General features: G+C 37.6%; 2 protein-coding genes across 2 annotated transcripts; both read right to left on the bottom strand.

Moving 5' to 3' along the window:
- Window positions 1–22,593: 22,593 nt before the first annotated feature.
- On the bottom strand, window positions 22,594–39,973 carry LOC131034064 (asparagine synthetase [glutamine-hydrolyzing]). Its single transcript, XM_057965413.2, is given in 9 exon segments — window positions 22,594–23,092; window positions 23,237–23,344; window positions 23,728–23,747; window positions 23,750–23,813; window positions 38,230–38,310; window positions 38,477–38,611; window positions 38,931–39,152; window positions 39,253–39,333; window positions 39,813–39,973. Coding segments are annotated over 9 exon segments (1,095 nt in total). The 5' UTR covers window positions 39,957–39,973; the 3' UTR covers window positions 22,594–22,852.
- On the bottom strand, window positions 39,953–78,968 carry LOC131873673 (asparagine synthetase [glutamine-hydrolyzing]-like). Its single transcript, XM_059216821.1, has 5 exons — window positions 78,879–78,968; window positions 78,634–78,772; window positions 76,606–76,690; window positions 76,338–76,433; window positions 39,953–40,350 (listed from the first exon to the last, which is right to left on the bottom strand). The coding sequence occupies exons 1-5, from the start codon at window positions 78,956–78,958 to the stop codon at window positions 40,250–40,252; spliced, it is 501 nt and encodes a 166-aa protein (XP_059072804.1). The 5' UTR covers window positions 78,959–78,968; the 3' UTR covers window positions 39,953–40,249.
- Window positions 78,969–129,671: the final 50,703 nt, after the last annotated feature.

The raw sequence follows: 129,671 nt of genomic DNA, 5'->3' as shown, positions 1-129,671 counted from the left end.
CATCTTGAATAATTTACTGCACGAGGTCGTTCCTAAGAGTGATGTCTCTTGGCAGGTCTCTCTTAAAAAGATAAACTTTGAGTGTTACTAACACTTTTCTCTTGCACCTTGGACCACGAAAGCCAAGGGAGAGGATAGTGTGTGTTAGAAGTAGGACCACTCGACAAACTTTTGCACAAGTGTGCCAATCACAAAAAACACTTGTTCTTTTTAACTATTTTTCATTGCAATGTGATCTAACTATTTGGAGATGTTGCTCCAACAATCATGGTGTTCTTTTTAACTTCAAAAGAAAAATGTTTTGTAAACTAGGAACTTGAAATCCTGGTCAACTGAATTGAAAAACACGTTTTTGCTTGAAGTAAAATCATTTTGGAACTTGAAGGAAAAATGGCTTATTCTTTTTAGTTTGCCCAAAATGAAATGTTGATTGTGAATTTCCTTAAGTTGATGCAAGAAATGAAATTTGTTTGTTGATTTTTAGCAACAAAATAAAATGAATCCTAACTTTCAAAAAGAATCAAATTTGTTGGGTTTGAGTTTGTGGTTCTTTTTACCTTTGACTAATGAAATTCTTTTTAAAAGCCCAAACAAATGTGTGATTCTTTTTAAGAGCCCCAAATTTGAAATGTGAAGTTAATTTTAAACCAAACTAAAAAGTGAATTCATTTTTAAAAACAACTTTTAAAATAAAAAGTTAGTAAAACAAATAAATCTACTTCCTATTCTAATTTAAACCTGCACAAAAGAGTTAGTAAAATCCATCTATTAGGTGGGCTTTTACAAGTCTAATTTTTTTTTGTTTTTCGGTTACAAGATATTTATGTACAACTCTCTATTACAATAGTGTTACTCAGTGTGAAAACAGAAGCGCTATTTAACACGAAAGCGCTAAATAACAAACAAACACGCCAAAATAAGCGCAAACGCACCAAAATAAGTGCAAACGCGCTACAAAAAGAGACAAAAGCGCTAAAAGAACTCTGTTAGACATAATTCATTATGTCAAATAGAGAGCCAAAAGTGCTAAAAGAAGCTACGGTAGTGCTATTTAAGGGTCAATAGTGCTAAAAAAATGTCAATAGCACCAAATGAGAGACAATAGTGCTATTATTATGAACAATAGCACTAAATTGCCCAGTTTCAAAGGCGCTAAAGCGTGAACGAAAGCGCAACCTGTGTGTCAATTCGAATCATGAAAAATTGTTAGTATTTTAAAAATTGGTTGCTTTGGATTCACGATGTGTTCACCAAATGATGCTCTGCAAAAAAGATTAGAAAAATCTGTAGTATGGCAACACACAAGAACACAAGAAACAAACGTTAGTGTTAACAACCAAAGATTATTCTAAACAAGCATTACCAAGAGAGATACTATAAGCAAAATAGAGCATTTAATAAAGACAACAAATGCAACAAGGCATCTCCAAATGCCTTCCACCATGCTTGTAGCTCCTCCTCCCTTGTTCCTCTCCTCTCCAAGTTTCCAAATAAGTTTATCTCTCAGCAGCTTTTTGCACTATGGATGTCTTATGGAGATTCAAGATTGAAAATGCTTTTAAACTATGCTATGCAAGTGTAAAAACAAGCTAAATATGAGATGCTATGAAATGAACTAAGATTTATTTTAGTCCAAAATGACAATATGAGTGATTATGCTAAAATGCTCTCTCTAAAATTGACTATAAGTTAAATGCATACAAGTTTTCAGGATCTGGATTATGAAGAAATGAGCTCTATTATAGGTAAAATGGAGAAATGGATGGTTGAGATTGAGTAATCTCAACAAGGGCTAGGATTGAAGGGATTAAGATCCATGTGAGAAATTTCAATCCAATCTCAGGATGACAAATATCAACAAGAGATGGGTTGAGAGGAGAGGGAATAAGCATTAAATGCTTGACATGACTTGAGGGTTAACTTGGTAGGTAGGTTTAATGTTGAGTTGAGTGAATAACTTCATTATTCAAAGAATAATGCCTTTATCCAATGGATAAACTCTTGTGCAAGAGTTAGTGAGGATAACCATGGTCAAAGCAATGAATGCTTGAAGAGACCCATGGGTTGAATGAGGGTTGAGTTAGAGGTAAAGTCTCTAATCATGGGAACAAGTGGATTTAACCATAAATGGTTATGTAAGAGCCATTAATGGTCATGTAAGAGCCATTAGTGGTTTGGAAGACTTTAGGGGTTAGCTTGTTGAACACATAAAACATTAAATGCTTTTCAAAGACTTTGGAGGCTTTGAGAAGTGACTTCAAGTTGCTTAGGAATGTGACAATATTTAGGGGATGGATTAGGCTAATTAGGAGTGATTAGAAAATGGTTCGAAGGGTCTAAAAGGGGATTTAGGATTGCAAGTGGGTTTGGTGGGCGAGGGAAAATAGAATTTAAATTAAAATAAAATTAATTTATTTCAACTTGTGGTTGCAACTTGCATTTGTAGGAGAATGCAAGTGGGGGGAGTTTAATGATTTAAATAAATGTTTTATTTATTTATTTAAAGGAGGAAAGGTGGTTAAATAAAATAAATAGGATGTATTCATTTAATTGATTGTGAATTTGGTTTAATGAATTAATTAAAATAAATTGAATAATTTATTTAATTAATAGGAGAATGTTTGAGGATGAATTAATTAAATGTTAATTTAATTAACTGTTGGCTAGTGGATTTATTAATCAAATAAATAGTAAGTATTCATTTAATTAAATGGACAGATTTATGTGACTACACATATAATGATTACAGACTGATATAATGCATTACATGAGTAAATTATTGTGCATGTAATGATGATGCATATGCAAGGATTTGGTATCCCGAGCTTTAACACAATTTTCTCCTCTCTTTGCAGATATTTTGGAGTAGCAAGGAGACCTCTATGAAGGAGCTGAAGATGAAGTTACTCAATTGTGGGGGTTTGTCATTACAAGGCAATGACGAATCCCTTGTCTTTGTTTATGTTTTCATTTCTATATGCATCATTTCCTTTAATAACGCATTATGCTAGTCATTTCCATGACTTTTGTGGGAGCATTTCATTTGACATTCATGAATAATGAAAACGCCTTTTAAAATATGCAATGTTGTATGGTTCTTCTTGATTGTAAACAATTGTATTTATTTGAAGTTCTTGTATGGATTTCTTGGCAAAACACTCATTAATAATAGACATTTGCCCTTATAACTATAAAATTTAACCAACTCCAGTTGATTGAGATGGAAAATAAAAATGGGTAACAGTTAATTCATGTTTACTAGTAATTTGAAAGATAATTTTATTTTTTCTTTTGAAGGGTTGGTGTAGTTAGTGTACAATGTCAATTATTATGTTTCAATAATATTGGTTATTCGAATATGTATTAAGTGTTTCTTGATTTCAAATAGTTATAAGTGTTGGGTAGTTATAAGCATTGGTTGGTTGATAGTTGTCTTGCTCTTGGCAACTATTGGATCTTTTAAATAACCTGCGATGAAAAATGTGCGTGCAAACCTAAACGATTGAAATAATGAAGAAAATAACTAAACAAGCCATTAAACTCAAACACCTCAAGATTAGAATGATAAAACTAAAACAGAGAACAAAGCGATAAACAAAAAAAACCACAATTACTGCTTTAATTTGATTATTCCAGGATTGGATGTGTGCTCATGATGTCAATAGATGTTCGATTATGCTCCATGATGGAAGATGTGAATGATGATGGATGATTTGGTGAAAAACGCGATGTGAGTAATGATTCCAACAGCGTAACGATGCATTGGCATGAAGATGGGATGAAATGGTCTAAAAATGGAGGGATTAAATAGGCAAGATGTCGAAGGGAAGGGGAGGTGAAGAAGAGACACTTGTCCTCAAAAGGGACAAGTGGCTCAACTAGAAAAGAAAGGAGTGACATTGACACATGTCCATTTGGGGAAAAGCCACCCAAAATAGGATATTTTCCCCAAAATTAGGGAAGTTGGTTAGGATGTGCACATAGGGAGGTTAGGAGGGATAGGATAGGGTTGGTTGGGAGGTTTGGAGGGTGACTAGGTTGGGGGAGGTTTGGATGGATAGGGTTGGTTGGAACCCCAGGGTTAGGACAAGGGTTAGATTAGATGGGGGTTAAAATTAGGAGCCATGTGCTCAAATAGGATTTGAATTTAATTAATTAATTAATACATGGACTCTGGAAGAAGTGAATTTGATTAATTAAAATAATTAATCAAAAGGGGAAAAGGGGGATTAATTGACTAGGTTAATTAATTAGAAGAATAGGAATGGGGATTAATTAATTAGGAATTAATTAATTTTGGGGGATTAATTAATTAGCAGGCAGGGATTTGGGAAATTAATTAATTAAGAATTAATTAATAAAAGGGATTGGAGAGGGATCATTAATTAATTGGAAGAATATGATTGGGGGATTAATTAATTCAAGGGATTGGAAAGGGGGATGTGGCTTCATTAATTAAATTAATCTAGCCAAATAGGATAAGATACTAAGGGAATTAAATTTGATTAAATTGATTAGCCAAATTTAAGTGTCTACATTTTGCCCCTCTTTGCGATGGCACTAGAATAGCATCGGTGTGAAGAGAATAAGACACTCGCGAGGGAAGAAAAAAAGAAAGGGGAGTGAGAAAATGCCTCAGGCGGACGAAGGAATGGGTAGGGATTGGGTGATGTCTCGGAAGAAACATTGCCCCACCAGACAATATAGAAGGAAAGAAGCAAAACGAGAAGGGGAGAAAAATGCAAATGCAATGGATGAAATGATCATGGAGTGCGAGAGCCCATGAAATAGGACACCATGTACTGAGCACTTGTTTTGATTTAGTATTGTATGTGAGTCACCAAGGTACAAGGAACCGGGATGGAATTTCACAACTAATGCATGGACTGACACAAAAATAGACACATAGGCTAATCTAGCACCACACAGAGTTACAGAGACCATGCAGGCAACAATGCTAGAAGAACCCCAAGCAAAAGATATGCCCCAATGTAACATGAGATAACAAAGACCTCATGAGGGTACAACAAGGGACACATCCAAAAGACACGCCAAGCAAAATCAAAAGTGACAAGATCACATCTCGAGCCATGTTATTCCCAACACCCCATGGTATAAAGGATTGTGGTGACCAAGAGGAAATAGGACTCAAGGAGCTTAAAGATAAACAAAGATAAAAAAGAATCAAAGCCAACACAAGTGTCTCATATATCTTTTTCCAAAAGGATGATTGATTGGATGATGTCTGACTTGAGGAAGGATACATCCCACATAGACTGATGATGGGTGTTGGTGAGAAGGATACATCTCGGAACAACACCACGATAAAAAGATTGATGATGAGATGACAAAAGGGATCTGATATGATTGAGATGACAAAGATGCTCTAGGATGATTTTGAAGAACCAACTGATAGGATATGATCTTGAAGGACACGACTAACAAACACCTGTGTACAACGACACCTATATACAAGATGTACAAGAGATATGAATGATGGAGGGAGACCCAAGGACAAACATGATTTTGCCCCAGTCAAGAGGAAAAGCGATGAGAAATTGATGATGATGATTGGGAAGGATGCATCTTGATGATGATGAGTGGATTGTGATCAAGGCTTGCATTAAGGCTGGGAACAAAACCAAGGATGCGATTGGATGGTGGATTAGCGTTTGACCTTGGATAGTGGAGGAAAATGGATAAGATTCGCACGCAATGACGAATTGCATGGAGGAGATGGATTGATAGGATGGATGGCATTGGACTGTATGGGGGTATCCTAGAGCTAGATGCCAATGACAAGGGGTATAAGAGGTGATGGAATGATATGAGAGGAGGGATGAAAGGATGAAGGATTGGGAGAGGAATCGATATGGAAATAGAAGCATTATGGATGTGGTTGGGAGATGAAAGAATGAGGGATGAAGGGATGAAGGTAGATGAGGATAAGGATGGGTGGATGGATCAAATTATGGATGAATGAATGGAGGAACTGGGAGATCCAAGGATTGGTGGATTAATGGATATGGATGAAGAGATGGAGGAACTAGGAGATAAGGATTGGTGGATGGAGGATACAATAAGATGATTGACAAGAGGATAGGAAGTTGAGGAAAGTGGATGGAAGATGGGGTGATAGGTGGATAAGGACTATGAAGGAAAAATGTGATGGGGGAGTGGAAGCCAAGAGGTGCCCAAAGCATGTATACACAGTGGCCTTTTCTTTTATCAAGATCCAAAGGAGGGTGGAGGAAGTGAAATGGATTGGATATGATGGATATGGTAGGCGGATGGTATGTAGGAGGAAAGGGCTATATGGCTAGAAGAACTTTCCCTCGAGTGTGGAGAGAAAAAGGATGAGGGGAATTATGCATGATGCCTGTTTGCCAAGTTTTCATCATGGTACTTGTCCAAGATGCATGTTTGCCAAGTTTTCACCAAAAATGTGAACCCACTATTTTAAGAACATGGAAAAATGTGAACCCGCTACTTTAAGAACATGGAAAAATGCGAACCCGCTACTTTAAGAACATGAAAAAATGTGAACCCACTATTTTAAGAACATGGAAAAATGTGAACTCGCTATTTTAAGAACATGGAAAAATGCGAACCTGCTACTTTTGAAAGTCAATCCCACTAGTGTGTACAAATGCAAAAAACATTTACAGATTCCCGAGAGCAAAATTGACGAAAATTTATACCTTCCGTACGGATGTGATAGCGCGTTCCCACTGGTTCAGGTAGCGTTTCCGCTGTTTTTGGGAGTGAACTTGTTGTTTTGTAAAATGTCGATATTGATAAAATAGACTTCCACCGAGGCAAAAATCCGTGTGTAGATTCGTGTTTTTGCCTGCAAGTGCTCAATATCTGTCAAAATACACACTTAAACAACAAAAAATGTTAGAATGGTCCATGAAGTGGGTCCCACTGGCGTGCCAAAAAAATTGTGAGGGAAAATGTGCATGCAAACCTAAACGATTGAAATAACAAAGAAAACAACCAAACAAGCCATTAAACTCAAATACCTCAAGATTAGAATGATAAAACTAAAACAGAGAACAAAGCGATAAACAAAACAAACCACAATTACCGCTTTAATTTGATTATTCCAGGATTGGATGTGTGCTCATTATGTCAATAGATGTTCAATTATGCTCCATGATGGTAGATGTGAATGATGATGGATGATTTGGTGAAAAACGCGATGTGAGTAATGATTCCAACAGCATAATGGTGCATTAGCATGAAGATGGGATGAAATGGTCTAAAAATGGAGGGATTAAATAGGCAAGATGAGGAAGGGAAGGGGAGGTGACGAAGAGACACTTGTCCTCAAAAGGGACAAGTGGCTCAACTAGAAAGGAAAGGAGTGACATTGACACATGTCCATTTGGGGAAAAGCCACCCAAAATAGGATATTTTCCCCAAAATTAGGGAAGTTGGTTAGGATGTGCACATAGGGAGGTTAGGAGGGATAGGATAGGGTTGGTTGGGAGGTTTGGAGGGTGACTAGGCTGGGGGAGGTTTGGATAGATAGGGTTGGTTGGAATCCTAGGATTAGGACAAGGGTTAGATTAGATGGGGGGTTAAAAGTAGGAGCCATGTGCTCAAATAGGATTTAAATTTAATTAATTAATATAAGTAATTAATACATGGACTCTGGAAGAAGTGAATTTTATTAATTAAAATATTTAATCAAAAGGGGAAAAAGGGCATTAATTAACTAGGTTAATCAATTAGAAGAATAAGATTGGGGATTAATTAATTGGAAGAAAGGGGTTTGGGGGATTAATTAATTAGAAGACAGGGATTGGAAAGGGGGACGCGGCTTCATTAATTTAATTAATTTAGCCAAATAGGATAAGATGCTAAGGGAATTAAATTTGATTAAATTGATTAGCCAAATTCAAGTGTCGACAAATAGATTGTGTATTGTCAAGGAAAAGGTATGATCTAGTCAGATAAACTTTGATCCCTGGTTAACTGTCTTTGGTTTTCTTCTATAATAATTCCATGTGTGAATAAAGATACATATTTTTCTCCTATATTTGGTATGCATTGTCATCTCTATTATTAATTTATGTATTTATTTTGGGTAAAAGTGTAAACTTGTGTCACAGTTTAGGCCAACTAAGTAGTTTCTATTGAAATATTTTTGTTCAAAAAGGTTCCAATCGGAAGGGTTTTGTCTTAAACCACGTGGCTTGTATGTGGATCACAGAGTTTGAGGCAAAAGGATTTCGACCGAAACTCAAATTCAAACATTTTCCTTTACAAATTTTGAGTCAGCGTGAAGATTGCTTGTATGGTTTTGAGAAAAAGGGTTTCAGATGAACTAGTTTCACTTGAAACTATCTATGTGGCTACGTAGTTGGTAGCCACCTCATCATTTTTAGAAACTTTTCAAACTTTCCACTTTAATTGAATATTTCTTTAGTCAAAATAAATTTAAGAAAATAAAAGTACCCTTTTGTAGATCTCGGATTCTCAAATCTAAATATATATAAATATTTTGATAATGTTTTGTATATGTTTTTTTAAAAATATTGCAATTAAGTTGTTATACATCGCCCATCCCCCACCCCCCTCTAAATACTATTTACAAATCATATTAAAATTTTACCTCACCCAAACAAAAAATAAAAGACAAATTTAGTATGTTTGGCAAAGCAAAAACCAAATTTTTTTTTTTGGCCCATTACTACTTTTTGACCCATGATCTTGCACTCACCCCCACACACACACACATATATATATATGTTTTTGTATGTGTTTTTCAAAAATATTGCAACCAGGTTGTTATAATAAAAGATGAGGTTGATTCCCCTGTTTATGGTGTTTATGGGCTTGACTGGATGGATCTATCCTCGGCTGTGAGATGCGGCATTAAGTGACAACTATCAAACGAAGGATGGCTAAAAATTAACTTTGATGGCTTTGAGCATGGCAACCCTGAAGTGGCTGGGGTGGGGTGTGTCATCTGGGGTGGGGTATGTCATCTGTAATTGTGAGGGACAAATTTTGAAGGTGGCGCGTGTAGGGACTGCAAAAAAATAACGAGGCATGGTTTTTTGTAGCATATCTAGGCACCCAAGCTTGCAGGTTATTGGGAGGTGATTGTATGCATGTGAAGAGCGATTTACAAATTGTGATGAATGCCATGCGCTTTGGATAGACACCAAATTGGAAATTGCACAAGCATTTAATGCAAATCTTGGATGAGTTGGGTGGTTTTAATGATTTCACAGTGTCACATGTATATTGAGAAGAAAATGGCATCACAGATAGTATTGCGAAGTACGTGGTTGATTTGAAAGCCCACATCTTATTAGTGGCATCGATGGATATGTGGATGGCTAAGGCTGGTCACTTCAGTAGTCGCCGAAGGAGAGACATGAGTGAAGCTAAGTGGATGGGACGTTGAGCATTCATAAAATGGTAGCGCTTTCTCCAAGGTTCTACAAGTAGTCATTACAATGATGAGTGCTATTTGGTGGCAAGGAAAGGGAAAATGGCCGCCTTTCGAGACATTTTGGAGCGATGCCTGATGGAAATATTTAAGTCTAGAGCAATGATTGTTTTGCACCCTATCAGGATGGTCTTGGGGGATGATTATCTATCTGGAAATGGTATATATCGGTTGAATTCCGATGTTGTGTAGACGTTTTTGGCAATGTTGCTACACGCTGGGGAATCCAAGGAGCTGGTGGAGAAATTGATGAGTAAACTGGTGTGAAAGAGGTGGTGTGGGGGTATGTTGGTTCTTCTTCAACATGCCATTTCTAGCTAGGGTCTGATTCTAGATGGTCAAAAATATGATAAACTGGGTGATGGAGATGATGACCATTTGTAGATCCTTGTGGTCAATTGGGTCAATATGAATTTGGTGGCAAGCAAGAACTGGGCGAGAACAAGAATAAATTTCTTGAAGGGCTATGGAAAAGGAGGGTAGCAAGCAATCGTAGGTGGGCCTTCTCATTGGTAGAAGAAGCCGTGGAAGAGATGGTGATGCCGTAGAAGACGAGGCTGGAAAGTAGGTGCTCAATTTTGTCTTTTGATAGCACCGATTTTTTGATGTAAATATGGTCAATACAAGAAGACTTAGTGGTAGATTTAGGGTAGATGATAATTATAAGGTGTAACAAATAGGATAGTTTTATGGCTTAAACTTGCTAAGCTTGGTTGGTGACAATAAATATTAATTTTCTCCAGACGGGTTGTTTATGTGCTCGTTTTTTGAATATAGTAAATGGGTGTGGCCCTTATGCGCTACATTAACTTATCAAAAAAAAAAAGAAAAGATGAGGTTAATTAAAAATAAATCTTCTAAAAATGGCTCATGGCTGCTCTGCTTCCTTTGCTCAGCCCTATGTGTTTGATAGTTTTGTGCCTTCCATTGCACAAAATGCTCATTTGTTTCATTTGTCTGGCTCATAATTGTTGCATAAACAAATTAGTTGGGTGGTTTTAGGGGATTGGCATGGTTTGTATGATGGAGTGCGTTGGGGAAAGAGTTTATAGTCCTTGTTGAATGGAGATTGGTAGTGCCCTCACCTTTTTGGGGAATCTATCGTGGCTTTGTCCAACCAAGGAATGCGTCCAAAAAAGTAATTTTAGGTACCCATCTAGACGTAGTTTCTTGGTACGATGGAAGACTCGAGGGAGCAATTTGGATTGGTGGCTACGGTGCTCTTGGCAAAGGGAAAAATGTTGTTGGTGTTTGGAGATTATTGGTGCCCTAATCCTTTGTCAATGTCGAACCCTAGCTAGTGCTTGGCGAAAAACTTGAAGGAGGCTCTAAGTTATGGTAGCAAACCAATGGATGTGGGTTTTGGGGGCACTTCAAATGTAAAGCCTAATGATGGCATTGCCATCAAGCAATATTTCTATCCACCCTTCTTCGAAAACTCCAAAAGTTTGTTTGGATAGTTTGGCTATGGATCAAGAGGATTTTTCAAAGGATCATGCTCTGATTTGTTGATTTACAAAGACATGACCAAAGTTACGTGACCCACAGGCATGGTCATGGAGAAATGGAAAGAATATATGAAAGGGGAAATCAACATTTACTCCTATGCCAAGGGTTTTTTCATCTTGGAGTTTTATTCTCAAGAAGATAAGGAGCTAGTGTTGGAAAATGGCCCCTGGTTCCTTGATTTTTACCTATGCACAACAATTTTTACCAATGCATTTTGTGGGTGAGGCTACCATGTCTCCCCATTCAATTTTTGGGAATTAGACTGCTTTGTGGACCATTGGGAATGGCCTTGGAAGGTATCATTACACCTCCAAGAAAACCATCAACTATCAAAATTTTACATGTGCTAAAATCTATGTTGAAATGGATTTAGCCAATAACTTCTTGTCGCTCGATAGTAATAAAGGTGGGAAACAAATGTAGGAGGCAACCTGTTGACTATGAAAAAAATTCTTTGAGGTGTAGGAAATGTTTCTCAATGGAATATTTTCATTCCCAATGTCATCAGCAACAAGATTTGGAGAATTAGGCTTCAAGCAACCTGACATGGTGGACTGGGGTTCAATCTTAACACTATGTTATTCCGCCCAATACCTTCAAGGATTTTGAACACCTTTAAGCTTCTCTGAAGGACAATATGGCTTCCTCTCCTCCTCCTCCTAGAGCATGATCATCAACCTCACCAAATATCCACTTAGAGAAGGCCATTATGGAGGAGTCCCCAATTTTGTGGGAGGCTTCATTCCCGAAGAATATTGAGTAGGGGAGTACTTCAATGCCGTAGGAGGCATTTGTGGTGATGGGTGGACTAAAAAGTGAAAGAGTGAGAGGACATCTAGAATACCATAGAGGCATCTGTGATGATGGGTGAACTAAAAAGTGAAAGAGAGAGAGGCCATCCAGAATACCATAGATGGACATAAGTGAAGAGGAGGAAATACAACACACAACATCAAATAGTTTTAAGTTCCTCCAAGAAGGGGAATAATGTGGAAATAGATTTACATTAGCACAACCAAATGGGCTTTGAAGATTAAGGTCTCTGATGTAGGGGAAGGGGTAATGCATGCTACTTTTGTAGAACATAGCTTTTGTACTTGCTTTTTATCAATATAGAACACCTATTATGTATCATTGGGAGATTTTGCCTAGATCTAGAGGCAATGGAAAGCACAAATAAGAGAGAACAAAATGGATGATAGGAATAAACTGTATTCTATCAAGATGAAAATACTGATCAATTGGATCATCAACTGTCACATGCAATTAATATGAGCCTGCATATATAGGCAAGGCTATATAGATATGTGAGCACACAAACATGACATGTGGCTCGATAAGAAACAAGGGTAGGCAGGAAATAGGTGTGGTAGGTAGGAGAAACAATGAAATATTCCACATGAGGTGGATCACTCACCGAAGGTGGAATTATCACTCCACAATAAGTGGATATGATAGAGTAATAATAAGATCACACCATAAAAGGTGGAAATCTCCTACAACACACTATCCCAATGTGGCACAAACACCCAAGTGTCTCATACCCAAACTACTATGAAATGCATTATCCTAAGTAAACTTAAATAAGGTGTAATAATATCTAAGATGAATAATTAATTACATCAACACCCCCCCTTAAGTGCAACTTAGGGGAATGCACTTAAGTCTACAATGAAACTAAGCAATGCAAGATGGGTCTCGACTACAAGGCCGTGTTAGGTATCCATGTACAAATGCAATGCAATCTTCCATAAAGTGGGGAAAGAGAGAAAAAACACATGGGAAAAAAACTCCCCCCCAAAAGAGAGATGATGAAAGCACACAATGCTCTCAATGATGAAAGATAAGAACAAAACCTCGTGTGAGGAAAATGCCCCCCCATAAGAGAGAAGACCATGAAGCCCCCCCTCAATATAAAATCTCCTGCAAAGATGGTCCAATGATGTTGACCAAAATACCTCCCCATAAGGAAGAAAGAGAGTCAATGCTGCACCAATAATGTCAAAGTGTGACAAAACTAGGTACCAAGCCGATGACGATGAATCACTCGCTGCAACATGATAAAGATCAGGCATGGAGACAACCTGCTTTGAGCATCATTTGGATACTCGTAAATGACAGAAATACTGGTAAAATCTAAGTCTCACGGGAGCCATGCACAAATGTGTACAATCTAAGTTTCAACTGAAGCCATGCACCAAGTCTCACAAGGATATTCCTAATCTAAGTACAAGAGGATTACATCAAATATGTCATCAAAGACAAGATACAAAGAGGTGTGACACTTTATGATAGTGCGAGTACAACATTGCTCAAGCAAGAGCATACAACATGATCAAATATGTGCAAAGCCGGAAACATGAAAATGATGCCACCAAAGAAGCCCTGTAGAATACTACAGATGAAGATGCCTTTGATTGGGATGTTGCCAAGCAAAATATAGGAGCAATAGCCCCCCCCCCCCTTGACTACCGGTTGGAAGCGCTGCATATAGGTATGAAGTGATAAGAAAAAATAGTGTTCCCATTTTTGCTTATTCCATGATTTTTAAAAAAAAAATTTTTAAAAAAAATTTGATATATAAAAAAAACTTTAATAGAAATTTATTAAAGAAAAAAACTTTATTTTTGATTAAAAAAAAAAACTATTTAAATTTTTTTTTAAAAAAAAAAAATTTAATTTAAAAAAATAAAAAAGGGCCCTGCAAGCCTCTCTGTGGGACCTGCATCGCAGGTACACTGCGGGCTGCAGGACCTGCATCACCCGCAGGTACACTGTGCGCTATAGGTACAAACCTGCCCCCCTCCCCCTCCAAATTTATTTATTTATTTTTATTTTTAAAAATCCTCACCCTCCCCTACGAATTTAATTTAATTTTTGAAAAAATATAATTAAAAAAAGAAAACAAATTTTTTTAATTTTTTTTTTCAGACTTGTACCTGCAAGTCCGTACGGCGGCCCAGGAGGGGGAATTTTTTCAACTTGGAGGGACAGAAGCCAATTTCGACAAATTGACAGTCGATATTGGGGTTTTTGGGTCTTCTGAGCTCAATAGCGATGACAAATTTGGTAAAAGATGCTCCAAAATTGCATATCACTACCGGGACAAGTGACCACCCTCCACCTTCAAACGACTCTACATTTGTCCTCGAATGTCAGATTTGGATGAAACAAAAAATGATTCTAACTTTCTCGAACCTCCTCAATCCAAAGGTGACCTCAAATTTGACCCAATAAGCTTCAATAATAATCTGCAATAGAAAGCTCCAAAATGCAAAACCCCAAATTTCTCTCAATTGGCAAACTAATGGTACTCCAATGGCTCTGATACCATGTGAGATTTTGCCAAGTTCTAGAGACAATGGAAAGCACAAATAAGAGAGAACAAAATGGATGATAGGAATAAACTATGTTCTATTAAGATGAAAATACTGATCAATTGGATCATAACAGTTACATACAATGAATATGAGCATGCAATTATAGGCAAGACTATATGGATACGTGAGCACACAAACATGACATGTGGCTCGATAAGAAACAAGGGTAGGTAGGAAATAGGTGTGGTAGGTAGGAGAAACAATGAAATATTCCACATGAGGTGGATCACCCACCGAAGGTGGAATTATCACTCCACCATAAGTGGATTTGATAGAGTAATAACACGATCACACCATAAAAGGTGGAAATCTCCTACAACACACTATCCCCAATGTGGCACAAACACCCAAGTGTCTCATACCCAAACTACTATGAAATGCATTATTCTAAGTAAACTTAAGTAAGGTGTAATAATGACCAAGATGAATAATTAATTACACCAACAGTCATGAAAAAGACGACGCTAATTATAAATTTTAAAAAATATTAAAAATATTTATTTTTAAAAAAAATATATGGCTGGCTAGAGGGGAGAATAGTTGTTAAATGAAAACTTTTAAAGGGTAAAATTTATTTTTTGAAAGACAAAAGTTGATGTTAAATGAAAACTAATGAAAATTATCAAATTCTAATAAGTTTGACTTTAAAACGTTATTACAAGAAAAATATTCATCAAAAATTAATTAAAATGTTATTATAAAAAAAATATTCATCAAAAATTATTTTTTTTCCCATGCACTAGATATTGAAGTTATCTATTTGGGAAAAAAAAAAAAGAAAAATAACATGGTTTGATATTTCTTTTATTATGTTAGTTGGACCTCAATTTTTTTGAAATTTTTAGCAATTCAAATTTTGCAAACTACAAGCATAAGCTTCATCAAGAGTTCTACATTTCATTAGTTTACATCATTTTAAAATTCACAACTAAATGCTACTTTTATGCATGACTGAAGTTGAACATTTTTTGTTGTGTTGGTCATTTCCTTTAAAAAGGTGTGACATAACTTTGTACTTTTACCATTTTATTGAATAGGGCTATAAAAAACAAGTAGATACAGTTAATAGCTAAATCCTTCAGAACTTTCAATCTTCCCTTATTGAAGGAAAAGACCAAAGGATTCACATTAGACACTATTAATGGTCATTGTAAGGGGCTGCTGTCTCGGGGAGACCAATATGCTTTTGGGGTTGTAAGTCCCTTGTTATTCTCAGCAGGTGGAAGTTGTGGTGATGGACATATGGATATTACCAAGCTACATATGTGTGAGAACTGGACGAAAAACTTATATAGGGGGAAGCAGAGTACCCCGACCGTTCACGAGGGAACTTATCTACATTGTGCTTTGCTTTCCCACAGGTGAAGGTTCATGGTGGAGAAATCCAAGGAGGACCAAAACAGCATTCTAGCGAGCAAAGGAGTTCAGAGCAATTGCAGAGCAGAGGTGAAGTAGGAGCAGTAGCAAAGTAGCAGAGCGACTTGGAGTCCCCGTTCAGGGAGGGGGCCTGGGTCTTGTACTGGGTAAGTCGTCGCGGGCTCACGAGAGAGTCAGTGGTGTGCCAGGTTGAGTTCCAAAGGAGACAGGGTCTTTGTGGATCAGGAGTCTACGTGAGAAACTATAGCCAGGGGCGAGGTGCAGTGGTATCTGTAGCGATGTTTCAAGAGTGGACGTTGATCCAGGGACGAGAACTTGTAATCGAGTGCTGGGGAAGTACTCGGGGTAATGACCAACGACATAGTTGGAATTGTTTGTAGACCGGGCCAGGGGCCATTCTTCAGATCAATAAAGCTATCTTATTGCCCAACATTGTGTTATTGTGTAAGGATTCCACTGTGCAAGTTTGTACGTGTTGTGCAAGTGTGTGTGTGCAGGTTCTGGAGCTTGGGAGTGCTTACCAGCGTAGTCCAAGTTCTTGGAAGTGCTTGGATCTCACAGACAAGTACCTAAAAGATCGTCGGTGCTGCACGGGAAAACCTAGCCCCGTGACAGTTGGTATCAGAGCACAAGGTTTTGATACCCCAAGCTAGCACACTAAAAGGGAGTTCAATTTACAACAGTCATGACGAAGTCAAAAGCGGGGGATGTTGACAAGGAGTCAGAGGGGGAGCAAGGCTCACCCCATATTCATGTCACTGAGAGGTCCAAGACAAAGGAGTGACTTCTTGAATTGAGAAATTGTTTGGAGGCTTTGGAAGAGATGGAGCTGTTGATGCGCGCGGAGGCTGCCGAGGTAAGATTGGACGTTGCTGAAGGTGAGATCAAGGATCTCCAGAACAGCAAGAACGAGTTAGACTCGAAGACGAGTTGAAGAAGGCTCTTCGGGAGATCGAGTTTGTCAAGAGTTGTGTTTCTCAAGCAGGGCTTACCAAGGGTACAAGAGTGACACCACCTGAAAAGTATGAGGGTGATCGAGATGACAAGATCATGGAGAATTTCTTCTTCGACATGGGTAGGTACCTGAAATCCACGGATGAAGAAAAGGTGGAGATGGCCACAGGATTCCTCACTGGAGTAGCAAAGCTTTGGTGGAGGACCAGACTTTAGGACATGGAGGCTGGCAGGCCGGTAGTCAAGGTAGACACATGGGATAAGTTGCGGGACATACTCAAGGAGCAGTTCAAGCCAGAGAATGCAGGTTGGACCTCCTTCAAACAACTTTCAGACCTGAAGCAAACAGGGAAGATCCGAGATTATATCAAAGCTTTTTGGGTCCTTATGTTGGAATTTCCAAATATGGATCAAGATCTCAAGTTGTACCACTTCTTGAAGGGTCTGGTACCGTGGGCTCAGAATGAGCTACAGAAGCTGAAGGTTCCAAATGTTGAGGAGGTCATTTCAGTCGTGGATCAACTGGTTGACTACAAGGATTTGCTGAAGGCATCGGGTGGATCCTATCCGCCGAAGAAGGACAAGAAGCAATTCCAACCCAAGGATGATGGAAAGTCTAAGGGAAAGGGGGACACTTCTAGCAGTAAAGAGAGCGGGACAGGGAAGTCCTCATCTAGTAAAGGTTCCAGCAAAGGTTCAAGAGACACCGAGTGAAAGGGTGACAAGAGAGGGCGTGGGTGTTTCATCTGTGGAGGCTCAGATCATTGGGCGAGAGAATGTCTGCAGCGGTAGAGGTTGAACTCTACATAGATGTCAACAGACCAGGATGGTCAGATTGCAGCGATGGGTATGATCCAGTGTTTGGGTGCAGTCAATGCCATCGAGCAGCCTAGGGCAACGACTGCCAAACCTGAGAACCGCAACAAGTTGTGTTACATGGAGGCCCAGTTGAGTGGGAAGTACACAGTGGCTATGGTGGATACAGGAGCTACTCACAACTTTATCTCAGCCGGGAGAGCTAGAGATCTGGGGTTGAAGGTGCAAGCAGATGCATGCTCTTTCAAGGCGGTGAATTCCCCGTTCAAAAAGATCCATGGTATTGTCCGGGACATACCACTGAAAGTCGTCTCATGGTAGAGTCGCATGGATCTGATAGTGATCGAAATGGATGATTTCGAGTTGATTTTGGGTCAGGAGTTTTTGAAGATCGACAAGGTTGCGATGATACCTCACCTAGATTCGTTGGTGTTTTTAGATCCGAAGCAGACATGCTTGGTGAAAATGACAGAGAAGCGACAGTCTGGGAAGGCTTCGATGATTTCAACATTGGGAATGAAAAAGGTGGCCAAGAAGCATGGCAAGGAACCGATGTTTCTAGCAGCACTACTTGGAGGTTGGGATGAACTTGAGGATGTGCAGGAGACACCCATTCCACCTAAAGTAGAGGAAGTCATTCTAGAGTTTGAGGACACTATGCCGGTCAAGCTACCCGCTCAACTCCCAGAGAGGAGAACTGTAGATCACAAGATTGAAATGGTACCAGGGGCGAAGCCACCAGCACAGGCTCCGTACAGGTTATCTGGTCCCGAGATGGTAGAACTGAAGAAGTAGTTGGAGGAGCTGCTTGAGGCGGGTTACATCAAGCCATCCTGTTCTTCGTATGGGGCGCCCATGTTGTTCCAGAAGAAGAAATATGGAACATTGAGGTTATGTATCAACTTCAGGGCCTTGAATAAGTTGACCATCAAAAATAAGTATCCCCTTCCTCTTATTGCTGATTGTTTTGACCGATTGTTTGGGGCAAAGGTCTTCAGCAAGCTTGATCTTAAGCAGGGCTACTATCAAGTGAGGATTGCAGCAGGAGACGAGGAGAAGGTTGCATGTGTGACCAGGTATGGGTCATACGAGTTCATGGTGATGCTGTTTGGGCTATGCAATGCACCTGCAACATTTTGTACACTCATGAATGATGTGTTCCGACCTCTGTTGGATAAGTCTGTGGTGGTGTATCTGGACGATATACTAGTTTACAGTAAGAACATGGAGGAGCACAAGCAACACTTGGCAGAAGTATTTCAGTTACTCCGGGAGAACAAGATTTTTGTCAAGAAGGAGAAATGTGCGTTTGCTTAGGAAGAGGTGCACTTCTTGGGGCATATCATTTGAAAAGTCCAGATCCAGAGAAACTAAGAGCAATCCGGGATTGGGAACCCTTGCAAAATATTCATGAAGTGAGGTCATTTCTTGGTTTGGCGAATTATTACAGGAGGTTTGTTGAAGGGTTTTCTAGATGTGTTGCACCCTTAACAGAACTTCTAAAGGAGGACCGGAAGTGGAAGTGGTCAGACAAGTGTTAGATGACCTTTGAGACACTCAAGGAGAGACTCACGTCGGCGCCAGTGTTGGCATTGCTTGATTTCACGCGGCCATTCGAGGTTCAAAGCGATGCTTCGGACTTTGCAGTCGGAGGGGTGTTGATGCAGGATGGACATCCAGTGGCTTATAAGTCAAGAAAGTTGTAGGATAGGGAGAGGAATTACCCTGCCCATGAGAAGGAGATGACCGGGATCATTCATTGTCTTCGAACTTGGAGGCACTATCTCTTGGGAACGCAGTTTGTGGCGAAGACAGACAATGTTTCCTCAACGTATTTTAAGACTCAGGCGAAGCTCACTCCAAAGCAAGCCAGGTGGCAAGAGTTCTTAGCAGAGTTTGATTTGGAGATTCTCTACAACCAAGGAAAGAAGAATGTTGTAGCAGATGCTCTGAGCAGGAAGGGATAGTTAGCTGCTATTGAAGGGGACCAGGAGGCACGGCCCGAGGCTAGCCGAGTGGAACTATCTAGCGAGGTGTTGGAGTCTATCAAGGAGGGGTACCTAATGGATCTTCAGGCGGCGGAGCTGTACAAACAGGCTAAGGAGGGTAGGACTTAGAAGTTCAGCATCAAGGATGGGTTGTTGTTGTTCACCCAGGATCGAGTTTACCTTCCGAAGTGGAAGAATGTGAGGAGGGAAGTTCTCAATGAATGTCATGATAGTCTGTGGGCAGGCCATCTAGGATAGAAGAGAACCCTTGCATTGGTTGAGAGAGGCTTCTACTAGCAGAACATGAGGAAAGATGTGGATGAGTATGTCAAGAGCTATCTCATATGTCAACAAGATAAGGCGGTAACTAAATCTCCAGGAGGTTTGTTGCAGCCCTTACCTGTACCAGTAAGACCGTGGGCGAGCGTGAGTATGGATTTCATCACAGGGTTGCCAGAAGTGGACGGGTATAGTAGTATCATGGTCGTGGTTGACAGGTTCTCGAAGTATGCTGTTTTGTACCGTGCAAGGCATCGTGCAGAGCCGAGGACGTTGCCAACTACTTCAGGAATGTTGTGAAGTATTGGGGTGTTCTGTTGAGTATCGTTAGTGATAGGGATGCCCGCTTTACCAGCAATTTCTGGAAGGAGATGTTCAAGCTAATAGGGACAAAGTTGCTCATGTCGACGAGTCATCACTCGGAGACAGATGGACAGACTGAAAGGATCAATGGGGTTCTGGAGGACTATCTGAGGCACTTTGTTTGGTCGGACCAATCCAACTGGCCAAAGTTGTTGGACCCAGCGCAGTTTAGCTACAACATGTAGAAGAGTGCATCGAGTCAGTATTCACCTTTTGAATTGGCTACAGGTCAACAACCACTGACTCCTCATACTGTTTTGAGTGGATATGTCGGGGACTGTCCAGATGCAAAAGATAGGTTGAAGGAGTGGCAAGACCGAGTGGATCATGCAAGGCATAACTTGGTCAAAGTCGCAGAAAGAATGAAGCATTATGCAGACTCGGGGAGGAGTAATGTGGAGTTCAAAGTTGGTGACAAGGTCTTTCTCAGGATGGACCCAGTTCAGTTTAAGACACCCAAGGGGTTGAGTGCATCACTTGGTCGCAGACTTGATGGACCATTCACAATCGTCGGGCGGATTGGGAAAGTTGCATACAAGCTGAAGTTACCAGCACATCTTAGAGTCCACAATGTTTTCCATGTCAGCCAACTCCGTCCATATCATCATGATAAAGAGGACAACAGCAGGAACATACCAACCCGAGGACCAACATTTGTCAAGGATAGGTCGGGACTAGATGTGGAGGAAGTGATCACTGTAAAGGAGCGAGGATTTGGAAATAGGAAGTGGAGGGAGTTCTTAGTTCATTGGTAGGGCCAATCCCGAGAAGAGGCGACTTGGGAGAAGGCTGAGAACCTCTGGAAATATGAAGCGAAGGTTTTGGAGTTCTTGGAAAGGAACTCCAGCCTCCCCTTCTAAGTGTAAACAAAGTTGGAGGCCTCTGCAGCATAAGTCTAGGACTGTGTTGCCGGCATCGAGGACGTCGCCTATTTTAAGTGGGGGAGGATGTAAGGGGCTGCTGTCTCGGGGAGACCAGTATGCTTCTAGGGTTGTAAGTCCTTTGTTATTCTCAGCAGGTGGAAGTTGTGGTGATGGACATATGGATATTACCAAGCTACAGATGTGTGAGAACTGGACGAAAAACTTATATAGGGGGAAGTAGAGTACCCCGACCATTCATGAGAGAACGTATATACATTGTGCTTTACTTTCCCACAGGCGAAGGTTCATGGTGGAGAAATCCAAGGAAGACCAAAACAACATTCCAGCGAGCAAAGGAGTTCAGTGCGATTGCAGAGCAGAGGTAAAGTAGGAGCAACAGCAGAGTAGCAGAGCGACTTGGAGTCCCCGTTTAGGGAGGGGGCCTGGGTCTTGTACTGGGTAAGTCGTCGCGGGCTCACGAGAGAGTTAGTGGTGCACCAGGTTGAGTTCCAAAGGAGACAGGGTCTTTGTGGATCAAGAGTCTACGTGAGAAACTACAACCAGGGGCGAGGTGCAGTGGTATCTGTATCGGTGTTTCAAGAGTGGATGTTGATCCAGGGGCGGGAACTTGTAATCGGGTGCTGGGAAAGTACTCGGGGTAGTGACCAACGACATAGTTGGAATTGTTTGTAGACCGGGCCAGGGGCCATTCTTCAGATCAATAAAGCTAGCTATCTTATTGCCCCAACATTGTGTTATTGTGTAAGGATTCCGCTGTGCAAGTTTGTACGTGTTGTGCAAGTGTGTGTGTGTAGGTTTTGGAGCTTGGGAGTGCTTACAGGCGTAGTCCGAGTTCTTGGAAGTGCTTGGATTTCACAGACAAGTACCTAAAAGATCGTTGGTGCCGCACGGGAAAACCTAGCCCTGTGACAGTCATCAACATAGAACATTAGAACATTTGACTTGAGTGAAAATGGTGAGATCTAAACTTAGAACTCTAAGCATGGCAAGAAGTAAATGCTTCTTAATCCTATCGTATGCCTTTTTAAAGTCAATTTCGATGAAAAATTCTCATTAATTTTATCTACATGCCCATTCCATAGTCTCCCAAATAACTAAACCCTCCTAGACCGCTAAAACATTGGCAAGGGTGTATTTGTTTTGAATAAAACTACTCTATTTGGGATGAAACATAGTTTAATGGAGATGTTTTTTACACATGGCAGCAGCTTTGGCAATGATTTTGTGGGAAATATTCAAAAGGATTATAGACATCTAATTGCAAATTGACTCTGAATAATCAGCTTTATGTATGAACTTGATGTTTCCTTAGTGAAATATTGAACCTAAAAAATAAGTACTAAACAATTCAAGACAATCTATCATCATCCTCTCAAAAGATTTTGTAAAATTCACAAAAAAAAGCCATTGTAGCTAAGAACTTTGTCATTAATCATTCTAAATGCAATCAGGCAAAGCTCCTCCTAAGGAAGAAATTTGTCACTACCAACAACTTGGTATGTGAAGAGTCTATCGATTGTACTTTCATTACCAAAAAGAGTATGAAACTTTTGTAAAACTTTTGCTTATTTTCACAACTTTTATTAGAAACTTTTCACTGATATCACAAATGCCAAATAGAAGGGCGCTTCTGCTGGGAATGAATTTCCAATTTTATATCATAAGCTGCATCGTATTCTCCTATAACTTCAATCTGAATATTATATTACACGTCAATGAAGCTAAAAAAAGCCTCTCTCTCTATGTAGCTAAAACTGTACAATTTTCCTTGATCCTTTGTCATCAAATAGTTGGAATGTTGCTCTCAAGGCGAGTGAGCAGATACACTAAGATCTAACTCCTGACAAATTCTTGTCTAATTTCACCAGTGTGGTTGTTAGTTTTACTAAAATTATCAGTATCAGATGACAGTTTTACTTGTGCATTATTTTTGTGATTATGGGGGAGATGAACACCTAAAGCAGCCCTGCCCGAGGGATCAAGATTATTGGACCATGCTACATCCCACTCTATGGCCTTGGCAGTAGAGCAAGCCACACTTGGCCCTGCTGGAACTGTCATGTGTGCAGCATTCTGCAATACCCAGTTGCAAACTTTATAGTTTAGTAGCACATCATAAATCATAGAGACCAGCTTGATGTGTAAATGACCACCTTGAATATGATCAGCCTAAAAACAGTAGAGAATCTAAAAAATTCATACCAAATCGATTCTTACCTGAGGGAAAAATCTTTCAAATATCATCCTATAAAAGTATGCTTCTTTTGTTGGTGGAGTATTATCAGGGTAAACATATTTTGCATTTGTCATCATTGCATCTGTAATCTGATAGCCACAATACAGATATTTCATTATCTTTTAACCATTGAATACTTCGAGACACTGGGGAAGACACTAAATCACCGCCTTCTGAAAAGAGAATGAAAAGCAAAGTGTCTACGATGGCTGTTGCAAATGTTAACCCAAATTGCATCAATCAGAAATAGCACAGTAGAAAAACTTGTTTAAACTATTTAGATTTTATCAGCAGTGTCATTTTTGTTCAGTATAAACATTGTCTCGTAGGGGTATGAATTGATAACTTACCCAATTAAACATTTAATACTGATAGATATAAACAACTGTTGGCATTAATTTAAAAAATTGAAGGTTTTCCAATGTAAATATATTTTGAATGATAAAGAGTTGAAGAGAGTGAACGAAAACACCTGTATAGCTGCATGCTCTTAAGGCCGTCTATCCAATTATAACCAACTCCATCACTGAATTGCTCGTTTTGTCTATACAAGATATGCTGCAAAACAAGCATCGAAACCCTCTAATAGTAAGATTTGTACCATTATATATAAACAAATTTTATTGTTGATGCATCCTTCCATTAATGTAGAGGATCTAATCTTTGGAAAAATGTTAATTGTTGGGAAGTAATTGCAAGAGACAACCAAAAAAGATTGCTGGGTAAAAGCGTTTTACTTTTTAAGTTTTTAGAGATTGCTGGCTTGACTTGACTGCTTTTATGTGTTTTACTTAAAATTTCTTGTTTAAATCTTTGTGGGTGTGATTTTCAGAGAATGATTTCATTCCGTCCATATTTTGGGTGAATTGATATCTATTATATTTCATTTTAGAAATTAATATAAATATACATTATTCATAAATAAATAACTGATCAGAGGTCATGAATTAATGTAGTTCACCAAACAACCTTATAGTACTTGTTTTCTTTGTGTTGAAAATTTCTTTAAAAAATGCTTTCTAAACAGCCTTACGCATGAAGTAAATGATTTAATTAAAATTTTTAGGTTGAGCACATACCATAAATCCTTAACCTTAAGACCTTGTCCAAGTTAGATTTTGGGAGGACTGTTTTGCGTTGTGCTAGGGCTGCTGCCATCTGCTGCTGTAGCTGTTTCTTTCTCCTTGCTAGACTTACTAGACAAATATAATTACTAGACTTTTTAGGTTAAGGTTGAGCACATACCATAATTCCCTCCCTCATATCTGAAGAACAAATGGGCTGTGTTCCTTTCAGACATCTCAGAAGGCATCATCCTTACTCAAGATGCTATCCATTCTAGCAAACAGGATAACAGAAAGATTATGGCAATAAAGCTGGACATGGACAATGCTTTTGATCAGCTAAATCATAAATCAATCTCAACACTGTTAAGCTCCTCAAATTTTTTAGGCTATCCATAGTGTTGAAGTAAGGCTGATCTCTCTCACCCTACTTGTATATTTTATCTGTATAACTTCTTAGTAGAACTCTTGAACTATATTGACAACAAAAACTCCTTGGTATTCCCAATTTCCAAGGTGGAAAAGAGCTTAACCATGCCCAATTTGTAGACATCTTCTAATTAGGAAAAGCCACTCCTTAAATTGCTCGAAGGTTTTGTTGATGACACCATCTTGTTAGGAAGAGCCACTCCTCAAATTGCTCAGAGGTTTGTAGATGACACCATCTTGTTAGGAAGGGCCACTCCTCAAATTGCTTGAAGGTTTACTTTTGTCCTTTAGCCCTACTCTGTTGCTACAGTTTGCTTGGTGAATACTAACAATATGAATGCTACTCACATTAGAATGCTGCTCATATTTCTATAAATTTGGGTTTCAAAATCAGCCCTGAACAATCCTCCTCCTACTTAAGAGTTCTTATTTCTTTCAATGAGCCAAAGCTCAACACTATTCCTCTACTCAATGAAAACTAAGATCAATCATTGGGCTAATATGTAGCTAATCCCTCTTGCTCATTCTAGATTACCCTTGTATTAGATGAGCATAATAAGTGCTCCTCGGTGCATATTGAGTAAAATAGAAGTAATGTCCCCTACTGGGACTTAACCCAATCTGTTCTAAAATTCTTCAATTAGGGTTTGAAGAAATTGTTATCTCAGTATCCTGATGTAGGGCCTGCAACCAGGTTAGTGTCACAAGATAAATAATCATATAAACCAATATGGAACAAACACAGTTCAGATTTACTATCGTAACATCCAAGATGTACATATGGAATTCCCTCTGAAATTCTATCCAACCATCTCATCATTATTACGGAGCACCAGTTGGGAGATCATACAAGGCACCTCGAGCCATTCCACCTAGCCCAGGAGCACAAGATGACAACCTTCCTCCGGCCTTCCCCACTTGGGGTGTCTCTACTGGCGTGGCTTCCTAGCTACATGCAATCCTTAGTATGTACCATGTCTCCCTTCCAAAATGAGATGACCCGATGGATGAGAATCCTAAAGGGAATTATCACGTGTCACATTATATACAAACAAAAATAAAGATATCAACATTTATATACATATCAGCAAGGTAGAAGATTATATCTAACATTTGTAAGATTAATAATTATCAATGCTAATTATTAGGCCATATAAATATATATACACATATCATACCCTAGAATTGGGTACACACGTAGGTTGCTGGCTTATTATGTGTGCAACCTGAAATGATACCTTTTATCTGCTCAATGCTTAGTACTCTGAAATGTCTTGCTCTCCGATGATGATTACTTAATGATTGCTTGGATCGGATATTTATATCTTCCCATGGATGGTAGAAGTCACAACCCCTCATACGCTTACAATTGTTTGTAAAAGAGGTGATTGTTCGTAACTAATGCTTTGCTTAACCTTATTGAATCATTTCTTAACCTTCCCTCCAATCGCATCTTAACCAGTGTTACCCGGGGATGCGTTTCCGGCATAATTTGACCTGTCCTGGAAAATCGGAAACTTTCGGAAACCTGTACTCTGGCTGTCCCATAAAATTAATGATTGAATTTTGATTATTTTATTTGACTTCCACTCTCATGCAAACTCTCAATTTAAATTATTTAACACAAACGTTATATGTTAAGGTTTTATAATGTATATAAGCATGCTTTGTCCATGTTTTTATATGAAAATTTAAAATTTCCCTATATATTTTAAATTTTCCCTATTTTTTATATAGTTGTCCTCACTGCCATCCCCTACTCTGGGAAAAAAATCCGTCCCGGAAACCCGTTTCCCTGTCCCCCCGTCCTGGAAACTCGGGGTAACATAGATCTTAACACTTGATTGCTGATTTTATTGTGGCTTGGGCAATTGCTATCATAAGGAAAGGAGAGACAGTTTATCATTATTTGATATGAACTGTATTATTGTTATTGCTGCCTGAGGTGGTTGTTGGATTAATGAAGAAATCGCTGTCCATACACCAATACAGGGTTAGATTGTTTTCCCTGTTTACTGCCTGAACATTTTGGTTTCGAATAGAAAAATGTGAAGTCTTACTAGTAAGACGATTTTCTGAATACCTATATTTGAAATCATCGAAGGATGGTGTGGAGAATTAAGGGGACATGACAGTCCTCCCTTCCTGAAATTTGCTTGTCCTCCAGCAATGCCAGTTTTAATTTTATCAAACGAAGTCGTCTACCAATATGAGGATCCCCCAAATCACCCTTTGGGAATTTTTAATCTTTCTTGTGATGTAATTAGCTTCTTCTATACACTCCAAGGTAATTTAGAAATTGGAGGTTCTACGTCAAGTGATGTTTCTTTCATTATCTTGATTATGTCAACTGGTGCTAACATGATGGACATGCTGGAAATATGTCAGGTCTAAACCAAACACGAAGCATACACATGGATATATGCAAACACGGAGCATACAAGTGAATGCACATATTGTTAGATTCCTTCTCATTGACTAGAATAATTCCTTGATTCATCTTTACCCTACAAGATGGCAGGTTCACGCTTCGCTACCATTTGTAGTGTCCCCTTCCTAATTTGACCTAGAATTTGCCCTAGAATCACAATTGCAACAAATTAAGGTACATCTTACCAAGTAAATACCTCTTTAAATAATGTGATCTTGGATTTGAATCCTGCAATTATAACATAAGCAATATGCTTGTATTATTCAAGCATATCAGGGTTTGGAGGAAGAGACATAATGGGTCCTCAAGAAGCCATTTCTACACTAAGCCCCAGAGCAGAGTGAATGCCAAAGCCCTCTTGGCCTCAGCGGGCAGTCAATAAGGACATCCACTGAGGTGGCCTACTTAGTGGTTTGCTTGTACCTTCTTTCCCAATCAATGTCTCATCTCCCTAAAGACAAGTGCCATCTTGCAGAGTTGGGTGGAGGTCATAAGTGGGTTCCTTGGCTTTTCTATGTAAGTGCCCTCTGATCCTGGGAGCCATTATGGTTAACTCTAGGATGGCCTAATCACTTAGCCTTCTTAAACCCCTTTTGCTTACACCCTAGGCTTTTCCTACAAGATGGGATTTAGACAAGCAAGCATATCTTATATTCTATAGGAACATATACTTAAGCAATATCAATTATGCATAAACAACAAGTGATTGTAAGAGGGATAGTGCTGAGGAAGGCAGATCTGATATAGTATCAGTCTGTCGTTTTATACCTGATCTGAGAATGAATTCACTTTGGTTTATATGCTGTTCAACCTCTATGAGTCAATCCTGAACTGAAGGGTTGTTATGCTGAATGCTTCAATCTTCCTTGGCAAATGTATTTATTTACTGACTGTGCTTGTAATCTGATTCTGCTTGAGAGATTTGATGATGATCCTCTTCATGTCTCATTGAGGAGACACATCTCTTTGGAAAGAGATATCCATTCAAACAGGTCATGTCTCCTCATTGCTGCCATATTATTCAAATCAGATGTGCACTGCTGATTATTCATTACAATGCTTATTTTCTATTCCCCAAGTTGATCTCCCTTGGATGTATTCCTCAAATGAAATCTTCTCCCCTTTACATCTTCCCATGTGAGGGAGAGTTGCACCTGTTGAGACATGGACCAGCTAGGACTCGAACCTAGGACCTTCCATACGCTGCTGGAGTGCTCTACCACTGAGCTACTGGCCCCTCTTGGACCAGTCCATCGTCGGTCCGGGTGTGGCTTATTTCCAACACCAACACCCCCCCTTAAGCCACACTTCTCGTGTGCTTGGGGCACCTAGCCTGGATTTGGCTCTGATACCATGTTGAGACATGGACCAGCTAGGACTCGAACCTAGGACCTTCCATACGCTGCTGGAGTGCTCTACCACTGAGCTACTAGCCCCTCTTGGACTAGTCCATCGTCGGTCCGGGTGTGGCTTATTTCCAACACCAACACCCCCCCTTAAGCCACACTTCTCGTGTGCTTGGGGCACCTAGCCTGGACTTGGCTCTGATACCATGTTGAGACATGGACCAGCTAGGACTCGAACCTAGGACCTTCCATACGCTGCTGGAGTGCTCTACCACTGAGCTACTGGCCCCTCTTGGACCAGTCCATCGTCGGTCCGGGTGTGGCTTATTTCCAACACTAACATGTTGATTTTATGATCAGACTAATAACAAAGAACATAAAACAATAAACGCAATACACATAACACAGTAGTACCCTAGGAAAACCTCCCTCTTGGAGGTGAAAAACCCAACAACAATTATCTCAGTTTATATTAAATCAAACACAGTAGCACAATTACAACATTCCCATGCTAGGGCAGACTTATCTGAAATGCTATGACCTTGACAATCCTTCAAATGCAGATCGCTGTCACTGTAACTTCATTCGGCAGCACTGAAGGATGTTCGCTCAGCTTGGAATACAAGTTCGCCAGCCTTAAGACAGATTCAGGAACCCTCGGTTATTTGCTGATTGCAGAGATAGGAAATTCGCTGATTATATTGATGTTAGAATGATCACAAATCATCTTGTATATATATGAATTAATGCCTCCAATAGATCATAGTCGGCCTTGTAATTTTGGCGCCAAGAATAAGATCAGACCTTTAATTACAAGTTACATATAGGTCGGCCCTAATTACAAGTTACATAATTGCACAAGGGGTTCGCCCATTTAGGGTCAGACCTAAAATGCTTTACAAGTTACACAAATTACATGATGCTGCCCATGATTACATAAATAACTTAAACTAGAATCCGATTCTAGCTACATATTTCAACAACACCTCTTCATCATATCTGCCCTTTGTAAGGGTCACAACCTTTAATAATTATCATGCTTTGAAAGAGTTACGACCCTTCATCGTTTCTGCCCATTCCTTTCTACTTCCATTAATCCCCTTCTTTCTTCTTCCTCCCTCATTCTCCTTTCAACTGAGGCTCTCTTCTCCCTTTTATATCTCATTTTTGAGGGAGTCACAACTTTTCATTTCATGCCTTTTGACCATTCATTAAACTTCATTAAATTTTAATTATATTTTAATTTTTATTTACTATTTTAATGATAAGAGCTATCAGTAAGGAGATAGCGCCCTTGTATTAATTCAAAAACAGGTTACAAAAAGGCCTCGCACCCTAACAGCAAGACAGTAGTCAACACTACTATCCATCTATCCTAGAGCATAAAAACACACTAGTGGACAAAGCCAGACTTATTCCTACTACATATTATGCACCACCATTGAAGGTCTGCATGATGACCCCAGCAAACTCTCCAAGATTAGTTACATTTTCAGTAGCCCCAGCCGAGAACCACCATGTCTCTGAACTTGTGACTCTGCGAAATGGGGCCATGTTCCCATTTTGCACAACGCACCTGAAGACTTCCCAAGCGTCCTCCCCGAAAGTTCTCATCATCTCCTTCAACTCTTCCTTCTCTACTCGTCTACGCTTTTCCCTTCGCTTTTCACTGTCTTCTGAATCATCACTCCCATCATTTTCACTTCCTCATCTTCCTCCTCTAAGTCAGAGGGCAGAAACATATCCGGCTGAAAATAGGTTTTTAGGATACTGATCCATTCATTCTCCGGTAGGCTTAGTATGGCGTTGGCGATGCTGTTCCCATTAACGGGCTTGACAAACGCGTTCAACATCTCCACAGCTCTTTCCCTGCACTCAATGATGTCCACCAAAGGCATAAGAACCGCCTCATAAACCGTGGCATCACACTAGTGGCGATCAAAGTTAAGTGTGATTCCCATAAGCCCTTTTACCGCATCATAAACATGCTCTTCTGTGATGAACAGGCTGCGGAGCTGAATGTCAAGCGTTTCTTCATAATTCATACACTCGATGTTGCCAAAGTATGCCATAGGCAAGGCCACAATCCAGCGTGCCCACTATCAGAACTATGCAACCGGACCTTGAAGAAGGCCAATAAATATACTCTCTGAAATCTAGAAGACTCTGCATAGAACAACACATGCCAAATCAACCAAGATCTCGCAGGCTGCAAGTATCTGTCCTGTCGTCTCTTTTGTCGATCACATGGAGCTCGGACCGCCGGCACTGCAATTTTGAGAATCTAGCCTGCTCAAAGTGAGCGAAACCTCTGCCACCTATCCTAAAACAGAGGCCTTGCTATAAGGAACATCATCCAACCCCGTCACATTTCTTTATCAATAAGTCTTTTCTGCACAGATCCGTAATCTCCATACTCATTGCTTTAGGATCCACTAACACTTCTACTATTTCTGAATTGACACCAAGATTTGCAAAAAGATCTGCTACTCAATTACCTTCCCTGTGGATGTGAGATATCTCGTATGACTTAATTGCTTGAAGAAGAGACTGAATGTGTGGCAACCATTTAGCTAATTTCCAGTTTAGCAGTCTAGAGTTAATCACCCCATTTATGATAATCTGGGAATCGCCCTCAATCTGCATGTTCGATAGACCCTTCTGTTTGCAAAGCAATAATCCGGCCTCGAGGGCTCTTATTTCAGCTTCATTATTTGTAGTGCTGCCAATATATCCGTAGGTACCAAACAAAATATTCCCATCCTCATTCCGAACAACTGCTCCGTAGCCAGCCTTATCGGGATTGCCTCTGCAGGCCCCATCAAAGTTGAGTTTTACCCAATTGCTATGAGGCTTCTCCCACCTGACTTCTTTCCTATTGATTTTCCTTTTGGGATAATGGGATAAAGCATTTTTGAAGGACCAGTTCCTTTCCATATCCAAGTCCCAATCGTTGAACTTGAATTTCCTGACATTCCTTGACTTACCACAAATGACTTCTTCTATGGCTGCCTTGAGGTTGTCAATGACTAATTCAATTGGCTTAGACACTTCTTTGAATATTCGTTTGTTTCTTTCTTTCCAGATAGTCCAAACAATCATTGCTGGGCCAACGAGCCACAAAACACCCCATTTTGTCTGATTGAGCAAAGGCCACGCGACTATGAATTCTTTTAGTGATGCATTTCTGGCTGTACTCAGGTTAACCATATTTATGAACCAATCCCAACACCTTTGAGCAAATTTACAATTGAAGAGTAGATGGTCCACCGATTCTTCCCCTGCGTTGCATAACACACACCAGCTTGGTCCCTGAATACCTATAATTTTTAGTCTGTCACCAGTGAGAATTCTCCCATTCAGAGCTATCCATAAGAAAGCCTCTGCTTTAGGCATAACCCACTTATTCCAGCACAACTTGCTAGGCCAGCTCGGATTGATAGCTCTATGCCTCTGGGCTTCATATCCCAACTTAACACTGTATTCCCCAGACTTAGCCACACACCAGAATAGACTGTCTTCCTCATCTGACGCTAGAATTGTTCTATTTCTCAGCAAATCTTCAAGTTTTTTACATTGCTCCAGGTTGCCTATAGTTATCCGTTTCCACGACCTCGTGCCATGCTGCTCAACCCCCTCAAAGTAATTGGAAACTTGTACACCTATAACAGATTCAATGGTATTGATCCAATCTTGATCATCAAAACTTTCAGAAAGAGGCGACTCCCCATCCCATGAATCCCTCCAGAACTTTGCCCTGCACCCATTGCCAATTCTCCAAGAAATATGATTCATGATGACATTCCTGCTTTTCCACAAAAAGTTCCAGGTGGGGGAGCCCTTTTCTAAGTCTGCAGCAGTGAAAATTCAATTAGGTTCATCAGAGTCCAGATACTTTTTCTAGAAAATTCTGCACCATAGTTTATTGGGGCATTTATACATCTTCCAAGATAGCTTTGCTCCAAGGGCAAGGTTTTGAATATTCATTTTTCTCAGCCCTGCACCCCCATCCTCTTTCCGCATGCACATGGTATCCCAATTTATTAGAGGTATCTTCCTATGCTCCTTAGCTCCATCTCAAACAAATTTTTTCAACAATCCGTCTAATTTCGTACCAACTGGGTTTGACAAATGGAAACATTGCATGCTATAGATTGGAACCGCCGCTAACACTGATTTTATCATTAGTATTCTACCAGCCTGAGTGAGCCATCTATTCTTCCATTACTCCATTTTGACCTTGCATGAATTAAAGACATCATCCCAAATTTGGGACTGTCTGCTGCCCGTGTTAATTCTGATCCCAAGGTATTTAAGGGGAAGATCAGCAATATTAAAGCCAAGTCGATGCGATATGCGATTTTGAGTCACTCTGCCTGTATTGAAAAAGAAAATATGCGATTTATCCTTATTCATTTCTTGACCCAACAGTTTAGAATATTCATCTAGCACTTCAACAATACTATTGGCTTCCTTCATTAAAGCTTCACCAAACAGGATTGTGTCGTCAACGAATTGTGAGTGTGTGATGGGTGCTATCAATCTATGGACTCGGATGCCATTCCAATGCCTGGCCGCTTGCTTCATTTTAATTAGATTCCCAAGAACTTTTGCCATGATGACAAATAAAGCAGGGGATATTGGGTCCCCTTGCCACAATCCATTAGTTGCTTTGAAGAAGCCACAAACCGCCCCATTTACGAGCAGAGAGAAATTAACTATAGAAATGCAGAAGCTGACACAGTCGATCCACTCATTTGGAAAACCATAGGATTTAAGTAACTTAACCAAAAATTGCCACACCAATCATACGCTTTTGCAACATCAAGCTTTATGATCATACCTTTTAATTTCTCTTTATGTATGGAGTGCATGACTTCAGACACAAGAATAATACTGTCTGCTAACTCTCTCCCAGGAGTAAATCCGTTCCGATTCTCTGAAATGAGATGAGGTAAAATCTTCTTCAGTCTGGTAGCCATAGCTTTTGAGATAATCTTGTATATAGTATTGCATAGCGATATGGGCCTGAGATCGTGCATTGAGGAGCACTCCTGCTTTTTGGGAATTAAGGCGATGATTGTATTACTTATTTCTTTTACAAACTTCCCTTTTTTCCTAAATTCTTCTACAACCATCTAGATATCATAACCCAGGAAGTCCCAACATTTCTGATAGAATTCAGCGGTCATTCCATCCGGACCCAGGGCCTTGTGAGGGTGGAGATCAAACGTAGCTCTTTTAACTTCCTTTAAAGAGTAAGGCTCACATAACATTTTCACCTCTTCCACAGAGATCAACTTGTGTACTATTTCGAAGAGCGTACTTTCAGGTGCATCCCATGTATGATTGTAGCTCCCCAGAATTTTCTCAAAGTGGTTGAGTGCTGCTCGCTCTAATTCCGCCTCAGTGCTTCTCAATGTCCCTCCATCATCCAAAATTGCAGTGATATTATTCTTGTTTCTCCTAACTTTTGAAGAAGCGTGAAAAAACTTTGTGTTTCGATCACCCTCTGCTATCCACACCGCTCTCGACTTATGTCGCCAATAAACTTCTTCTCTGTTTAGCAACTCTGCATATTGTTCCTTGAGGAGTTTTTCATTATGAAAATCTTCCCTGACCATCCCCGCAAGCATGACTCTATTACTGATATCTTCCAATTCTTCCTCAATTCTAAGTTTTTCCGTGAACATGTTTTTGAATGAGAATTTGTTCTAGTGCTTATTTTGCTCTTAATATAATGCAATCTCTTAACAAAGCAGAAAGTAGGAGAACCCGAAAATGTGTTCCTTTCTAGCCACCATAACTTAAGAAGGTCAAGGAAATCAGGATCCCTCCACCACATGCTCTGAAACTTGAAGTAATTTTTGTTTTTGGGAGCCTCATGGTTGATAGACAAAGTAACAGGAAGATGATCCGATCCAGCTTGAGGGATTATGTTAGTATTGATGGAGAAATTTCCATTAATCCACCATTCCCCCACAAAGAACCGATCCAATCTTTCAGAAATTTTTGAGAAGTTAAGCCTTCTGTTGGTCCAGGTGAACTTACCGTTTCTAGGAATAACATCTACCACCTCACAGTTCAAAATGAATTCCCTGAAGTCTTCCATTACTCTTGTGCTCTTTCGGAGTCCTCCTTTATCATCAATATCTAAAATAGCATTGAAGTCTCCAGCCAATATTACTTTGTGCTTTTCTAATAATTGCAACTGATCATATATCTCTGTCCAAACTCTTAACTTATCATTAGTCTTAATCGGCCCATAGATGTTAAACAGGGGGAAGCCAATATCTCCCGATTTGCATATAATGTTACAGGCCATCCAAAACTCATTGGATGCAATTGGAACCACCTCAAAGACCTCAACGTTCCACAATATACCAAGACCTCCAGTAGTACCTCTAGCATCTTGAAACAATCCCTCCCATTTATAGCAATACTTGATAAATTCAGACACCTTATCGCCATTCAATTTTGTTTCCTGAAGTAAAATCATGTCAAACCCTAGCTTGGCCAAAGATCTTTTGACCAAGTGTCTCTTGTCAGGGGCAGTTAAGCCCCTGACATTCCATGATGTGATTCTCATTTCTGCCCCAGGGAGGGGCTGCCTCCCTTGGAATTCTTCATGAAGTTCAAAACACTGACAATGCCTTTTTCTGTAGCCTTTTCTTCCCTAATCTGCCTGTTGCTTTTCCTGCCTTTAACCCCTTTTGCTCTGCCCAAGAGGGTATTAGCTGACTGGCTAATGCATTTGGGGTCTAGGTTGTTTAAAACATCTTCCTCCTCTTCCGGGTCTGAATTACATGTGTCAGATTCAACTGTGCAGTCATCAATGGCGTTCACAGTCTGAGATCCCACCGGAGAGACCAGAATTTGATTTGGAATAGCAACTCTGTCAGGGTTGTCCATTTCTGGTTCCATCTGACAGGGTTGGGGGATAGGTTCATCATTTGTCTTAGCAGCCATCACTGCTTCATTTGACACGGTAGGCAGCCGGAACCTATCATTCATTTTCTTTAACCAGACCATTTTGTCTTTCTCTTCTGTCCTATGTTCTTTATTAAATGCCCTTCACACAAAGATTCTGCACCTTTTGGTTTGATGAGTTTTACTTCCACATTTTTGACAAACATGAAGTTCTTTCTCAATTTCAATGTTTTGTTTCCAAATTCCATTTGCCGTTATTAGATTTAAATGGGACGGGATCTGTTTAACTGCTGCAATTTTCATCCTTGCATACACATATGAGTCGTTTTCAATGATATCCTCATCTATCTCCAACAAAGTTCCAAGAGTTCGGCCAATTTTCTCAAGGCACGGGTCCCCCCAATATTCAATTGGGAGATTGAACAGTCTAATCCATACCAGTGAGTCGTATATTGCGAGTTGTAACGGATTAAAGTTCGGAGTCCAGGGCTGGATGTATAGCGGAGAATTATCAAAATACCAGTTCTTCGAGTTTAGGATCTGATCCCTTGTTTCTTTTTCTGCAAAGATAGTCACAAAAAATCCTTTCGGTAGGAATTTTACCACAGCATGCTTACCCCAATTATCCTCCACCCAAGGGGTAATACTTCGCCTAGGTTTCTTTGGACCAATAATTCGGGCTATAATTGCAAGGTCTTCCCAAATGCATTTTTCGTCCACCACATCATCCATTAAGTCGATTGTTACCGGACCCAGAATGCTGTTATCTTCAGTGGTAACCGGCTGCGGTGTAGCATCCATATCTACTGAAATTTTTTCACTGCTTCGGATTTTGTGAATCGGACCGTGATCGTCCGAGTCGATATCCAAAATCCGCCATTTTTTCTGCCTTTCTGCCGGAAATTCTTTCCTCTGCCCCCTGCTAAGTCCAACAAACATACCCCGGCTATGTTCCTGCGCCATCTGCATGGGTTCGCCATCCAGTGAGCGGTCCTCGAATACTGCCCTCTGCTCTTCGCACTCTGTCTGCCGCAACTTGCTCGCCATTTTTTAATTCTCTTCTATTTAAGGTTCTGATATCTATTTTTTTAATTATATTTTAATTTTATTCTATTATATTCTAGTTTAATCTTATTTTTATTCTTTTGTATTTTAATTTTTTTTTTTTTTTTTTTTTTGATTGGTAATAGGCCGAAGCCACGGTATTTTGAATTATTATTATTATTATTATTATGTTTGATTAGATTGACCCTAGACCTTCCCCATTTTTATGGAAGGCCAAGAGTCACAACTTATAATTCATTTTAGATGTCCTTATTGGGAGTTGAACTTGGGTCTCCACAGTGAGAACCCAATGTTTTAACCAGTTAAGCTCAACCCCTTGGACCTTTTGTATTTTAATTTTATTATTATTATTATTTATAATTAAATCCTATGTAAAGAGGGAACATTACAGTGGGTTAAATACACTTTGCAGAAATTCAAGTGCTAAAAACCAGATTAGTTTTGGTCAAAGAGGAAGGAATAGAATATATACAAGACCTTGGAGGCTCTTAGATAATTATAAATGCAGTCTTGAAGGATCAGTATAACTCTGCCAATATGGAATACAGTGTGCATATATTCAAACTCTGACTAAATACTACTTTTTTAGTGTGGATTTCAAACATATTTGAAGAAAAAATCAATGCTGAAGCAAACAAGCTTGCTAATGTTAGTGTCGCTCTCAAACTGGATCCCTTCATATCTGGTGTACCTGTGTCGAACTTCATGCTTCATGGTGATTTGGTTCTTGTCCTCTGCTGGAATTCATTTTGCAGCCAAAGTTCGTCTTTATGTTAATTTTGTAGTGGTTTCCATAAGTATAAGATGCTTTGACATTTAGAATTCTGTTGACTAGTTTTATTTCTGTTTATAAATAAAAACGTTTTTTTGTTTATAAAAATGAAAAATGAAAACCTTCAAAATTTGGTTGGTTGACAGAGCTCCAAATAAAAGTTGCCCAGGAGGAGCAGACCAGTCAACATAACATGCTCAACTAGTGGCTAATCTACCTCATACCATTTCAAATTTTGAGTGAATTTCTTTAAGAAATGATTCTGCCATAACATTCAAGAAAATAATATAACAAATTCAACTGCATATAAATATCATAGTTTGATACACAGTGGAAAATACCTCCTACTTGTCAAAATAATGTAAAATTAAACATGCTTCACAATTTTTTTTGATTCTTGGAGTATCAACATGTTTACTTTCAGTTTCAGAGTCTGTTTTTGGTTTGTAATTACCATATGCAACGGCAGTTTATTTTTAGTTTTCTTTTCATGCATTGTTTTAAAAGATATGCAGCCGTAAGAATGTAGGAGATATTTATGTATGGTATGCAGCAGCAGGCTGTAGGATTTAGATCTCATACAGTATTTGTTTTTATGATCTGAGTCAATAAACAGAGAATTTTTACTGTCAATTATTATTTTTGCTCTATCTGCAACTGTGCTGGTTGATATTTGTGATTTTTATTTCAGTATAGTGTAAGTGCCTATCTATAATATTTCTTTAAATTGTGAGAGGCAACATAGATAAATCTAAAATACTAATATATATTGACACTTATTCTGAGTTAGCTGTGCTTTAGCAGTAAATTTGATCAGTTTCATAGACATTATCTAGTAAGTTATGAGAATGATATATTTTCTTGAATGAGATGCCGTTCATTGATTATTATTACTTGCATGTTTGCACAAAAAATAAATGGGAGAAGATAGAGGAACCTTTGGGAGAAAAGGATTCTCCTCGTCATCAACAGCTTTGCGAAGAATCCATTTTTCAATTCGCCCAATATCAGGTCTCACCTATAACCACCAGTTACAAAATATATAAGTATGCAAAGAATTCAACAGTTATGGCCAGGCTTTTCACTGTAGTACATGTTTAATTCTAATTTTTGTTTTTTCAGTTTCATATATTGTTTCCAGATTGAACTATTGTTGGTCTTGGGTAAGTAGGTTAACAATTTACCATCTTCCACTGCGGATCTACTCCCATTACAACATTAATAAAATCTTTATCTAGAAAAGGCACACGGACTTCCACACCCCATGCTGCTGTTGCCTTATTTGCCCTCAGGCAATCATACAGATAAAGGGCTTTGATCTGCAGTGTATATCAAAGAAATACTTAAGCAAGAAAAATACATGTATAAGTCCAAATCTTCTGTAGTAAACAAAATTACTATAGCCTAGATTTTGGGTTGGATGTTTTCGCATGAAGATATATTTGTAATACTAGATACTTTCTTTGTTATTTTAGTTTTTTGGAGAGGAGTCTGGGAAAAAGATGACATCTGCCATCTGTTGGGGTTGTCCGTACATTTGTTAGTAAAAATAGAAATGGCCATCCACTACATTGGATGTTTAGATGACTGTAAAGTGGATTAAAATTTAACCTCAATATTATGCAATAATGATAATACCTTATGGCATGTTTCGTGGTGGAACTCTTCTTTACTTGGAGCCTTGTGGAAATACAAATAGCCTCCAAATATTTCATCTGCTCCTTGCCCAGAGAGAACCATTTTTACGCCAAGAGACTTAATTTTGCGAGCCATTAAGAACATGGGTGTGCTTGCTCTCACAGTGGTGACATCAAATGTTTCAATGTGATAGATGACATCCTCAATAGCATCAATACCGTCCTGTTCTAATGTATAGACAGCGAAGCATAACATTTCCATGTAAGCTTTACACTTAATTCCACAACAGAGAATATTATTTCCCTTGAATCTTAAAACTCACCTGCACAGAAAAATTAAATTCATGATGTATAGTGCCCAGAAATTGGGCAACTTCTTTTGCGGCCATTAAATCAGGGGAATCCTGCATCATATGTATCCAAACAATGAAATAAGCAAATACTCTTGATCTGCACTGAAAGTCTACAAGCTTAATAGTATTGGTCTGAGCAAAGAAGCCTAATGTTGGGTCCTGCACAAAGACTGGAAATGTCTGCAAAACTGAATATTACCTAATTAAATTTGAATATTAAACAGCTGAATTCAAAAAACTCACGGGAAACAACATAGTGTGAACTATGAAGCGTGAAAGTTCAAAAGAAAAGAAAAGTTGTATAATACTTAAACAGCTACAGAACATTTTATTTATAAATGGACCTTCTAAATATGAGCCCCTAGTTTTAAAATCTACCTCTACTAATTCTTGTTCGGGACTCCTCTAGTCCCACCATCCTTATTTTTACAGGTATTCACCATGCCCTAATTATGAGAATCGTCAGGGAAAAAGAGAATTCAATGAAATTAGTAAAAAAAAAGGATAAGCGGTGAAGAGTATTAGGAAACCTTTAAACCGATGGAGAAGGAATGGAGCTGTGCTCCCCACTGTTTAGCAATATTGGCCTCTTTCAAATGACGGACACCAACTGCGGCAACTAAGGATGAGTCTAGGCTCCCTGATAAAAGAACTCCAAAAGGAACATCTGTCATAAGCCTCTTTATCACAGCCTGTAACTAATAAGAGTCATCAATCAGTGTGCTTGAATAACAGCACAAAAATCCAAACAAAATCCTGGGAAAGGAGGAGATCTCATCTACAAATACTATGAAACCATTTTATAAGAAATGAGGCCATATCATAAGTTCAACATGGAAGGAGTGCGGCCAACTTGGAAGAAATTAAACCATATTAAAGCAAAACCATTCAGAGTACTATTGTGTGTGTGATGGATGATATGGTGTAAAACAGGATCTAGTATTAAAGTCCTTTAAAAAGGATGGTATTATAATTGCTCAAATGCTTGCCGAAGCTTCAAGGGATCATAGGGAGTAGATGGTATTTCTTTTGAATACCATGGAGGGTTAGACCATCTTCGTATGCTACCTGCACCGATCATTTAACCAATTAGTTTGGATTAAATTCTACACATACTTTCTTGATAATTTGAAAAAGCATAAATCAGCTAGATTCAAATCTAGGGTTCCCATAACATTGAACAATCAAATTCCTTCTACATATGGAATCATTTTGACAAAAAGAGTTGTTGGAGAAAACATAAACCAGCATATAATTAAAAAAGCATATAAGTGCTGCAGTGTTGTACAATATTATATATTGTGATGAAAATAATCATTTTGATATCAATAGTATAGAGCTAAAAATTGCAATCAATAAAATACATTTCAGTGTTTTTTATCCCTCAATATTTTTTGATTCAGTATAGTGTAAGAGTGGCTGTTGTCTCTTTTTCATTTCTTTCAATTTGCATGATGCAGAAGCATTTGGGACTCATGCTATCCTACACAACAAAAAAGATTTTCTTCTGGTTTGATTTTGTTGTGTTGTAGGTCTTTATTGGTTTGTTGATGCAGTTTTTGCTTTTGTTTTGGGTATTGTGTGCTTGAATGGAGGCATTCGAAATTTCTTTTACATTTTCTTTGTTGAGTAGACCTACTACATTTTCTTTGCCAAGTAGACCTTTAAGTTCCAACGGAGTTTCAAACTTCAAATTACAATTTGTTGAAACCTGCTACATTGATTTTTTCCTAGGCATTATTCTCCATTATTAGTGTTGTATTACTTCTGCTGGAACCCATGGAATAATCATCTATAACTGAGCACTCAAATTAGAATTGTGATTCATGAATTCGGGAGAATTGGAAATACGATTCAGCTATTGCACACCAGCCGATGATGGCTCTTAATGCTAGTAGAATTGGTCATAAAGGTAGGAGTTACATTAGATGGCTACATAACAGTCAGAAGAATATTCTTAAACTAAAATTGACATTTCTCTTCTCGGTCTGTTATAACTTCGGCAGACCTGGCCACAACTATCATTCACCAATGCAACAGCTACAGAACTAGACAAGTCGTTATGCCAATTGTTATCTTCCTGCAACCTTGACAGGACATTTTGGGCCATGTAATAATATGTTGATTCTGCCTAATCTAGATTGAGCTTATTTTTAGGTTGGTTACGACCTATCCATATTTGGGGGCTGGTTTTTCTTTAAACTGAAGCATCTGTAAATGGTAAAGGTGTGGCAAGGAGAGAGAAGAGTGGATTCATTGAGTATCTTCCTCGTTAACTTCAACCAAAAGAGAATTATCCTGTTGCTAGGACTGTGATCCCTAAACAAAGTTATTGGAATAAAGATTTCCGAGTCAGTATATATTTGAGTTAGTACTGAGGCTTGTATCTGGGCCAAGTCCTTGCAATGTTGTTAGAGAGATCATAAGTCAATATACTGCCTTGTTGGATTGTATGCCTAAAAACGCAAGTTTTAATAATTTGAACTTTGAATAACAAGGAAAATTGTTTGCCATTATTGTTTCCTTTTTATATGTTGAATTAGGTATAAGGTCTTGCATGTATAAATTTTTTAAGTTGTTGTAAGTAGATTAAGGAGGGGCTACTTGGATTAGCTATCCTTTATTGGGCTCTTGATCCTTGACTGCATTATGGTATCAGAGTAGGTCACAATTTTTTGTTTATGTAGGTGACAATTCTAGGTTAGTTGTTTTCTCCAAATAATTATCAAAATGGCTAATGGAAGCAACCTACCATTCCAACTTATACATTTTATAGGAGAAAACTACGAAGATTAGAGCATCAAAATGAAGACGCTGCCATTGTTACAAGATCTATGGGAATTAATGGAAGTAGGATACACTAAAACTATAGATTAGAATGTTTTATATGCCTTGATAAAAAGAAAAAAATAGCTATGTTACCCCAAGTTTCCAGGACGGGGATGACAGGGGACAACAGGATGAGTTTTTGGGACGACAAATTTTTTTGCCAATTTTTGGGATGGCAGGGGGATGACAAAGGGGACGATTATATAAAATATAGGAAACTTTTTAAATATATAGGAAAATTTTAAATGTTCAAATGAAAAATAGATAAAGCATGTATATATACATGATGTCATGGAAATGGAGACAAAGCAACAACAAAGTTCAATGTTAATAAGTTAGTTTCAACCATAAAACCAAAACAAAGAACTAAAAACCATTCCAAACATATCAAAAGAGATTTCAAAAAGCATGAAAGAAGTTTAACAAAACAAAAAAAAAGAGAAGAGTCTCCCTAAGATGCTTCCATGATGCCTTTTGATGCTTCTCCCGTGTTTCTCCCCTCTCCAAGTCTCAAATGAGTGTAGCTCTCAGCCTTTAGCACTAGCCATGGATGCCATATGGAGATTCAAGATGGTTGGATGTGATAAAAAAATGCTATGCAAGTGTAGGTAGTGATGCTATGAAAAAAATCTATGCTAATACCAGTATAACAACAATACTCTAATGCTTCCTCCTTTGCTTGAAGAGAAGGGTTCTATTTATAGAAGAAATGGGGAAATGAAGGGTTAACATTGAACAATCTTAACAAGGGTTAGGATTGAAAGGTATTCAATCCATGTGAGACATTTACCATACCCATGTTGACAAGTGTCACCATGAGGAGGCTTGAGAGGAGAGATAAGGAGCATTAAATGCTCGAGGGGACATGATGGTTACCCTGGGGGGTTGGGTTAGGGTTAGCTTAATGGATATTCCTTTTATCCAAGAGATAAATGAATGTGCAAGGGTTAAATGGTTACCTTAGTCAAAGAAATAAATGCTTTGAAGAAACCCATGAGTCAAAAGGATGGTTAAGTTAGAGGAAAGTTTCTAACCAAAGGTAAAAGGTGAGTTAACCATAAATGTTTATGTAAGAGCCTTTAATGGTTTGGAAAACTTTAGAGGTTAACCATTTGAAGACATAAAGCCATTAATGGTTATTGAAGACTTTGGAGGTTTTTGAGAAGTGGCTTCATTTTATTTAGGAATGTGACAATGATTAGGATAGGATTAGGCTAATTAGAATGAGTTAGAAGAATCTAGAAGGGATTTAGGCATGCAAGTGGATTTTGTAGGAGATTGCAAGTGGGAGGAATTTTGGGATTTTAAATTAAAATAAAATCATTTATTTCAATTAAATGGTGTAATTTGCATTTGGATAGATATTTAAATAAATATTAATTTATTTAAATGTGAATGTGAATTTTGGATTTTATTTAAATAAATCTTAATTTATTTACATGAAAAAAAAGAAAATAAAACATTAAATGCTTGAAGACTTTGAAGGAAACCATTAAAAGCTTAAGAAGACTCTAGAAAGAAGCCATTAAGTTTGAAGACTTTAAGGGAAACCATTAAAGGCTTGAGAAGACTCTAGAAGAAAGCCATTGAGTTTGAAGACTTTAAGGGAAACCATTAAAGGCTTGAGAAGACTCTAGAAGGAAGCCATTAAGTTTTGAAGACTTTAAGGGAAGCCATTAAATGTTTCAAGTGGTTGAGGATAAATAGGATTTTTATTTATTTAAAATAGTTGTGCAACTTGCATTTGTAAGAAAATGCAAGTGGGTGGAAGATAAAGGTGATTTAATTTATTTAAATGTGAGAGATGATATTTTGGGGGATTTAAATAAATATTAATTTATTTAAATGTGAGAGAAGATTTAATTAAACAAATATGATTAATAAATTTAATTAATGGCCTGAATTTGGTTAAGTGAATTAAATCAAATAAATTGAATAATTTATTTAATTAATAGGAGAAGAGGGTTAAGATGAATTAATTAAATATTAATTTAATTAAGTGGACAGATTTATGTGACTTTAATATATACATTATTGTATATGGTGAAAATGGATAACAATAATAACAATATTGAAAGGCTAAATGAATTCAACCACAAAAACCCTAGCCTAACAACAACAAAGATCCACCATAACATATGAAGATTACCTAAGACAATGCAAATCAAATGAAATCACAAAGATTATACCATCACATGTCCAATAGGGTTTGGATCTCCATTCTTCCTATCTCTATTGATCTTACTTGATATAATTGCTCTCAGATTTTGTGTGCACAAGAGCTCAACAAAGAACGGAAATGTGGTTGCAAGTAGGATCGCATGTGCTCAAAATCGTAATGTAGTCAAGTGCATAAATTGATTAGAATGATTGATTAGGGTTGATAATGAAGGAAACATCTCCTTATATAGAAGACACTATATGAAATGGAGGGATAAGATTGAGAGGTGTAAAAGGAGGTTGGCTATGATTAGAGGGTAGGTAGAGAAAATAATAAAATAATGAAAGGGGTAGGTAGTGTATGAATTAAGAGATGAATGACATGTGTCATGGATAGAAAAGGTTAATGAATGAATTAAATAAATAAAGATTTATTTAATTAATAGAAAGAGTGAGATCAATTAAATAAATAAAATATTTATTTAATTTAGGAAAATGACAATTTAAATAAATAAATGTATTTATTTAAATGAGAAATAAGGCTAGAAGAAGATAAATGAATTAATTAAATAAATAAATATTTATTTAATTAATAAAAGAATTAAGCTTAGATAATTAAATAAATAAAATATTTATTTAATTAGACTGGACAATTTTGGGTGTCTACATTTTGCACTCTCTTTGAGACAATGCGGCTTGTCGTGTTGTTTCAAAGAAGATAAGATGAACTGATACAGAGTTGCCCCAAGATGGGAATGATATGCCCCCTCGAGAGATTGGATAAAAATGTCTGAAAAGATCATAGACAATCTCTCGATAAGAAAGAAAGGCTAGAATGGACTGACCAGATAAAGTGACAAAGTCACGGGATAATGAAGACTGACATAGGAGACTAGGGCCAGGGTAGTCTATAAGATAGACCACGAGGGAAATATATCCTCATTGTCATCTACACCTCCAAGAGATTAGAGTGCAGAGAGAGAAAATAGCAGCAATAGTCAGCAACGATGGCTTTGGTTCACAGATTCGACCACGTTCGTCGATATCAAAGGCCAGTAGAGGCAGGAGAGCCAGTAAGTACCACAAAACCTCCTTGTACTTTGATGCATTTATTGTTGTCATTAATGCATACTAGGTAATGTAATAAATGCGTGTTTATGTCAGGAAAGCGCGTTTGTGTCCAAAAATGTGAATTTGTGTCTTCTAGGTCAAATCGACAGTTCTGTGATGAACATACGCTGTCGATTGGATAAGCTACTGAGAGGATACACTCAAGCAGGTCCTCTAGGGAAGACTAGGATAACAAATAGGGCTAGGATTGACAATTCTGTGATAGAACATACGTTGCCAATTAAGAAACTTCTCAAGAGGATTCACTCAAGCAGAGGCCCTAAGATAGGATAGATCAAGGCACTTTGTGATGAATAGTGAGTACCAAGATATAGTATTTTGTGATGAACAGGGAGTACTAAAATATGAGCAACACTTTGTGATGAACAATGAGTGCAAATGTGAGCAGCACTTTGTAATGAACAATAAGTGCAAATGTGAGCAACACTTTGTGATGAACATGGAGTGCCAAACACGTAGTACTTTGTGATGAACAGGGAGTACCACTAGGATAGAAACAACACTTTGTGATGAACAGGGAGTGTCACTAGGATAGAAGCAACATATTGTGATAAACAGTGAGTGTCACTAGGACTGAGATGATTGATTTATGTGACTGCAGGAGTATTTGCCTATGTTGGAGTGACGGGAGAGATTCCCATCGACTCAGAGATTGCGACCTGAGTTGACAGCCGATGACCAAGCTGCGATTGAGGCTATGGGATTGAGACATATTCTGTATGTGCTTGAGTTTCGGGTGAACATGGGATTGCTGACTGCACTGGCAGAGAGGTGGCACTCTGAGACTTGCACTTTTCATTTGCCGATGGGGGAGATGACAGTCACCCTGGAGGATATATACAAGATTCTGCGGATACCGATCGATGGGGAGTTGATTTCGTACGATCGAGATGGAGATAGGGAGGCCCTAAGACGAGTGTTCTAGGATCCAGGACTGGAGATGAGGGTGGGACATGTGGCATGAGATACCATGACATGGACAAGATTAGCACTACCAACAATGTTGGTAGGAGTTATCAGTGGGTTCCTCTGTCCGGATAGGGTGACACGAGGGGTGGCTGCAGAGGACACAGGGGCCAGGAGAGATGATCTTGGGGCGGGTCCTTCTAGGGCTCAGACTCCGTCGAGGCCAGCCGGCTCTGAGGGAGGGAATTCATCATAGCCATAGAGGGCTCCCTATGTATCAGTATTGTACCATTTTTGTATGATGATGTAGACACCTGCGGGTGATTGTAGCCATATGATTTTGACATCATTGTATCATGACACTTTATATATATATATATATGAGATGATTCATCTTTGCGGCAGCTATATGCATGTGTACCTATGTGATGAGATGTTCTTATGTGATGCTTATGATATGGATGCAAATATGTATATGATGCGATGCAATATATTTTTTTTTGTTCTTTTATGTTTTATATGTGTATGCATGATGCAAATGTGAATGTATGTAATGCAGATGAATATGATAATGCAAATAACTATTTACATGATGAGAATATAAAATGTGCTAATATGTGTTGTGTGTAAGATGTGATGCAGTTGTGATATCTATATGTATGTATGAAATGTTTAATATGTGGTAATGTAGGTGAAACTACATGAAATGCAAATGTTTTTGGTGTGTCATTATACTCAGTCATGTGATAATAGGCTACGCGGACTCGAGAAAGACGATGGAAGTCAATCAAGAAAGGGGGATGGAAGATAGAAGATATGAAAGTGAAAGAGCTTCTTATGCGTTATCATCATTGAGTTTTATTATGGCAAGTAGGTTATGACAATCGAGACATATGTTTGACCCAGAAAGTCATTGTACCTGTTTGCATGGAGATAAGACAATCACAAACAAGGAATGCCCCAATTCATACTAGACTCACAGTGTCCTCATATCCTTAGACAAGTCATAGCATTACTAAGAGACAATCCACAGACAACAAATACAAATAGGTGACGATACCCCATCCTTGCCTTTCTAGTCAAAGACATCTTGGAGATAGAATCTCTAGTCAGAGACATCCTGAAAAAGCTAAAAGACATGTCACCAAAAGATAAAATCAAAAGAAAACCAAGACTTGACACCAACATCCACTGTAGCCCTCAAGTTTAGTGTCTCTTGTCACTTGTATAAGTCTTATTTGATTGTGGTCACAATGTTTACTTTCACAAAATGGATAGATAGCACTGAACCATATGTTGTCTGAGTCTGTTGAAAGATTTGATTTTGTTGAAGCCCATTGTTGCTGTTGTGTCTCATCTGAAACTGACTGAAGCCATGAAACTGATACTTTATTGTGGAGAAGACGAAATTTTATTGCGGATTGGTGATGCAAATGCTACTTTATTGCGGATTGTGCGCGGATAGACTGAAGGAAGCTGGAAGAAACTGTACTCTTCGAAACATGTGATGTTCTCAGTTCCACACCCATCACTAGACATAGGATTTTCCTTAGCCACATATAGGAGCTGATTTATTATGGATAGAAAGGGGTGAAAAGGGAGGTTTATTATGAATGGCGAACTAATCTTGGGTAGATCAATAACAAGCTATGATGGGAATGGGTAAGTTTATTATGAACAAATAGGTTGTGAGTGTGTGCAATGTGAAAGGATGAAAGTGAATCCTGAAAGAGGGAGGAGCAATGTTTCTACACATGGCGCTGGTGACCCAGTTTTCACCATGGTACTTGCCCAAGGCGCCACCGAAGTGGTTTTCACCGTTGGATGAAATTATTTCTCTTTACTTTTTTCAATTTTTCAATGTTTTTTTTTTGTGTCACAAGGCGTTTATTTGTTAGGTTTTCACCAAGTAATGATTTTTTTGTTTTATAATTTTTTTTGTATTTTTTGTATTTTTGATTTTTTTTGTATTTTTTGAATTAGGATACTCTGAAGAGCTATGTGTAAAACCTGTGAAGGTGCATGTTGTTGATAGGATTCTCCAAAGGTTCACCTTCTGTAGTTGAGAACTGATATGCCTCAGATCCATATGCTGCTGTAATGATGTAAGGACCAAGCCAATTTGGTTCGAACTTGCCCTTCTTCTCTTTGTTTTGCTGATTTTTGGGATTTTCTCTGAGAACTAAGTCCCCTACCTCAAATGCGCGAGGTTTGACTTTATGATTGTAGCTGCAACGTTCCTTGACTGAATTATGTGTAGCTCGAGTGACTGTAATCCTTGATGAAGGAACTGAGATAGAATTACTAGTGTGTGGACTACATAGGCTTGTATGCGTGTCACCTGAAGAAGTTTGGGCATCCCTGATAACAAAGTCCTTCAAGGAAGCTCCATTAAAGGTCCATGATGTATCACCATAAGAGAAAGGATGTGTGGAACAAGTGAATGAGCTATGAAGGCTTATGATTGTGAAAAGAAGTGAAAGTAGGATAGCATGATGGAGACTTAGGATCAACAAGTGTGCTTTTTGACTTGAAATTTTAGAACTTTTGCCCCCAGTTATTTTGGTATTAGGGGAGATCAACTCTTGTTCTTTTTGCTTCATAGGATTTTTATCCTTGACTTTGATTTTTGTAGAGTCCAATAGCTTTTGATTTTGATTTGGACTGGAGGACTTTTCTTTATTTTTGACTTTTAGATTTTTCTTTTCAAAGCTTGATTTTTGATCCCCAATGAGTGAGGGCTTTTGTGATTCTTGTTGATCCAAGTCTGGGAGAGGAGTGGAAATGGAATGAGTGGATGAAATGGTAAGGCTATGTGAGTTCTCAAGAGGGCTGGTGATACGCTCAATTCTTTGTTGGAACCACTCTTAAGACTATTGATATCAAGAGATGCTTGCACCACTAGAGGAGATTTGCATTCAGACTTAGTAGCCACAACACTAGGTGATTCACACCCAATTCCTTGCAAATTGTTTATAGATTGTTCATGTTGACTGAATACCTTAGGAGATAGTGGCAGTTGATCAACATGAAAGATATACTCACTACATCCCAGGTCTTTAAACTTGAACTTTTCTTTGATCTCTGCTTGTTTTGATGTAGAAGCTTTCAAGGATTCTGGATCCACATATGCTGAAGATGGAACAGCTTCTCGATTAACTGGGATTGTTATTTCTGATCGTGATCACAGATTGTTGCAATATATGATTGGATTTGGATCCGCTTTGATAGTCACTTCAACTCCATTGTGTGGAAACTTGATGCATTGATGATATGTAGAGGGTACTGCGCTCATCTCATGAATCCATGGACGTCCCAACAATATGTTGTATGAGAGATCTAGATCAAGGACATGACAAACCACATCCTTTGTAACTAGCCCAACTCTGAGAGGTAAGGTGATTGTGCCTTTGGATGAACGCTCTTCATCATCATATGCCTTGATGGTAATTTTGTTTGTAGCATTCATAGCTTTTTTAGAATATCCCAATTGTATTATTGTGTTCAAAGTACAAATGTTTAGACCAACTCCTCCATCTATCAGGACTCGTTTTACTCGATGTTTGTGTAGGAAGGCTTTGATGTGTAAAGGTGCATTATGTGGTTGGCTCACGGAGGCGTCATCGGCTTCTGTGAATGTAAGGGAGTGTGGAATGGAAAGGTATCCCACCATGGCTTGAAACTGGTCCACGTTCAGATCAGTAGGAACGATAGTGTCTCTCAAGATTTTGTCGAGAATAGCTTTATGTGTGGGGGATATGCGTAAGAGCTCAAGGATGGAGATGAGTGCGGGTGTCTTCCCTAACTGTTCTACAAGGTCGTACTCAGGCTTGGTTGATGAGGAAGTGGTGTTTTTAGCTGGAGCACCTTGCAAAGTGAATTTACCTCGATGAGTTGTGACATTACATTTAGAGGTAGGTTCGGAAGAAGATCCAATGCCTTTTAAGACAATCTTGGGTCTCTCGGTAGAATTCTCGGGGTTTTTGTCCTTGATGATAATGGTAGAGACGTAATTGTCCATTGAAATGTGATTAACAGTTGAATCATTGTTATAAGATGCTCTGATATAGTTGCTTTGGTCATCTGTGGCTTTAGCTTTTCCCTTGTCATGTTTTGGGAATGGTTCCTTAAACATCTCATGTTCTTGATTGGATGAGTGTCCTTCAATCTCAATGTCACCTCTATCAATGAGATCTTGCATGATGTTCTTCAGTTGATGGCAATTTCCTGTTTTATGTCCTTTGCTCTTATGAAATTCACAATATTCATCATCATTCCACCAATTTGGTTTAACCTTTGGTTCATATGGAGGAAAATCTGGAATAGTGATTACCTTGTTTGCCACTAGCTTTTTGAAAATTGACTCAAGTGGTTCTCCCAGTGGAGTGTACTTCCTTCGTGATTTAGAAGTTGTTTGAGTATTCACCTGATTTGATTCGGAAAAAACAAATTTGGGTCGCACTGTATTGGCATCAACAACACCATCATTGACTGTGTTCTTGTTTTTATTCCAAAATCTTGGCTTGTCTTTTCCTTTAAAGTCATCTTTGTTTTCCTTGAATATCTTAATGACTCCTTGTTCAATTAGGACCTTCTCTGTTGCTAATCCTTTTTCAATGACGTCCTTGAAAGTGGACAAACAAGCTTTTCTTAAGTCATAACCAATGTCTTTGTTAACATTCTAGACGAACATCTCTACCATTTGTTTTTGTGGAATTTCACAAGAGCATCTTCTGGCTAGATTCCTCCATCTTTGTAAAAATGATGAAAAAGACTCTCCATCTTTTTGCTTGGTGTTGCACAAAGTAGTGATTGATATGTTTGTCTCTATGTTGTAGGAGAAATGTTGAATAAATGCCTCTGCTAAGTCACCCCATGACTTAATACCAGGTGGAAGTTGGGAGAACCATTCCATAGCTTGATCACCTAAGCTTTGTGGGAATAATCTCATCAAATATGTCTCTTCTGCTGCTACCTCAATGCAGGCTGTGAAAAACTGTCTTATGTGTGCCTTAGGATCCCCTTTTCCTCTATACTTATCAAACTTAGATGTCACAAAGTGTGTAGGAAAATGAGGCATTGGAATGCTCTTGTCAAATGGATAAGGACATATGTCTCTCATTGTGTATGTTGGTTTCAGTGTATTTATGCCCTCCATTTTCTTTTGTAAGTCCCTGATTTGTTGCTCCAAATTGCTCTTAGGTGGAGATTGACTTCTTGGACCATACCCTATGCTTGAGGCACCAATTGGAGGAGCATGTTGCATATATGGATGATATTGATCATACACATGTTCATATGGAGGAGATCTATAGTGATGCTGCATATATGGACCACTTGGTATAGATTCATGTTGAGGAACGAAATATCTATTTTGTCCATGTATACCATACTCTACAGGCATGTCATGTTTTAATGTGTTGCCCCCAAATTTGACACGGGGTTTCCTTGTGTCCAAATTTTGAGCATGCCTTTGAATATCCAATTGCTTTGGTGGTTGATCCTTAGCATTGATATGTGATTGAGCATATCTTTCTGCATAAGACTTCCATAATGGTCTGCGAAGGTGAGTATCGTATGCTTGACCATGTGTATGTGGGACCTCTAGTTTTTGAAACAAAGATGATGGTGATTCAGGCACCATATGTGGTCCTCTATTGCCTCCACTATTAGGCCTTCTTTGATCCATGTTGGAGTGAGTTTGTTGCAAAGGCCGATTTTCCATTATTTGAGACATGTCAAAATCATGAGGTATCTTGGCTCCACTTTGTGCCATCATTTGTAAAAAGTATTGTCTATCCCTCCTCATTATTTCCTCAATCAATCGATTGAAACGGGGATCCATAATGGATTCTTCCACATCTGCTGAATGTACTGAAAAGTTGTCCATATCATCATTGTGTGTATCATTGTTGTTTGTAGTGTCCATGTTCTCAACATTTGGAATGTTTCTATAGGCATCCATGTCAGGTAATGTAGTATGATCAGAATTGAAATAGATATCATTGTCATACTCATAAGAACTCATGTTTGCGGACTCTTGAGCCTCTTTAGTTTCTCTCCTAGATTTTTGAAGACGGGTTTCAACCATGAACTAGGTATTGACTAAGATGTGTGAGACTAGATGAAAAATGGAAAAAGTATGGAAGACCAAGAGTTGGATGGAATGTAAATGAATCTGAGGTGTACTTGCAATGTCCAAAGTGTAAGACCAAGTATGTATGTAGTAGAGTAGGTGTGACTTCCAAAGAGAGGATAGTTTCTCTTGATGAGGTAAGTTGACCTTGACTCTAAGTAAGACCAAATGAGACCCAAAGGTGATAGACCTTGATGAGAGACCACTTACCAAAATGTTGTTGTATGTAGTGTGTTGACAAAGTATAGTGAGGACAAGCAAGTGACCTTTTGACTCAAGTTTAGACAAATGTGAATGTAATGTAAGGTGTAAAGCAATGATGGATTTTGTGAGACCCAAAGACAAGTTGAATGCTAGATGAAAATCCGGAGAAACAACCTATGAAGCTCAAGAATTCCGAAACTGATTACTCTTGTTTGCTGGACTGTAAAATTTTTCCAATTTGTGAAGTTGTTGGTTGTGACCAAATCTCAATGTTTGACTGTTTTTCGTGACAAGAGGACACAATGTTGATGAGGACTCAATGTTTGCAAGTGTTTAGACTCAAAATGACTCCAAGAAAAGTGTGTTGTTTGATGTAAAAATGTTTTGCATACACTTGAAGACACAAAAGACACAATGTTTTGCTGTTTGGTCTTGAATGTTTGGAATGTTTAAAATAAGTCAAGCACAATTCTTATGGCTGGCCAAGACAATAGTTGTTGATCCCACATGGGGTTTTACTCCCGAGGCTACGCTATTCAGTGCGGATACTTAGATGCTTGACCTCACTGGATCCACCCTCGGCACTCACTTCTCGGGTCAACCAAGCATCAGTCCCCACGAAAACTCCCCGTGGCGAACTTTGTATCTCTACTAAGAACCGTATGTGTGTGGGCCACTACCAAAGGTCCGAACTCCTGCCTCAACAACTAGAAGGATTTTGGCTTCTAAAACAAAAAGGTGCTAGTAAGGGCATCCGCTCATGTGGCCATACATGCGGCACTTTCAGCTCTGTAAATACAGAAGGCTCCCAGCCGGTAGGGGTTATGCCCTACAACTGAGCAAATAAATTTGATCAAATGGGTTTATGGGGAGACATAGTGTCGATATGAACTAATTAGCACACGTTATCCATAGTTTTCACCATGAATACAGTTGTTTATAGTGGTTCGGAAGAGGTGGGTTTTCCTCACTACCACTTGGGTCGTTCTCTTCTCACTAGTAGTCCTAATGACCACACGAGAAGACAGACCCTCTAAAGATTAAACAAAAAGAGCCTATTGCTCAAGACACAAAAGATAATGATTCAATTTTAGTGCACCAATTGAAGTATTTGCTAGTCTAGGAAAACAAGGCACACAATAAAAATTCAAAAACCCTTGCCAAGGACCTGCAATAAAGATTTATTAGTAGTTTGGATTGTTTCAAATGATCACCCCTTCCTGCAAGCACACAAGTTAGGTAAATTTTAGATCCAAAAGACTTTGTGAAATAGGGGCCTTCAACAATGCATTTTGTTGACCAATTCAAAGATCTAATTCATCATAAAAAAAGACCACCTGTAAAATTTCAAGAGATTTTCAGAAATGTAAGAAAATCCAAAAAAATTTGCTAATTTGCTCCAAAAATTAATTTTTAATGAAAAATCATATAAAATGCAAAATCGATCCAAAAAATTTGAAATTTTTACTGGAGAGTCCTGATGGTCTTCCAAACCTGCATAAAAAAATTTCTCCAACAAATCCAAGCAGTTTGTGAGATATGAGTAAAATAATGCAAAACCCTAATTTTCAAAGATTTGATTTTTGAGGAATAATTTTTCATCAAATTTAAAATCACAAAGAATATATCCTATGTATAATTCTGAGATATTTCCAAAAATGTAAGAAAATCCAAAAAATTCACTAATTTTCTCTCAAAAGTAATTTTTTATGAAAAATCATAAAAAAATCATATAAATTGAACAAGTGATCCAAAAAATCTTAAATTTTTACTGAATCCTTCTGATACTTTTCCTGACCTATACAAAAAATTTGATGACAAAATTCGAAGCCGTTTGTGAGATCTGATCAAAATAAGGAAAAACCCTAATTTTTAAAGATCCGATTTTTAGAGAAATATTTTGCATCAAAATTAAAATCATAAAGAACAGATCCTGTGTATAATTCTGAGTGATTTCCAAAAATGTAAGAAAATCCAAAAAATTCTCTCATTTGCTCTCAAAATTATTTTTTTATGAAAAATCATAAAAAATTCATAGAAAATGAAAATGTGCTCCAAAAATTCTGAATTTTGGATTGAGAGATCTTGATATTTTCTTCAACCATCACATGTCCAATAGGGTTTGGATCTCCATTCTTCCTATCTCCATGATCTTGCTTGATATAATTGCTCTTAGATTTTGTGTGCACAAGAGCTCAACAAAGAACGGAAATGTGGTTGCAAGTAGGATCGCATGTGCTCAAAAGCGTAGTGTAGTCAAGTGCATAAATTGATTAGAATGATTGATTAGGGTTAATAATGAAGGAAGCATCTTCTTATATAGAAGACACTATATGAAATGGAGGGATAAGATTGAGAGGTGTAAAAGGAGGTCGGTTATGATTAGAGGGTAGGTAGAGAAAATAATAAAATAATGAAAGGGGTAGGTAGTGTATGAATTAAGAGACGAATGACATGTGTCATGGGTAGAAAAGGTTAATGAATTAATTAAATAAATAAATATTTATTTAATTAATAGGAGTGAGATCAATTAAATAAATAAAATATTTATTTAATTTAGGAAGAGGACAATTTAAATAAATAAATGTATTTATTTAAATGAGAAATAAGGCTAGAAGAGGATAAATGAATTAATTAAATAAATAAAGATTTATTTAATTAATAGAAGAATTAAGCTTAGATAATTAAATAAATAAAATATTTATTTAATTAGACTGGACAATTTTGGGTGTCTACAATTATATTCTTATGAAAACATGGATAAAACAGGGGTATGTACATTATAGAACCTTAACATACCACATTTGTGTTCAAAATTCATTGTCAATACTCAATATGCATTCATAATTCAGAAGTCACTGCCAATACTCAATATGCATTCATAATTGAAAATACATTCTCAATATGCCAATACACGTTTGCATGTAGTTCAATGTTTCTTTTCTGGTTGGAGGATATTTTGATAGTCTTCCATTTCTATTATGACCTACAACCGCTTCTTTATGCACTACAAAGTTTTGGGTGTTTGTGAAATTTTGTACCAAGTTGTTATTCATATTTCTGAGTGCTTTTGGCTATGATTCAAACCTGCTTACCTTCCATAATTGTGAAAAGTCCAATATTGTAGACCTGCAACCACTTTTTTACGCACTATTGAGTTCTAAGTGTTTGTGAAATTTATTGCTAGGCTACCGCTCATTATTTCTAAGTGCTTTTGGAAGTGATTCATACATGTTTACCCATCATATTAGTGAAAATCCAGTTTTACAAACCTATATTAAAATTAAAAAATATATTTATTTTTTTTAGCATTTGAGTCTTTTTGTTTTTATGAATGTGCAGGGAAAAGGGGGACGACTGGCTGTCCCCAAGACGGTTAGGGGACAGGGGGATGTCCCCCAACCATATTGGGGGGACATCCCCTTTAAGAATCATTGCCATCCCCAAGTTTTCGGGACGTTTCCCACAAATTTTGCAATTTTGGGGATGGCGGGGGGACGGCTATGAGTCCCCAAAACGTCCCTGATACGGGGACGGGTGATTTTAGCTCGGGGACGTGTCCCCGAGTTACGTAGAAAAATAGTTTATAGATGACCTAAAGAAAGACAACCAAACTCTATTCATTCTTCTATTTGTATTGGATATTTCAATGTTCCCTTGTATTGTTGGAATGATAAGATCAAAGGATGCATGGGAGGCTTTGCAAATTGCATCACAAGGATTTGCCAAAGCTGGACTAGTAAGACTTTAAACCTTTACAAGATATTTTGAAAACTTAAGAATAAAAGAAGTTGATTCCATTCAAAATTATATTGCAAGGGCTCAATATATTATGAATAGCTTAGGACTCAAGAGGTAGTTATAACATAACAAAAAGATAAAAAAATATTTTGAGATATTTTCTTCTAAATTTTGATCCATTGGTCATATCCATTGAAGAAAGAAAAGGTCTAACCACATTTAAAGTGGCAGAGTTGGTATGTTCTTTGCAATCTAATGAGGAGTGTATGCAATGTTATGTAGAGAGCATAGTGCAAACTTTCTAATATATTATAAGAATTTACCAAAATATAATACTATTCTTTCTCAATCAAATAAATATCAAGGGGAGCCTTCTATTGGTGGAGAACATGATAGAGGAAGAGGAAGAAATTTTGTGAATTGCTAAAACATCCAACACTTAAATTGTGAATGTTATGGACACTATGAGTTTGAGTGTAGAAAGAAGAAATACGTTTACTGCTATATCTAATAAATTAAATACAGGAAATAATAATTTTCATGATAATGCATACCAAGCACAATAGTAAAATATATCTTTATTCACACATGAAACTATTATAGAGAAGAAGACCAAAGATGGTCAGCCAAGGATTACAATTCACTCGACTATATCCTACTTCCTTCCTTGGTGATACTCAACATATTTAAAGGACCCATCAGTTGCCGAGAGGAACACAACCGTCAACCCAACCAACACATAACTACTTGAGAGTGACAACCCACAATACAATTAATTAATACATTGGCAGATAACAAATATTATCAAACATAATAATAGGCATTTTATGCTAACTACAAAATCTGACTTGAATAAGTCAAGAGTCAACTATAGTAATGAGTTTTTTGAAGATGCGAAAAACTCCACATTTTTCACATGTAACTTGGCAAAAGAACATAATGATATATGATTTTTGGATAGTAGCTATTCAAATCATACGATTGGTAAATTTAATCTCTTTGTTAGAATAGATGAACCCGTGAGAAGTGTAAAATTTGGTAATCATATAGAAGTTGGTGTAATAGGAAAAGGTATTTGTGTTGTAAAGATTAAGCAATAAGAAACTACTTATATTCACAATACTTTTCATTTGCCAAACTTACAACATAGTATTTTAGATATTGAGCCACTTGTAGCCAAAAAATGTGTTTGAACTAGCATGGAACACAAGGTTTTTGTTCATTGCAATAGTGTCATTGTTATCAAAATAAATAATAATTTGATGTTCTTGTAACAAATCTAAATTCTTGCATTCTAATCAACATTGACATCTCTATGCCTCTCCCTGGGGATGTGGTTCTTATGGGTGGGGATAGGCCATGGACTCTATCGCTGGATTATGAGGACATCCCTTTCGCTATTGTAGATGCTTTTCAACTAGTCAATTAGCTACTAATTGTTCTCTCTCGCGTCGTAAAGGTACTGCGACTTGGTGGAAAGATGCAAATGAAGATCATTTGACTGTAGATGCTCTTGAATTTGATAACTCTTCACATGTTGATGATGACTCCTCCTGGGATGAGGTTGTGCCTCTTAGTATTGTTGTGGCCTCCATTGCCCCTTGGATCCTACTCCTACTGGTGTAGTGGCCTCCTCTAGCATTGAGGTTTTTACTCACGTTGCTCTGTAACAACAATCCGCTCTTGGTGATCTGCAACAATAGTTTTCTCTAGGTGTTGTTTTGTAGCAAGAGTTTTCTCCAAGTGTTGTTCTCCAACAATAGTCTACTCCAAGTGTTGTTCTCTAGCAACAATATGCTCCAAGTGTTGTTAGACACTTTGAGGGGATTTCCTCGCTTGATCCGATTTGCAATGATGCTCCTAATAATATCATTGTCTGGACTATTGTTTGTCGTAGGTAAAAAGGTAAGTCTTCCCCTCCCTCCCACTTCAAACTCTTCCAAGTCGAGTTGTGGGTGATTCTTCCCACTCTTGAGTTGGGATCCTAGCTTTCTGCTATTGTGTTGTTGTTGGTTTGGTAGGCCTTTTAACGACGGTCTTTTGACCTATTGTTAATGGCCTGTTTGGATTGAGCTTGTATAGGGTCAACACCCTTGTTTTGTTGGCTTTAATAATAAAAAACAAATCTAAAATTCTCCAAAAATTTTCTAATCTATATAGCTTGACAACTTGCTACTATGACAACAATATATTTTGCTTCAATTGAAGATTCACAATTGCCTGTTTCTTACTACTCCAAGATATAACTCTAAATCAACGTGAGAATACATAACTAGATGTTGATTTTGTATCATCTATTAAACCAACCAAATTAGAATTTGTGTAACCAACTACTTCATACATTTTTTAGTGGAAGATTAATAGATGCCAAAAAATTGTGTACCACTTGCATACCTTAATATTCTTTTGGCAGTACACTGATGTGACATGTGAATGTTGCATGAACAAAGAAATGAGACTCACATTATACATAATTTCAAGTCTAGTTGCAATAAGGTACATGAGACTCACAATTAGACTTTTGTACAAAGTAGCATCCACCTTGGACCTTTGCATTTTCTTTGGTCAAATTTTCGTCAAAGTGCTAACAAAATTGCAAATATATCTTCTGGTTGTTGCATATCCACACCAAGAAAATAATGCAGTTAGTTTTGTTGTTAACTCTATAAATAAGAAAATAATCTAAGAAAATAATGCAACAAAATATTCTATAAATAAGATTATCAACATTTAAAGACAATTAATAAGAATTTCACTATTAACATGTTTGACAAATAATGTTGGCTTTGGGTGGCTACTAGTGAAACTTTAATATTTTTTTTTTATGAATCCTTGCATTCTAGGCACAAGGGGCTTGCTTCAGCCTATATAAAACTTTCTTCAATTTATAAATCAATTGTGCTTTGCTCGAAATTTCATAGTCGATGGTTTATTATGTATAGGCCAATATATTATGTAGCAATTGAGAAGATAATCTTATTAGTATCAAGTCTTGCAATTGGAGTGAAGGTTTTTGAATAATCCACTTAGGTGTTTATGCAAATCCCTTAACTAAACTTGTCTTGTGTTATTTGAGAGAACCATTAGCATGATATTTAATTCACCTTAAAAATCCATTTGATATTAATTACTTGTTTATCTTTTGGAAGCTATACTAATTCTCATATTTTTATCAATTGCTTCAATTTCTTCATTTATAGCATTAATCTATACTTCTCTTTCATTAAGTCTATAATTTTTCAAATTGATTTTTTTTTCCATTTTTACTATGAACCTTGTATGCAACTTGAATACCTTTTGATCACCAAGATTCTAATGCAGGAAAGTTGAGAGCATATGTGAAAGGGGTTAGACTGATTATTACAAAAAAATAGAAGTTTGTTAGTGGCGAGTCTTTTAAATTGAATACAAATATCTAGCAAAAAATCACACATAAAATTACAATATAAAATGTTCTTTTTTGAATTAATTAAAATATTAATGATGAATAGTAAAAATGTTAAATAACTAATTCAATTGCCAAATACAAACTAGAATATAAGGCAGTAGATACCTCTTAGTCCTTGGGTCTGAACCAAAGAGGTTCAACCTAAGGCTTGTGCTCCCGAATTGAATAGCTAAATATAATTATTTTAACAAGAATAGTTTAATAAGTTTTGTTTGGAATTCTTTAAAGCACTACCTTCTCCCAATTAGAAGAAAATGCAAGTTCCATGGTTTAAAATTTTTGAGCGAATTTTTCAAGCAAATCTAATCAATGAACTCCGAACACTACATAATATCTCCTATTCCAACAACATGAAAGTCATTTGTCACTTTGTGATTTCCTAAGAAGAAATTTGATAGGGAAGCTTTCTTTTTGCAAGGCATGGTGAATCCATTAGCAACCATTACATTAAACCCCCACTATCAATCAACATTGTGATTCTCTTAGCATGTATGACTCCTCGAACTCTAAAAGGATTGTATTTTGGAGTACCAAATAATGTGGCAAAGGTTCCTCTTGAAATTACTTCTTCATACTAGTATTTTAGGTTCATACTTCATGTCATCCTTCTCAATTTTTGACTCAAATTCTTCTTATTTGAATTCTTCATTTGAAACAACTTCAATATAGTGGACTTGCCCTTGATTGACATATGTGGCGTGACACCCATAGTCCCATTCAAGAAACATATAACTTCTTTTTTGAAAGCTCATTTCTAGTTTCTTCTTATGTTGCTTTGTGTGAGGTGCCTTAGGATAAAAAATTATTTTAGGAATGAAGGGCTCCATGTTTAAAGCTCTTTTGATTACATCTTGCAATAAAGGACTAAAGTCTTGAACCCAACCCTTAATGGTTTTTTTTTTTTTTAAAGCAAGTACTATCTTTGATGGGGATAGCTCCCTATATTAATTATAAAAAGATATTACACTCATATTCAAAATATCTAATAACAACACTCTACATTCACAAGGCTTATAACATATGCTATAAAATCAGACACCTTTGCTAACCCTTTTACATGAGCCTTAGAATGGTGGCAACTCAAGACCCGATCAAAGCCACCTGCTCAATGTTGATCTCCGAGAGCCAACTATCCTCTAACCGCATCATCTGTTTGAAGGGATCCATATCATCATTCTTCACCCCCACACGGAACACCTCCCAGGCGTTCTGCATAAATTCCCCCTTCTTGGCTTTAAGAGCCACTGCAGCAACCTGAGCTTCGTCCTCCGAGTCCGAGCAATCAACATCAGATAGATAGACTATAGTGTTAAAAAATGGTCCCAGAATGCTGGCCCATTCTTCTTCCGCCTCCATAATCGCGCTTCCCATGACGTCTGCATCCACCTCCCTGACAAAACCAACAAACTTTTCGATACAAGTCTCCTTGGATGGTAGAACATCAACCAGAAGGCACATTATAATTTCATATATCTGCCCATCGCATCAGTGCCTATCATTGCTGAGGGCTCCCACCACTATTTCGCAAATCACCTCTTGACCATTTGTGTCGATGTCGAACAATCTGTCGCATTGCACCTCCAACGTCTCCTCTCTGCAGAGACAACTAAGCCCGAATAGATGCACCATTTTCCTTCACTCTGTGCAAAAAAAATGACTTCCTGTGTGTTATATAAGTCCTCCATCCTTTGGATTCATAAGCACTCGGATCTCGAAGTGTCATGATGGTCTCTCGCCGCCACTACATTCAACATTATCCCAAGAATTAGAGAGATCCATCAACCTAAGCTCAAATTTGCACCTGCCTCGTCCTCCAACATCGAAGCTAATAAGAGATCTCATCTCTTATCCCTATGGTACCTTCCTATGGTTGGGATTACCTGATCCCCTTCCTCGGGATTATATCTTTATCCATATCTAGCAAAACACCCAAGTCCTTGAACACCGAATCTACCACCGAAATGACCTTTGTCTAAGATTTGATTACCCCTTGATTAGCAAGTAGGTCCGCCACACAGTTTCCCTCACGATATATATGTTTTACCTGATAGTCTTCCAGTTTTTGGAGATGCTGGTCAATTCTCAGAACTCGTTCATTAAGCCTCTAATTGGTAAAACATATTTTGGTTACACCATTTAGTATGATTTGAGAGTCCCCTTCAATTACTACTTTTGGATGATTATTTGCTATGACCCACTTAAGCACCTCCTCTAATGCAGTGATTTATGCCACATTGTTGGAAACAATATCTGACAGCCCACAAATGGCCCCAACCAGAATACCATCCTCATCTCTGACCACAGCCCCAAAGCTCGACAAACCCAAATTGCCACGACTAGCACCATCGAAGTTTAGCTTTTTCCAACCTAGAGGCGGCGGGAACCATTTGATATTCTTCCTCCCAACTGATTTATCCTTCAACTTGTGGAGACTTGATTGTTTCAGATTCCAACCCTATTCCATTTCCATATCCCACTTGGTGTATTGTCTGTAGCTCTGGCCATGAATCTTGGCATTGACATTTTCTTCTATTGTCGCTTGGATTCTACTAATGAGAGTTGACGCCTCCATTTCTTCCTCCCTAAATACTCTCCTATTTCATTCTTTCCAAATCAACCAAGCGACCAAAGATGGACCTGTTATCCACAAGCTGCCCCACTTTGAGTTTTTAGTTGCCGTAGGCCAAGCAAATATGAATTCTTTGAAAGTGCCACTGTGGACCATGTAATTCTGTAGCTTACTTAAAAACCAATCCCAACATTGGGTTGAATATTTGCATCCATATAATAGATGATCTACTGTTTCTTCCTCTTCCTTGCATAGATAGCATCTGCTAGGCCCCAATATACCAATTGTTTTTAATCTATCAATTGTCAGTATCCTTCCATGAAGTGCAATCCATTAAAAAGCACTCGCTTTTGGGAGTACCCTTTTATCCCAACATAGGATCGCAGGCCAATTCCTATCCTTTTATCTCCTCCTTTGAATTTCATAGCCCAAATTTACCTTGTAGTTACCTTATTTTGAAGCATTCCATAAAAGTGTGTTAGCCTCATTCGAGATGTGAACCTTTCTACCCTTAAGAATCTCTGCCAGTTTTAAACTATTACCCCTGTTTTCTACTCCAACTGTTTTCCAAATGATCGGTTCCTTCTGGGGATCAAATTTCCCGATGTAATCCACCACAAATATTCCAACCTCTGCCTCAACTTGGTTGACCCAATCCTGATCTTCCATCAAATCAGCCAGTGTATCCTCACCACACCAGGAGTCTCTCCAGAACTTGGCCTTTTTCCCATCGCCAATCTTCCATGTAAGGTGATTTGTGATAATTTTCCTACTCTCCCAAATAAATCTCCATATTGGAGAACCCCCTACAGTGTTTGCCATGGTGAATATTCTTTCGGACTCATTTACATCCAAATAATTGTTTGTCATCAGTCTGCACCATCCCTTATGGGGATATTTATACATTTTCCAAGCTAGTTTAGCACCAAGTGCCAAATTCTGGAGGTTCATTTTTCTCAAACCTGCTCCCCCATCTCCCTTTAACAAACATGTCGTGTCCCAACTGATTAAGGGATTTTTTTCTTCTTCTTTATGCCCTTCCCAAATGATTTTTTTTAGCATCCCATCTAGAGCGGATGTCGCCCTGCTGGATAATCGGTAACAAGACATAAAATAAGTAGGGACAACCGAAAGTACCGACCTAATCATTTGTATTCTCCCAGCTTGAGACAACCATTTATTTTTCCAAGAGGTAGTTTTTGTATGGCACTTGTTTATCACCTCTTCCCATATTTTAGTGTCCACTTGCCCTGCAAATAATGGCACTCCTAAATATATAATAGGGAAACAACCTTGACCAAAATCCAATATACTCCTGATCTTCAATTGTGACCTTTTGTTAGTATTTAAAAAATATATCATCGATTTTTGCTTATTCATACTCTGGCTAGAGAAATCCTCATATTCGTCTAGCACCTTTTTTATTATCAGAGCTTCTCTTTCTGAAGCTTCTCCAAATAGTATTGTGTCATCCACGAACTACGAATGTGACACAGGTTCTATGCTCCCCATGATAGAAATGCCTTTCCATGCCGCTTAACCTACATTATATTTGATTTTCCTACCAAGCACTTCTGCCATCAATACAAACAGAAATGGTGACAAGGGATCTCCTTGTCTTAACCCATTAGTAGCCTAGAAAAAACTGCTTACAAACCCGTTGACAATCACAATAGAATAATAGAACATTTGGAACCATAACATATAGCCTCTAGAATTCTATCGCATAGCTCAACCTTATGATATTATTAGTTGAGCTCTATTTTTCCTTTGATAGTATTTGATTTCTTTGTCATTGGGATATGTGTGGTGTGATCCTCTATTCAAATGGTTAGCTTGTACATAGGTTGACATGATCACTACTTTGATACCACTATAATGTTTTGAGCTATTTTTTTGCTTTTTACAAATTTACAAAGGACAATACTTACAAATTTAACACCTTTTGATTACCAAGAACCTATTGTGCAATGTGACATCATACAATGAAAGGGGTTAGAGTGATTATTAAAAAATACTTATTGGTGATAAGACAACTTTATAAAAAATTGATACATAAAACTAGAAATAGTGTAATACTTTTTGGCAACAAGCCTTTTAAATTGAATATAAACATTGAATTTGAGATTAAAAGAACACAAGTTATTGTTAGAAATATAAATGTCAAAACTAAAAGTGATTTTAAATATTGTGGTGGTATAGCCATCTAGACTTATAATAGTTAAATCCACTTCAAATTTTATAATATATTTTGTGGTAAGCTACATAGAAATTTACCATGAAAAATGTTATTTTTTATGATTTAAAATACAATGAATAAAGAGATTCATAGGCACAACCAATAAAAAATTAAAATTTGACTCCTTTTTCGTTGAACGAAGATGAGATCACATATTAATAAATAGCACAAAAGAATTAAAAGGTATTCACAACACCCTCAATCACATATTAATTGCAATACGATAACGACCAAGGAATGGTCCAAAACAATATTAAAATATTATTTTTTGAAAACTTGAATAAATATTTTAAATTCATCCCCACAAAAACAAAAGATTTGAAAAATTCACATACACACAAAACATTGAAAACTACTAAACTTCAACTTGCAATTTCTCGCCTCATTAGTGATCTAATGAAATTACTTAAATAAATAAGAGGTTGAAATCCATTTTTGCTAAATACGTCTTGTCTTCAAACAAAAAAGATGAATATTGTTCAATCACAAGAGAAATAAATTTGAAATATCGAATTATAATTCTCCCCATTTCTCAACTCCTATATAGGATTTTTAAGGAAAAATGATAATAATAAAATTTTATTCTCCCTTCATCTTCTCACCATTTTTTTTGAATTTGACCTCATTTTTAGCATCACCTTTGATCCCTTTTTTTTAAACAATTACCCTTCAAAAATAAGGTGAAGTTAGTTTTTTGAAAACTTAGGTTAAATTACTAAATTATTTCTCTTACACCACCCCATTAACCTATGAGAAATGAAATAATAGGCTAAGGGTCTTCATTGGACTTACGCTGGTGTAGGGGATGTGGCAACTTCTTCATACATAGTGATCAACTAGAATTTGATTAAACAAAACAAAAATCAACAAGGTGGTTCATATTAATACTTCTTTGCTAGATTTCATTTAACCTTTGTATCTTTTTCGAAGAGCTCGTCTCTTGATGTTGGATTTGAGCTACCACTTGAAGTTATCCTAATATAATAACTCAACGAACTTGAGCTTGGAGAACTCAAACTTAAGAGTCAATTAAAGTTTGAACTTTCAATTACGCTTGCAAGGTGAGGAAAAATATTGCCATATTTTATGTCCATTATTACTAGTATTTTTTATTGTATGATAGTTTGCCATTGCCGTATTCTCTGTTCATCAAAACTACATCATGACTTACAATTAATTGCTTTGTGTTTGGATTATAAAATCTATACCTTTTAGGTGCATCAAAATATCTTATTAAAATACAAAGTTGATACTTCACATCCAACTTCTTCCACTACTAAATTAGAATGTATATATGTCAGACAACCAAATGTATGAAGCGAGCCATATAATGCTTATTACCACTCTAATTTGCCTTTGGAGTGATGTTCTACATTGATTTTGCGGGACTTCAATTCAAGATGTATATTGTTGTTGCCATTGCATCTACTCAATAATAAGTTAGAAGATTTTTTGATTACAACATACTTTATGGAATAAAGATTTGCAAACTATGGTACTCCCATCTAGCGACTCAAATTGCTAGCTCCTTCCTACTTCAATGGTCGACATTGATACCTTGCGAGATTGTCATGGTCACAATTTCTCTTCCCCTTTCGTGTGAGCTCCTCTTTCTGTTGAGCCTGGATGTGTTTTGGGTGTTGTTATCCCTAAGTATTTATCTAAGGTTGACTCACCTGCCACTTCTTCTATAGTGAGTGTTGGTTGTGGCCCTTAGTGACCTATTACTATTGTTGTGGGATGTAGCTTTTCTCAAGCAATCGGTTCTAGTTCTGCTCACCCCTTGAGGGAGAAAACTCATTCTATTCCTTATATCAAAATATTAGATCAATGGCAGTTTATGCACAAGATGTGGTGGAAATTAAGGACTTCTACTAGCATAGAGATTTGGATTGCATATTCTATGACCATTGGTCTTCTTTTCCTAGCCTACACAACTAGGTGTTAGGTTCTTGGAGACCTCTTGTGGCAAGTAAAATTGAGCTCTTCCCCTAAGCCTCTTTTGAGGACATAAATTTAGTGTCAGGTAAGTTGTGGGCTTGGGAGAGTACTTTCTCTCTATTAAACTTTGGTCTACTTCCTTTAACCCTTTTATTGAGACACTAAATGTGTGTCCAATGTGGGTTAAAATTTTGAATCCCCCCTCTAGATTTTGGAGGTTTCTTGTTACAAGGCCACGAGCAACTCAATTGGCCATTTCTTGAAAGTTGATGATTTCACTTCCTGGATGAACACTCTAATTTTTCTCACATGTCGATGAAAATTTACATCTCAAAGCCTCTTCATGGGATGTGGTTTTGATGATTGGGGATAGGTCTTGGACTCAACCTATTGATTGTGATGGTCTTCGTTCCAAATGTCATGTATGCCTTCTCTATACCTAAGTACAAATTGTTCTCTCTAATGTAATTAATAGAAATATAGAGAAAGATTAAGAAGCTTTTAATCAAAATAAATTAATACGTGCTTCTTCTATTTTTTTACATTCAAACACTTTACATATATATAGGAGTTTAATCTCCTAAATAATAGGAAAGTCCAAAACCAACTCTCCTAATTATATTGAGTTGTTTGAACAACTCAAAACCATACCACTAATAAAATAACTTATTGAACAAACCTTGTAACTATTAATAATATTAAGTTGTTTATTAACAACTTAATATCATGACACAAATTATTTTATGCCTTCTAATATTCCTAATATCTAGATGTGAACACTAATTCCCAACAGTAATAAGGGAATTGTTACTGGTGGAAAAATGCTAACAAAGACCAAGGTAAGTGCACCAAGATGTGGTACCAAAAAGGTGCCATTTTTATCTTTCATAAAAAGATATCATTGGCATGAAATGGTCACCCAATCCTTCAGGTTGGATGCCCAAGGCAAATCCAACCCAAAGGGTTGGTATTTTCCAATGTAAACAATTTGGCGAATGCCAAATATGGCACTCTCCAAATGTTCTGCATTGTTAAATTGCAGGTTTTGTGAATGGGCCAATGTTCTAATTGGACACAAGTTATACCCACCCCCAAAGAAGAATATAGACATGAAATATAACATTTAAGTATACTTTAAGTTATATTTCATGTATATATTGGCAAGTTGTTTGAGATTGGTTTCATCTCTATAAGAATTACAATGTAGATTCTAGTTTTTAGAGGATCATATAAAATTTTAGACTTAATCAAATTTCAGTGATCAACATGCTCTTATTCTCTTTATCTCCCCCAAACTCTAGACCTATATATATATATATATATATATATATATATATCTCTATCACTCTTTTTATGACCTCTTTCTACCTTTCTCTACCTCACCTTCCCTCCTTACCCCCATATCTCTCTCTCTCTCTCTCTTCTCTCTCTCTCTCTCTCTCTCTCTCTCTCTCTCTCTCTCTCTCTCCTCTCTCTCTCTCTCTCTCTCTCCCCTCTCTCTCTCCCTAGGTTCTAGGACTTATATCTCTCCCCTCTCTATTTCTTTACCTCCTCTCTCCTTGCCTCCTTACGCCTCTTTCTCTTTTTGTAAACTTCTCCCTCTCCCTCATCTTTATATCTATCCCCTCTCTAGGTCTCCCAATCACTCCCTATCTACCTCTCCCTCCCTCCCTTCTTATCCCTTGCTTTCTCTTTTCTCTTATCTCTCTCATTTTCTGTCTCCCTCCCTTGCATAAGGTTTAGGGAATAGAGAGTATGATATAGGGTTGAGAATATAGAGTTTAGGGTGGAGGTATTGGTATAGAGTATGGGTATACAAGATTGATGGTACATGGTTTAAGGTACATAGGGTCGAGGGTATTATCCCTATCAATACTTCTCTCTTCTCTCTCTCTCTCTCTTCATTGTCTAGGTTGCCACCTCTCCCTCCTACCCTTTCTCTCTCCATCTCCCCCCCTTTCTAGGTTTCTCCCTCTTCCCTCTCCACCTCTATACCTCTCCATCCATGTCTCATTAGGCACCTCTCTCTATGACCCTCTATCTATCTCTCCCCCCCCCCCCTCTCTCTCTCTCTCTCTCTCTCTCCTCTCTCTCTCTCACTCACACACACACACACACACACACACACACACACACACACACACACACACACACACACACACTCACCCTCTAGGTATCTCACCTCTCTATCTATCCCCTCTCTATTTCTCTCCCTCCCTCTCCACCTCTCTCTCCATCACCCCTTACACATCCCCCCTTTATGAATTCTCTCCTTCACTTCTCTCTCCCATAAACTCTAGACCTTTTACTCTCCCTCTCTTCTATCTCTTTCTCCTCTCTCTCCCCTCTCTAGGTCTCACCTACACTCTCTCCCCTCTCTCTCTCACCTTCCCTTCTTATCTCCATATCTATCCTTCCCTCCCTCCATCTCTCTTCTTCTCCTATTGTTTCTCTCCACCCTCTCTTGTTCTCTTGATCAATTCCTATCCCTCCCAACCTCTCTTTCCATGCCTATGTTTCTCCTTCCTTCCATATTTACCTCTCTACCTCTCCCTCTTTGTCTCATTACCCACATCTCTCCCACTCTATCTCTCTCACCTCTATCTTTCCACCCTAGGTCTCTCACCTCTATATCTCTCTCCTCTCTAATTCTTTCCTCTCCACCTCCTTAAGCCTCTTTCTCTCTTTTTGAACTTATCTCTCTTATTTTCTTCTCTCTCCCTCACCTATCTACCTCTTTCCACCCTAGGTCTCTCACCTCTATATCTCTCTCCCCTATAATTCTTTCCTTTCCACCTCCTTACCCCTCTTTCTCTCTTTGTGAACTTATCTCTCTAATTTTATGTTCTCTCTCCCTCACCTATCTACCCTTTCCCTCTCCTAGGTCTCTATCTCCCTCCTTACCCTCATATCTATCTACCTACCCCACTCTCTCTTATTTCTCTCCATTCGCGAGGTCATCACCTCTCTCTCTCTCTACTATTTAGGTTTTTCCCTTCCTCCCTCTCTACCTCTCTAATTCTCCATCCTTGTATCATTACCCACTTCTCTCTATGCCCCTCTATCTCACTACTCTCTCTCCCTATCTAGGTCTCTCACCTCTCTCCCCCTATATGTATCTAACGCATCCCCCTTAGCCCTCTCCCTTTATGAACACACACACTCTCTCCCCCTTCACATCTCTATCTCCTCCTTCCCAAGTTCCCTCACTCCTTCCATGTCTTCATCTCCCTTCATCCACACACACACACTCTCTCTCTATATCTATCTAATATAGGGTTTATGGTATATATAAATTCTTTAGGGTATAGGTTTTAGGGATTAGGGTGGAAAAAAATGATAGACCTAGGGAAGGAGATAGAGAGGTGGGGGAAAGACATAGAAGAGAATAAGAGATTATATAAAGGGAGAGTGGTAAGGGGGAGGGAGATAACTAGAGAGGGTACCTATAGAGAGATGAGATACCTAGAGGGAGAGAGAGAGGTTAGAGACCTAGATGGGAAGAGAGGGGTGAGATAGATAAAGGGGGATATAAGAGGAGATTTTATGAATTAGGAGAATGAGAGAGAAGAGGAGGGAGAGAGAACAAAGAGAAAGAGAGGGCTAAGGAGGGGGGGGGGAGAGAGGCATACATGGAGTGAGAGACCTAGAGAAGAGAGAGGTAGATAGGTGAGTGAGAAAGATAAGAAAATTATAGAGAAGTTCAAGAAGAGAGAGAGAGGGGTAAGAACGTAGGGAGAGAGGTGGAGACGGAGGGAGAGAACTATTGAGGGGTTAGATAGAGATGTAAGATACCTAGAGGTGGAGAGAGAGGTGAGAGACCTAGATAGGGAGAGAGATAGATAGAGGTTGGTAATGAAATATGGATGGAGACATAGAGAGGTGGAGAGGGAAAGAGGGAGAAACCTAGAGAGGGGGAGAGAGGGTGTGATGGAAAGCAGATGATGTAGACAGTAGAGAGAATAAGAACTAGTAGGGAAGGGAGAGAGATGGGGATAAGGAGGGAGAGGGAGATAGAGAGGGAGAGAGGAAGAAAAGAAGGGAGATGTCTAGAAATGGGAGGGATTGATAAGAGGAAATATGAAAGAATAAAGAGAGAGGAGTAAGAGGGGATTGAGGGAGAGGTAGACATGGAGGGAGTGAAAGACCTAGGGAAGGAGGAGATAGAGAGGTGAGGGGAGAGAGAGAAGAGAGGGAGATAACTAGAGAGGGGAGAATAGACAGGTCAGAGAATTTAGATGGGGAAAGAGAGATGAGAGACCTAGATGGAAAGAGAGAGAATTGAGATAGATAGAGGAGGATAGACAGAGGTGATTAATGAGATATGGATGAAGAGGTAGATAGGTGGAGAGGAAGGGAGTGAGAAACCTAGAGAGGGGAGAGAGAGTTGATGACCTAGATTGTAGAGAGAGAATACAAGAGGAAGAGAGTATAACATAGAGTGGGGAAGCGAGATATATATGGGGGTATTTATGGATGGGGAGATAGAGAGGGAGAGGGGAAGAAAGGGATGGAGATACCTAGAGAGGGGATAGAGGTAGAAGAGGAGAGATAAAACAAAAAAGAGAGTAAGAGGGCATGGATGGAGAGGTAGACATGGAGGGAGTGAGAGACCTAAGGAAGGAGGACATAAAGATGTTAGGGTAGAGAGAGAAGAGGAGGGAGTTCATAAAGGGATAGAGTTTAAGGGGGAGGGAGAGAGAGGTAGAGAGGGAGGGAGAGAACTATAAAGGGGACTTATAGAAAGGTGAGAGACCTAGATAGCGTGAGAGAAGTGATATAGATAGAGGGGGATAAAGAGAAATGGGTAATGAGACCTATATGCAGAGGTAGATAGGTGGAGAGGAAGGGGGGGAGAAACATAGAGAGTGGAGAGAGGGTGGGATGGAGAGGTGATGACCTAGACAATGGAGATAGATAATAAGAGAGGAAGAGAGAATATGAGAGAGTGGGGGAGGGAGATAGAGGAGAAGGGAAGAAAGGAAGGGAGAGACCTAGATAGGGGAGGGAGGGAGAAGAGAAGAGATATAAGAACAAAGAAAGGAGTAAGAGGGGATGGATGGAGAGGTAGACATGGAGGGAGTGAGAGACCTAGGGAATGAGGAGATAGATAGGTTTGGAGGGAGAGAAAAGAGAGGGAGAGAGTCCATAAATGGATGGGGGTAAGGGGGAGGGAGAGAAAGGTAGAGAGGGAGGGAGACAACTAAAGGGTGGACAATTAGATAGGTTAGAAACCTATAGAGGGAGAGATATGTGTGTGTGAGAGAGAGAGAGAGAGAGAGAGAGAGAGAGAGAGAGAGAGAGAGAGAGAGAGAGAGAGAGAGAGAAGGATATAAATGGGGGTAAGGAAGGAATGAAAGGTAGAGAGGGTGGGATATACCCAAAGAGGAGATAGAGAAGTGGGAGAGGCGAGAGAGGGAGAGAGATAGGTCTAGAGTTTGGGGAAGATAAAGAGTGCAATATAGAGCTAAAGAATGCTAATAGGAGCATGCCGATTACTGAAATTTGACATGTTGATTGCTAAAATTTTATATGATCCTCTAAAAAATAGAATCTACATTATAACTCCTATAGAGCTTAAAGTATAAGAAAGAAAAAAGACATTGAAATGTGTATACTTATTCTTCTTCAAGGGTGGGTATAACTTGTGTCCAAATTGGAAAATTTTTCCTTTCATAAAACCTTTAATTTAACAATGTAGAACATTTGGAGAGCGCCAAATTTGGTGCTCGCCAAATGCAAAAAAATCACTTTTCACATTTGGCAAGCACCAAATGTGAAATGTGAAATTTTGAATTTGGTGAGCGCCAAATAGGGCAAGCGCCATATTTGGCACTCACCAAATGTTTTGCATTGGAAAACACCAACCCTTTGGGTTGGATTGTACTTGGGCATCCAACCCAAAGGGTTGGACGACCATTTTAGGCTTGAGACGTATTTTTATCAGAAGATAAAAAAAATTCACATATTTTTGGTCGTGCTCATCATCAAGTTTGCACGTGGTTCAATGCAACTAAAAAAAGCACCATAATATCACTAAGCTCTCTCTTAGCTATCCAACGATGTAGTTTTTTTCACATTTTGATTTTAATAAGGCTTTCATCTTTAATTTATTTTGTTAGTGTGTGTGTTTTTTATCAAAAACCAACATGTGCTATTTTGAGCATAGTTTTTACATGTTCATCAAATATTGAAGCAACTTATATTTTTAGAAACTAGACTTCATTCTACATGCCTTAAAAAAAAGTTCTGATTTTTATTAGTTTTCAATGATTTTAGGGGGGAGCACGCTCAAATTTATGTTTTTTAGGATGTGTCCACTTTGATTATTAGTAAAAAATCATATTCTCATTAAACAATTAACCGAAAAATCCGGCATAAGCTACAAGGTGTTAGCTAATTTCTCCCCGAAGCGATTTTAAAAATTCTAAAAAAAGAACATTTTAGGGAAGCCACAACAGAAGCTATGTTATGTTTTTTGCATAAAAATAGGACCACTTTTTGTGGTCCCCCTTTTTGAAGCCCTTATTCTCCACCATTTTCAAAACAAATTAGTAGTTTAGAAAGTAGACTCAAAGCACTTTGACTCTTGACCCTGTTGCATCTTTAAATTTCTAGTGTAACTATGTTCAATTTGTTATTGAAGTTTAGACACAGTTGTTTTCAAAAAAACAAAAAAAGAGTGGCATCTTAAGACCCCCTTTTGGTACCACATCTTGGTGCACATACCCACCACTTGACTATTCATGCTTTTGATTCTTTATCGGATGGATCCTCTCAAGATGATGATGAGTCCTTAGCTTCTAGTGTGACTTTAATGTGCCTTGTGAACCCTATTGGGGAACCTCCCTCCCAATCTCACAACCTCATCTTCCCTTAGCTCGGAATCAACTCTAGATTACTCATATCATGGTGGAAGGCCACCTTTCACCATGTTGTTCTATTTATCCTTCTTTGCACCATTAAGAAGCTTTCCATGGGGGATTCTTCTATTGCTTCTCCTTGTTCTAATAATTTGTAAGATAATATATCATGGACTATTGTAAGAAGAAATATCTCCTTAATTCATTTTCCTAAACTCATGCTCGAGTGTTTGGTGAGAGGCCAATTTGTTCTAGGCCCGATATTGTCTAAGTGGGACTTGGAGAGTCCTATCTCTTTCTTTTGTTCATAGTTATATTTTGTAGCTTGGTTGCAATTGTACCTTTTTCTCTAGATTGTATTATTTCTAACTAGCATGGACTTGTTTTGCCTAGGCTTTTGGCAACCTTTGTAAAAGGTCAAGACCCTTGTTTCTCACTTAATCGATTAAAAAGCATTCATGCCATTTCCATAACAATGCAATTTTCTTTTTTTTTGCAGTACCATTTTGTTGAAGATATAAGTTATAGTAAGTTGTTTCTTGATGCTATAATTGTTACAAAAAATAAAGAAACATATTGAAATGAATTTTTTTCTTCTGTTTGTTCTAAATATTTTGAGAGAATATGTACTTTTCTTTTTAACTATATTCTTGAAATGCTTGAAGCATTCAAAGATTTCAAATTTCTATAAGAAAATAGATCCATGTGTGGTAAGAGAAACCATCAATAAAAATAAATGAATATTCTTACCTAACAATTGTTCCTATGTACAAACAAAAATATCAACAAGCACAATCTTCAGAGAATTTTTTTTCCTCCATATTTTTTTCATTGAAAAACTATTTTAGTGTTGTTTATCAGGCCCACACTTTGAACAAACTTCTTTTGCTTGAATTGTTAGAAGTTCTCTCACCAAATTTTTCATGTGAAGCAAACTCAAGCAAAAATGATCCTTAAAAATTTAGATGTCTAGATAATGTCAGTACCATAACCATGCATCATCTTTAGTTGCTTTGGGGGCATGTACTTTAATGAAAAGCAATGTGAGGAAATAAAACCAAGCAAACACAATCCTTAAAAAAATAGATGTAGATAATGTTGGTGCCATAACCATGAATCATCTTTAGTTGCTTTAGGGGCATGTACTTTAATGAAAAGCATTGTGAGGAAATAACCCATTCTCTATGATTGAAGCCTTTACTACAAGTTTGATTATCAATCAACTTATCAAATAATTTTTAATGTAATTATCTTCAAATACAACTTTAGTATTTTTTGCTACAATCTATGTAATACTTTAAAAAATTATGTTCTGATTTTTGATAGAAACAAAGTAACATGAATATAAATATTTTCTTCCTCCTTAGTCTTTACATTAAGAATATCTTTTTTTCATTACATTGATTTTTAATCATCACCAAATTTTACTTGAATTCTCACCTATTCATTTGAGTTCTAACTGATTCATCTAATTTGATGAATAGATCAAAATTTATTTATCATATGGTTTGAACAACCACTATCTAGGAACCAAACTTATGACATTTTTTTGTCAGGTTACATGTGACGAATGTTTCAAGTGTTTGCATCTTCAAAAGATTCTTGAATATAGTTAGCTCTTTGTTTATCTATTGCAAATGCCTTCTTTCTACATAGACATAGTGTCCATAGCATTCACAATATTCATATTGGATACTTTTGTGATCCATAAATATTCTTCTTCCTCTTCCTTTTCCTCTACCACATCCTCTATTAGTAGGAGGCTCCTCTTGAGATTTAGTTTATTGTCAAAGAGTAGTAGATTTTTTTTCAATTATTATAATAAATAGAAAATTTCCCACTAGGCTCTCCATAGGACATTGCACACTCTTCATAAGATTGCAAAGAATCTACAACTCTGTCATTTTGAATGTGATTAGATATTTACTTTTGTCATGTTGGCTTTGACCATGGAATCAAATTTTGGGAAAAAATATCTTAAAATAATTTCTACAGTTTTCATTTTTGTTACAACTTCCCCTTAAGTCCTAAGTTGGTTCATAATACCTTAGCCCTTGCAATAAAATTTTGAATGGTCTTAACTTCTTTCACTCTAATATTTTCTAAAGGTTTGAAGTCTTTTTGGTATGCAATTTGTTAAGCCTCCCATATATTTGTTGATTTTTTTCATGTCAAAAATATAAAAGAAAAGTAAAATTTTGAATGGTCTTATAGCTTCTTTCTCTCTGGAATTTTTTTTCAAAATATTTTCTTAAGGTTTGAAATCTTACCAATCTTAACCTTGTCTGATCCTTGGTGTAATTTGCAAAGCCTACCATACATCCTTTGATTTTTCATGTTTGATTTTCTATGTCAACAATATAAAAAATAATAATAATTTTGAATGGTCAATAGCTTCTTTTGCTCTAAGACTTTCAAAATCTTTTCTAAAGGTTTAAAGTCTTACCTATCTTAACCTTATGGTATGCAAATTGCAAAGCTTCCCATATATTCTTTGATTTTGTCATACCAACAATATAAGAAAAGGACAAAATATTCAATTCACATTGAATGGTGAATAGAACTTGGTTGTCCATATTTTTTTTGGTCATCCTTCAATTGAATCAATTAAAATGTAATCAAAACATTTAAAACATTTTGATTTCCAAGTTAGTGTATCCTACTTCCTAAAGATCTTTGAGACAAGGGTCTTGAAAATATTAGAAATTAAATTCTACACAATGATACAATAGGAAGAAATGAAAACAAGATGCTCACAGATCTCACACTACACTGAAAGAGAAAATATTGAGAGAATTTTTTTTATAATTTTTTTTGCTAAGAGGCGATAAAAAGGTTCTTAACAATTTCTGAAAGAAACTACATTAGAGTAACAGAGAGAGCAATACCTTGTTTACTTGAAAATATATGTCCAGGAGGAAAGATTTCGAAACGTTCACAATCATCATGCAAGGCTTTCATTTCTGAGGCAAACCAGATGGATCCTGCAATGAGGCAAAACAGCAGAATTTAAGCACTACCAATTTCATCCAAAGCTAGCTGGATCAATATAGTCAAGCAGATTTTGTTTTTAAAAACAAATTAAAGAAAACATTACTGAAATATCTGTTTCTACATTAAAAATTTAATGCTTAGGAAATTTCTCTGATTTACTACCAAGGTTGAGGAAGTTATAAGCTCCCTTGCATACGTAGAATCGAGACCCCAGCCGATATATAACGGTGTGATACCAATTGCATCTCTGGCAGCAATGAAACTATTATCTCCACTGTTGAAAACAACAAAAGAAAACACTCCATCCAACTGCTGAACCAATTCCTCTCCATTCTCCTCATACTGTAAATGCGCATCGTTAGAAATATCAAAATTTTGATGTTATAGGTGGCATTAATTTTTCATAGTTCATTAGATTAAGATAGAAGTTTCTAGTTTAATTTATGAATGTTTTTTTTTTCGACATTTCAGGTGGAGTGTGATCCAAAACGTCGAACAAAAAAACAATCAGATAAACGGAATGTGATCCAAAACATCCAAAAAAAACAACAATCATCGGATGGACATCCAAAATGTTAACAAAAAAATATCTGTCACTCTACACGCTTATAATATTTGTAGGTTCACATAGGTCAGTATACTGTTTGCTCTTGAAAGAAATCCTTGTTTGCTTACCCATTTGACATTGTTTACACACCGGATTAGCAGGCTTAACAATTTTAGGCAAATCTCTAACAGCTTGTGTAGAACTTATCTTAATCATTGAATCAAAATTAATATAAAAATGTTGAATTGATCTTAATATAAAAAAATTGTGTAGAACTGATCTTTAATCATTTTGGAGTTTGATCTAAAATGTTGAAAAAAAAACACAGTTTAAACCAGAAGCTTGCATCTTAATCTTGATGCTCACAAATTAAATTCTTACACTTAAGAAGAATAATCAAAGATGTACAATGAGACTTTCTAATGATGAACTTCTGAATGTGATCCAAAACGTCAAACAAAAAAAACATACACAATTTAAACTAAAAGCCTATGTCTTTAACTGTCAAATTTTTAAACCTAAGAAGAATACTACAAGATGTGCAATGACTTCACAGTCACTCCCAGTTCGAAATACATGTGATGTAAGTCTGTCTCGCAGTTCCTCATGGTTGTATATCTCCCCATTAGCCTGCAATGGCTTTAACTGTTGGCATACATCATTAAAACTAAAAGACCAAATCTAAACTCACTTAAACTTTGGGCTCATTCTCAAGTGACCCAGGCAAGAGTGTGCGATCTATAACAGTATAAAACAAAACCGAATTCTTTTAGAGTTGATTTTGGCTTAAACAGAACACTCTAAATTTTGATTTTCTTAGACGACTCATTCGAAATCAGATTATTAAAATCAAAAGATTGAATCTTAACACAGTTAAAATTTGGGTTCAAAACTGAATTCTTTTAGAGTTGATTTTGGCTTAAATAATACACTCTAAATTTTGACTTATTTCGATGATTCATCTGAAATCAAATCATTAAAACCAAAAGACAGAATCTAATCCCAATTAAATTTTGGGTTCAAAACTGAATTCTTTTAAAACTGATTTTGAACTAAACAGAACACTCTAAATTACTTGTTTAGATTACTCATCTGAAATCAAATCATTAAAACCAAAACACTGAATCTTAACCCAGTTAAATTTTGGGTTTAATTTCGAGTGAGTGAGGCAAGACTGTGTGGCTTAAAAGAATGGCAAACAAAACTAAATTTCTTTAGAACTGGTTTTGATTTAAACAAAACATTCTAAACTTTGATTTGTTTAGACGATTCAACCAAAACCACATTAATAGATGGATGATATTAATGTAGATGCTATTGACTTGCTCAAATGATTCATCGACCAAATTACATTAATAGATGGACAGATGGCCCTATTGCAGAAGCTAAAGTGTGATTCCAAATAAACCAGCTAAACAAATCAAAACTTAGAATATGTTGTACTCCTATGATAGAATGCCACCTAAAACCAAATTAAATTTTAATAAAACTCAACCCACAAATCCTTTTACGAAGGCTGGCTGACCTAAGAAATTGTGTAAAACAAACTAAAAGCTGTGAAATCCCAGCTCTTCTTATTGATACATCAGTTAAGAAAGGCCTAAAGTTTGCAGGGACATATAGGAAAAGAGAGAACTACTTACAGCAACAACTATGGTTTCGTCCTGTCCATACAGTGGCTGGTCCCCCGATGAAGGGTCCACAATAGCCAGCCTTTGATGTGTAATAAAGCAGTTGCCATGTTGATATATTCCACTCCAATCTGGACCTCTGTGCTTCAAACTGATATCATCAAACAAGTAATTACAGCCATATACTTTTAACACCATGGATTAATACTACCTAAAAGAAAAAAAGAAAAAAAGAAAAAAAATTCAAATGCTTGTACCGTCTGGAAAGCTCAAGCAGTCTAGTCCTTTTAGCCTGAGATACATCTTGGCACCCTAACACTGCAAGGATTCCGCACATTTTTCTAATAAGATTATCAGAATAGATAATGGAGGATGAATTTGATGAGTTCTAATAATATAGAAGTGATTTCAGAATGGAAGGAATTACATGTCTACGTGCATGCAGATGGTCGACACAGCACTACAATATTCCTGACGCTTCACAGACAGCTCAAACTCTAATACATACATGTCAATATGTCAATACACAATTTATATTAGCACTTATGTCTTCTGAAGGTAGAATGTGTGGGCAACATCTATACCCCATTCAAAATTTACCATTGATCATTATATTTTAATTTTTAATTAACAAATACCATCAATGATACATTATGGGTGCTGCATAGACAATCTCATCCATGTATCTAAATACATAAATAGATACATTATAGCTTAATTAATCCTACTTGAAGCTTCTAAATATGATAGTAACTTAAAATAATATTTATATATTAATTGTAAATAATAGGATTAATTCAATTATAATTATTATCTACAAGATAAATCATGTTCCCTTTAGGCAAGCACCATTTTATTTTATGCTAGTGCTATTAGCTCAAATCCATGAGGTGTGGAACGAAAAAAGATTATCGACACCTTTGCATTGTTTCTAAATGAGTCATTTTACAAGAAAGTGTTTCATGTTGGCACAATTAAACAATTTGGAGTTGATAAAAATTAAGATAGGATATTATGCAAGGAATTAATTGTTAGAGTGTAGAGTTTACCTAACTCACATCTAGGCTTAAGTCACACTTAGCGGCTAGATCTAACTTAACCTTGACATTAAAAGTTAAGTTCACTTTATAGTTTAGACACTTTTTTATCTCACCACATGTGCACGCGTGAGGTTAGTCACTTAGACATTTCACCTCATTAGAGTTTGGAGATATTCTCTCCTTGTCTTATGGAAGGTTGAAGACATTTGTCCATCCCCCTCCACATTTACACACATGTCATTCACATTTAAGGGTTAGTCATAGTTGGTTTGCACTATATCACCTCACACACATCTTGTATATATATGGGTGTTGCATTATGTACTTAATCCATTTTATGTTAATCAATGTGTTGATTGTTGTTTGACTTGTTTATGCTTTATACACTATGTGAGTGATTGTTTGGACGTGACTCCATGATCTTGGATTCCCCAACATGGTATCGGGGTCATAGGAGCACTCCTCACTTCCGTTATTTGTGTTTCTAGATTATTCAACCCTTTCAATAGTGTCATTTCTCATAAAAAAAAATTATTCTTTCAATTTTTTTACTTCCTACACATTTTGTACATTAAAAAAGGAAAAAAAATTAGTGGAGGGCCATATTACCCTCTACTCATCTACCATTTTTTTGGTAGGATTTTGTTTTTGTAGACTATGTGGCCATTTTGGCCTATCTTGCAAAAGTTTTGTGGCTATTTTATTGGTCTATTTATAGGAAATTTGTTGCCTATTTGGCATGTTTGTGCAACATATTGTAGACTATTCAACCTATTGACAAGTTAAACACCCTTTTTGGTTGTAGGCATTTTGAGTAAATTTTAAATTTGACGGTATTCGCTCGGCAATATCTCTAGTTATTGTTCCTCATTTGGAACATTTCAACCAAGATTGCCTATGTTGGTACCTGCAATAGTAAATAAATATTTTCCCATGTGTTTTGCAAATCTATGTGACATGATTTAAGAGAACAAATAGGAAAAACAAAACATTCCTAGGTGTCATGATTTGAGAGAACAACTAGGCAAAAATTTGACAACTTCTTTTTGGTAGGGCTCTTGAGAGACTCTCTCAATGCAATGTATCCTAGAAGGATCAGAAGGCTTGGGAATGAAATGAGGATTGTACTAGAATTCACCAATCCATTTTGAAATGGTGGATTTGTTTGTTTGATCCCATGAGTTGTAGAAGAAAAAATGGCTATTGGCACCTTTACACTACTCCCAAATGAGAAATTTTGAAAGAATGGATTCCTTGTTGAAATAGTTAAATGGTTTAGAGTTGATTAAAAATGATATATATAGTACTATAGAAGTACTTGACATACACTTGTATTTTAAATGAGATATTTGTAGATGCCACAGTTTGAGAGAACAACCAAATGAAAATTTAGCAACCTTTTGATTTTAGTCATTTAGTGCAATGTATCTTAGAAGGATCAAGAGACATGATGAATGAAATGGGGCCTCCAGTAGAATTCATTGACCCACCTCAATGTGTTTTCATTGTTGATTTAGACTCATGAGGTGTAGAAGAAAAACATGGTCATTGACACTTTTATACTCCTACCAAATGAGGCATTTACAAGAATGAATTCCTTGTTGGTATGGTCAAACAATATGGATTTGATAAAAATAAACATCTGATATTATAGATGGATCCAAAATTCATCCATAGGTGTATATGAGACATTCCTAGGTACCACAATTCGAGAGAACATCCAAGCAAAATTTTGGTGACTTTTTTGCTCTCATGATTCCCAAGAGACTATCTTGAACCAATGCAGTTAGATGGATCAAGAGACCCCAAGAACAAAATGAGGGCTCTTCTAGCATTCACTATCCCCCTTAACATGCTAGTATTGTTTTTTTGGTCCCATAAGGTATGGAAGATAAAATATGCCAATTAGCACCTTTACATAGCTCCCAAATGATACATTTTACAAGAATGCACTCCTTGTTAGCATGATCAAATGAGCTAGAGTTGATCAAAAAATTAGATAGGCTATTGTAAAGGGATCCAACATTGACCTATAGGTTCCAACAAGATATTCTTAGGTGCCACAAAATTTGGTAGAACAACTAGGTGAAATTTTGACAACATTTTATTCTTAGGGTTTTCAAGGGACTATCTCAAACTAATGCCTACTAGAAGAATTGTGAAACCAAAGAAACAAAACAAAGCCTCTAGTAGCAATCACTAGCGCACCCTAATGTAGTGACACCACTGATTTGGTTCCATGAGGTGTAAAAGTAAAAATATGGTTGTTAACATCTTTACACTAATCATAAACAAGACATTTTATAAGGATGCATTCCTCCTTCGCATGGTCAAATGGTCTGGAGTTAAAAAGAAATGAGATACAATATTGTATAAACACCCGACTTTCTATTAGATCATAATTTTATTACGGGTCATTACCCTTAATGCATTTATGTATTGTTCTAATATAAGGTTAAAAACCTTATATATTATATTCTTTATTAAGCATATCCCATTTAAAATATTTAAAATCTAATAACTATTGGATTATCAATTATTTATGAATGGGGGTTATTAAATAGGTGTGTCCAATATCCCTTTAGGTATTTGGCCATCCTTCCTCCTATATTTAAGGAGGTTCTCTCTCATTTGAGAGAGGGTGGATTTGGAGATTTAATAGTAAGTTATATCACTATGCACATAAGGTATTATTGGCCATGTGGAAGTAAGGACTGTTAGGCCCAATATGGAAAGCTAATGTACAGAGAGGGGAAGGGTGAATTAGTACTTCAAATCCTTTCTTCAACAATAACTTTACTGTTAAGCATAAACTGAATATTGTTGTAACATAATATAATGCTAAAACAAATAAATAACAATCATACATGATTCACTCCATAACACATATATTTTGGTTAAGCAGAAACTCTTGGCTAGAGAGAAAAACTGCGGTGGTGATGGCACCCACAACTTCACTACTGCAATAATAAAGGTTGCTCGGTTAGAGCTACATGTTTAGCTATTTCTGATAGCTTACCCTGTTAGGAGTATCAAGATCTTTAGATCTACCTTGCTAAAGGATTTTACAACACTTTACTAAAATGCTACACCTGGTTAAAGGCTTTACAATTTATAGACTTTGTTAGAGTCTTTTACCCTATTAAAGGTTTCTCTTACAACTCAAAATATTACAATCAAAATCTTACATAATATTTGCAACTTCACATCTGAAATGTTATAGCAAATTCTATGTGCTCAAAATGAAATTACCTTGCTTATAGCATACCTCAGTAACTCATAAAATAACTCGGTAAACCTTTCTGTTTACTCTGTTCCTTGACTATTCTCTGAAATTCTTCTCGGTGACCTCTGTGTATCTGCAACAGTCATAACACTCTGTGCTTTCCCATGATTTTGCTTTTCACAAATGTCTTGCTTCACACTCTTGTTTGATCCTTAATTCATGATGTATAAATAGATCTCTTATGATGGTGATCTTGTTCATGCTTCAATCTTACAAACATGATTCATTAAATGAATAACCATACAAAATATTTCATTGGATAGATGACCTCAAAATCATACAAAATCTTAAGTGCAATTTCCAATGTGTTAACGGTTCCTTGTTCCTCGATCTTTGTAACACGTTTCCCATATGTGTCTAGGTTCAATGAATCTGGTAACACGATTCACTCGGTATGTATCAACTCGATATACCATCTTTGCTGCTTGGTAGTCATAGAACATTACTCGGTGTATACTAAGCTCTGTGACTCCTTTCTTCTATAACTGACTGCTCTATGCTTACCGACTGAATATTTTGGTAGTAATAACCGACTAGAGTATATAGAATGACTTTGGACATAAAACTAATGACAACTTAGTAAATAGTAACAATCTCCCCTTTTGACATTAGTTTTGAAATGTTTGACAAAACTTCTTTCAAAGTCATAACTCAAAAATCTATATACTTACAAAATTTGACTAAACTGTCAGTATATACAATTGTCAATAAAACAGAATATTCGGATATACTCCCCTTATCAATATACTGTACATAACTCTGATTATGCATGCGATGTGATCAATATTTTGTATTCCCTGCTCGGTTCACTGCTCGATTCACTGCTTGGTTATCACTGCTCGGTTATCACTACTCCCCCTGTCAAAATTATCTGTATACTCGAATATGCTAATCTGCTCGGTATACTCCTTGTGTAATACACTATACTCCCCCTTTTTGACAAACATCAAAACTAGTTACCATTCAGTGGAGGCAACTCGTCAAAAATGGATTTATACTTTGTTCTTGCATCAGTGAGAGCGGCAGAGAGTGCATCCTCGACACTATCCATGAGTGAATTCTGAGCTGTAATATCAACTAACAGTGAAATTAGGCCATCTAAAGTGCTTCCCTCTGGCTGAGTTGATAAGGAGGTAGCCTTGTTAATCTATTCTTGAACAGAGGACAAGTGTGGAATGAATAAAGTTTGAAGAGTCATAATGTCCATCCTTATTTTGTGCTCTTCATTCCTAAGTTCCAATTGTTGAGCCATGAGCATTTGTAACTTGGTATAGAAATTTTGAATATAATTTGGCTCAGTGGTCAATTTATTGGAGAGATTGGTGATCTCTTTCTCAATCACTTTTGTTTTATTCTTGATATCTTTAATGAATAAAGAAAATGTACAGAGTTTCTGAAATAAATAAAGAATGTGCTTGAGTTGAGGGGACAACTCAGCAATAAATTTGACAAGTTTGACTTTACCAATAGTAATGGCTTTCTGTACCTCTTCAATCATTTTTGCAGTGACCTCTTTGTCCTTCAATTTTCTCAAGTATTCAGATGCATCTACTCCAGATGTCTCAATCTGATTGAGGAGTTCATCCAGTTGAATATGGATGGTTGCATCTTTTGTCATTGTAGCTTCAAGTAGCATATCTGTTAATAGTGCTTTGACCTTCTGAAGTACTTTGTTTTTCTTTTGAATAGCCATTTGTTTTTCTTGTTCTTCTTTGGCTTTGTATAGTTCACCGAATTCAATAAGTGCTTGCCCTTTTAATTTGGATATGTCTACATTTGGCAACACAATTGGTTTTGACAAATCTAACTTGAAACTATGTTTTTTCATTTTCTTTTCTTTAGAGGAGGAGGCTTTCACCGGTTGAACTAATACAATGGCTTGGGAGGCCTGTTTACCCTCGATAGGTTGCTTGGCAGAGGCAACACTTTTGTCAGTTTCTTTAGCCTCAGATGTATCCTTCGGTGAATCCTTGCTCTGGGTCTCAGTTGTAACATTTTCAGTACTTGAAGGGGCTTGAGAAGTCTGTTCCTCGGTGGACTGAGAAATAGCTTCTCCTTTGGTAGACTATTGACCCTTTTTGCCTTGTTCAATATCCTGAGGTGTCTCGGTTGAAACATGTTGACTTACCAAAGGATAGGACTTGACTTGTTCCAAAACTGACTCACTTGATACCAGTTTGGCATAACCATTCCCTTCTATCATTTCCTGTTCCTGTTCCTCGCTATCCATGACATCCTCATCAGGTTGTATGGTTTCAGTGGGATCTTGCTTGGTGATATCCACTATTTCAACTTCACCTTGCTCATCAGTATTCTTGATTTGAAAGATTTCTTGCCATTTTTCTTTTGTCTCGTTCTCTACATCAAGATAAAGGCCATTCATCAGTTTCAAGGCTCTTTGCTTGACTAGAAAGTTTGTGTGGTAGTTTTTCAGATGTTCACTTATCTCATCTACCGACATGTCTGAAAAGAGATGTACCAGACTTCTTTCTCTCATCTTCTTTTTCGAGTCCATAGCATATTTCCACCTGTTATCAATATGTAAATACAATGCTTTTGGAAGAGAATTAGTTACTTCTAATGGGACCAGTCGAAATTTCAAAAGAGTGCAGATTACAGCTTCTTCAATTTGCCTCTTTTCTGCATCAGATCTGGAGTCATATTTTACATATCTAAATGCTCCAAATCCACCATATTGCTTTAGATTGGCACAAAAATTATCAACATTATGTACATCTTCCTTTTTACTCTTAACAATTTGAAATTTACTTGCGTCTTCAGATTTGGTGTCACTGGACTCTTTGTTCAAAATGAGTCTCCGAGTAGACTTCTTGTAAGTTTTTGTCACCTTTGGAACTGCAACATTTTTCTGTTTCTTGCTCGGTGACACTGCCAATCATCTAGTGTTTGGGCGTTTCACTGGAGGAGTCTGTGATACCTGTCATGTATCATGTTTCTTCATTTTCAAAATTTTCCCTTTTGGCAACTCGGTGCTCAATGTAATAACTGCTTCTTGGGCTTCAAATTCCTCCTCGGTGATGACTTGAATGTTCTTGACAGGAGTGGAGGAAGAACCTTCTCCGAATTTCTCCGTTAATGCTTTAATCATTTTTGTTGCTTTCCTTGTAGCCTTTGGTACTACAATGCTCATTTTGACTTTTTCTTTAACTTCTTCATATGTACCGTATTTGATCTCGGTAGCATGTCTTGGCAGTGCAAGAAAAGCATCTATCTGCTGTTGTGTAAGGTCAAAATCAATCTCATAACCCATAGGTGGCAAAGATTGAGTTCTTGGTTCTACGACATTGACATAGTAGTAGTCGGTGTCCACTTCAAAACATATACTATCCTTGTACTTCTCCACTAACTGGGGTGGAATCCTGTGCCTGTTATGCATTTTTTCCTGAAACTTGCTAAAATAATCATCCATAATCTCATTGAAGTTATCACCTAGATGTTTGATGAAGTCATTGATTTGATGGGTGATTGGTTGGTGTAGCTCCCAAACTACATTACCGACTGATGGAAAGAATTTCTCAAAATAGAAAAACATGCATACCAAAAGTGATCCAAACTTCAGTGTGTTTGCTGAGTTGTTCTTCTTCGGTTTCCTTATGGTGTTGAGATTTTCAAACAAATTTTTCAACAACACTTCGCATAGATCAATCTTCATGCCTTTCTTCACAATTTTATAGGCTAAATCAACAGCTGCACAGGGTACACTATTTTCCCTTGCTGATTGAAAGAAACAATAACCTATGACTCTAATTGCAAACTTTAGCTCTGCATCTGTGACATTGTTCAATTTCAGACCTTTGCAATCAAATTCAACTCCAGTTAAAGTGATCAATTCTTTCTGTGAAATCATTTTCTGAGCTCGGGCATGGTCGAAAATAGGGTAAATAGTGATCAAGTGGATGATTTTCTTGGTGATCTTGAATGGTTGCTCCTCTAACCACATAAAGTCATCATGAAATGTGCTCAAAACAAATTTAACCCATTGGGGTTTGAAGACTCGCAGGTAGGTTAGGGCTTCGGTCAATCCCTTGATTTTAATGTGTTCATACTTGCTATCCAATTTTCCATTGGTACACAATTCATCATATGTGTCCTTGATCTCTGTGTGACCTAATTCCTCAACACGACACTTAGTGAAGAATCTGACATCCTCAACTAGTAAAACCCTATTTGGGATGAGGGAAAATGCAGTTTTATCAGCCGGTTCAGATGCTACTTTGGGAGGTAGTGAGTATTTCAATGCGGGCTTCTCAATGTTCTCAACAACAATGGGTTTCTGAATCTTAGGAGCCATTTCAAATTTTGGATAATCACTAATGAAATAGTCTCAGGGTTTGAAAAATTTTAATCGACAGACGTCTTCCACTTAGTAAATATAAGACAATTGATATGATCGGTTAACTTGCTTAACAATGCACTGTGATTGATGTAAATACCTTGAATTTCACTTCGGTAGAGATTTGATCGCCTTTGAATCACTTTGCTCTACTTCCTGAAAGCTTGGTAAGTGTAAAATGACCACGCAAAAGCTTTAAGAACACAATATACCTTATCAAGCTCCGTGCAGTTAGGTCAGAAAACATTAAATGCACTCGGTTCCTTCCTTTTTGTGCTTTTACCAAGTAGCCAGACTTCCTGCATTTACCAACTTGACAAGCTTCCAAAAGACTTGATAAAATTTCAAAATTGCTAATGCATCTTAGCTATGCAGATTTTGAATTAAGTACATGATAAAATAGGAACTGTTAAGATTTAACCTTGAGAGAATGCAGTCCCTTCATACCTTTTACCGATTAATTTGGAATAGATGCACCTAACGCGGTAGGTAAGGTGCTTTTTTCATTTGACACAATTTCCTTCTTTTTCCAAATCATCTAGAATTTGCTTTTTATTTCTTCAACATCTCCTCTAGGTTGATCTCTGCAATCTCTAGCCAAGTGTCCAACTTTGTGACAATGAAAACATGCCATACCAGGATTTCTCCATGATCTTCGGTTGTTCATTCCAAACCTTATAAAGTAGTTGGCACTTATATGTCCATATCTTCTACAACATTCACACCATATCCTTGTATTTTAATCCCATGGTACTGCAGTATACTGTCAGTTAAGATCTGTGTGAGTTCAATAGCCTCTAGCATTTGCTCGGTGTGCAGACCACATATAGTTCTTTTGCTTAAACCAACACTTCTCGGTACGGTATCCATATCTATTGCAGTTTTTACAAAACCCTTTGAATTTTGCCTTTTGATAATTGTTAACAGACTTAGTCCTACATTGTTTAGATGTATGACCATACTTATTGCAATTGTTACAATAGCCATTAGACCTAGTGACATTCGGTTGCTTACCTTTTCTGATTTGGCACACGTTGGCAATATGTCCTTGTTTTCCACAGTAGTTGCAAATAGGCTTCTTTCCTTTGATGTTCTTCTTGTTTTCAGCTTGTTTTGATGATTCTCCTCTCTCGGTGGTGTTGATTCCCTTCTTGGTAGAGTCTTTTCCTTTGTAACTGAGTCCTGCATCTTTGTTGGGTCTTCTTGTATTCAGTTGCTCATCCAACATATTTGATTCTTCATAGCTCTTCTTCAGTGTTTCCTTTGACTTCTTTTTTGTTTCAAGTTCATCAGTCAACCTTGATATTTCAAGTTTCAATGCTTGATTCTCATCATCTTTCAAATTTGATTCATGATGTGCATAACCCAATTGATCTGACAGATTACATTGAATTCCAGTCATCCTAGTGATTTCATCATTCTTTTCAGACACTAATGCTTCAAGATGTTGTTCTTCTCTTTCTAGATCTCTTAATTTATCCTCGACTGTCCTCAATGCATCAAGATTTTCAATCATCTGTGTGCTGAAATGTTCATGTTCTCTTTTCATTGCTTTCAGCTAATCAGTCAATGCTTTGTTCTTTTCTTTCAATGCTCCAATAATTTCTTCAGTTTCTTCAGATATATTGTTCTCAGATGATGTCTCAATTTGTTCCACCAGCTCTTGAGAGTCCTGCTAATCATCAGACAATCTTCTTCTCACTTTCAGATATTTTTGCATTTGTTTCTGCATGTTAGCAATCACTTGATTAGCATGATCCAATTCATTTTGAAGATTCACAATTCTCCGAGATTGTTTGTAGCCTTCCATTGATAAGATCTTTCTCTTTAGGCAGTTAAACCCTTTTCCAAGATTCAAGCTCTGATACCAATTGTTGGCCCAATATGGAAAGCTAATGTACTGAGAGGGGAGGGGTGAATCAGTACTTCAAATCCTTTCTTCAACAATAACTTTACTGTTAAGCATAAACTGAATATTCTTGTAACATAATATAATGCTAAAACAAATAAATAACAATCATACATGATTCACTCCATAACACATATTTTGGTTACGCATAAACTCTTGGCTAGAGAGAAAAACTACGGTGGGGATGGCACCCACAACTTCACTACTGCAATAATAAAGGTTGCTCGGTTAGAGCTACATGTTTAGCTATTTCTGATAGCTTACCCTATTAGGAGTATCAAGATGTTTAGATCTACCTTGCTAAAGGATTTTACAACACTTATACTAAAATGCTGCACCTGGTTAAAGGCTTTACAATTTATAGACTTTGTTAGAGTCTTTTACCCTGTTAAAGGTTTCTCTTACAACTCAAAATATTACAATCAAAATCTTACAAAATATCTGCAACTTCACATCTAAAATGTTAGAGCAGATTCTATGTGCTCAAAATGAAATTACCTTGCTTATAGCATACCTCAGTAACTCATAAAATAACTCGATAAACCTTTCTGTTTACTCTGTTCCTTGACTATTCTCTGAAATCCTTCTCGGTGACCTCTGTGTATCTGTAACAGTCATAACACTCAGTGCTTTCCCATGATTTTGCTTTTCACAAATGTCTTACTTCACACTCTTGTTTGATCCTTTATTCATGTTGTATAAATAGATCTCTTATGATGGTGATCTTGTTCATGCTTCGATCTTACAAACATGATTCATTAAATGAATAACCATACAAAATATTTCATTGGATAGATGACCTCAAAATCATACAAAATCTTAAGTGCAATTTCCAATGTGTTAACGGTTCCTTGTTCCTCGATCTTTGTAACACGTTTCCCATATGTGTCTAGGTTCAATGCATCTAGTAACACAATTCACTCGGTGTGTATCAACTCGGTATTCCATCTTTGTTGCTCGGTAGTCATAGAACGTTATTCGGTAGACAGCTCGGTGTGTACTAAGCTCTGTGACTCCTTTCTTCTATAACCGACTGCTCTGTGCTTTCCGATTGAGTATTTTGGTAGTAATAAGCGACTAGAGTATCCCCGAGTTTCATCTATTTTTTTAATACTTTATATTTTGTAAGTAGTTTAATAAAACGATGGTTTATGGGGTTTTTTACCGGCAAGGGTTTTCCCCATGTATATTTTGTGTAATGTGTTAAATAGATATGTTTGTATGATTATAATCTTATTTATTTTATATATTTAAATTAAATGATTAGTATCCTAAGATCCTAATTTCTAAAATGGTACTAGATAAGGTTAGACTATACTAATCATTTTTACAACATATATTCTAAGACATGTAGAATGTGATGGGAACCTCTTTATACTCAATCAACACATATGCAAGGCCATTTTTGTAATGCATCTTGTATTCCTTTTCTATTATTTTAAAAACAATTCATTAAGCCAAGTTACAAAATTTTGATCTATTACAAGAAACCTACAATAGACTATGTCTTAAAAATAAATGGTGTAGGTTATATGACATGGATGGTACAATATATTTAAGAAATATTGTTGGCAATTGACACTCAGGTGTTTGGTTTCAATATGTTGTCATTGATGGCAACAAGGTAATTTATTCTGGCTTCATATTTTGGGTTAGTTGTGTACCGACAGGCACTTCATAGACACTTCACTGGCATCGGCACCGACACCGACATGTTGGAAGGAATTCTTTGGTCACTAGCAATGTAGGCGGACATGGTTTAGAATCCGGTTATTGGTATTGGAGGCTGACATCTTTTGGATCCAGCATCGGCAATTGTTTTTGATATTCATGTATTTATGTTATCTAGCCGACATATATGTTCATATTATAATTATCTTTGTAAGCCGACATAAGGCATGATAAATTGTAAAGGGTATATAAGTTAGTTGGTTAGATCATTTTGATATATCATGAGAATATGAAATAGGAAGAAAATAATGAAGGAGATGCAAAAAATATGAGAGAGATTGTGTATGTGAGGATATTTTTGTAAAGGGTTATTCCGGTATAGGGTTAAGGGCTTGAGACCGGAACAAACAGAGCTTAACCGGAACTATATTCAAGCATAGAAGATGTTATCTTTGCAGTTCAATCATTTCTCTGGATTGTAGTCTAGATTTGTATGTAGTCAGTGAGGCTCCTTTTGTGAATGAGCAGTGTGCTCTAGGATGTAAGCCTTCCTGCAAGTGCAAGCCCCTATATTTTGTAATATCTCTTGATATGGCCAGTGGATTGATATTGTGGGTCACAAATCCCACCGTGGTTTTCCTCTTTGAGGTTTTCCACGTAAAATTTTGTGTGTTATGGTATTCATTTATGTGATTGGCTTATTGGTTGCTTTACTTTCAATTTTGTATGTACTGGTATACTGGTTGGTGTATGCATGATTTAATCAAGTTAAAATTAATATTTCTAGTAGAACACTGATTCACCCCCCCTCTCAATGTTATTGCACTCCAATAATTGGTATCAGAGCCTTGTGCCTTGGAAGAAGTTTAACAGCTCAAGGAAGATCTAGAATCCAGAATCCATGGATATGAGTTTGGAGAAGCAACTTGAGGTGACACTTGAAGATTATGATACTGAAAGGATGAAGAACTTGAAGCTACAAAATGAATTGAATTCTTCTCAGGAATTCATTCTTGTCCTATAGGAGAGGCTGTCATCTATTCAAGCTAGGAGGAAGGTTTTTTTGCAAAATCAGGATGATGAAGAGAAAGATGCACTTAAGGAACAATGTCAGAAGCTGAGTCAGGAGAACATGTTTATGAGAAATGAAATGTAAGCTATAACTACGAGGATGTCTAAAGAGATTGAAGACCGGAAGAAAAAGGAAGAAAATCTTGTTGTATCTCTGAAGAACAAATTTGAAGAATGTGGTAGGTTGGTTCATGAGAATGATATGTTGAGAACTGATTTAGTACAATCCCAGAGTAATGAACAAGATCTTGAGAGAAAAATGATAATTTTGAGAGATGATCTAACTATTGCAAGTGTGTATAAAGAAAAATTCAAGATTAGTTTAGCACAGCTAGATGAGTTATTGAAGAGACAAAGGTAGAATGGAGATTCCAGTGTACTTGGATTTGAACAAGGATAGAGTTTCAGTATTGCAAATGAAGATCAAAACCATAAGGCACCAGTAAGGTAGTTTAATGCTTATAAATTTAATGGTAGATGCTTTTTTTGTAATAAATTTGGTCACATGGCTAGGCAATGTAGAAATAGAGCAAATCATAACCTTGATTCTGCTCTCGGTCAATGTTCTAAATGTAATAAGTATGGACATAAGATAAAAGATTGCATAATGAATGTTAAGTGTTATGAATGTGGAAAATTTAGACATATGGCTAATCAGTGCAGGTCAAGCAATTATATCGGTTTTAGAAAAGCAATTCAAAAGAACAATGTTACATGTTATGCATGTAATCAGGTTGGACATATTGCTAAATTTTGTAGAAGCAGAAATCCACCAGTTGGTAATAGAGGATCAAATGAGAAAGGGAAAGAAAAGGTTAATGAAATCCGACAAGCTCATACCCAGAGATAGGTCAGGAAGTCAAAAGATCAATTTGCAGATGGGAATGCTTCGGTTACTCAACTGACATAGGAGGTTGGTCCTGCACTGACAGGAAGCTCAACTGACAACTAAGGCAGATGCCTTAGGGGTAGGAAAAATTCATGAAGATGTTGCATATGCCCCTAGAAGAGGTTCTGGAAGATGTTCCAAACATTGGAGATGCTTATCCGACATGGAGATGTCTTATCCAAACTCTGTATCTTCCACCGGAAGTCATTTATATCAATGACAGATTAGGGTTTTTCTTAGAGGATAAAAGGTCAAATTCACTTCATTTCTTATCACTTTGCATTTAGAGCGATTCAAAGCGATTCAAAGGAAGTCTAAGGCGATTCAGAGTGATTGATATCATCTTGAGCGATTTCACCAGCGATTGGAAGAGGTCTTTAGGATTTTTCACTAGCAATGATTCATAGATATTTATCTTCAATCATGGAAGCAGGATCATCATTTGTTCCTATCTTTGTTGCAAATCTGACTGTTGTTGAGGTCAAGGACCATCCCAGGCTGATTTTCAAGCGATATCTGCATGTTGCTACCCTGGATGATTCGGTTGGAGCTTTTTCTCATGTTCCGGAAGGAGTTGTGTATGTTGAAGATGTAAGAGACTACATTCACTATCATATTGAGGATTTGGGAATGATTGATATCAAGAGCATGTACATGAATGAGATGATGGGAGATTCTGGAAAGATTAAACTTGAATACCAGCATATTGTAGATCTAGGGTTTACCGCCGTTCTAAATATTCCATAATTTGAAGATGAAATTGTTAGGTATGTTTTGAGCAGAGTGCATGGAGAGTTTATCTAGTTGGATAGACCATATAAGATTACAAAGGAGGCCATTAGGGCAATCACCAGTTTACCACAAGTTGGACAACATCTAGAGAAGAAAGTTTCAAATGATCAGGTTAACAAGATTATTGATGCAACATCAGATAGATGATCAATGAGAATCAGTACTGTCACCAACACAAATATCAGATTCAGAAGAATGGTCATCGGTTACAAGGTAACACAATCAAACCGACTGAATTATGTTTCTAGCTCCTACATTTATGCAACTCATAAAATGATGAGGGAGAATGAGAAGTTGGATCTATGTGGTTGGATGTTGGATGAATTTTTGATTAACCTAAGAAAGATTAAAGGAAAAAAGAAGGGAACATTCTGGTATGGTAACCTAATTGTCTATTTAATGCTATTTTTCATCATTGAGACTCCCGGTTTTGGGAAGAGAAAATGGGCATTCGATATCCCGATAGGGAGGCAACTAAAAAGTCAATTGCTACACTGGGTAGTTAGAGAGATGACAAAGTGTGGGGTTATTTTAAAGCATTTCAAAAGGCTATGAATTATAGGATGAGGGTTCCCAAGCACATTGTTGAGAAGTATGCAACTGACATATGCTTCATGGTCAAGAAAGATGAAACTTTGATGGAAGTTGTTAAGCCCCGAAAGATTTGGATCGATGAAATGGGTTATGAAGTTGATGCACAAATTCTTGATGCTTATGCACAAAAGCTAATTGATAAACTGGTAGATGAAACTGTAAAAACCTTTGGCACTGCTAAGTAGAAGACACAAGAGGTTGAAATTGAGTTCAACCAGAAGAAGAGAGAGAATCGGGAAGGTAAGGCAAGTAAATTTGTTGAAAAAGTTTCACAGCACATTAAAGCATTGATTGATGTTGTCCCAGGGAAAGGTAGGAAGAGGAAAGAACCAAAAATATTGATAGAGCCTATTGCAGCAAAGTCTGCATCTGATGATGACACACCCCTGGCATTTAAAAGGGTAATAAGGAATAAAAATGAAAAAACTAAGGTAGAGGCTAAGAAGCAACCAGTTAGGAAAGTTACTATCAAGGTACCGACACAGAGAAGAGAAACAAAAGAAACACCTTTAGGCCCATCTAGTACTGGAAGAAGGAAGAAGAAGGATGAGATTGATATTGCGATTGAATCTAGTAATGTAACTATTAATCCACCAAAGACTTGTGCAAAGTTAGTTGATGAGATTACTAAAGATAGTATGTTAAAGAATGTACAGTTTTATTATGAACATTTAGAAAATGATGAACAAAGAGAAGTAGGGGAAGCAGTTTTGTTATATTTGGATATTTATAAGAAAGCCCTGTTAGAAATTGAAGACCAAATATCGACACAGTTGTATGATATGTTAGATGCTAGAAGACTATCGACAATGCAAGAGGACAAGCATATAAAGATTCAAGAGTTGTTATATGTTTGTGTTTCTATTGCTCCAGAGGAGATGGATAAGACACTTGAGGTTGTAGATAGAAAAATATTTAACAACAAGCATAGAATAATCAGTCTTATGTTAGGAAGGGTTAATGAGATAATCAAGGAAACCCACAAGGCATGGGTTAATTTATTTGAAGAGAACCGTTGTTTTTATACTTCACCAGAATCTAAGACAGATACTATAGACATCTCAGTTGAAGGGAAAGGAAAGGGTATTATGGGTACTTCACCCTCAATTTTGAAAAACACTAAGATAGTGGATATTGAGCCCCCGGTAGATACAAGTGTATAGGCAAATGTTGAGATATCAGTAGATACAAAGAGTGTAAAGGTTGATAATGTATAGGATACTAATGTTGAGGACAACAACCCTCCAGATACAAATGTACAAGATGAGGTTACAGTTCCTAGGGAGGAATCAACAGTTATTGAGATTGCACCAAGTGGCAAAGCCACCGGTGCAAGTGAGGAATCTATTAAGGTTAAATCATCAAAGGAGAAGAAAGGGGAATCCAACAGGGAACCGATAGTGAGTCCATCATTGTTATCAATTGACACCTCGCAGGTTGAAAAGAAAATCATAACCGAGATGAGTTCTACTAAACTCATGATGATGGTTGCATAGAAAATGATGAAGGAAGGATCTATGGATAAAGGTGTTATTGATCAATCTATCACTGTTTTGCATAGACTAGTCCCAGAGTGCAAGTTTGACAGAGAAACGAGCCCATCCAACAAGCTTAAGACAATCACAAAGCACATTTCAAAGGATTTCCAATCCTTGCAGTAGATATCAAACCGACAAGCACTGGAGAGGTTCACACAGGCCAAGAGAGCTACATTTGATCAAGTGATTGAGTCTGAGAGGAAGAAGATTAATGAAAAATTGAAATTGACAAAGAATGCATTGAGGAAATGTACTAATATCTATAGAGTATGCTATAATACAAGTTTGCTCATAGTTGAGATGGATAAAAAGTTAAAGGATATTTAGGAGGAGATTGCAGGTATAGTCAATTCTTTTGATGGATTGAATTCATTAACTACATCTATAGATGGTCAGATTTTGGTTTTGGAAGCCCAATTTTTTGCTCTTGAGAGAGAAAAAGACAAGATCATAAGAAGAGCCAGAAGTCTTAGAGGTTTGGTGAGTCCCCAGTTGGATTCACTTAGTGTACATAAGAAGGAGTGTATAGATCTGGTTGGTAAGCCCACACCGACAGAGCTTAATGAGAAAGAGTCATTTGCCCATATGCTAAATGGACTTGTATCTATTTTTGACACTTTCAAATCTGGTTGGGATACCTATCTTGAGCTATTGGAGAAGGCCTATCCAGATATTTTCAAATACATCTAGCTCCGGTAAGGAATTTTGGGACATATTCATTGTACATTCTTTCATTCTTCATCCCGATTTTGGGATTTTTGGTATTTTTTATGTCATTGATGTCAAAGGGGGAGTGATATAGATGTGAAAAAGAAAAAAAGAGTTGTATACATTAGGGGGAGTATAGGTGGAAAATTATGGAGGTATGGAGTATTTTGTATTGATGGATATTCAGCTCAGGGGGAGCAGGTTCAGGATGAAACCAACAGTTGGAAACCATGACCATTTTTCACATGAGTGTTGCCATCAATGCCAAAGGGGGAGATTGTTGGCAATTGACACTCAATTGGTTGGTTTCACTATGTTGTCATTGATGGCAACAAGGTAATTTATTCCGGCTTCATATTTTGGGTTAGTTGTGTACCGACAGGCACTTCACAGACACTTCATCGACACCGGCTGGTTGGAAGGAATTATTTGGTCACTGACAATGCAGACCGACATGGTTTAGAATCAGGTTATCGGTATTGGAGGCCAACATCTTTTGGATCCAACATCGGCAATTGTTTTTTATATTCATGTATTTATGTTATCTATCTGACATGTATGTTCATATTGTAATTATCTCTGTAAGCCGACATAAGGCATGATAAATTGTAAAAGATATATAAGTTAGTTGGTTAGATCATTTTGGTATATCATGAGAATATGTGATAGGAAGAAAATAATGAAGGAGATGCAAAATATATGAGAGAGATTATGTATGTGAGGATATTTTTGTAAGGGTTATTCCGGTATAGGGTTAAGGGTTTCAGACTGGAATAGACAAAGCTTAAGCAGAATTTTATTCAAGCATAGAAGATGCTATCTTTGTAGTTCAATCATTTCTCTGGATTGTAGTCTAGATTTGTATGTAGTCAGTGAGGCTCCTTTTGTGAATGAGCAGTGTGCTCTAGGATGTAAGCCTTCCTGCAAGTGCAGGCCCCTATATTTTGTAATATCTCTTCATATGGCTAGTTGATTGATATTATGGGTCACAAATCCCACCATGGTTTTTCGTCTTTCAGGTTTTCCATGTATAATTTTGTGTGTTATGTTATTCATTTATGTGATTGGCTTATTGGTTGCTTTACTTCTTTCAATTATGTATGTATCGGTATACCGGTTGGTGTATGCATGTTTTAATAAGGTTTAAATTGATATTTCTCGTAGAACACTGATTCACCGCCCCCCCCCCCCTCTCAGTGTTCTTGGATTCCAACAAATATATCTTCTATTATTAATCAAAGGGTTGAAATAAAAAACTAACTCTTGAAGAATCAATGAGGCTTTGAAGATTTATGGAATAGTGCTAATCACCATGTTACATAATTAACTCATTAGACTACTATAATTCAAGATCATATAAGTACTAGAGGATACCTTGAAATGTGATGTATATATAAACACACAATATACACATTTAAATCTATATACATTAGAATGTTTGGATCCAAGAGGACATCCCAATCAGAAGGCAAAAATGAATAAGTCACAAGTGACATGAAATCCAAATAAAGTAGATAAGTGGTATTGTGTTCCACGATATACTTTTGTTAAATTTAGATGACTACAAAGAGACGCCATGGAATTTGATAACCAAATGTTGTAGGTGATCGGGCAACACTAAACATTCACATATATGTGCACATGAGATATCACTATGTTGGTTTGTGGAAACATCTAGGGAAAAAAATAACACATTTTTGCTCTTAGAGCTCTTAAGAGATTGTTTCAAACCAATGCAACTTGGAAGGATCTAGAGACCTATCAATGATATGAGTCTTATTCTATCATTCATTAGTCCACCCTAATGTGCTAATGTTATCAATTTAGCTCCATAAGTTGTGAAAGAAAAATATGGCAATTGACACATTTGCATTGCTCCCAAAATGACGTATTTTGTAAGAATGCATTCCTTGTTAACATACTCACATGGTATGAATTTGAAAAAAAAAATGAGAGACGATATTGATGAGGGGTTTGAGTGAAATTTAATGGCTTAAGAGTTTGGCCAAAAAATTATCTTAGTTTTCTTAAGATACTTTCTTGAGTTAATGTAGCCAACATCATGATGCTTGGCCACCAAAAAATACCTCCACTATAATTCATCCACCCATTTTGATGTGTTATCTCCTTCAATTTGGTCCCACAAGGTGCGAAATACAAATTTTCACTCAAAACACCTTTTTAGGTTATGTGCAAGATCGTGGTGGGCCAAACTAGGCCCTTAAGTGGTAATGAAAATTCTGAAAAAAAAGAGTTAGGCAACTTGACATAAAAAATTGAATAAGTTATCAACATTAATTCAAAAATATGTAATAATAGAATCTGTCGCAAATTGAATGTAGTTTCTAAGCTACTAGTTGTTTTCTGAAAGAAAAAAAAATCTATTTGGCGAAAATTTGAAATTTCAATGTACATAGTAGTACTGAAATTTTATGAAACAAGTGTCTGTCTGACCACCCTAAACACAATAAAATCATAATATTTTTTAATAATATTTTAGATGTAAGTAGAAGACTCATGTCCGGATGTGACACATAACTTTTTGTAAATTTTTTGAAGTAAATAATTAATTATGAATAATTTACTATTACTTTTTCAAAATATAAAAACTCGTATGTCTGACCACCATAACTTGGTCAAAAATTTATGAAATTCAATTTTTTTAACCCTATAGTATGTCAAGCATAGAATGTGACATATATTTCGGATTCAAAAAAGTGTGATATTGTTTGAAAGTTATAGTTTTTTTCAATTAGCCTATTAATAAGGACTTTAGTCATAATTCAAATAGAAAATAAATAATAATTATTTATTAAATTCAAAATAAGGCATAATTTATATTAGTGGAAAGCTGGGAATTAAAAAAAAATCCTTTTTGTTTCATCAATTTTGGGTAAAAAAAAGTCGTCAGCCACATGGGTGAATTCTGGAAAAGCGAGGAAAACTCCTAAACATGTTTTTTGTGTTGACTCTCTAGGTTTGGCATGTCCTAGACAAATCCCGAGGCAAATACCGAGGCAAATCCCAAGGCAAATCCTGAGGAAAATCCCTATACATTCCCTTCACTAGATGAAAAGATGAAGTATTTTAGAACATTGCATTTCTCCCCATAAAAAAAACAATTTGAGTTAGCAGAAACCGAGTAGGTATTTGTAAGTAGACCTGATATCCCCATGTATATGCAAACAAGACATTCCTATTAGACAATGCCAAACTTTTTTGTTAGTAGACAAAAGTTTGGTGTTTTTTTGCCATAGGGATTTTAAGAGACTACTGCAAATAAATTCAACTTGAAAGAATCAATGATGTTTGGCCATTCAAAAATACCTCCGACAACCTTCACTCACATACCCCAACATGTTGGTGCAATTGGTTTGGCCCCATGAGGTGTATAATTGAAAATTCACTGCTAGAACCTTGTCACTAGACATTGCATTCCTCCCTCTCATGTGCAAACCAAATCAAGATAACAAAAATTAGGGTTGATATTTGTAGTTGGACTTGACATTGACCTATACATGTAAATGAGGCATTCTTAGGTGTCATGCCTTGAGAGAATAGTTAGGAAAAAAAGTGGCAACCTTTCAAACTTAGGACTCTTAAGAGATTATTTCAAACTAATGTAGCTTGGAAGTATCGTGATGTTGGGCCACCAAAAAAAAACCTCCACTAGGATCCACCCACCAAACCCAACATATTAGCACCATTGGTTTAGTCCCACAAGGTTAGGAGTGAATTTATTGATTTATAATTTTAGTATTAACAATTAAATAATGAACGGAACTATGATATCATTTCCACAAGAATCAAAATTATATTAGCAAGAACAATTTTATATTATATAAAGAATTATAGTTCTTTTTAAGACTAAAATAATAAATTCACAATATTTCCATGGTTTGAACTAAATGTGTGTATGTAATGTAATGGTGTAAAACTAGGGTTTCACCTATTTGGATAGTAAAACCACAGATTTTACCTTAGGGACCATTACATTGAAAGAGGGGTGAATCCAATAGATCTAGCCAAAATTCAAATGAGAAAAGGGTTGAAATTCTTATTAGATTCACTGGTTATTTCTTTGTTCCCTCTTTCTAGTTGAAGATTGGATGTGAATTGTGGAACTACTGGAAAACAAGGGATAATTGAAGAGACAATAAAAATAGACTACTGCAGATGTCTCACAGAGCCACAAACTGAGATCTAGGTGAAAGAAGAGATTCAACACCTGTTAGCAAAACTTTGGGCTGATTTTTTAGGACTAGGCAGTACAGATTCATCATGAGCCTCCGACTTTCACTCTATCAAAATATGAACTTGTTCGTCGTCATCAATCTTGTTAGAATTCCTCAGTACAACTACTGAGCATGTTCCCTGCACATAGAAACAAAAAAGTCCAAGTGTTGTGGATAGGGTTTGCCTTAGGTCAAACCCCGATTTAGGAATCAACCTTGAATTGAATAATGTAAATATTGAAGTAAATGCTAGGAGTTATGCCTCAGATCTGTAATTGTTGATGGAAGGATTGATGATGGAATTTTGTTTGAATGTAATCACAAATGTTAAATGTAATGGCATGAAAAACACATGAACATGAAATATCGAATCAAACACACATTCTTACATAAAGATTGATGTAACTTTTCTCCAAAATTCTTGAAGGATGAATTGTTACCATGAATCTCTAAAAATACTCGATGATGATTGCTTGAATGCACGAATTATATGCATGGAGTCTTAGCGAATGTCAAAATTAATTGATAGGATGCCTTTATATAGGGTTCCCTAGGTCAATTACTAATTAGGCCAGTTGATCATTTGTATATTGATGAGAATACAGTTTGTTCTTGTCATTCTTTTGTCTCTCTTTTATACTTTTCATTGTGCCCTTGATCTTGGCAAAATCTCACATGGTATCAGAGCCAGGTCCAGGCTAGAAGCCCCAAGCACACAAGAGTTATGGCTTAAGGGGGGGTGTTGGTGTTGGAAATAAGCCACACCCAGACTGACGATGGATTGGTCCAAGAGGGGCCAGTAGATAAGTGGTAGAGCACTCCAGCAGCGTATGGAAGGTCCTAGGTTCGAGTCCTAGCTGGTCCATGTCTCAACATGGTATCAGAGCCTATAGGGATTCATTGATTAGTCTTTTGGAGACATTTTGGAGGCTTTAATTTTTGGATTTGGGGATCTTCATTTTTTGGGGGCGTCGTATAGCGATTTGGACATCATGGTTGCGTCCGAGAGGCTGTTTCCTTAAATTTTGACTATAAAGTTGACTATATTTGGTTGCAGGTTGTAGAGCCGTACATCGACCAACCCTCTGGTCTCCCGACCATGTCTTCCTTGACCGTCGTGTTGTCCGTGCCACTTCTAGCACCCTCTTGCGCCCACCGACACCTTCATCCCGGACACTGGCCCCCGCGTGATCTCCCATCGGTTTGCTGCATTGACCCTCCGGTCAAGCCCCCATCGACCCTTCGACCAGCCCCCCACTGGCTTCCCGCCACCGGACACTGATGGCGCCCATGCAGTCTCCCTACCAGCTCCTCACCACCGATCATCGACTACCCCGTGCTACATCTCCCTACCTCTACCACACGGCACCACGCGGCTCTGCGACCTCTGCCACATGGACCCTGTCACCAGGCAGCCTCCCTGCCATGCAAATCTGTTGGGCCCCTTCACCACATCATCCTCACCACACGGACAGTCCCACCACACTGTCACATTAGACACCACGTGACACATCTGTCTGCCACGTCACCAACAAGTCCAATCACCTACCATGTCAGCAAATCTACCTAGTTAGCACCACCTGACATTTTTTGCATAGTTAGCACCCAGTCAGCATTTTTTGGAAAATTTTTAGACCCCCCTCCGTTGAGCAGTTTGGGTTTTTTAGTCAACTTTGGAGGCTCATAACTTGCTTATTTTTGCTCATTTTTGGGTGCAGGTTTTTTTTATTTGGGCTAATTTTTTGTGCTCTTCGTAGTGGTATGATTATTTTATGATTTTGGTGCACAATTTTTTCAGAATTTTTGGATTCTCTCAGTTGTACATGTCCAATCCTCAATTTTGCAACTTCAAAGGCTTCGTTTGAGCTCATACGACCTCCTTTTCAGGTGCCATTTTTTTGAAAGTGCATGTTTTTCCGTCTACTTTCATAATCTATGATCAATTTTGTTACTACGCCATTTATTTCTCATGGCAAGAGTGGGTCATCTTTTCATTTTTATGTTGGAGTCCTAGTTCATGCCATATTTCCTTGGTTCAAGTCCTTAATGTGTCCTCAAATCCTTTTTCTAGTCATTTAAGTCAAGTTTAGACAATTGATTGAACTCCTTGAACACGTCGAACCGTTCTGAACTGGGTTCAACAGGTTCATTTAGGTTCAATAGGTTCCAAGGTGTTCAGTAAAAGTTTTTCGTACTAACATTTTCTCTAAGTGTTTTGCAGCGGCTCTTCCAAAAAGTTTTCCCTGTTCGGTGATATAACATTTGTGTTGAACTTATTGAACTGAGTTCAAAGGGTTCAAATATGTTCAACATGTTCAACACAGCAAGTGGCCAATAGTTTGACGTGGCATACATCTTGAACTACTTGAACACTCAAGAAGTTGGTTCAAGATGTTCATATGGGTTCAATGTTGGTGGGTCCCACGGTTTCTAATGTTTTGGGAAGTGCATTTATTGCTAAATACGGAGAGGCAGAACCATATTGTAAAGTGATGTCATTCTTTGGCTTTTTCGAAGTAAGTGAACGTTTTGGGAACTGGCAGTTTCTTAAAGCACGCCGCCATGCATTCAATGCATGCGTGTGAGGGTCTAATCTACCAACTTGCTGCGTCCAGAATGAAATTGCGAAATCATTGCATTTAATGTGTCTGTATCATTACCTTTCTCAATAAGTATGAAAATCATTTGTGTTCTACATTTGCTACTTGCTGCTGGACTTTTGTTTATGTTATCCCTGGATAGGAGTCTTTCTTGCTGCTAGCCGTCGTCCAATTATACAACTATGAAGGTGAGTCTTTCCTTATTTTCTCTAGTGTTTTCCCTTGCATTTTCTCTCATACAGAAGGTTTCATTGCAATCAAATTTAGGTTTCTTGTTTTGAAGTCATGAAGTCCACTCTACATTTGTTTGGAAACGTCTTTAGCTTGGCATCCACAGAAGCCATAGTTAGTGATACTAACCTAAAAGGAGAGAACCTTGAAGATTTGAAAAAAATTGTGTTCAAGGGTATTGATAAGTCTTTTTGTATAGAGATTTTGAGTAGTGGACTTTTAGAGGCCGCAACCTTTCCTCCAGCAATTCCTTGTCCAGAGTTGGTTCGAGAGTGTATTGCTAGATATGACCCTATATCTGAAACTATTAAGATAGATAATGGCGAAACCCTTCCTGCCATTAACCGTGAGGTGATTGCTTCAGTTTTCAAGATACCGGATTACCAGTTTTCTAATTTCTCTCCTGCCAAGTCAGTCAGTGAGTTCAATGCAGATAGAGCTGGACACCGAAATAATGTGGCGAAATTCTGGTTGAAGGTCCCTCAGAGAGGTGGTTCTAGGTTACCTAAAAATCCTAACAAGAACCACATGTTGCCACATATCCACGATGTGATGCTTTTGTTGCATCGAGCTAGAGGTTCTGCCGAAGCTTATAGCTTTGATGATTGGATATATTGCTATGTGCAATTAGTTCTCGAAGGAAAACAATATTTGGATTGGGCAGAGTTAATTGTTGATTCAATGAGAGAGCAGTTGAGTCTAGCCAAGCAGTTTCAACAAAACTTCTTCATGTCCTCATATCTCTTGTATTGTCTAGCTTGTGTTAAAGAGTTAACGGGTGTACCAAAGCAGCTCACTGAGGAAGATGTTCCGGTGTATGAGTTCTATCCTATGCTACAAAAAGACAATGCCTTACAAGATTTTAGAAGGATACACAATGCATTCTTAGGTGATATGTGCCATGAACTGTAGAATACAAAGGCTAAACAGATTTCAGACGATGCACAGACCTTGGTCAAGAAGTTCGGTAGCTTTTACATCCAATTCCCAGGCTTTTGCTATATACAAGTAGGAGGCTTTGAGGAGGAACCCTTCAAGCTCCCCCACTTTTGTCCAGATTGTTTTGTTCTAGCAAAAGTATGCAGGCAACTGACTTCTATGATCAAGAAGGCACAGCCTAAGGACAAGTGGGAAGGTCATTTTCCAATACAATTGGGAGTGTTGTCTTGTAATTCAATGTCTGATGCACTAAGTATAGGAGCGGACCTTAGAAATTTTAATTTCTCTCTGTACTCTGAAAGAAAAGGGTTTGACAATAAGGGATTTTCTTAGAGCCTTGGCTTAATGCCTTATCTTCCCACGCCACAGTTGGAAGATTACTGGGAAGACTGTACAGATGAACTTGAAGTTTTCAAAAGGGAAAACATGAGATTGGTGCTGGAACAGGTTGTCTCTTTGCAGATAAAGTTAGACATTAAAGGGCTTGAAGAGGATTATCTTGAATTGTTTGAACCAAGATATTTGGCCCATGCAGAGACTGAAATGCCCCCAATTAATTGGGATGAGGAGGAAAATGATGACATACAATTGAGGACCAAACGAGTTCTAGAAAGAACCATGGCATGGGTAGCTAAAAAGAAAGCAATAAAGCCAGGCGCCAAGTCCCTTTCTGCACGAAATATATCTTCACCAAAACATCCTTCTAACAGTGCTCCTGTTCGTGCAGGTAAGGAAATCAAGTCGGCTCAGCCTAAACGTAGGTCTAGCCCAACTCTGGATTTCAGTACCCCTCAGCATACTCGATCACATAGTGTCACCCAGAGGAAGATGGACCAAGTCAAGGATATGGGAGTAAAAGATGTCGTGCTTGAGGCTCAGATCTTTGAGATTGAAGATTTGGATGGTGAAGTTGCTTGTGCTCTGGACTCCCAAACGGTGATTGTGGCTATGATGCCACCACCAAAAATGATTGAAGGAACTACTCATTCTGCTGCAACTCCTAAATGGTTAAAAACCTCAGTGAACAAGAAAAGGAGCTTTCTTCTTGTGACCATTCCAATTCAGGAAATGGTTGCTAAGTACTCCAAGAAGAATCCAAAGCCAAAGAGGTTCAAGACCACTGCTCACCTGAACAATGATGAAGAAACTGGTAAATGGACGGCAGAAATTGCCTCTTACAAATCGAAAGATGAAAACAAAGAGGTTGGTTCTGATGATTTTGAAATCACAAAAGTAGATTTGGGAAAGATGAGCAAGGATACAGATAACCATTTTTTCCAAGTGTCAGCGAAGAAAATGCTTACCCGGTCAGAGAAGGATGGACGGGAGAAAAGAGAACTTAAAAGACACATAAGTCTTTTGGCTCAGTTCATCTATAGTATCGGTTGCCTTGGAGCAATTCCAATATCCCATGCCTCTGAGAATTTTGACCCAACTTCTCCGGAAAACAAGAAGTTGATGAACCAAGTTCAACGGGCCAAGAGCATCACTGAAGTGGTTGAGAAATGGATTGAACAAGTAATAAAAGATGGTGAAAAATACATTACCGACTCCCAAAAATTGTGTGATGAAGTACAGGGCCTGATTTCTGAAATCCAAAACCAGCTTGTACCATGGGAGAAAGAAGAGCACAAATGGCAAAATGTCCTGCCTCTGTTTACCAAAATCAAAGAGTATGGGACTACCAGGTTTCTGACAGAACTTTCAATTAAGCTGGTGGTCGATGAATGTCAACTTTTTCGTGTTGAAGAAAACTATCATGTGGTGAGTGCTCACCTTTCAGTCGGTGATTACGGATGCAAGAACCTTCATCTATGAACTCCAAGATTTGCAAAGTAGTATAGTCAAGGATAATAAAGTGGTTAATCTTGATCATGACTGGGAACTAGGAATCTGCGGGTCAAGCACACAGGAAGCAGTCAAATATTTCTAGTTGAACATGGAGAAGATCAAAGTTAAGAGTAGCTTCACGCCGGAGGATATAACCAAGGTGGCTAGGATCGAATCTATGGTTTTCATTGGGAATGATCAACTGCCAAAACACTCAGAGAAGATGGTGCAACATAAGTGGAATAAAGAGGTGGAAAAGGCGAAACTCAATGCAATGAAAGTCCCGAGCCAATCCATGGTTCAAGAACTCACAACTACTCATGATGCTCGCGAAGACGGAGAAGATGATAATGATGGAATATGACATAATGCATCCACTTAGGGCTAGTTTTCTTTATTTTTAAAAACATTTTTCATAGTTGTGCAAAAACTTCAGGACATCTGTCCCAAAATACTTTCTATTGGTTTCGTAACTGTTTTATCGGGGAGTGGTTGAGTTTTCAGGGAGACCTCCCTCGTTTAGACTATAAATTAAGTAAAACAGATGATAGAAGGGTTAGATTTTAGAAACTAATTTTGGGAACTTCGACTGAAGGGTTGTTTTTGGTATTTTCTGTTCTTATTCAAAGGAAGAATCAGATGATTGGGACCTGTTGTGAAAAAGATTGGCAGATATATTTTTGTGTCTTTGTTGCATAAGGATATATATATGAAATCTGATCATATTGTTTTGGGGGAGAAGAAAGATCTGTGTATTTTGAATCCGAATAGATAACATGTCTTTGTATATGTTCATCTGATCAAGTAACAGTAATTGATCATTTCATTGCAGTATTTCATTATTCCTCTGATATTCTTTCCTTTGAATGTGTTATTTATTCTAGAAAAGATTCATGATTGAGGGCAGATTTATTTTCCTTGAATCTATTCATCTTTTATAGTTTAGGTGGAAGAAGTATATTGAACTTTGTTTCAGTTGTTGTAGTTACATGTATTGAAAATTAAGGAAATAACTTTCATTGTTTATGAGACATGAGAAAAGTTGCAGCCTTTCATCCAAGAATGAAATAGGTGGCCTTATACGCTTTCTGGTTAAAAGCTTCATTCAGATATAACTAAAAATAAAACACATTTCATGAAAAACCAAGATAGGGAGCTGTACCTATGCAAAAATTCAGAGGGAAGTGATTTGAACAACACTTACCCAACTGTTTAGTGAATCATTTGTTCTTAGAATAAGGTAACAGAGTTTAAAATTAATCATTTAAAAACAAAGAGCAAATTTGTTCACTAACAAGTTTTTAGAGATTTTGAGTGGAAATTGTACTTTCAGATATTGGTCTTATTTGGCCTAATTGGTACTTGTAATTTGCTTGGATCTTAGTTTAGATCTCCTGCATTATTAGTTTGAATCTCTTTTGGCCTTAGTGAGGTAATTTTAAAATTGAAATCAAAAGTCCACTTTGCCATTTTTTGCAAGTGGCCCATTGTATACGCACTAAGTATAAAGTGCCAAATCATCATTTTTTTTTGGGGGGGGGGTTCTTTGATTGAGTGAATTTGGGGGGGTGTCTTGTATGATTTTGCCTCCCTTTCCTTGTGCTCTTTCATTTTTGTTGCAATGAGTCCTCATAAATTTCCACCTTTAACTCCACATAATTATGCACCATGGAAAACTAAAGTATGGAGCAAATTAATGGAAAAAGGTTTCACGCATTACATAGATGGAACAATAGTAGCACCACTTGATCTTAAGGCTGATCTTAATGCTCAGTTAGAATGGCTCACTAATAATTGCATGTCTCTTGGAACTTTGTGTAAGTATGTATCAAATGACCTCATTTTTCATATTGAGAAGTGTACTACAATCAAAGAGGCTTGGGATATGTTTCAGAAATTGTATAGTCAAGTTGATGAAATCAGAGGTTACAAGATTGATAATGAGCTCACCAACTTGGATCCCAAGAGTTTTGATACAATCCAAGATTATGTCACCAAAGCACATGAGCTAAGAGAAAAGCTTAAGGATTGTGGAATTGAGAAAAAGGATGCTCAGTTGATATTCAACTTGTTGGACAAGCTTGCACCAGAATATGCAGCATTTGTGTCTAGCTTTCAAACTCATCATTTGACAGTGGGGAGTTCCTACATTATGCCTTCATTTGATGCTTTCATAAAAATGTTGATATTGGAACAATCCAAGTTGTTGAACATGGAGCTTCTCAAGTCTTCAAAGTCCAAAGCTTTGGTGGCTAATCAAGGGAGTCAAGGGAGTCAAGGCAAAGATTCCAACAAGAAGAAGAAGCAATCTAAGTCAAAGGCACAATGGGAAAAAGGGCAATCATCCTCTCCATCACAAGGCAATTTTCTCCTCTTCCAAGAAGGGGACTCCACCTAAGAAGGATAAACCAACTTGTTCATATTGAAAGAAGTATGGTCATGATGAGCATCAATGCTACACCAAGCAAGTTGATGAGTTGACAAATCTTCTTAAGAAAAACAACATCAACTTGCCATCCACCTACACAAAGAAGGATCCATCTCCTTCCTCTTCCTCACAGTTTAAGGGGAAAAGGGCAAGCATTTGTGGCTACAACAAGTTCTTCATAGCAGTGGATACTTGACTCCGGTGCCTCGTATCACATGGGTTCTACAAAAGAGTAGTTTTCTTCATTGGAGTCATCTAAGGTACCTCACATTTACATAGGTGATGATACACAAGTAGAGGTTGAAGGTAAAAGGTTTAGTTGACATGGATGATGGGACATTTGAGAATGTTCTTTATGTTCCTAACTTGTCTACCAACCTTCTCTCTATCTACCAAATCACTCACTATGGGAATGGGAAAAAGGTTGAGTTTACACCCAATTTAGTTGTGGTAAAGGAACTTGATGATGATGCCTTTGTAGCAGTGGGACAAGTCAATGACAACTCTAGGCTTTATTCATTCTCCCACTTTGTACCAAGTTCTCCTTCTAGGGCCCTGCTTAATCATTCAAATTCAAAAAGTAAGCTATGGCATGAGGGGTTTGGTCACCTCAACTACCGCTATCTTCAGCAGCTCAACACTAAAGACATGGTCACAGGTCTACCTAGAATCAATTTTTCAGAGGGTGTATGTTCAGGTTGTTCCATGGGAAAGTGCCCCGAGGAGAAGTTTGATAAGGGGAAAGCTTGGAGAGATTTGGAAGTTATTCAACTTGCTCACAACGATGTAGCAGGTCCATTTCCAACACCTTCATTTAGCAAGGCCCGCTATGTCCTCACCTTCATTGATGACTACTCCCGCTTCACTTTGGTCTACTTTCTCATTCATAAGAGTGAAGTATTTGACAGATTTCAGGACTTCAAGACTCATGTGGAGAAGTAATCTGGGAAAGTGGTCAAGATTCTTCATATAGATAATGGAAGGGAATATGTAAACAAAAGAATTGAGGATTTTTGTATATTTGAGGGGATTGATCTTCAGCATTTTGTTGCATACACTCCACAGCAGAACGGAGTTGCAGAATGTAAGAATAGAACTCTCAAAGAAATGGCTAGTTGTATGATACATGCATGTTCTCTTCATCCCACCTTTTGGGCAGAGGCTATCAGTTGTGCCACACACATCCAGAATCGGGTTCCTCACAAAGCTTTGCAAGGTATTACTCCTTTTCAGGCTTGGGCTGGTAGGAAACCAATTGTGAGACATTTCAGAGTCTTTAGGTGTCCAGCATGGGCTCGCATACCTCCACAGAAATGCAAGGCATTGGAACCTCAGAGTAGGACTTGCATTTTTGTTGGATATTCTAAGGGTGTTAAGGCATATAGATTGATGGATTCTGAGACACATGAGGTGTTTATTGAGAGGAGTGTTCACTTTGAGGAAAGCTCTCCTAGCTTAGCCTCTATACCTCCTCCACCTTCCTCCATTGTGGATAGTGATGCCAATGATTTAGATGATGTGACTACTTCAACTCCGACTCGGAGGGTTACACCTCTGCAGGGTCCACGTGCAGGTGAGGAGTCTCATTCTCCACCTCCACCTAGACCTCATTGGGCTCGACAGACACTTGAGTCTGCGGGTTCTCTTGTTGGGGATCCTTCAGATACATGGAGGACTCGATCACATCATCAGGATTTTCCACATGCATTCATTGCTACTGCTTCCGATCCACAAACATTTCGGGAAGCATCAAGGGTTCCTGAGTGGGACCAGGCTATGTAGGATGAGTATAGTTCCTTGATGAGGAACAACACATGGGATTTAGTCCATCTCCCTAAGGGGAGAAAGATTGTTTGATGTAAGTGGATCTATCAAACCAAGTTTGTAGTGGATGGGAGTGTGGATAAGTATAAGGCTCGACTTTTTGCGAAAGGTTTCTCTCAGGTTCCAGGTGTTGACTATACTGAGACCTTTGCGCCCGCAGCCAAGATGAACTCCATTCGCTTGACACTTGCTATTGCTGCAGCTCGTGGTTGGGTTGTACATCGGATGGATGTGAAGAGTGCTTTTCTTCATGGTGACCTTGATGAGGAGATTTATATGGAGCAGCCACAGGGTTTCATCCAGGATACTTCCTTGGTTTGCAGACTAAGGAAATCTCTCTATGGCCTCAAGAAGGCCCCCAGGGCTTGGTACGCCAAGATGTATTCCTTTCTTCTCTCAGTAGGGTTCACCAGGTGTCATTCTGATCCGAATGTCTACATTTTTTGATAGGATGACTCTCACTTGATACTTGTGCTCTATGTTGATGATTTGATCATTACAGGGAGCACCACATCCATCATTAGTAGGGTCAAATCTGCTTTGCATGACATATTTGCTATGACTGACTTGGGTCTTTTGCACTAATTTCTCGGGATAGAGATTTCACAGTCACCTTCCAAGATTACACTATCGCAGCCCAAGTATGCTCTTGATCTACTTGCACGCTTTCATATGGTTGATTGTAATCCTGCACTGACTCCCTTTCTTTCAGGAGTCAATCTTGAGGCTTTGTGTTCTTCTCCACTAGTTGATGCCACATTGTATCGTCAGCTTGTGGGTAGTCTCATCGACTTGACTCACACAGGCCTTGATATTTCATTTGCATTTGGCATGGTTTCCTACTTCATGCAGGAACCACATGAGCTTCATTGGAAAGCCACCAAATGCATCCTTCATTACATCCAGGGTACACATCACTATGGGATTCACTATACAACAGGCACAAGACTTCACTTGGTTGGTTAAACAGACTCCGATTGGGCTAGCGATCTTGATGATCGTAAGTCTACTTCAGGTTATAGTTTTCACCTTGGTTCCTCATTTGTTGGCAGAGAAAGAAGCAGCATGCTATTTCTCTCTCTTCGACTGAGGCTAAGTATCGAGGAGTTGTTAACACAACGACTAAGATCATTTAGCTTCAACATATTCTCACAGAGTTTGGGTTCACCACTCCATGACCGACAATTATAAATTGCGATAATCAGAGTGCTATTGTAATCTTGTAGAGCCCGGTCTAGCACCAGTGGACCATACACATTGAGATCCATATGCACTATATCCGAGAGCTGATTTGGGAGCAGGTCATTGATTTGCAGTATTGTTGTACAACAGAGTAGGTTGCAAACATATTCACCAAACCTTTCACCATGAGTAAGTTCCAGCAGTTGCAAGCTCTCTTGGGGGTGCAAGATGTCTCATTAGGGGGGGTCAACTGACTTCTCCTTCCTCTCATATGGTGGGGACGTTTTCCTCTTTGAGGTTTTGTTCTTCTTCTTTGAGAGTCTTTTGTACATTCATCTCTCTTTTGGGGGGGAGTTTTTTCCCACTGGGTTTTCTCCCTTTCTCCATTTGTGAGAGATTGCATTGCATAGTTTTGCTTGCATTTGCATATTGTACATGGGTACCTATTGTAATCACATAAATCTGTCCACTTAATTAAATGAATACTTAGTATTTATTTGATTATTTAACCATCAATTAATAATTAATTAAATTAATATTTAATTAATTCATCTTAACCCTCTTCTCCTATTAATTAAATAAATTATTCAATTTATTTAATTTAATTCACTTAACCAAATTCAGACCATTAATTAAATAAATAAATCATATTTATTTAATTAAATCTTCTCTCACATTTAAATAAATTAATATTTATTTAAATTCCCCCAAAATCCCACCTCTCACATTTAAATAAATTAACATTTATTTAAATCACCTTTATCCTCCACCCACTTGTATTTTCCTACAAATGCAAGTTGCACAATTATTTTAAATAAATAATTTATTTAAATCACCTTTATCCTCCACCCACTTGTATTTTCCTACAAAAGCAAGTTGCACAACTATTTTAAATAAATTATTTATTTAAAATCCTATTTATCCTCACCCACTTGAAACCTTTAATGGTTTCCCTTAAAGTCTTTAAACTTGATAGCTTCCTTCTATAGTCTTCTTAAGCCTTTAATGGTTTCCCTTAAAGTCTTCAAACTTGATGGCTTTAAAGTCTTCAAACTCAATGGCTTCCCTTAAAGTCTTCTTAAGACTTTAATGGTTTTCCTTAAAGTCTTCAAGCCTTTAATGGTTTCCCTCAAAGTCTTCAAGCATTTTAATGCTATATCTTCCTTTTTTCTCATTTAAATAAATTTGTAGTCACATAAATCTGTCCATTTTAATTAAATGAATATTTCGTATTTATTTGATTAAAAATCCACTAGCCACCAGTTAATTAAGTTAATATTTAATTAATTCATCCCCAAACATTCTTCTATTAATTAAATAAATTATTCAATTTATTTTAATTAATTCATTAAACCAAATACAAATCAATTAAATAAATAAAATCAATTTATTTAATTAAATCCCCCTATTCCTCTTTTAAATAAATTAAATAAAACATTTATTTAAATCATTATCCCCACCCCACTTGCATTTTCCTACAAATGCAACTTGCACATATTTATTGAAATAAATGAATTTTTATTTTAATAAAATCCTATTTTCCCTCACCCACCAAATCCACTTGCAAAATCTAATCCCCTTCTAGATTCTTCTAACCCCTTCCTAATTAGCCTAATCCATCCCCTAATTATTGTCACATTCCTAAGCAAAATGGAGTCACTTCTCAAATGGCCCAAAGTCTTGGATAACCATTGAAGGTTTTCAACCTTCAACCACCAAAAACCCCAAAGTCTTTGAAAACCATTAAAGGCTTCCAACTTTCAACCACTTAATCCCCAAAGTCTCCAATAACCATTAATGGTTAACCCAAACCCTCCTACATGGTTAAAACATTTGTTTTGACTCAACCTCTACCCAACCCAAGGGTCTCATCAAGCCTTTAATGCTTTGACCATGATTATCTCTTAATCATTTGCACAAAGGTTTATCCTTGGATTAACTCCTAATCCAGTGGGTAATCCTAACTTAGGCTTGACCCTTAGCCTTTAGATAACCATGAGGTCTTCTCAAGCCTTTAATGCCTCCAACCTCTTCTCTCAACCCAATCCTGTGTTGACACTTGTCACCATTTCATTGGTGCAAATTGTGCACATGGATCCCCAACTTTCAAGCTTGACCCTTGATTAAACCTTTCAATCCTGGCCATCCATTGCTCCATTTTTCCTATAAATAGAGCCCATTCCTTCATAATCCAGATCCTGAAAACTTGTAAGCATTTAGACTATAGCCATTCTAGAGAGCATTTTAGCATAGCATAACTAAATCTTGTCTTTTTGGTTAAAATATTTCATTTTAGCATTAAAATAGCTTTTCATTTCATATTTAGAGCTATTCTATAAATCTCAATCCTCCATAAGCATCCATAGTGCAAAAAGCTGCTGAGAGCTACACTATTTTGGAACTTGGAGAGGAGAGGAACAAGGGAGAAGGAACTAAGAGTATGTTAGGAGGTATTTGGAGATGCCTCATCATGTTTGCTTTGATAGTTAAATATGCTTGCATGCTTATAGTCTCTCTTTTGGTATGCCTTTTTAGATTAGTTTTCGATTGACTAACACTAATGTTTTCTGTGTTTTGTGTTGATTGATCTTGGACTAATCTTGTGCCATTTAGGAGGGCATCAAAATTAATATTTATTTGAATATTTATCCAAATGCAAATTACACCATTTAATTGAAATAAATGATTTTATTTTAATTGAAAATACCAAAATTTCTCCCACTTGCATTTTCCTACAAAATCCACTTGCATGCCTAAACCCCTTCTAGATTCTTCTAAACCCTTCCTAATTAACCTAATCCATCCCTTAAATATTGTCACATTCCTAAGCAAATTGGAGTCACTTCTCAAAGACTCCAAAGTCTTTGAAAAACAATTAATGCTTTGTGTGTTCAACAAATTAACCTCTAAAGTCTTCCAAACCACTTATGGCTCTTACATGACCATTAATGGTTAATTCCACTTGCACCCATGGTTAAGGACTTTGACCCCTAACTTAACCCTCATGTAACTCATGTGTCTCTTCAAAGCATTTATTTCTTTGACTAGGGTAACCATCATGTCCCCTCAAGCATTTAATGTTCCTTATCTCTCCTCTCAAGCCTCCTCATGGTGACACTTGTCAACACGGGATTGGGTTCAAATTCTCACATGGATTGAATATCTTTCAATCCTAACCCTTGTTAAGATTACTCAATCTTAACCCTTCATTTCCCCATTTCTTCTATAAATAGAACCCTTCTCCTCAAGCAAAAAAAAGAAGCATTAGAGTATTGTTGTTATACTGGCATTAGCATAGAGCTTTCTCATAGCATCACTATCTACACTTGCATAGCATTTGCTTATCATATTCAACCATCTTGAATCTCCATATGGCATCCATGGCTAGTGCTAAAAGCTGAGAGCTACACTCATTTGGGACTTGGAGAGGAGAGGAACAAGGGAGGAGCAACTATGAGCATCTTGATTAGCTATTTTATTCTATGTTTATATGCTTTCTATTTCATGCTTAATATCTCTCTTGATATGCCTGTTTAGGATAATCTTTTGTTGCTAACACTAACATTTGTTTCTTGTGCTCTTGTGTGTGTTACCATCAAACAGATTTTCTAATCCTTTTTGCAGAGCATCATTTGGTGAACCCGACGTGAATCCAAACACCAAAAAGATCAACTTTCTTTTTAACCAATAACATGTTTGAATTTTGAAAATGTCACACAGGTTGTGTTTTTGACACTGTTTTGGCGCGTTTGACACTGTTTTGGCGCGTTTGACATTATTTTGGCGCTATTCACCTTGTTTCAGTGCTTTTGCCTTCTCTGTCTTTCCCTTTCTTTTAGTGCGTTTGTGTTAAATAGTGCCTCTGTTCAAACACAGACTAGCGCTATTGTAACAAAACGTTGTACAAATCACCTTGTAACCAAAAAAAAAAAATATAGGCTTGTAGAAGCCCACCAAATAGGCGGATTTTACTAACTGTTTTTCTCTTTTGTGCAGATTTAAATTAGATTAAAAGTAGATTTATATTTTTTACTATCTTGTTTTTGAAGTTGGTTTTAAAAATGAATTCACTTTTTATTTTGGTTTAAAATTAACTTCACATTTCAAATTTGGGCTTTTAAAAAAAAGAATCACACATTTGTTTGGGGCTCTTAAAAAGAATTTCATTGTTCCAAGGTAAAAAGAACCACAAACTTATACAAAACAACTTTATTTCTTGCAAGTTAGGAAACAAACTTCGTTTTGGTGCTTAAAATCAACAAAACAAAATTTATTTTCTTGCATCAACTTAAAAGGAATTTACAATCAACACTTTGTTTTGGGCAATCTAAAAAGAACAAGCCATTTTTCCTTCAAGCTCAAAAACAATTTTACTTCAAGCAAGACGTGTTTTCAATTCAGTTGACTAGGATTTCAAAGTTCCTAGTTTACAAAATATTTTGCCTTTGAAGTTAAAAAGAACACCATGACTGTTGGAGCAACATCTCCAAATAGTTAGATCACATTGCAATGAAAGATTAAAAAGAACAAGTGTTTTTCGTGTTTGGCACACTTGTGCAAAGAGTTGGTCGAGTGGTCCTACTTCTAACACACACTATCCTCTCCCTTGGCTTTCGTGGTCCTAGGTGCAAGAGAAAAGTGTTAGTAACACTCAAAATTTTATCTTTTTAAGAGAGGTCTACCAAGAGACACATCACTCTTGGGAACGACCTCGCGCGATAAATCCTTCGAGCCGCTATAGAAATCAGGTGAGAGTGAAAGCTGTAGCCTTGGGTATAGCTGTTCCTACAGTGTAACTGGCCGAAAGGATAAATGGGCCCCACCACCAGTTACAAGGCTCTTAAGTGAGTCACTGCAGAATGAACTTATGTCCAAAAACATCGAACATGACTAAACACCTTTAAATAGTAGTCCACCCGTTCTATTGATTGAGGATATTTGCGATATAATTTAGTGCAAGAGCATAGATGGTTTTTCTCCCAAGATACTCACCATACTTATTTCCTTGAGTAGAAACATAGCTTTTTGAAAAGTCACTTGTGGCTTGATAAAAGTGGTGACTCCCCCATCATAGGGATCATCTATTTGTTATGCTCGTGCAAGACTTAGTATATCACATCCTTACCTACCACGGCCGAATTCATAAGGTATGTAATACCAAAGTCGAAGAAATATCAAGATGTGGGCTAAATTTATCACAACTGGCCATTTGACCTTAGGGATAAAAAGTGTTTGAAGTGTGTTTGTTTTAGTCAAGACCAAGTGCAAATTGAGCCGACTTCAGGCTTTGGAAATACACCTTAAAATACATCTAAAGGAAGGGTCATATACAAAGTCCAAGGATTGGGTTGATCTAGACCCATACTCATTTGTGCCTTTGAGGCTACATTCTTGTGTTTGTGTGCTTGCTTTGTTTTCTTGTCAAAGAAACATCAAATCAGAAAATCAATCCCAAAAACAAAGTATTCATCCAACCAAAAACATCAAAAAAAACAAAAAAAAAGTGCAAACAACAAAGAGTCAAATTTTATGACCATTCTTCACATCTTGCGCAAGAAGAAGTGTCATCAGAATATCAACTTGAAAAGAAGACCATTAAGCTCAAAGGCTTTGATCAAAAGAAGGAAGTTCTTCTATATCAATAGACAAATCTTTGTTTCACATAGAGTCTTTCTGCATCACATGCATCTCTACCTTCAAGGCAAAATAAATGAATTTGATTCTGAATCATTGAACCGCAGAGCTTTTATGCAATATAGAGCTCTGAGTTATCACAAAAATCAAGGAGGAAAGATTAATCCCAACTTCTTCCCAAACGTCTGCATCACCTACAACACAGCTAGAGAAATACCTCCAACACCTGAAAGGGAAGAGGTAGAGTTTGTCCCATTTGTGACACTGAGTTTTTATTGAAGTTGAAAACATTTTCATCCATCATTTCACTCATACATAATCAGTTCATCATCAATCCGTCCCAACTCTCAAAACATTAAGAGATTCTTGTCCCAAGTTCTCTTTTAGATATTGCTTGAAATCAAACACATCACATCACTTTTTAGATTGTTTCTACATCTAGGATAAGCTCATCCTAAGAGACACATCTACGCAGGTTAAAACTAGTTCATGAGTGAATCCTCCCATTACTAGGTAGTTAAATCTGTAACACATCTCAGATTTCTCTACACCTTATCACATCAAGACTTATCAAACAAACAAGAAATTCAAAGAAGGAATTTTGGTTACATCTACCTTAAAAGTGCTAGAGATCTACATACCACACAATTCACATTTCATCAAAAACTCATCATCATTTTCATGCAATTTCAGCAAAGACTCATAAACAAAATGGCCCAAACCTGATCACAGTCACGGCAACGAGAAATAGAAATAGAAGAAGAAGAAGAGGAAAATCTCAATGAATTCCAAGAAGCACTTGGAGGAAATGCAAATGACGAAAACCCAAGTACTCCTACTCCTGCAACAATAGAAAGGGCTCAGCATAACCCTCTCTTTAACAGACTTTTTGACGAAATACTCAGGAGCAATGCGGATGCTCACTTCTTAAGACTCGCTCAAGAAGGAGCAAAACTCCCCTCTGACTTTGATCTTGCCCAATTAAGACAAGCATCAGAAAGACAAAGTTGCCATGAAGAGGAAAGAGGTAGAGATCCTATCAGATATAACATTCCTCGAGGTAACCCACCACCTCCTCCTCCAAATGAAATGGAGATGTTGCGGCAACAAGTCGAGAATCTCGCCCAATAGCTTCATAGTGGTGTCATGAATAACCAATTCTCCCTCAATGACATCTGTCCCTATCCTTTTGATAGGAATCTTTACATGCCACCATTTCCACGAGGATTTGAAACACCCAAATTTGAAAAATATAGAGGAAAGGGGGATCCCCACGATCATGTCTGAGAATTTCATTCCGCTTGTCTCGAAGTAGCATATGAAGACACATACCTAATGCGCCTTTTTCCCCAAAGCTTGGGAGGAACAACCACATCATGGTTTTCCCGACTACCAGGTGGCATTAGAACATTTGAGGAACTTATCCAAAAATTCCTCGCTCATTACTCTCATAACATTGAACGCGACATCACCATGGCTGATCTATGCAACACTAAACAAAAACCAAGTGAACTATTCTCAGTATTCCTGCAACGATGGTGCCAAATGTCTAGCAGACATTCTCTTCAGTTACCTGAACGAGAACTAGTGGAAATATTCATTTCCAACTTAAACGAAGAAATGGAATTTCACCTGGATGTCAAAGACACAGACTCTTTTAATGATATGATCACCAAGGGTTTGAAATGTGAAAGGGCACTCATCAAGAAAGGACTCATCAAAATCTATAATGAACCCAAGGATGATCCTCGCCCACGCTTCAATAGCGATAAACCAAACTTCTGGAATAAAAACAAGAATATCATCAATGATGGGGTTGTGGATGCCCGGACTATCCAAAATGCACAACCTGTGGTTCGGTTTGCAAGACAAAATCCTCCACCTCAGAATAACACAAATGTTCCTCCCAATCAAGGTCGCATCACATCTGATGATGAACCAAGACCTCATCAGCAAAAATAGAAACGGACATACACTCCCTTAGGGGAACCCATTGAAACAGTATTGCGACAACTCATTTCTCAAAATTTGGTCACTCTACCTAAGCTATCAAACTATGAGCCTCAAGTCAAACCGGCATGGTGGAGAGATACTGAACACTGTGAATTCCATCAAGGAAGAGGACACAAGACAAGTAATTGTCATCGATTAAAAGATCTTATTCAGGATCTTATTGACCAAGGAGAAATTGAAATTGAAGGACATGACCCAAAAACAACAAATAATGATCATCTGATGTTCAAAAATCCACTTCCATCACAAGATAAAAGGGGTCCTTCCACTTCCAGGCGAGGCACTGATACCACAGATTATACGCAGGCTGCATACAATTACACTGTCAATCATCTGTATGATGCCAGTGAACAAGTTGCAACTATAACCTTCAAAAAGCCCAACTCAAATTGCAATATTGTTACACGTCGCGGCGAGGTCACCATAAAGGTAGCTCCACAAGGCACCACCTCCATCCCAAAGCAGTACAACCTTGTGGAACAATTAGACAAAACCCCTGTGCTTATATCCATTTTAGAGCTTTTGCGCCTCTCGCCATCTCATAAAACTATCTTGGATCAAGCACTCCAAGAGGCGTCAGTCCCTGCAAATCTGAATACAGACCAATTTCAAGCCATGGTTGGAAGTCTAAAGTCATCACCTTGTCTCACTTTTTCCGAAAGCGACAACTCTTCCTTCCAGCAACCTCATAACGCCTCACTCCACATCGAAGGATTTATTAACCAGCATAGGATCAAGCGAGTCTTGATCGATAATGGAGCAGGCCTGAATATTTGTACATTATAGTTGGTCACAGCATTGGGATATGCAGTAGAATCAGTGGATCCTCGCAAGAAGATCACAATCAAAGCCTATGACAACGCAGAGCATTCATCCAAAGGAGCTGTGGTACTACCAATCTGAGTGGGCCCCGTGGTAAAGCACATCATTTGTCAGGTTCTGGACCTTCCTCTGCCATACAATCTATTGTTAGGATGACCTTGGATACATGCCATGCAAGCTGTTCCATCTACCTACCATCAATGTATCAAGTTCCCACATAATGGTGTAGAGATCACAATCCTGGGCGATGCAAATCCCTTTGCGTTTTGCCATAATATCAGCCATCAACCAGAGATTACCGTTCCCAATAATAGAGAAGCCATTTCCTCCACATCCTATATAAGTCCCGCCTCTCTTGCTAGTTCAAACACCACTATACCAAAGCAAGAAAAGCTTAAGATAAAACTAGCAGAGGAAGGTCTTGGGGAATACAACTTGAGTCAACTCTTTTGTGTGGGACAAATGCCCACTTCTCCTCGAACACATGGTAAACCACAACAGTTACTCCAACAACCACTAATCACGCCTACATGTGCTTTGACGCCTTTCATCCTTGGAAAGAGTCAAGAAGAAGAAACCCAAGATGAGGACTTGGCGGAATGGATCTATAAAGATCCCATCACCACTGATCTACCACAAGTTAAACTTCCTACGGATCAATATGGCAAAGGTCTCCTCATTATGCAAAGGATGGGATATGATGGTCAGAGTGCTTTGGGATATTGCAAACAAGGACGACATGAACCACTGCTCCCAGAATTAAAGCCCAAAGGTAACACAGGCCTAGGCTTTGAAAAAGAGATCTTTCCTAAGCTCAGATTCAAAGGAAAACCCAACAAACCATTTTGTCCACCTACTGCAAAAAGGACACCTTTCATAATCAAAGCACCATCAAGCACCATCCCAACTGCCCCATCGAGGCTCAAAACCCCAACACAACTATCACCAATGCCGCTCATCCCACCAAGCGAACCAGTAATCCCATCAGCAGCACCATTAGTAGCAGCAACTGTATCAAAACCCGCAGCAGCATCTATAGCACCAGCAATTCTAGCAGATGCAACTGAGTCAATATTACTGATACTCCCCGTATTGGATTCCTTTATCCCCATCAATCTTCTTGCAGCACCGATCACTACAAAGGTACGTCAACCAATCACACCTGCAGTATTTAACTCAAAGGACATCCCAGTATGGTATAGTAATCGAATGTTGGAAAGTGACTCAGAGACCGACTCACATGAGTGGGAATTTGATTCTGTACAGCTTAACACTTCAGATGAGGAAGATGCACCACTACCTCCACCACGCAAAGACATCCCTGTTTATGGAGAAGCACAGATAAAGACCACTTGGGTTCCTGAACTGGAAACATCTTCCACAGACCCTACGTCTCATCCTACGCCTGATTCTAACAGCGAGAGTACCATCAATGACCTTCACCATAACATCTTAACCCTCACTGATACATGTAACGCACTTAACCTAATTGATGAAGTAATGCCCATTATCCACCCTAAACTCATCGAATGGAACCAACCAAATCCCCCATGTCTTGACCTCTTCCAAAATGATGAGGCCATCATTGACTTTTTGGAATTAAGGGATAACCTACCAAGCGGGGATCACAAAGCTGGATTCGCCATTGAACTTAATAGCGCAACATACTTTGGGGTGGATGCCAAACCTTTTAGCTGCAAAAATATAACAATAAAACATGGGTCTTCTAGTGAAAACCACACTGTGGCACTGTATGATCCAACAAAAATAAAAAGAAAGAGCGTATCCAATGGTGAAAACCTCTCTGAGGTGCCTGGGGATGAAGGGTTTGACATTCTCCCTGATAGTACACAACAGGAATGATCAACGATTCTTATCGAGGAAACCAAAGAATACAATGTGGGGACTCCTGAAAATCCTCATCTCATACATCTAGCATCTCTTCTCACTTCAGAGGAACAGCCTAAGTTTATAGAGTACTTCCAGAAGCGTCAGATCAACTTTGCATGGTCATATGCAGACATGCCTGGGCTTGATCCTGATTTAGTCATGCATCACCTTACCGTCGCAGAAGGAGCCAAACCTGTCAAGCAGAAGCTTCGTAAGATGCATCCTCAAATTGCAGTGCTAGTCAAAATAGAACTCAAGAAACTCCTATATGTTGGTTTCATTAGACCAATTGATTATGCAGATTGGATCTCCAATATTGTGCCTATCGGCAAACCAAAAGGGGGCATCCGCATTTGTACTGACTTCAGAGATTTGAATAAAGCATGTCCTAAGGATGACTTCCCCTTACCAAATATCGACATCATGGTGGATCTGACAGCAGGACACACCATGCTTTCACTCATGGATGGCTTTTCAGGATACAATCAAATAAAGATCGCACCAGAGGATCAACATAAGACAGCCTTCACATGTCCATGGGGCACATATTGCTGGAATGTAATGCCTTTCGGTCTCAAGAATGCAGGAGCAACCTATCAAAGAGCAATGACCACCATCTTCCATGACATGATGCATACTATGATGGAAGATTATGTTGATGACTTACTAGCAAAGTCACTCACCAGAGAAGGGCATCTCCACATCTTAGATAAAATCTTTGATAGACTGGAACAATACCATGTTCGACTCAACCCAAAGAAATGTGTCTTTGGAGTAACCTCCGGGAAGCTTCTAGGATACATTGTCTCAAGCAAAGGCATTGAGGTCGACCCAGCAAAGGTAAAAGCAATCCTGGACATGCCACCACCAAAGAATATCAGTCAGCTAAGGACATTACAAGGACGACTTCAATCCATCCAAAGATTCATTGCACAATTGGCTGATAAATGTCACCCATTTACACATCTTCTACACAAGAACATCCGCTTTTAGTGGGATGCCCGATGCCAGCAAGCATTTCAGACGCTTAAAGACTATCTCATGAATCCACCATTCCTGATCCCACTAGATCCAAGTAGACCATTGTTACTCTATATCTCAGCAACAAGTACAGCATTGGGTGTACTATTGGCACAACATAATACAGAAGGAAAAGAGTGTGTTGTTTACTACATCTCTCGCACACTGGTGGGCTATGAACTCAATTACACACCTATTGAGTGAGCTTGCCTAGCAGTAATCCTGGCAGCCACTAAACTGAGGCACTATCTGTTGACACACAAAGTACAACTCATTGCAAAGATTGATCCACTCAAGTATTTACTCAGCAAAGCAACATTGACAGGTCACTTGGCCAAATGGGTGATGATTCTAAGTGAATTTGACATCGAGTATGTGGACCGTAAAGCTATCAAAGGTCAAGTTATTGCAGATTAGTTGGCCGATGCACCACTCATAGGCGATCATCCTCTCATTTCTAGTTTTCTAGATGAAGAGATATTCATGATCACAACAGCACAACCATGGAAACTATATTTTGATGGTTCATACACTAGGCACGGCTCGGGGGCAGGCATTCTGTTTATCACACCTCAGGGTGATAGCATCTCGAAGTCTTACAGGCTCACATTTCCAAGCACAAACAACATATCAGAGTATGAGGCCTTGATCACAGGACTCAAGTTAGCCGTACAATGGAAATTACAAGAACTGCAAGTATATGGCGATTCCCAACTAGTCATTCAACAAGCAACAGATGAATATCAGATAAAGGATGACAAACTCATGCCATATAAGCAAATGGTGGACACTCTAAAGACATCATTTACTACTATCACCTTTGAGCAGATACCAAGAGATCATAATCGAGCTGCTGATGCTATGGCTACCATCGCATCTCTCCTAGATCTTCCGCAGAATTCAACACGCTATGAGTTCTTGGTAGAACAACTTTGGATCCCCACTTATGATATCACCAAATCCGAGATGATATGTCACCTTGTCGGTTCTGAATCTCCATGGTACGGTGAATTCTACACCTATCTCCACAATCATACCCTTCCTCCCAACCAATCGAATAACCAACGTAAAACCTTCATTTGCCAAACTGCTCGATATACCATTATTGCCGAAACCCTATACCGACGCGGTCTTGATGGTACTCTCCTTCGATGTCTGGAACAAGGTGAGATAACAAAGGCTTTGGAAGAAGTCCATGAAGGAATTTGCGGGACTCATTCAAGTGGTCCATCACTCGCCAAGAAACTCTTGCGCAATGGATACTATTGGCCATCTATGGAAAAGGATTCCTACTACTTTGTCAGAAAATGCAAGAAATGTCAAGTTCATGGCGACTTGATACATGCACCGGCCCAGGAACTGCAACCAATCATGACACCATGGCCTTTCTATCAATGGGGCCTTGACCTTGTGGGTAAGACTCATCCATCTTCATCCAATGGCCATAAATTCATTATTACCGCCACCGAATATTTCACAAAGTGGATCGAAGTTGTTCCACTTACCCAAGTCACCGGCAAGAAGATCGCCTCATTCATCCTCAACTACATCATCTGCCGGTATGGTGTACCCATGTCCATCATCACAGATAACGGTCTTCCTTTCAAAAATCAGGATGTCTGCAAACTTTGTGAGAAATTTCATATCCAACACCGCTTTTCCACTCCCTATTACCCACAAGGCAATGGTCAGGCCGAAGCATCCAATAAAAACATATTGAGGATCCTAAAGAAGATAGTCAATGATGTCGGCTGTGATTGGCATGTTCAACTAAATCTAGCGCTATGGGCATATCGAACTAGCATTCGAACCCCTACAGGTGCAACTCCTTATTCATTGGTCTATGGTGCAGAAGCTATCTTACCTATTGAGGTTGAGATACCATCATTACGGGTTTCCTTGCATAATCTCATCAATGAAGAAGCATATAGAGTATCCCGTCTTCAGGACTTAGAGTTACTCGATGAGAAGCGACAAGCTACATACAATCACCTCAAATCCTATCAGCAGCACATGAGTAGAAGCTACAATCACCGAGTTAGATCTCGTACATTTGAGGTAGGTGATCTTGTTCTACGAGAGAATCCTAGCAACCAACCAAACAGAGAACATCAGGGCAAGTTTGAATCAAACTGGCTAGGCCCATATGTTGTCACTGCTGTATTTGGGTTCGGGGCATATTAGTTGGCTACTTCAGAAGGAGAACCACTCACAGCTCCAATCAATAGCATGCACCTCAAACGGTTTTATACCTAAGCTGTACAGAGCATCAGGCTCCCCTACATACCAGAAAATACCAAAAACATTTAGAAAAATGTCCTAAAGAAATATATAAAATAAAATTAAAAAAATAAATAAATAAATAAAAAATCATGCATCCAAACGGTGAACAACCACTCCGGTGGCACCTTGGGTAAGTGCGATGGTGAAAACCTGGCAAACATGCGCCACTCCTAAAAGGCTATGGCTCCATTGTCTTTCAAACTTGTTGTGATCACATCTACTTCATACATACATCCATCCATCCATCAACCATGGCTTGTTATAAATCTACAAATCCAAGAAAGTACTACATGCATCCTGCATCCCGCTTTTTTATAGTCATGTCTAAACTGGGGGCAATTCCCTTAAACTATTGATGGAAGTGGATTCTACATTGTCTTGTGATTCATTAAAGTTCTTCATTTAAAACTATCTCACAAAATCCACAAACATTCAAAACAATTCAAAATCCAAAAACATTCAAAAAGGTCTCACAAAATCCAAAAATATTCAAAAAACGTCTCACAAAATCCAAAAACATCAAAAATAAAACAAAAACATGGCAACACATTGTACATACTCATTCGCACAGATACCAAACAAACATTGTGATATACTCCACAAAATGACCACTTATCAATCGACCACACAATCAACATCAACACTCAAAACTGTCTTCAACAAGGATGCATCCTTCCTTACCAAAACAAAGACAAGATGACATTTTCTTTGACAAGAAAATTTTGTTTACGCTATCAAATACTTGGTTGATTTATGGTCTAGTAATTTATATCAGGTTCTTGCCACAATTGTTTGTATCCTCTGCGATTTATTTCTGATGAAGTTTTGGGGCATGTACTAATGGTGTCTACGTGGGAAGTTCACTAAGCTATGTGATCATAGGCAAAAATACAGTCATAGATCACTATGGCTTGCTGACTACAGCATATACCTCGACCATATGAGCATGAACCATTACCAAGGATCCATATTCTTTATTCTTTATGTATATATTGTTTGTTTGCAGGTACAATTCTCTTTCTTTGGTTCCTCCTACCTCATCGAAACCAGATAAAGGTTTTATCTCTTATTACGGTATGCACTTGTCTCAGGATATGATCAACCTAAGATCAAGGAGGACGTTCCAAGTCATGCATGAAAGGAGATAATCCTTATCTGTTCTGCAAGCAATACTTAGGTCAACTTGATCCATTATATCAAGTTGCTTGTATTAACTTGCTATATCAAAATCCATGTAAGAAATACTCTAGTCATCTTGAATCTTTATGTCAAGTTGCTTGTATTTTCTTACAATATTTTAAAGCTCAATGATGAAAAATAGAGCACTATGGATCGTCATCTCATCTCATCTGTATATATTGCATTTCGTTGCATTCCACCCATCCATACATTCATAATAGCTGCATATCATGCATACATAGTCATAATAATTTATACTCTATTTTCCTCTTCTTCCATAGGAATGTAATAGGTCCTCCATTTCTTCTATCTAACATTGAACCCCGCCCCACCCTCCCCATCTTGATAATCACCATCACATACCCTACATCATTTCTCAATCAACCCAATCAAGCCACATTCATCACCATCCATCTCTAAATATGAGGGATTGTGTTTCCTATGCTAAGTCATCCAATCAGCCAAGCAAGTTACTCTCTTTGCATAGGTATCTTGACTCACACACACCTAGACTATCAACAGATACTCTGATCAAGTATCTTCGGGTCTCAACAGGTAATCGATCATGGTAATCCTAGACTACATTAGGCATTTATCATAATGACCTAGTCTCAACGGGGCTGCTATGATTCACCATAACCATCCATCACATGCACACACTATCAATTGATCAACCAATCAAACACAATCCAACGGACAATTACATCAATTGTCTACGTCTCAACGAGTATTTTGCTTCATATACCTTGACTTCATCAGGCAATTACATCAATTGTCTAAGTCACATCAGGTCACTTTGATTCACTTACTCAGACTTTATCATGTCCAAGCGACCAACTGACATCAACTGTCACGCTTTGACTTGACCGGGGCAATTAAACCAATTGCACCAGATTGTCCAACCAATTTTGATCAATTGTATAGCATCAATCCAAACCCCACACTACATTTGCTATGTATCTCTTGCATGACCTCAGGGTACTCGCTGGCTTGTTGTTTCTTCGTATTCACTCTATTTTTCTTCCATTCTTTCACTGTTGTTGCTAATTTCTTCTATTCTACCTCCCCTCCACTTCTCGTTCTTTTTCGAGAGATCGCCCAATTTTTCAAAAAAAATTGGCCCATCTCTCGAGGGGGCATACCACCCACTAAATTAACATTTCTGGGGCATATTTCTCATACCTATATTTCTTTCTTTGAAACGACACGATAAACCGCACTGTCTCAAAGAGGGGCAAATGTAATCACATAAATCTGTCCACTTAATTAAATGAATACTTAGTATTTATTTGATTATTTAACCATCAATTAATAATTAATTAAATTAATATTTAATTAATTCATCTTAACCCTCTTCTCCTATTAATTAAATAAATTATTCAATTTATTTGATTTAATTCACTTAACCAAATTCAGACCATTAATTAAATAAATAAATCATATTTATTTAATTAAATCTTCTCTCACATTTAAATAAATTAATATTTATTTAAATTCCCCCAAAATCCCACCTCTCACATTTAAATGAATTAACATTTATTTAAATCACCTTTATCCTCCACCCACTTGTATTTTCCTACAAATGCAAGTTGCACAATTATTTTAAATAAATAATTTATTTAAATCACCTTTATCCTCCACCCACTTGTATTTTCCTACAAAAGCAAGTTGCACAACTATTTTAAATAAAATATTTATTTAAAATCCTATTTATCCTCACCCACTTGAAATCTTTAATGGTTTCCCTTAAAGTCTTCAAACTTGATGGCTTTAAAGTCTTCAAACTTAATGGCTTCCCTTAAAGTCTTCTTAAGACTTTAATGGTTTTCCTTAAAGTCTTCAAGCCTTTAATGGTTTCCCTCAAAGTCTTCAAGCATTTTAATGCTTTATCTTCCTTTTTCTCATTTAAATAAATTAATATTTATTTGAATATTTATCCAAATGCAAATTACACCATTTAATTGAAATAAATGATTTTATTTTAATTGAAAATACCAAAATTTCTCCCACTTGCATTTTCCTACAAAATCCACTTGCATGCCTAAACCCCTTCTAGATTCTTCTAAACCCTTCCTAATTAACCTAATCCATCCCCTAAATATTGTCACATTCCTAAGCAAATTGGAGTCACTTCTCAAAGACTCCAAAGTCTTTGAAAAACAATTAATGCTTTGTGTGTTCAACAAATTAACCTCTAAAGTCTTCCAAACCACTTATGGCTCTTACATGACCATTAATGGTTAATTCCACTTGCACCCATGGTTAAGGACTTTGACCCCTAACTTAACCCTCATGTAACTCATGTGTCTCTTCAAAGCATTTATTTCTTTGACTAGGGTAACCATCATGTCCCCTCAAGCATTTAATGCTCCTTATCTCTCCTCTCAAGCCTCCTCATGGTGACACTTGTCAACACGAGATTGGGTTCAAATTCTCACATGGATTGAATATCTTTCAATCCTAACCCTTGTTAAGATTACTCAATCTTAACCCTTCATTTCCCCATTTCTTCTATAAATAGAACCCTTCTCCTCAAGCAAAAAAAAGAAGCATTAGAGTATTGTTGTTATACTGGCATTAACATAGAGCTTTCTCATAGCATCACTATCTACACTTGCATAGCATTTGCTTATCATATTCAACCATCTTGAATCTCCATATGGCATCCATGGCTAGTGCTAAAAGCTGAGAGCTACACTCATTTGGGACTTGGAGAGGAGAGGAACAAGGGAGGAGCAACTATGAGCATCCTGATTAGCTATTTTATTCTATGTTTATATGCTTTCTATTTCTTGCTTAATATCTCTCTTGATATGCCTGTTTAGGATAATCTTTTGTTGCTAACACTAACATTTGTTTCTTGTGCTCTTGTGTGTGTTGCCATCAAACAGATTTTCTAATCCTTTCGGAGAGCATCACCTATTATGGCCTAGTAGCTGGGACCCATCTTGTATTGTTGACTTGAGTCTTCATTTCCCTAAGTTGCACTTAAGGGGGGGTGTTGGTGTAAATAAATATTCATCATGGATATTATTACACTTTACTTAAGTTAACTTAGGATATTGCATCTCTTCGTAGTTTGGATTTG

This window comes from Cryptomeria japonica, chromosome 2, assembly GCF_030272615.1.
Source record: "Cryptomeria japonica chromosome 2, Sugi_1.0, whole genome shotgun sequence".
NCBI lineage: Eukaryota > Viridiplantae > Streptophyta > Pinopsida > Cupressales > Cupressaceae > Cryptomeria > Cryptomeria japonica.
Note: the sequence above shows the minus strand (reverse complement) of the source record. Positions and strands in the feature narration are given on the sequence as shown.

Coding starts and splice junctions, on each gene's coding strand:
- LOC131873673 (XM_059216821.1), bottom strand. CDS start 78,958: ATGTGCGGAATCCTTGCAGTGTTAGGGTGCCAAGATGTATCTCAGGCT. Junction 78,773..78,878: donor CTGCTTGAGCTTTCCAGACG/GTACAAGCATTT, acceptor TGATGATATCAG/TTTGAAGCACAGAGGTCCAG. Junction 76,434..76,605: donor TTATAACTTCCTCAACCTTG/GTAGTAAATCAG, acceptor GCCTCATTGCAG/GATCCATCTGGTTTGCCTCA.